Below are 144,179 nucleotides of genomic sequence, written 5' to 3'. Positions count from 1 at the left end.
GTGGTGCCATCTCGGCTCACTGCAACCTGTGCCTCCCGGGTTCAAGCTATTCTCCTGACTCAGCCTCCTGAGTAGCTGGGATTATGGGCGTGCACCATAAGACCCGGCTAATTTTTGTATTTTTCGTCAAGTCAGAGTTTCGCCATGTTGCTGAGACTGGTTTTGAACTTCTGGCCTCAAGTGATCCACCCATCTCGGCCTCCCAAAGTGCTGGCATTACAGGCGTGAGCCACCATGCCTGGCCGCAATTTGCTTTTTGATGTTATCCATGTTAATAAGTGTGTGTCTAAATTGTTAGTAAGTACTGGTCTGTAGTATTCAATTTTATAAACAAATCGCAATTTATCCTTTCCTCTATGAAGGTAGTTAATTCCCCCCCCCCCCCCCGCCATTTTCCTCTATTACCATTAGTACTGCAATGAACATTCTTTGTTTTTTTTTTTTTTTTGAGACGGAGTCTCACTCTGTCGCCCAGGCTGGAGTGCAATGGCATGATCTCGGCTCATTGCAACCTTCGCCTCTCGGGTTCAAGCGATTCTCCTGCCTCAGTCACCAGAGTAGCTGGGACTAGGGGAGCCCGCCACTACACCCGGCTAATTTTTGTATTTTTAGTAGAGACAGAGTTTCACCATATTGGCCAGGCTAGTCTCAAACTCCTGACCTTGTGATCCGCCTGCCTCAGCCTCCCAAAGTGCTGGGATTGCAGGCGTGAGCCACCGCGCCCAGCCAATGAGCATTCTTATACATGTCTCCCTCTTCATATAACTATTAGATTCTCTAGGGAATGTAGATAAAAACAGAATTGCTGGCTACAGGTGTAGATCTTGTATATTGCCAAATGCATCTGTGTAGTGAGCTCAGATACAACATCAAACAGACTCTCCCCCACCGCAAAATAATGCAGCAAATACAATAACAGTCTATTTCTCATTCACCTAAAAACCTAGAGCAGCGTGTGCTGAGACATAGTGATTTGAATAAACACCAGATAACGTGTAGAATGGGTTGAGGGAAGGGGGACTCTGCTCTACACAGCTATTCAGGTAACCAGGCTGTTAGGGATGCTGCCATTTTTAACATGTGACTTTCAAGTTTCCCTTGGCATGGCCATTCCCATCAGCCGGAAGGGGCAATGTACATGGAGAAACACATCATTTTAATCCCATTCCACTGGTAACATTCTGTTAGGTAACCACACCCAACTGCAAGGGAACCTAGGAAAGATAGTCTGCGTGCCCTGGAAAAAGAAGAAAATGAATTCAATAAAGAATAAACAGTCTCTGTCTCATTGTCCAAAGTATTGGGAGTCATTTATATTTCCAGGAGTGTACAAGAATTTCTATTCCTCTGCATTTTTACCAATACATAATATGAATTTTCAATTTTTCTCAAGCCAGTAGGCATAAAACAGCCTAGCACTGTGCCTTTCATTTGTATTCCTCAGATTCATAGCAAGGTTGAACATCTTTACATATTTTTCTTTGCCATCCATTTTTTCCTCTTCTGTTTAAATCAATTGCTTTATTTTTCCCTTCTGCTTTGCCTTGTTTATCTAGTGGCAGTTCTTCGTAAATTCTATTATAATTATTTTGCTATATGGATTGCAAAATTCTTCCAATTCGTGCATGTCTTTTTACTTTGTTTATGATGTCTTTTGTCATACAGAATTTCAAATATTATATGCAAAAATGTCATTATATGCAAATTTATCAGGTTTCCTTTATGAGTTGTGGTCTTTGTGCCTTATTAAAAAAATCTGTCTGGCCGGGCGCGGTGGCTCAAGCCTGTAATCCCAGCACTTTGGGAGGCCGAGACGGGCGGATCACGAGGTCGGGAGATCGAGACCTTCCTGGCTAATATGGTGAAACCCCGTCTCTACTAAAAATACAAAAAACTAGCCGGGCGAGGTGGTGGGCGCCTGTAGTCCCAGCTACTCGGGAGGCTGAGGCAGGAGAATGGCGTAAACCCGGGAGGCGGAGCTTGCAGTGAGCTGAGATCCGGCCACTGCACTCCAGCCTGGGCGACAAAGCGAGACTCCGTCTCAAAAAAAAAAAAAAAAAAAAAATTCTGTCCTGGCCCAAGTGTAATGAAGACATTTTCCTGTGTTTTCTTAAGTTTTATAGTTTTGTTTTTCACGTTTAGTGTCTATTTTACCTTAATTTTTTGGTGGGTGGCAAAATTTTCCTTCTTACCCTATATGCAGAATCATTGGTTTCAGCGTCATTTATTGAATAGTTTACCATTTCCCAGCTGATTTATAAATAGATAAAAATTCTGCCATAAATAAAAAAATCCATATGTGCATGGGTCTGTTTCTAGACTTGTATTTCTTTTTAATGGTATATTTGGTTATCTGTTTAATTGTAAAAAGAGCATGTTTTAATTATTATAGATTTATTACAAGCTTGATATCTGGTAAAGATAATCCTTCCTCTTCTTCAAAATTGTCCTGGCTCTTCTTGGCCTTTTCCATTTGAGTTTTGCACGGGTTTTTCAAATTTAATGAAAATCCTTTGGATGTATGATAGGAATTGCACTAACATCATAGATTAATTTGGAAGAGTTGCCATCTTCATGATGAGATCTTGGAATTCATTCAAACATCTTTTTAATGATTCCAGAGTATCTTTTTACTGTGACATGGGGTTACAGTTTTAAGCTGTGTATGTATTTGTCAATGCCCATATAACTGTACAACACAAAATAAGGACCATTAACTATGGACTTTAGTTACTAATAATATATTGTTATTGGTTTATTAATTATAACAAACCCATTAATGCAAGATTCTAACTATAGGGGAAACTGTAAGATGAAGAGTAAGGAGGTATATGGGAACTCTCTTACTATTGGCTTAATTTTCTGCAAACCTAAAACTGCTACAAAAAATAAATTAATTAACTTAAAAAAACTCTTAAGCTATGGTGTCTAATTCCTACTAGTTGTGAGACTTGGGGCCATGTTTTGTGTGTGTGTGTGTGTGTGTGTGTGTGTGTTTTATAATTTTCTTTTATTTATTTTCCTTATCTGTATCATATACTTATCTGTACCATAATACTTATGACGGTACTTACCTCAAAAGGTTATGTGAGGATTATATGATATATGAAAAATGTTTAACATGGTGGTTGGCATATTGACAAACTTCAATGGTAGCTACAGTAATAACTCAGGCTCCATCACTTCTCTCTCTCTCTCTATCTCTCTCTTTTGAGACAAGGTCTTGCTCTGTCACCTAGGCTTCAGTGCAGTGGTGCAATCATAGTGCACTAATCTCTAACTCCTGGCCTCAAATGATCCTCCTGCCTCAGCCTCCCAAGTAGCTGGGACTACAGGCATGTGTTACCACACATGGCTAATTATTAAATTTTTTGTAGAGACAGGGGTCTCGCTATGTTGTCCAGGCTTATCTTTAATACCTGGTCTCAACAATGCTCCCACCTTAGCCTCCCAAAGCACTGGCATTACACATGGGAGCCGCCATGTTCCGCCCAGGACCTCTTTCTTCTGATAGACTAACATTCCAGCTTTAGATTTCCCCTCTTAGTCCTTAGCTGCTTAATCCAGTCATTCATTGTAAAAATATTTATTCTCTCTCAGATATTGTGCAAGGCACTTTAGATACAAAAACATGTAAGTTTTCTTGACTCAAATAGTTTATAGTCTGTTGGAAGAGACAGAGAGTTAGAAAATAATAGTGTGATGCTATGGTGCCATGAAAAGAAATACCTGACCTTCATTCCATGTTTGGCTGCAAGGATGGTTACAAGAAGTATTCAGCATTTTCAAGGATTTTCCCAACCTATAAGTTGAGCTAGACTTGGGACGCAACCTTCCTTGGTTTGACCAAAGAGCCACTGACGAAACCTAGGTTCTGAAAGAACAATGAGATCCGAAAGGTTTGAGGCCCCAGTAACTCTACCTAGACTCATCACCATTAGCAGTTGGTGTTCTGGGTTCATTGGCCACTTTGCTATCAAGTAAAATGTACCATTAGTATTAATAGCGGCATGTATTATACCACTCTTGAAAGTAACAAACCCTTCCATGACTCTTAGAAGCCAAGCCTTGCCTATCACACTGCTTCTGTTTCCCTAATCAGGTCACTTATTTCACATAAATGTGTTGCCACCAACACCCAGCAACATTGTGCAGAACACCAACTGCTCCACCTTTCAGAGTCACCTGGATCCTTTGTGCCAGTTTCTGTAGAATCCCCACAACTTCCTTACTCAGCCCCTGCTGTGTCCTGAATTCTTCATGAGCTGGGAGCTCAGAAAACTTCTTCCAAAAGACAATGACTCTTAAACAAAGCCAAAGTATGACCCAATGCCAAGAATTTACAAAGTCTTCTAAAAGATCTCTGATTCTCATGATCCTCTGGAAAGTTTTGCTTTGTGGTTTTCATTCCTTTTGAGTATTATGGCATACAATAACTTCTAGCTTATGAAGGAAAGTTAGCTTCCATTCTGACCATATATGAGAAGGAATTAAATTGGTTAGTGGTTCAGTGGTTATTTGTCCATAATCACGTTCTTTGTATTTTTACAGGTTGAACTAAGCTTTTTTCTAAATTTCTTAAAAATGTATTTATTCTTTTTTGTAAAAAAATTATTTATTTTATTTTTTGAGACATAGTCTTGCTGTGTCACCCAGGCTGGAGTGCAGTGGCGTGATATCGGCTCACTGCAACCTTTGCCTCCCAGGTTCAAGCGATTCTCCTGCATCAGCCTACCAAGTATCTGGGATTACAGGCCCCTGCCACAATGCCCAGCTAATTTTTGTATTTTTAGTAGAGATAGGGTCTCGCCATTTTGGCCAGGCTAGTCTTGAGCTCCTGACCTCAGGTGATCTGCCCACTTCAGCCTCCCAAAGGCCTGGGATTACAGGCATGAGCCACTGTGCCTGGCCTACTGGATGTAATTTTGAAGCTAATACCCACAAAGTTATCCCAATGATACTGAAAAGAACCTGAATAATAAGCATAAATTAAACAGTAGCTATTTATTGTTTTAAAGCTAATAGCCATAAAGGGCTCAAACAACTCTATAATCCAATTAAAAAATGGGCAAAAGGTTTGAATAGACATTTTGTCAATAGAAGACATGTGACAAGATGCTCAACATCATTGATCATCAGAGAAGTGCAAATCGAAACTACAATGAGATGTCATTTCACCCTAATAACTAATCTCACCCCCAGTTTTTGCCTGTCTTTTGGATACAAGCTAAGAAAAAAGGGAACTCTCATACTGTTGATGGGAATGTAAATTAGTGCAACCACTATGGAGAACAATTTGGAGCTTCCTCAAAAAACTAAAAATAGACGGACTGTACAGCAATCCCACTGCTGCATATATACTCCAAAGAAGGAGAATAAGTATATTCAAGAGATATCTGCACTCTCATGTTTATTGCAGCACTGTTCACAATAGCTAAGGTTTGGAAGCAACGTAAGTGTTCATCAACAGATAAATGAATAAAGAAAATGTCATACTTATATATAATGGAGTACTATTTAGCCATAAAAAAATAACGAGATTCAGTCATTTGCAATAACATGGATGGAACTGGGGGTCATTATGTTAAGTTAAATAAGTTAGGCACAGAAAGACAAACATTGCATGTTCTCACTTGTTTGTGGGATCTAAAAATCAAAACAATTGAACCCTTGGAGAGAGACAGTAGAAGGATGGCTACCAGAAGCTGGGAAGGGTAGTGGGAGAGTGAGAAGGAGGTGGGGACAGTTAATGAGTACAAAAAATAGTTAGAAAGAATGACTAAGGCCTAGTATTTGATAGCACAACAGAGTGACTATAGTCGATAATAATTTAATTGTACATTTAAAAATAACTAAAAGAGTATAATTGAATAGTTTATCACACAAAGGATAAATGTTTGAGGGGATGGATATCCCATTTTCCATGATGTGATTATTACACATTGCATGCCTATATCAAAACATCTAATATATCCCATAAATATATACACCTACTATGTACCCAAAAACATTAAAAATAAAAAATTATAAAACTGGAGAAAATAAGTTAATAGTCATAATGTACTAAGTTTTCCTTACCTTATATGTTTACTTTTATACAGCAATATGAGTTATAAAAAACCAAAACTGAAGTTGTAAAGAAACATACTTCAACTTTTTCTTTTCTTTTCTTTTTCTTTTTTCCCTTTCCCCTTTTCTGTTTTTTTTTTTTTTTTTTTTTTTTTTTTTTTTTGAGACAGAGTCTCCCTCTGTTGCCCAAGCTGGAGTGCAGTGGCACAATTTCAGCTCACCGCAACCTCTGCCTCCTGAGTTCAAGCAATTCTCATGCCTCAGCCTCCGGAGTAGACTGGTGCGTGCCACCATGCCTTGGCTAATTTTTATACTTTTAGTAGAAATGGGGTTTTGCCATGTTGGCCAGGCTGGTCTCAAACTCCTGAACTCAAGTGATCCTCTCGCCTCAGCCTCCCAAAGTGCTGGGATTACAGATGTGAGCCACTGCGCCTGGCCTATTTTCACTTTTGACTTGATTCATCCTAATCATATAAAACATCAGCATTTTTATGAAGAGAAAAAGCAAACCCTAGCCGGGCACGGTTGCTCACACCTGTAATCCCAGCACTTTGGGAGGCTGAGGCTGGTGGGTCACAAGGTCAGGAGTTCGAGACCAGCCTGACCAACATGGTGAAACCCCATCTCTACTAAAAATACAAAACGCTGGGTGTGGTGGCACACGCCTGTACGCAGCTACTTAGGAGGCTGAGGGAGGAGAATAGCTTGAACCCTGGAGGCAGAGGTTACAGTGAGCCGAGATTGTGCTACTGCACTCCAGCCTGGGTGACAGGGCTAGACTCCATCTCAAAAATAAATAAATAAATAAAGCAAACCCCAGCCCTAGAAATGATGGTTTTTGTTCCAAGATAGTACTCAAAGTACTTTTGATTGTTGAGATCTTAGCAGCACGTAGCACAACAGTTCATTTACACATTAATCATTTTAAACCTGACATTTGGTTTCTTGTAATGTTATGGCTACTCAGCAGTAGCTAATTACTCTAGAGCACATTATGAGTTCTGAATGCTTTTTTTTTTCCCTTGGTAAAGAATGTTCAATCAGATCTCCTGCCTCTTCTTGTTCACCAGATTTTAGTATTACCCACAATGCTTCTTTAAAGTAGCCTTTGGTTTCTTAGGAAGTTAACATAGAAAGCAATCAATTACAACTATGTGCATATACAATAGAAATAAATCTGATCCTAAGTAAAGCTAATATTTGCCAATGTTTCCACTGATAAGGAAGCCAGGTCATAGAATCTGAATATAGAACAAATTTTCTCTTTATTGAGTGCTTTCAACAGAGGCCAAAGTAAAGCATTTTCTGAGGTTCAAATATTATATACATATGCATATATATAAAAATACACACACAAGTATATATAAAATGTAATATAAATATGTATTAATATATGTGATTGTATATATAAAACATGTATATATGAATTTAGTATAAAAGTAAATATATTTTTAGGGAAATACATGTTATACTCACATTGTAATCAACACGGTGGTTCAGATATTTGTATGTTTGTCTTTGGAAACAAATAAAAACCCAACACATGAACACAATTTTGCTGACTTAACATTTTTTGCAAATGTTGTTTAAAGGTTTCTACTTTCCTGGTACACTATTTTCAAATGCAATTTTAAAAAGCTGTTATGAATGCTTACTTATTTTGGACTCATAAAAAGTTATCTGCCCAAAATATTAGTGTTAAGTGCATGAAGCATAAAATGACTTCAGCTTAGTAAATCTTTTGCCCTATTGTATATGTAGTTCATTACTTTTTAAAACTGTGAATTTTCTCTGTGCTATCACTAAATTCAATTCTAGAATAAAAAATGTAAGGAGAACTAGGTAAAGAATCACCTTTGTTGGAATTTGAGCAGCTATTTGCTGCTATATTCTGTTTGAGTATTTATTAGTCATCTTACATTAATTTATAAAAATTTAGTCTTACAAGCTTCTACTTAAAATTCAATAGACCTACAGTGAATGAAAACAATGACATAATGAATAATGAAATGAAGCCTTATTTTAATGAAGGGATTCTTCCTTAGTATTTTTTGGCATTTGGGGGACATTTTGTTACATTTATTGAAAAAGAAAGAAGAAAAGGGGAAAAGAAAGAAAAGCAGTCTATATAACACAAAGCAACACTACTAGAAAAATGAATAAGACATGAATCTAATGCTGTTGGAACTCATTGTCTAGTGAGAGATATAGTTAACCCTTCACAATAAAAAGTGATAAATGTGTTTTTCACTGCTATGGGAACCATAGACCTAGAGCCAAACCTCCAGAGAAAGTTCAGGAGAGCACACTTCTGATGTCAGTATTTTGGAAACTCTGGGCGAGCAGGTGCAGATCATTTTAACATATCTCATCTGTATTTGAATTTCTAAGACATAATACTAATGATCATTTGGGTTCCACTCAGCATTTTCCAATTAAATGCACATTTTCCAAAATATTTTCATGTCCACTAAAACTAGTACTAGATCTGATTGAATTCAATGTTTAAATGTGTTAAAGATGAGTGTTCTTTTTTTATTACTATAAATATACTTTAGTCATTTTTGTTTGCAACTGAAACTCTGGGAATTCAAAATTAACATCCTTTCCAATGAGCTTCTTATAGGTATTAGAAAGTTTCAACCTTGTATTCTGCATTGCCCTGCTGTGCTTTGTCCAATGAACCTTTATGAGCCGGCTGCCATCCAGTTTCTCTCCCCTCCCTGTCCTTACCATCCCACCTTTTTCTCTTCACTCTCTGGCTCAGGCTGTCTCTGAATCTGATTAACAAGGAGCCCAAGCTAGAGAGGGACAAGGGTGTGTGTGTGTGTGTGTGTGTGTGTGTGTGTGTGTGTGTTGGTGGGCGTGGAGGGATAAGGGAGGGGCATTGGGGGAGCATTGCAGCCTCTCAGTCCCTGCCTACAGTGGAGAAGTTGAAAAATCAGGCACCTGGTTCAGTCTCAAAGTCAAAATCACCAAACCACATAAACCTTCTAATACTGAACATTGAATCTAGTGTGCAATTTTGCTAAAGGATATTGTATTTTTTTCATGTATGATGTTCTCCTTGTATTATTCTGGCTTCGGGTAGGCTGAGTGCCCAGCAGAGGTATTGGTAACTGTCCTATTCCAGAAAGAATTGGTAAAGGTAGGTCTCTTAACAAAAATATATGACTACTTTTACATACGATTAGTTCAGTAGCAACATCACATGATGTTTCCTTATATTCTGACCTATATTTGTCAACCCCAGTGATGGGCCTACAACTTAGTTTGCATCCGCCTGTCACTGAGAACATGATACAATTAAAAATTGCTCTACTTTTTATAATTTCCCTGGAGCATTTCTCCCTTACTTTTGTTACCATATCACATTTTTATCACATGATGTTACTTATCAATTTCTATCATATACTAAAGGTATTTATATGCATCCTTTGTATTATCTGCTAAACTGTAAACTGAGAGCAAGTTGCATGTCCAATTTTTTTTACAAGCTCAGCATTTAGCATGTGGTATACATTAAGAACATATAGATGCCCAGTAAATATTGGTTAAATAAGAGAATGAATAAATTAACATTCTCTTCCTTTCTATAATCCCATGATGACTCTGCTTTTGGTTGCTCTTTAATTTGGCATCATTAACTCTTCAGTATTTCTACTGTATTGCTCTCACTGTAGCACTTCCATCATTTTCACTCTTCCAGGCCATGGGATTTTTCTTCACTACATTACTTTAGTAAGTGTTGTGCTAAGATGACACAAACATTTTAACAACTTTGTAAGATGTTTCTAATGTCACCTTTTATGAACACAAAATGAATTGTATAGACACTTGGCAGATGAGGCACTTTTAACCAAAACGAGCTGAAGATACTTTCTGTATTTTGGTAGTATTATCTGCAATCTCCCCAAGTAGGAATGTACTAATATTTAAAATCAAGAGGAAACTATCTTGAGAGATATTTCATTATGTGTGAGTGAGTAAAATGTTTGGAAGGAGGTGATCAGTTTAATTTTAATTGTAATTTTCATTCTGTCACCCAGGTGGAAGTGGGAGTGCAGTGGTGTGATCATGTGGCTCATTGCAGCCTCATCCTCCTGGGCTCAAGTGACACTCCTGCCTCAGCCTCCTGAATAACTGGGACCAAAGGTGCATGCCATCACATTTGATTAAGTTTTTAATTTTTTCAGAGCTAGGTTTTCGCCATGTTGCCCAGGCTGGTCTTAAACTCCTGGGCTCAAGTGATCCTTCCACCTCAGCCTGCCAAAGTGTTGAGATTATAGCCATGGGTCTATAATATCAGATTATAGACCTGGCCCTGTTTAATTTTTTTTTTTTTTTAATTGAGACGGAGTTTTGTTCTTGTTGCCCATGCTGGAGTGCAGCAGCACGATCTTGGCTCACCGCCACCTCCGCCTCCCGGGTTCAAGTGATTCTCCTGCCTCAGCTTCCGAAGTAGCTGGGATTACAGCCATGCCCCACCACAGCCGGCTAATTTTGTATTTTTAGTAGAGATGGGGGTTTCTCTGTGTTGGTCAGGCTGGTCTGGAACTCCCAACCTCAGGTGATCCGCCCACCTCAGCCTCCCAAAGTGCCGGGATTACAGGTGTGAGCCACTGCTCCTGGCCTAAATTTTTTTTTCTAATTAAAAAAAGTTAAAGATTTAAAAAATATATACACTTAATAAATAACTATGTAAAATGGCTTAAAATGGAAAGTAAAATATAAAGTACTCAGCTGCCCAGCCTCTAGTTCTTCTAGTAATTACTGTTGTAACTCCATAGCTCTAAATAGCTTATTACTGTAGATTTATCAACTTGGGATAATATATAATATATATTGCTTCCTAATACAAATCATTTTTCATACTTATCAATTTTCCCATCCATACCTCTTAATTAAATCATTATTTTATTTCCATTTGTGAGCCTCCATTACTAAGTATGTAAACTTGGGCAAGTTACTTAACCCTCTGTGACTCAGTTTTTGTTGTTTTTGTTTTTGTTTTTGAGACTTGTTGCCCAGGCTAGAGTGCAACGGTGTGATCTCGGCTCACTGCAACCTCCGCCTCCCGGGTTCAAGTGATTCTCCTGCCTCAGCCTCCCAAGTAGCTGGGATTACAGGCATGGGCCACCACGCCCAGCTAATTTTGTATTTTTAGTAGAAACAGGGTTTCTTCATGTTAGCCAGCCTGGCATCACACTCCTGACCTCAGGTGGTCTGCCTGCCTCAGCTTCCCAAGTGCTGGGATTACAGGCATGAGCCAACACGCCCAGTGACTCAGTTTTACTGTCTCTCAAGTGGACAAAAGTCTTTGAATACTTAGAGGGATTATTGTGAGGATTAAATGACTTAATGCATGTAAAATGCTTAGAACTGTGCCTGGCACATAATAAATACTGTATAAGTAATTAGTCACTGATCTTGCTTTTCTTTTAATGGCTATATTGATAAATTCACATATTCTTAAACATTAGTATCTTATTCAGTTTAACTAGAATATATTGACTCCCTGTTTTGTAAACTACTCTTGCATTTTCCTTCATCTCTCCTCCTGACCTTGCACCTCCCAATTTATAAGAAGTAAGTAATTAATGTAATTAAATGAATTCATTTAATTCAGCCATTTATTCAGTTCTGTGACAAAAATTAACATTTCTCTGTTTTGTGTAGAATGATTTTGAAACTTGAAACCCTCTCAAAAGATAGCATTTACATTTTTATGACAACGTTAATATTGTTTACTACAGAGTAAAGTAGAATAAGGTTATACTTTGTTGTAAGTCCAACATCATTACCCCATACCAATCAAAAAATAATGTTCCAAACGTCAAGATAAAATATTTTCTCTTCTTACATTCAATTGCCTATTCAATCATTCCGTATTTTAGTTTGCTTTATATTTAACTCATCAGTTTTTTGGATTTACAACAGTATTAGTTTATATAAGTTCCTACTTTATGTGATTTTTTGTTTGGGCAACTTTTCAGTAACATTTTTATTACAAGTATTCATGAAGCGTCCCAGGAGAAAGTTGAGAAGCTTAAAAAAGCCACATGCAAAGGACGGGTGACAGAAGGGCAAAGGGGGCGAAGCAATCACTCCGTAAACCACCATTTCTTATAAAACCTTTATTGCTTAGTGGTACTTCTGATTGCTTTTCTTTCACCTTGCTGACAAAAGAAACATAACCCTTTACTCTATGTGAAGATTATCCAGCCTGTAGAAATTACTATCTGTTGCAGGACTGTTCCAGGATCCCTCTAATTTCCTGCTTCCATCTGGACAAACTTTGTCTTAATTTTCCCCTGGCTTAGCTTCATTGTTTCCGTACTTTCCTCTTTTTCACGTTTATTCCTTGTTCTGCTAAACTATATATTCAAATACTATCCTCAAAAAAGATGATTGGGAGATCATCTTTCTGAATTCTTGCATGTCTAAAAATGTATTTCTTTGTACTCACAATTGTCTGATAATTTGGGCATAAAATACAAGTCCAAAATCACTTATTTGAGAAGTTTATAAGCACTTTCCTTCATTGTCTTCTCATATCCATTATTGCTATTTAGAAGTTGACAGTTAGATATTCCTTACTCTGTAAGTGAACTTGGATTTTCTTTCTGGAAGCTTTTAGAATTTTATCTTTATCCTTGGTAATCTGAAATATAATGAAGATGTGTGAACATATTTTATTTTAGTTTTCATATAGCCTACTTGACTCTTTATAGGTATTTTTAGTTTAAAAACTTATTTGTTTTCGGTCCTAAGAATTTTCTTCCTTTAATAATTCCCTCTCCTCTATTTCTTCAATTCTTTTTTCTGAAGTACAAATTAGATCAAGTGTTGGAGTTCCTAGACTGAGCCTCTATACATCACCTTTTCTTTCATGCTTCCCATCTTCGTTTTTGCTCTTCATTCTAGAGACTTCCTTGCAGTACTTCTATTAATTTTTTTTTTTTTAAGATGGTGTCTCACTCTGTTGCCCAGGCTGGAATGCCATGGAATGATCTCAGCTCACTGCAACCTCTGCCTCCCAGGTTCAAGCGATTCTCCTGTCTCAGCCACCACGCCCGACTAATTTTTGTATTTTTAGTAGAGACAGGTTTTCACCATGTCGGCCAGGCTGCTCCCAAACTCCTGACCTCAAGTGATCCTCCTGCCTCAGCCTCCCAAAGTGCTAGGATTGCAGGCGTGAGCCACCATGCACAGCTCTATTGATTTTTTTTTTTGTTAACATTTGTTTTTGGTTTCCAAAAGCTTTTTTGTGTTTCCTGATGGTTCATTTTTCATAGTTTTTAGCATAGTTTTTTTTCTAGCAGAGTATCTAGCATGGTAATGTGGGTACAATATGACTTCTAACTTTTCAGAGGATACTAATAAGAATTTGTTTTATCAATGTTATAAGTTATCTTCTCTTTCTCAAATTGGCTCTGTTTCTGCCCATTTTTGGTTTGTTCATCCTGGCCTTTTACATTAAAATTGATAATTTTCCTCCTATTTCTGGGGATATATATATATGTCCATTTATACTTACAAAATAAAAGATAGGCTAGTCAGTATCAATGCTGGCATGAGTTTCTCCAGCTGTGTGTTTTTTCTCCAGCAAGTCTCTTCCCTAGCTAGCAGCAATATGTGTGTAGATGAGTGAGGTGTATTTCTTGGCCAACTTTATTTATTTGGTCTTTTAGGTAGAAAGCAAGAGGACAGGCTGGGCACGGTGGCTCATTCCTATAATTCCAGACTTTGGGAGGCCAAGGTGGGCAGATCATGAGGTCAGGAGTTTGAGACCAGCCTGGCCAACATGATGAAACCTCATCTCTACTAAAGAAACAAAGTTAGCCAAGCGTGGTGGCAGGCGCTTGTAATCCCAGCTACTCGGGAGGCTGAGGCAGGAGAATCGCTTGAACCTGGGAGGTGGAGGTTGCAGTGAGTCGAGATCATGCACCTGGGCAACAGGGCAAGATTCAGTCTCAAAAAAAAAAAAAAAAAAAAGAGAAAGAAAAAGAAAGAGAGAGGACAGTGTGGAGAACCAACAACAAGTCAGAATGGGAATGCTGAGACTTTGTTCTAGGATACAATTTTTTGTTGTTTTTGAGACAGAGTGTCATTCTGTTGCCCAGGCTGGAGTGTACTGGCATGATCTCAGCTCACTGCAACCTCCGCCTCCGGGGTTCAAGCAATTCTCCTGGCTCAGCCTCCCAAGTAGCTGGGATTACAGGCAACTGCCACCACGCCTGGCTCATTTTTGTATTTTTCATAGAGACAGAGTGTCTCCATGTTGGCAGACTGGTCTCAAACTCCTGACCTCAAGTGATCTGCCCACCTCGGCCTCCCAAAGTGCTGGGATTACAGGCATGAGCCACCTCGCCTGGCCAGAAGCTCATGTTTCATGTTATTTTGTCAATAAACTACCATCCATATTCCATCTTCCAAAAATTCATTGAAAACTCTGGTTAACTAATCAGCCACTTCCCATTTTATTTAGTGCTATAGGGTTATTTCCTTCGTATTTCTTTACTATCATTTCAACGATATTGATGAATAGAGGAGCATTAAGTAAGTATACTCAAGTTATTAGCTTTCTTTATTCATTTCACAAATATTTATTAAGTTCATATGAGGTCAATATTAACATGAGATTGGCTTGTTGGGTTTGTAGAGTTTCTCACTCTAGGAGACCATTTTTCTTCAGTAAGACACGAAGGACCCTGAAGCCTACCCCACAACCACAGCTGCACTGACAGAAAACTAAACGGAGCTGATTGACTGTATGCCAAGCCAGCAGCTAGACTCCCTCTCCCTTCCACTCTTAGGCTTTTTTAACTTTCTCTTACCTTGCTTGCCCGCCCTTTCCAGTCTGGCTTCCTATTTATTCTTAAGATTATCGAATGAATGACAAGACATTAGGGAATCATTAGGTCACATTTGAAGGAAAAAAAGAACCTAGAGAGTTTTTTAACAAGAAAGCTGTTTTTGGCCAACAACATTTTCCCATTTTGAGTATAGGAGTCGAATATGGAGTCTTTATGGAGTACAAGGAAGATAAATCAACCAGGTCTGGAACAAAGGTTTGGCGGGGAGCTCCAAAGAATCATCTCTGCAATAAACGGGAGCTATTCTTTCATACTGTGGATGACCTGGAAATGGAAGAGCCTATGTAGAATCACAGTCCAGTTGAATCTAGTGGAATATCCAGAGAAACTCAAGACTTGAATTTGGTTTTCTGTTGTCCAGGACTTACAACAGCCCCAGACACAAGTGCTAAGTCTTTCTGGAGGAGAGTATCTTCAAAACATTTCCATTTCAATCACAATGCCCAGCAAACAGATAATCAAGCCTCTCACCCCCAAATTAGTCTCGGTGAGCAAAAGGCAGGCCCTCAGAGACTTTAGATGTAGGAATTACCAAATGCAGACTCTAAGAACACTATGCTGACCATTTAAAAAAAAAAAAGTCAAGACTGAAGATATCTGCAGAGAATAGAAGATTATGAAATACCTGAGGGGCTGGGTACGGTGGCTCACGCCTGTAATCCCAGCACTTTGGGAGGCCGAGGTGGGCGGATCAAGAGGTCAGGAAATCGACACCATCCTGGCTAACACAGTGAAACCCCGTCTCTACTAAAAAATAGACCAAAAAAAAAAAAAAATTAGCTGGGCGTGGTGGCGGGCGCCTGTAGTCCTAGCTACAGGGAGGCTGAGGCAGAGGAATGGCGTGAACCTGGGAGGCAGAGCTTGCAGTGAGCCGAGATCGCGCCACTGCACTCCAGTCTGGGCGACAGAGCGAGACTCCGTCTCAAAAAAAAAGAAAAAAGAAACGATGCCTGAGGGTAAGTGTGAAGGATGGATTAGTCTTTCAATCTTGAGAATGTAACAGGAGAGGAGGTGTACCCCTCATGGGCTTGGAAAATGATATTGTAATTAATAAAAAGAACTGACAGAATTTGAACATTTACTGTATGCCAACTGTTTAGTCTGCTAAGCCTGCCATAAGAAAATATCACAGATTGGGTGGCTTAATGTAAGAGTTAGGAAAACAAACTGTTTTTCCTATTTTCACACACTCAACACAGCATGGAAAACTGATACCATACGTAGGAGGATTTTCCCTCACACACAAAGGACTTCCTCCGTGGACACCAATTAGGCATCCTATAATCCAATTAATTCAATTCTAACACTATCTACTGGAGTTTCAGTTAGACCCCACAGAATTTTTTTTTTTTTTTTTTTTTTTTTTTTTTTTTTTTAGACAATCTTGCTCTGTCACTCAGGCTGGAGGGCAGAGGTCGACCTCGGCTCACTGGAACCTCTGCCTCCCAGGTTCAAGCGATTCTCATGCCTCATGCCTCAGCCTCGTGAGTAACTGGAACCACAGGCATGCGCCACCATGCCCAGCTAATTTTTTTAGACCCCACAGATTAAGAGCTCAGTCCCACAAGACTGGCTTCACTTGAGGCATCAGTTACAAGTCCCAAGTTGTGACTTGTACTTCTGACCAACCAGCTATAAACTGGGATTCCCATGACCAACTCCTCTGGTTCAATAATTTGCTAGGACACTCAAAGGACTCAGGGAAACACTTTAAGTTTACTCATTATAAGAATATCACAAAGAATACAGGTGAATATCCACATAGAAGAGATGCACAGGGAGGGAGAGGTATGGGGGAGCTTTCATACCCTCTCCAGGCACACCATCTTCCAAGCACCTCCACATGTTCAGCAACCTAGAAGCTGTCTGAATCCCATCTTTTAGGTTTTTATGGAGGCTTCATTACATAGGTATGACTGAATACAACACCGGCTATTGGTGATCAACTCAACCTTCAGTCCCTCTCTCCTCCCCAGAAGTTGGGAATGACACTGAAAATTTCAATCTTCTAGTCATACGATTGCTTCCCTTGGCAATAAGCTCCCATCCTGAGGCTACTCAGGAGCCCACCAAAAGTCACTTCATTAGAACAAAAGATCCTCCTATAACCCAGGAAATACCAAGAAATTTAGGAGGTCTGTTTCAGGAATCAGGATCAAAGACAAAATGCCAGAAGTAAAGACTCTCCTAGCACTCCTATCTACAAGGGTTTTAGCAGCTTTAAGTCAGGAACTGGGGCATATATATATATATATATATATGTATATACACACGCGCATACAAACATATATATTTCCAGTGTAACTGTATTTGGAATTAGGGCTTTTTGGAATTGTTTTTTATGTTCTCATGCAAACTATTCAAGCAAGATGGAATATCTGCTGTTACATATATAAAAGGCTGCTGGAACAAAATAAAGACTTTTTACCATACTTGGCAGATTACAATACTAGCCTGGCAGGACTTACTAACAACGAATGATTACCTGCAAAAGATGTTAATTGGCTGCTTAAGAATAAACCAAATTGATGTGTCCTGAGAGGGCAAGCATTTCTCACAGGGAACCCAGCATTAAGATCCTCCTGTTATTTAAATTCAAGGGAGATTTTGGAAATCATAAGCACGTAACGAAAACTGAGAAGGAGATTAAAATATTGGAAGTGATTTTTTTTTACTTAAAATCAAATTGGTATTCCTCTGCCACATTTTTAGATCCGAAGCTTAAAACATTAAACATGTTTGTATAAATTACATATATATATGTGTATATATATAATACGATTATTTCACACTTAAGCAACAAAAAGTTATTGTCTCACAGTTCTGGAGGCTAGAAGTCTGAGATCAAGGTTTTGGCAGGGTTGGTTCCTTACAAGGCCTCTCTCCTTGACTTGCAGATGGTTGTCTGCAATACCAGTTGTATGAGGCCGTCCTTATGACCTCATTTAACCTTTAGCTCCTAAAAGGCCCTATCCTAAATACAATTACATTGGGAGTTAGGGCTTCAACATACAAATTTTAGGGGCACAAAATTCAGCCCATAACACCAAGTGATGTTCTTAGAGCTTTATAGTAATTATTTAATCTTCACAACAATTCTAGGAAATAGGTGCTCTTGTCGTTTCCATTTGTTTAGAAGAAAAAACCAACCCACCAAGAGGCTAAGCAATGTGCCTTATGTTATACAGTATGTCATTGTAATAACTGGTAAAGCCAGTATTGGATAGGAGGAATATGTGCTCTTAACCACTACAATATACTGAGAAGTAGAAGGTTTTGGGAGCTTGTGTTCAAAAGGGGGCAATTGTGCTGGACTCAAACGAATCTAATGTTTCAGAACTTCTTTTGGCTTAGAGGGTGGTGGTGCACATAAAGCACCTCAGATGTGAAGGAAGATCCTAGCCCAGCATCACTTTCCCTAGAAGGGCTTACTTAGGCACGAGCCCTACATCCTACCTCATGGTGCCCAGCAGTGGCAACACATTACTTCCCCTATTACCTGGTGAGTTAGAGACCAGTTCATACCAAAGTTTTGAAACATGGCTCCCTAATATCCAAGAAGTCACCTAAGTAAGATGCCCTTTACTTTCTGTGGTCTAAGATGCTACTTATCAGCCTCTCTGATTATTGGAGTCGCCAGATCATTGTCTCGTCTACTCCATTTTTATCTATTAGCTTCCAGGCCAGCTGCTGTTCTGCACTAATCTCCCCTCTTGGCTTTTGTCAGAGATTCATTCATTCATTCATTCAATACATATTATTGAACCACTACTATATACTTGACACTGTTTGAGGAGCTAGAGATATATCAGTGAATAAAATAGTCAAAGATCCCCGCCTTCAAATAACTTGCATTCTAGTGTCTTTTACTAAGAATTCTCCCATTGCTATTTGATTGGGCCAAAGGTGAGACTAGTGCATAGTGATTGGGATCAGGAGACCAAGTGAAAAATCCAGTTGCAAATATTTGATATACATTATGTATATAAATATTTAGAAAAAATATTTGGAAGGGTACACATTACATGGAGTAAAATTGGTAGTGAGGGCGGGAATGAGGGGACGTTTTCTTTTATAACTTCTTTAAGGTTTTTTTTTTTTTTTTTTTTTTTTTTTTTTTGAGACGGAGTCTCGCTCTGTCGCCCGGGCTGGAGTGCGGTGGCCGGATCTCAGCTCACTGCAAGCTCCGCCTTCCGGGTTCCCGCCATTCTCCTGCCTCAGCCTCCCGAGTAGCTGGGACTACAGGCGCCCGCCACCTCGCCCGGCTAGTTTTTTGTAGTTTTTAGTAGAGACGGGGTTTCACCGTGTTAGCCAGGATGGTCTCGATCTCCTGACCTTGTGATCCGCCCGTCTCGGCCTCCCAAAGTGCTGGGATTACAGGCTTGAGCCACCGCGCCCGGCCTAAGGTTTGTTTTTAAATCAATAAACATGTGTTACTTTTTTTTGAGACACGGTCTCCCTCTGTTGCTAGGCTGGAGCATAGTGGTGTGATCATAGCTCACTGCAGCATCAATTCCTGGGCTCAAATGATCCTCCCACCTTGTTTTTTCAAAATACTGGGATTACAGACATGAGCCACTGCACCTAGCAAACAGTCTCTCTTATATTGGGACAAGAAGGAAAAAGAAAAGAGTGGATACAGATTATGTTTAGATACAGATTGAAGCAAATCAGATCAAATGAAGAAAAAGCTTTGATCAAAGTTCTGAGGAAAAAGCATAGAGTGAGGAGGCAAAGCAGAAAGACCTGAGTTCAAATCTTAACTTCATGACTCCTGGCTAAAACCTGTGCCCAGTTACTTAAACTTTCATATCTCCAAATGAGGTTAACAATCTTGTAGGATTGTTGAGGCACTTAAATGTAATAATGTGTGTACAGTGTTCAGCATCATTCTTAACAAACGTGGCTTGTTTTCTCTGTTAGCCCTTTCCCTGGCCTCCTGGACAGAAGTTTGTAAGAGTGTAATTCAACAGCAGTTATTTAACAGCTCAGCATAATCAGTCTTGCTGTTGCTTTGGCTCTGACCTTGGCACCCAAAAGCCCCAGTGCATGAGTCCACATCATAAATTTCCACGTTACTGGTACAATATCCTATAAATCATTATCCTCTCTGGGACCAGGTTCCTATTCATGCACCTGCCCTTCCAGGGCTAAGTTTCTTACTTGGAACCTCATTCACTCCTGTGGCTAGATTCCTATCATTTCCCTATGATCACACTTTCAAATATCTGCTGCTGAAATTCTAAAATTCTACCCATAGAGCTATAATTCAATTAGACAAAAGAATTTGTGGCCATACTCCCAAGTTCAGAGGCCAAGCCTTCATCTCTTGCATACTGAACTTTCGAGTACTTCAGAATATAACTGAGATTACTGATGCTCCTGGCATCAGATTTTGGTGGCCACTCCAACCACACTGATTTAATGCATATTTTGTAGTGAGAAGAGGTATTGTTAACTGTTTGCTTTATTGTAGATCCAACTCATTTTCCAGTGAGTCTGCTTGAGACAGTGTAAATCCCACAAAGGATACCGTCCTTTCCTTTGTAGTCCAGCCTTTGCCTTGGTTATAAGCTCAAATCTTCAATACCACTTTGGTTTTGACTTTTCTTCGGATAGCTGAATAGCTGAATATCTTTTTCAGCATTATTCTAGACATCCCTGAACTTGAGCAGTGATTCTGTGAGTACATAGGTTACTATCCTAAACAATAAGTCTAACAAGTTAGTAATATACAGTAAACATGTCATTTGAATGTATTGATATCTGAATATACACTTTAAAATATAGGTAAGTATCCTAAAAACAAAGTCCTCAAGGGCTTTAAATTTGGACACTTTATCAATTACTTAAAGTACAAATATATATTTATATAATTACAAGAGTAAGTGATGCGGTGATTAATGATGATTATAAAAGCTGTTAATTTAATGCACCAAGACAATTTCTAAGGACTTTCAAATATTAAACACAAAAGGTTATAGAATTATGATTCATATCAATGTTAAAATAAAATGTTAGCTAGAAAACTTTAAGAAGAATAGTGTATCAATTTTGAGTCAAGAAATATTTACAAAAATTTCAAAAATAGTATCAGACAGAATAATAGAGATTAGATTTTATCATCATAGTTCTAATCTTTGCAGAACTTTTGAAAATTAGAATTCATAGCATCAAAATAATCTTTAAGAATTGTATTTTAAATTGTGTTGTTTAACTTCATTTGTATTATGAGATTTTTGAAGAAAAAAATTCCTTTTGAGAATTTTTCACTTCTGTGAAGAAGAATTAAAAGTAGAATATTAATTTGATCAACTCAGATTTTGGAATTGTTTTTTCATGTTCTCATACAAACTATTCAAGCAAGATGGAATATCTGCTGTTACATATATAAAAGGCTGCTGGAACAAAATAAAGACTTTTTACCATACTTGGCAGATTACAATACTAGCCTGGCAGGACTTACTAACAACGAATGATTACCTGCAGAAGATGTTAACTGGCTACTTAAGAAGAGACCAAATTGATGTGTCCTGAGAGGGCAAGCATTTCTCACATGGAACCCAGCATTAAGATTCTCCTGTCATTTAAATTCAAGGGAGATTTTGGAAATCATAAGCACATAATGAAAACTGAGAAGAAGGTTAAAATATTGGAAGTGATTTTTTTTTTCTTAAAACCAAATCTGTGCTCCTCTGCCACATTTTTAGATCCAAAGCTTAAAACATTAAACGTGTTTGTATAAAAGAAGTAGTTCATGAAAAAATATTAAATGTGGGCCAGGCGCAGCGGATCACATCTGTAATCCCAGCACTTTGTGATGCCGAGGCGGGCGGAACACAAGGCGAAGAGATTGAGACCATCCTGGCTAACATGGTGAAACCCTGTCTCTACTAAAAATACAAAATTTAGCTGGGCGTGGTGAGCACACCTGTAGTCCCAGCTACTCAGGAGGCTGAGGCAGGAAAATCGCTTGAACTTGGCAGGTGGAGGTTGCAGTGAGCCGAGATTGCACCAATGCACTCCAGCCTGGCGACAGAGCGAGACTCCGTCTCACATAAATAAATAAATAAATGTGCACATGTGAAAGCAATGATCTTTTTTAATTTTACTTTTTATTGTGAAAATTTAAAAACATACATAAAAGCAGAGCGAGAACAGTATCATAAGCCCTCTTGTACCCATCTCCTAGCATTCATAATTATTAGCATTTTGTCATTCTTCTTTTATCTAGTCTCCATCCGTTATTTTTAATCTTAATTATTTTTTCTGGAGTTTTAAAAATAAAATTCTAGATAACAGACAGTTTCACCTATATGAATGTCCACATGAATTTCTAAAAAACAAGGGTTTTATAGAAAACATAGCCCAATACAGTTATCACACTAAACAAAAATTTCTAATGGACTTAAATATTTAGTCTATTCAATTTTCTCTAATTGCTTTAAAATGTCTTTACGTTTCAGTTATTAGTTTGTTCAGTTGTTTACTAGCTTGTTCAATCCAGAATCCAAAGAAAATCTACACATTGTATTTGTTTCATGTGTTTTTTAAGTCTCTTTTATCAATAATATTTTGCCTTCCCTTTCTAGGTTTTTTTTTTTTTTTTAATGTCATTAACCTATTGAAGAAACTGGGTCATTTCACTTTCAGAAATTTCCACCTTCTGGATTTCCCTGATGGCATATGCATAGTGAAGGGCACAACAATCTTAAGACTTTATCTGAAAATAATCAGAAATATCTTCTTAAAGCAGTACACAAAACTTTGTATCATAGGCTTTTCTTTAAATATGTGTCAAAAGTATTGGCTGGGCATGGTGGCTCAGGCATGTAATCCCAGCACTTTAGGAGGCTGAGGCTGGAGGGCGGGTCACCTGAGGTTAAGAGTTCAAGACTAGCCTGGCTAACACGGCGAAACCACGTCTCTACTAATAATACAAAAATGAGCCCAGCGTGCATGGTGGCACATACCTGTAATCCCAGCTATCCGGAGGTGGAGGTTGCAGTGAGCCAAGATCGTGCCACTGCACTTCAACCTGGGGACAGAGTCAAACTGTGTCTATAAATAAACAAATAAAGTATAATCAGGAAGGACTCTTTTGTCTGGCCTCACATATATGATTGTGTCAGCTTCCAGAGATCACCTGAAGCAAGTTCCTGGGTATAAGCTTTCTGCTATATCCTCCTCTCAACCTCTACACATTGCCATGCTCCAGAGATCAATCTCTGCTCCTTTTATCCCTCTGTCTACATTTACACCTTAGGTAATCTAATCTAGTCCTGTGGCTTTAAGTATCATCTAGTGTATGCTGATTGCTTGAAAAATTCATAACTTCAGCTCTACCATAACTCCTGAATTCTAAGCTTTTATATCCAACTATTCATTTTAAAGTCTCGCTTGGATATCTCACAGATATTTCCAACATAAAATTTATGAAATGCCTACCACGGAATCATTGTACCCCTGCACCCTAATCTGCTCCCACACCAATCCTCTCCAAATCCAGCAAATAATACCATCTTTCATCCTGTTACTTAGATGCCAAATCTTGAACTTCTTAACTTCTTTCTCCTTAGTCCCGGATCTAATCTATTAGTATACCTTGTCAGTTCTACTTACAAAAGATAGTCTGGCTGTGTTTAAATCTCCTTCAATCCTATTATCACCACTCTGGTCCATGCAACACTATTTTTCCCAGCCTCCTGGATTTCTGCAATGGAGTATCTGTAATCTTCGCTTTTATAGGCATTCAACCATAATTGTTCACTCTTGTTTGGCTAAAATTCATTTTCCTTAAAGTAGTTTGAGCAATGTGTAAGACAAATCCAAGAATAGAAAACAAAGATGTAGTAGAGTGGATTAACAAAGCTGAAAATGATTAAAAATGATAACAAAATAGACAAGCCTTTGGTAAACTAATCAAAATTGTAGAAGGTAGAACCTTAGAAAAATGAGGAAAAAATGTTGATATAGCTATAAATAAATACAAAGGACCTGAAAAAGAGAATAATGAAAATAAAAAGTTTTTATTACTAAATAGGAAAATGTATACATTATGAACAATTTTCTAGGAAACTATAACAACTAATTAGACTCAAGAGAAAATAGAAAATATGAATAGGTTTATTGAAAATCATGCAGTGGGATACTACTTCACACCTAATGAGATATAAATAATCAAAGAGTCAGATAATAACAAGTGTTGGAGAGGAAGTGAAGAAATTAGAACCTTTATACATTACTGTTTAGGAATGTAAAATGGTACAGCTGCTTTAGAAGACAGTTCAGCAATTCTTAAAATTGTTAAACACAGGCCAGGCATGGTGGCTCACGTCTACATTCCCAGCACTTTGGGAGGCTGAGGCAGGTGGATAGCTTGATGCCAGGAGTTCCAGGTGGCCAGACCAGCATGGCCAACATGGCAAAACCCCGTCTCTACTAAAAATACAAAAATTATCCGGGCAAGGTGATGCACACCTGTAATCCCAGCTACTTGGGGGACTGAGGCACGAGAATCGCTTGAACCCAGGAGGCAGAGTTTGCAGTGACCCGAGATTGCGCCACTACACTCCAGCTTGGGTGACAGAGTGAGACTCTGTCTCAGAAAAAAAAAAAAAAAAAAAAATTGCTAGACACAAAGTTGTCACAGGACCAAGAAATTTCATTTCTTTTCTTCTTCTTCTTCTTTTTTTTTTTTTTGAGACGGAGTCTCGCTCAGTCGCCCAGGCTGGAGTGCAGTGGCGCGATCTCGGCTCACTGCAAGCTCCGCCTCCCAGGTTTACGCCATTCTCCTTCCTCAGCCTCCCGAGTAGCTGGGACTACAGGCGCCCGCCGCCACGCCCGGCTAATTTTTTGCATTTTTTAGTAGAGACGGGGTTTCACTGTGTTAGCCAGGATGGTCTCGATCTCCTGACCTCCTGATCCGCCCGCCTCGGCCTCCCAAAGTGCTGGGATTACAGGCGTGAGCCACCGCGCCCGGCTAAGAAATTTCATTTCTAAGTATAACCACAAGAGAAGTGATGGTGTATGTCCACACAGAAGCTTGTATATGAATGTTTATGTCGCATTATTCATAAAGGCCAAAAAGTAGGAACAACTCAAATGTCCATCAATGTCAATGGATCAAAATTGTGGTATACCCATACAAAAAAATATTATTGGTAATAAAAAGAAGTGAGGTACTGATGCTTGCTATAACATGAACAAACCCTGAATACATTTTAAAGCTAAGTAAAAGAAGTCAGTCACAAGAGACCATGTTATGTGATTCCATTTGTAAGAAATGTCCAGAATAGACAAATCCAGAGACAATTAATGACATATTAGTGGTTGCCTAGGGCTGGTGAGGGAATAAAGCATGGGTGGTAATGACCAAAAGGCATGGATTTTTTTTTTTGGCAGTATGAAAATGATCTAAAATTGACTGTGGTGAAGCTTGTACAATTCTGTGCTAAATGCGCTAAATATACTAAACAAAGTACTAAAAAATCATTGAATGGTACACTTTAAATGGGCAAATTATATGGTATGTGAATTATATCTCAATAACAACTGTACTAAAAAAATCAGATGTCACTTTTTGCTTTTAATACTCTCATAGCTTCTCATTTTATTTATAGTAGATTCTAAACTTCTTGCCTTGTTCTTGCCAATCTCTCATCTTCCTGTCTTGCACCCTATACTCGAGTCAGAATAGTCTTCTTTCTGCTTCTAGAACCTCCCAAATATGTTACTACTATAGTATCTTGGAATTAGCCTTTTCTTCTTCTAGAATGTTCTTCTCATATGACTTCCCTGGTTGTCTGCTATCACACAATTTCACCTTTTCAACTCCCAACCCCTCCTTTAGTTTGATGAAATCCTCTTTTCTGGCCCTCCCTTCCAATCTTTCCAATATGTCTTCTGAATTCCAATTTGTGATCAACCAAGTTTTCTACATATTTCTATTGGTGAGACTTCCTGAAAAAAATGTCCTTGTGGAGCCTGGACCCTCCAAGCAAATTTTACATTTTCTCAAGGCTCTCTTTCTTCTGTGTAGACATTAAGTTGTACACAATATTTTACAACCTTTTTCTTCTGTTATAGTTGGAATTTAAACACAAATTGTAAACAAGTTATTGGCTTTTAGTGAAGTAATTTGAAAGACTTATGAGTGGGCACGTAGCTCAGGAATGCTAGAATGGTCCCTTTTGAGAAAAGGCATGGCTCTCTTCAGCCCCATAAGAAGCAGGTCCCCTAACCCTCATTCCAAAGGCAGCCTTGCCTAATGGACATGCATTCTGCTGTTGCTCCAATTTACTGTGCTTCCAGTTGAAGGTGCTTCTCCACCTTTGGACTGGTTGATGTAGCATCTCGGGAAACCACAAACTGCAGGGAACACTTAACCTTTAGTCTTCTGCCTGGAGTAGGGAGAGCTGTAACATTTGCTGTGCTTTTAAACTAAAGACCTTTCCTTTTGCTTCTCTACTTTCTGGGCCTAGGAGCATGCAACATAAACTTGCTTTCAATCATATCTTGTGATTCTGATTCTGAATGTGCTCAGAGTACAAACAATTGCTATAGCAACTGGGAAACCAGTCTTTAATCAGATAAAATTTGTATTTCACTATCCCTTATCAGGTGCCCTTTGCCTCTTTGTTGTAACTGAAGTCTGGTAGATTCATTTTGAGGAAATTTTTGTGCGTGGTTTGAGGTGGGGGTCCAAACTCCATTCTTTCGTAGGTGGCTGATTAGTGGTTCCCAGTACTATGTGTTGAAAAGACTATTCTTTTCCCATTGTATTCTTCACACTCTTGTCAAAAGTCTTTTGAAAATAGACACATGGTTTTATTTCTAAACTTTCAATTCTATTCCATTGAAGTATATGTCTATCTTTATGCCAGTACCACACTGTCTTGATTATTGTTACTTCATTATAAGCGTTGAAATCAGGAAGTATGTGTCCTTCACCTTTCCACTTCTTTTTCAATATATTTTGGCTATTCTGGGTTGTTTCTTTATAGGTATAGCTTTTCTTTTTGTGTACATATAAAAATGCACATTTTTTTCCTGTTATGCTACTTAAATGTTTTATATTTTTGTTGGAATTTATTTTCCCTACTGTACTCTACTGATGATTGCTGTTTATGGGAAACCCATTATTTTTTTTCACTGATTTTTAAATAGTATCAAGGCAACTCTTTACTGCTAGCAGTTGTCTCACTGATTCTCTTTGTTAGGCAGTTTTTATTATATGCAAATAATGATCTTTTGTGTCCTTTCCTTTTCTATAGCTACTATTTCTATTCTTGCCTTTTAGTATTGGCTAATATTGAATAATGGTGGTGATAGTGCCAGCCTTATGTAACCTGGTTTGAATGGGGATGCCTCTATCTTTTCACCATTAAGTGTGAGGGATACATCATTGAACTGCATCTTTAAAGGATGCAGGAACAATTCAGATAAAATGAGAGGAGGTATTATGTGGCTTTTGGGGTCATTTGGGATGGGGCATTCCTGTCAGAAGGAGCAGCACGAGCAAAAACTTTAGGTTGAGGGACATTGTGTGGATGTGTGTAGAAAACAGGAAGTAATTAGGTATTGTTGTATCATAAGTTAAAAAGCAGGAAATAGGGAGAGAAGAGACTGAAGAGTTGGCAAGGACCAATCCTAAAGGGCCTTGGTTACATTAAGAAGTTTGGATTTTAATTTTTCGAGATGGAGTCTCGCTCTGTCGCCCAGGCTGGAGTGTAGTGCTGCGATCTCGGCTCACTGCAACCTCTGCCTGCTGGGTTCAATCAATTCTCCTGCCTCAGCTTCTCAAGTAGCTGGGATTACAGGCATGCACCACCACACTCAGCTAATTTTTGTATTTTTATTAGAGACAAGGTTTCCCCATGTTGGCCAGACTCTTGACCTCAGGTGATCCACCTGCCTCAGTCTCCCAGAGTGCTGGGATCACAGGTGTGAGCCACCATACCTGGCCTGGATTTTGTTCTTTATATTTTGGAGAATTATGAAAAGATTTCAAGTAGGGAGGTAATATTGTCACTGAGGGACAAAATCGCAAACAGTTTCTTTGTTAAAAGAGTTTTATTTTCATGGCTGCAACATGTTCAATTCAGATAATGAATCATTTGTAGTTCCCAAAACACATCAAGTTCTCTGGTACTTCTTTGACCTTGAGGACATCCCTTTTGTCAGAAAAGGCCCCCATACCCACTCCAGGTCAAGTCAAATAAAACACGAATATGGGTCTTCTACACCAACTGCTGTCACACCAGGCTGAATCCTAATTATCTACTGCCACTCTTCTGAGTTCTTTGAGGGCATGAACAATACCATTTATTTCTGAAACCCATTGGGGTGCATAATGGAATAAATGAATAAACAAATGAGCAAATGAAGTGTGTTGGCAGGGACAGTAACGCAGAGGAGCCTAAAGAGATAAGGTCACAAAGACAGTTAATCATAGAGTTAGTTAAAAATCTGATGCCTCAGGTCTCTCTCTGCTCTTTTCCTGTGCCTTAAAGTTGCTGAAGTTGACAAAGGTGCTTTATAGCTTGCACAGTCCTGATGCGTGGAAAAGCTTTATTTTATTGTTTGATCCAGCCTTCCTAGGCCGCACCCCTTCAACAGAGGTAAGCTATGGAAATTTTCACCTCCCGATGGGGCTTGCACTTCTTTTCACCCACTGTTTACTGCTGAAAGCCTGAGTAGCTGCGGCCCATCTTTCTGGAGAAAGTAGGAAAAAAAATGTGTGGAAGGGAGCAAGCCGATGATGTAAGAAAAAGTGTTGTAACTTAAGCCTCCAAGTTCAATGATAATCTCAGTAAAATGAGTTTGAGTTATTTTGTTTTTTATTTGTTTGTTTTTCATCTCTGTCACTCTGTCTCCCAGGCTGGAATGCAGTGGTGCCATCTTGGCTCACTGCAACCTCCACCTCCCGGGTTGAAGCCATTCTCCTGCCTCAGCCTCCAGAGCAGCTAGGATTACATGCGACCGCCACCATGCCCAGCTAATTTTTGTATTTTTAGTAGAGATGGGGTTTCACCATGTTGGCCAGGCTGGTCTCGAACTCCTGACCTCAGGTGATCCACCTACCTCAGCCTCTCAAAGTGCTGGGATTACAGGCGTGACCCACCAGGCCTGGCCGAGTTTGAAATCTTTTGACCCCACTGTTTTGATTCTGTGTTTAAGCATATAAACATTTAAATCTAAACTAACACAAAAGTATGTGTGTTTAGAAAGTGTTTGCCAGAAAAAACTTCATTAAATAAATTTAATATTTTTATTGACTTTCTGCTCATAGTAGCTAATTCTTCCAATTTTTTCCCCCATATTTAGTGTAGTGATACTGTAGGGAGCAATGTTTCAGTGATGACAAGCTTTTTTCGTATCAAAATTGACTTTTGTATCTACATTGCGTACTGTTTTCCACAGTCTTAATCTCTGCCAGGCTCAGTTTTCTTAGATCAACCTTTTGCAAGATGAAAATTTTATCAACTTTCCTTCTTTCATAATTTTTTAGTTAAATACAAATACACTGTCAGTTTTAGCCATTATCAATTACTCTGTCTTATTTTCCTACCAAATTTAATTTTCCCAAGTTAATCTGGAGTTTTCTTTCTTTTTTTTTTATTTATTTTGAGAGAGAATCTCACTCTGTCACCCTGGCTGGAGTGCGATGGCGCAGTATCAGCTCACTGCAAGTTCTGCCTCCTGGGTTCACGCCATTCTCCTGCCTCAGTCTCCTGAGTAGCTGGGACTACAGGTGCCCACCACCACGCCTGGCTAATTTTTTTGTATTTTTAGTAGAGACGGGGTTTCACCATGTTAGGCAGGATGGTCTTGATCTCCTGACCTCGTGATCTGCCCATCTCGGCCTCCCAAAGTGCTGGGATTACAGGCGTGAGCCACCACACCCGGCCTGGAGTTTTCAATGTTACTGATACAATCTGATTTTCCAATAAGTCCTGTGTGCAGTTATAGCTGTTGCCAGTATTATTATGCTGGTTCTTCTACTAACCTTTCTATGAATTGGGTATAAGATAAATAGTTCGTGTTTACATCTGGAAGCAAAAAGCAAAGATCATTAATGGACAAATGTGAATCTGGGCGCTTGGCTGGTTCAAAATAACAGAATCAAAACATCATGCCTATGGCAAGCTTGTTGACTTTTTTAGGATCAGAAATCTTTGCTTTGTAAATGTGACAGTCTTATGATTCTTACATTTTCTTTTAATCTCCATTTTGTTTTACCTTAAATTTACTAAAACTTCTCTGAGAAGGTAAGTTTTCCTCAGCCCTTCTAAGGGATTTTTCCAGCTAGTAGTCTCCCTTATCAAGTTCTACTCTATTGAATTCCTTTGGGGTTGGATTTTGTTTATAACAATAATTTTATTCTTTCCAAATGCCCTTTTGAAATCTCACACTGAGATCCACCAGAAGAGTAAAGATAACATTAGGCTTATTTTTATAATTCATCCCAGACATCCCAAGTGAGAATTAAAAAAAAAAAAAAAAAACAACACCTCATTTCTATTTTCCTTTCTCAAAAACACATTACAACAATATTGTAAAACAAAGTCTTGAGGGATTCATTAGTCAAGACATGGGGTGAAACTCTAGGAATCCAGTGGAATCAGGACAACCCAAACCTCCTTTGTAGAAGAGCATTTGGTATTGGGAGTGCTTAAAGTATCAGAAGACTAGAGAGAGGAAAGAACAGATCTTCACCGCATGCCTGTGACTTATTCTTCCACCCTGCACTAATCTTACAATGTGGGCTGCGGTTGGTCTAAGGCTTAAATCAACAAGTACTGTAAAGGTTTTAAAACAGTGCAGACCACACAGTAAGGTGCTCAGCAGGTACACTGGCTGAATACTGTAATGGTCCTGCAGATAAAAGCCACAAACTCTGTCCCTAAGGAGCTCCTTTTGGTTGGAGTGACTGACAAGCAACAATTACTTCACAGTGCTTATTAAAGGCTGAGATGGGGTTAGCTCAAGTGTCTGTGGAAGCAGACCAGTGGGTCTGCTTGACCAGTGGGTCTCAAAACTTTTTGTCTCTGGACCTCCACACAATATTTGTTACTACAAATAATGTATTTATGAAAAGTATATTTTCCAAATTAATAAAAAGAGTGATATTTAAAATTTTTGCAAATTTCCTCAATGTCTGGCTTAATAGAAGATGGCTGGATTCTCTTATCTGTTTCTGCATTGAATCAGCTGCTATATGCTGTTTTGGTTGAAGGGTGGGAAGAAAATTTGGCCTTAGACACATGCTCCTGGCAAAGAAATGGAGGCTCTTTTGAAAGGTCTTGGCGACCCCTCAGGGAAACCTGGGACCATATTCTGAAGACTGCTTACTGGATACCAAGAATGTTTCTTGGAGGTAGCAGTTTGAGTCTTGAGGTAGACCAGCCATGCAGGGTGAGGGTAACGGAGGTAGTTAATGGTAAGGCTGCTGTGTCGAGCCAGCACAGATATTTGGGCAGAGGGCTCATCTACTCCATCCTACTCTACCATTCTTGAACTCACAGTCAATTAATAAAAAGTACCTGGGGTTGGGGAGCTGCGCATGAATATTATATTAACTGTGATGCCTTAGTGCTTATTAAGATCGAGAAAAAGCGCTCCTCTGATTCGCCCCTCCCGACGGCCCGGAGGTGTGAGCTAGAAGCCCGCAGGCGGTGCCGCGTCCTCGGAAGACAGGGAGGGGTGCGGCAGCGCCGGGGAGTGCAGCAGCCCGGGGCCCCACGGAGGCGCGGCGCTCGAGGCCCCACAGCGCGCAGGCGCGGCAGCGACGCAGGCCGCGGCCCCCGGAACGGTAAACAGTGGGGTCACGTGACGCGGCCCCTCTCCAGCTCCCGCGCCGCCGCCGCACGCCGATGGCTGCGGGGTCTCGCGCCGTCGCACAGTCCCCACGCGGCAAGCGACCTTCGGGCTCAGGGCGGCGGCGGCTGCAACGAGGATTAGGAGGGCGGCGCGGAAGCCAGAAATAGTGTCGTCAGCAGCAGCTATTCCGTCCCAGGAGGAAAAGAGGCTGTGGCAGCGACGCCGACGTCCTGCGCGTACCCCCTCTCCGCGGCACCCACCGGGCCCCCTCCTCCTCCTCTTCGGCGGCGGCAGCGTCCACCATCTTCCTCTTGCTGCCAGTGGTAGCGCTCGTCTGGCGGAGCTGGGTGAGTTGCGGCTGTGGCCGCGGCCAGGGAGACGGGCAATCCTCCCCTCCCCCATCCCCTTCCACACGCACAGCGCCTCCGCGGGCCTCTCCGCCCCTCCCGCGGCGGACTCTCCGCGCTTTTCTCCCGCGCAGCCGAGAGATCGCCTCTCCGGCCTCTTGCGCAACGTTCTCGGCCTACCTGGGCCGCGCCTCTGCCGCCTGTGGACCATCTGGACCGCGGGCTGGGGAGGGAGTCGCAGCGACGCGGTCGCCAGGCGGAGGGTCGGGACCGCGGCCTCTCTCCCGACCACTGGTACCCAGCCGTCTGCCGCGAGTGCGCCCCGCTGCCGCTGAGGCACGGGCGCGCAGGCCCAAGGCACGGCGGGCGCTGCCTGGAAGGCCCTGCTCGAAGGCCCCCGGATCCGGCTTAGGGCCTCTTCCCTTTCAAGGAGCCCGAGCATGGAGCTTTGGGCCTTGGTTTCGGGAAACTGGGACTGGCCCTGGCTGCTAGGCTGCTCCCTGCCGCTGCTTTTTGGAGACGAGAGTTGCTGTTCCATTTATCCACCAGTTAACGCGCGCTTTTGTGCCCGGGACCCAAACTGTCGACTCCTTTTGCTTAGTTTGAAATGAGAAGCCTAGACTCTTGCCTTCGGATAATACATGTAATTTAGTGAACCACTTGTCGATACGTACGTGTTAATGGTGCTAAATAACTGATCACCTGACACGGGGGGCGGGGGCGGTGCGGAGAGTAGAAAGGGAGAGAATGTTGATATCGCGCAGAGTCCTGTGTCCCTCCTTTCCCTCAGGATGTGTTGCCGGGTCAGGTGACCTTTTTCCGTCTTTGGGCTTTTAAATGCCAATTCCTAGAGACTTTAGATTGGGGTGGTTATTAGTGCTTTCCAATAGTCACGCGTAGAATATGTTCATGGATTAATGTTAAGTGGCAACACTGCTTTAATATTCTAGTCCTAATTCTGCATTACATGTAGAGGTATTTAATTTAAAAAGAACAATTATTGAGCCTTCTCTAAATACTAACTTTACTATCTTAAGTTAAATTTAAAAACCAGTGCAGTAAACTCCATAGGGAGTACTTATACAGTACGTTGTTGTATTTAATTACTATTTTGGGGTGGAACTTGTCTTCCCTTTGTCAAAATGATTGCTTAGAATCTAACAAAACTACGCCTCAATCATTCATTTTTTGATTCCTGAATGAAATGTTTGGAACTGTGAAAATATTTGTAGAAAAAGATGTGTGTTTGTGATAGAGCGACATGTTAAGTCAAAGAACCAGAAACCTTTCTATTGTAGTATACTTATGTTTTTGAATTTATAGCTGCTTTCCACAGCACAAAAGGTGTTAAGATTATTGTTAAATAGTAATTTTTAACTTTATCACTTAGACCTTTGCCCCCTAATTTTTCTCTTCATTCATCTGTTTACTGGTTATATATTACCATAATGATTCTTTACTTCATTATCATCATTGTCATTTTCACTGTTATTATTTTACAATACATACTTCATTTTCTGGTGATAGTAGCAGAGTTTAGTGGCAGAGACTTTTAGGAGTGATGATTGCTCTGATTGAGCCACACAATCAGTCCTGAAATCGGCTACTTTTATTTAAAAAGATTGCAGCTTTAGATTTTAAGCTTTTTCAGATAGCTGTACCCGGTGATTTGTCAAAATGATAAAAATGAGCCAGTGATGGGACCAAAGTTTGCCTCTTATTTACATTATTTATAGGTTCATTTATTGAAGAATAGAAAAATGTAGTTTATTTTACTGCTTTTGCATACACCTGAATTAGTTATGTATTCTCTCTTGTTGGGATAGACCTCAGATAACTTTATCATGTTGATCTTACGGTATATTTATATGTTGCATAATCGGAAAAGTCACCTATGAGAAGTGTTTTATGTAAATGTAGGTAAAAAATTGGTTTGATCACATGCACATTTCAAGATAGAAAAATCGAAAGGAATTTGTCTTTAATCATTTCAAACCATGTTATTAAAATTAAAATTTTATTGAGTATTGGAATCCCCTAGGAAAGGTTGACAGTCTTTGACTTTCACTTATGTAATGTATTACTTACAAAAGTTGGGAGGCAGCAAGTGACAATTTGGAGTGTTGCAAAATCAAGAGCTTAGATTTTTTTCATAGTATGAGGCCTATTTGGAAAAACTGGTAAATGAAAATTATACATACAATTCTGTGTTTCAGTTACTAAAATAGATGATGTTTATCTTCCTTAACATGGTGGGATGGTGTTTGCTTTTTTGATGTATTTTGCTTTCTTAAGATCCATTTAAATTTCTCATAAAATCCTTTTTACATATGTTTTTTCTGGAGATAACTTTTCTGTTTTTTAATGAGATTATGAGATTTTTTGGTCAACGTTTAGGTTTGTGTGTTACCAATAACTATTTCACCACACAGTGTCAAGGAGTTCAGGATTCTTGGGGTGCTGATTTCTAACAGTTTTTATTCATCCGCATTTCAAGAATTCTTTCTGACAAGTGGCTACTGGATTTTTTTCTTTTCTGGAAAAGTACGTCTTGGACTATGTTTCTCTTACTTCTTCTTGGAGCACCCTCTCAGAATTCTGGAGTATCTTTTCAGAAGGATAGACACTTTTTCAACTATAAAAATTACTTGGCAAACTGTTAGACATTTATGATACTGTTGCATTTTTGAGAACACAGTCAAAAAATATTCTTTAATTGTTGCCCTTTGATTACACACGGAAAGATATTGAGAGTATTGATGTGATTAAACATACATGAGACCCTAAAACTGTTTCTATTCTCAGTAAAGATATAGACTGGGAAACAAGATTCATGGACATCCGATGTTAATCAGTGTATTAGAGTTAAAGGGGGAAATATCAAGAGTTTTAAAAGGCATTGTATGAGGCATTGCTTTATGTGTGGACCTGACAGTTACTGTCCTGCGTAATGTGTTTAATTTAGACCATTTTTAATGGTATCTTAAAATTTTATGACTATTATACAATGAAGAGTGGATATAGAGAAATAGTTGAGTAAAAATTTTAAGATATTTCCAGAAGTTTTAACCTGTTGGCATAATTTAACTTTATTAGACAGTTTTGAAGAGCATGGTAGATTATACAGAAAGGCTGAACTTTAATATTTTAATTCACTTGTAATTTATGTGAGCTGGGCACATGAAAACATAAAGTTTTAGACTGAAAATAAATGGAAAAGTTTGTAGCTGATAAATTGCTTTTCCTCTAATGATGTTCATATGCACTGAGGCTAACATTTTGTTTTTTTTATGTGTAGAGGGTGGCTAAGTGCATATTCCTGCTTTATTTTGGAAGAAGGATGAGTCACTTTTGTTTCTAGCATTTTTTAAGATTTCATTAATGATACATTAAAAGCATAAAAATTAATGTGTAGAGTGCATTATATAGAGTGTAAAGTGTAGGCTCAGGAATGGGTTCAAATGTGGGAATATTGGGTATGTGACCTTGGGCAAATTATGTAATTATCTGGGTCTCAGTTTGCTCTAAAGAGAAAGGACTAATAATTGCGCGTACCTTACAGGGCCGCTGTGAGGAACTAATGAGATAATGCATATGATACCCAGGGCCTGGCGTATAGTGTGTGCCAGGTACATGTTAGCTCGGGCTGTTACTACCTAGGCCATAGTTTTAATGATGAGCTAGGTCCACTACTTTGGTGGTTTATTCAAATTCCTAATGCTTATAATGTCAGTTATGATATAATGCCAATATAGTTGTAAACTTTGAAGTTAACTTATTCTTGTTACTGTTGGCTACTGTAATTCTGCGTTTGCCAGTTTCAACATCTTCTAATCCTTTCCTAGGGCCTTAGGTCTGCTTTGGTCTAAGTTGTCTTTGTGCAGCAGACACCTTGATATCTTCTTTTTACCAGATACGTTTAGAAAAGAAGTTATGATCCTTGCTTTCTTTAATGATGTCTTGCCAATAGATTCTAATTAACGAAACTGAACCAGAATTTGAAGTGGGGGTGTAGAGTAGATGACTAGGTTGAATTGCTTTGTAGAATGGTACTTTGTAGTATTGTGTCATACCACATGATCTAACCACTTACTAATTTTTGACTCTGTCCTCGAAGGATAACCTATGATTCATCTTCAGTGTTGTTATACCATAGTGGTTAAGAACTGACCTTGGTGTAATGCAGAGTAGATTTGAGTCCTGGCTCTGTCACTTATTTATTTGGTAATATTGGGTGTAACTTTGCTATTTAGCCCCTCTCTTGTAAATTGGGAATGATAGTACCTGCGTAATGGTTTGGTTCTGAGGATTAAATGGCATGATGCATTTAATTTGTTTAGCATAATGCCTTGCACACAGTCAACATCCAGTGAATTTAACCTTATAAACAGATAGGGCAGTCATAAGCGCATTGACTCTTAAATGAAATTTTCTGGGTTCAGATTTTAGCTCTGTTTTTCCTGTAGGAGATAGCTTAAACAAATAAAAACAAACAACTTTTAGCTCCGTCACCTACTATGGCAAATCATTTAATCTCTTTGATCCTAATTTAATTTTATTTCATTTTTTATATAATTAGGATAATAATATAAGGTTGTTTTGAGGATTAAATGAATAAATGTAGAGCAGAATTTCTTAAACTTGGCACTGTTGACATTTTTGGCTGGATAATTTTGTGTGTGTGTGGGGGGCTGTCCTAGTGCTTTATAGTATGTTTACTAGATGCAAATAGCACCCTTTCCAGTTGTGATGACCAAAAATGTCTCTAGACATGGCAAATATTCTCTGCATGGGCATACTCACCTCTGATTGAGAATTATAGATACAAAGCATGTAGAACAATGCCTGTCTTGAAGTTTGAGCACAAGAAGTTTTGTTTTATCATTATTATTATTAGTTGTTTTGTTCTTCTGCTACTGCCTATTAGGAATTTGTTTTTAGTAAGCATGCCTGATGAAATTGCTTAATTTAAACGATGGTACAGGGGCTGAAGGCATCAAGTGTGCTCTGCTTTTAAGACCATTGTACTTCTAGGACTTTGCCTGGATTGCTCTTCAGCATTTATGCATTGGTAACTACCTCACTTCAGAACGCTTGAGGCCTTCACTTACTATCATAGACCAACCCCCCATCACCACCACTATTACTATTGCCCTGTATAACTTTTCGTCAGAGATACTAGTCTCCTGATATATTTGTGCTCCCCTCACACCACCCCCCTACACACACACCCACAGACACAAATGTGGACTACGTGAGAGTGTACTTCATCTTAGTACATAACCTCTTTGGCCTTTGATAGCCTTAGTGATTTATTGTTAGGCGTGTATGTGTGTGTGTGTTTTAGGAAATAATAGAATTCATAGGTTTACTTTGAAGGTGTTTTTAAAAAGCTGGGATAGAGAATTTTAATTTGCTCTTAAAGTGAGTTTTCATAAAGTGTAATTTTTTTTTTTCGAGATGGAATTTTGTTTTTGTCGTCCAATCTGGAGTGCAACGGTGCGATCTTGGCTCACTGCAACCTCTGCCTCCCAGATTCAAGCTATTCTCCCGCCTCAGCCTCCACCACGCTCAGCTAATCTTTTTTGTCTTTAGTAGAGACGGGTTTTCGCCATATTGGTCAGGCTGGTCTCAAACTCCTAACCTCAGGTGATCTGCCCGCCTCGTCCTCCCAGAGTGCTGGGATTACAGGTGTAAGCCACGGTGCCTGGCCTAAAGTGAAATTTTTTTTTGCTGTTGACACTTTCTAAATCTCATCTTTTTGCATTCTATTAATACTTGAAACACTTATAAAATAATTAGGCTGTTTTGTTAGTATAAACTAAACCTGGCTTCAGTATAATTCTCTGAGAATTACAGATGAAACATATTTTAAAGCAGGAAATATCTTTGGACTCAGATTAAATTTTATTTGGCAAATTAGTACTAATTATTTTTAGTTGTATTCTGAGTCTTTATAAATAGTCCATTAGGACCAAACTCAGCCATTTGTAATTAAGAGATGGTGTTCCATTTGCCTGGAATATCCTCTGGATCTTTAGGATCCAGCTTACACATCACCTGCCTAGCCTTTGTTAGCTTCCTCAGTTTTACCTTCGTCTGTGATATTATTCGCAGCCCTTCAATACGGCACTTAGCATTTTGTTGTGATGTTTATATGTGTTGTATTTGTTTATATATATTTATGTTGTTTTGAATTGTGAGTTCTTTGACTTTTTGATGGGTTCGTTTCACTAGACTTAAAATGCTTTGTATTAGATGCTTAATACATGTATGAGTAAATGAATAATTTTGAATTATGCAGATTATTCATTTACATACTTAGCTGCATATATTCTGTTGTCTGTAAACATGAGTTTACCCAGAAACAATTTCTGACTTTAACATGTATATTCCCAAATTACCAATACTGATTTAATTGGATATACACATAACATTAGCCATTTAAAATTCACCCTATATAGGCTTATTATGTTTTATTAAATTTAGAATGCCAAATATAGGGGAGCATTTAAGTAGAATTTTAGTGTTAAGAAACAGAGATTTGTTTAAATTAGACAATTTGTTTAATTAACAAAGATACTAAATTGGCTCCTAATTTCCCCCCTTAATTAGATCCAATTGTCTTTGTTAGCCACATTACTAGGTATCCCAGAATGTTCTTAGTTTTTTTAAGACTTTATTTTGTAATAATTTTATATTTATAGAAAAGCTGCAAAGGGTGTGTAGTGTTTCTTATCTAGTTTCCCTGATTATTAACATCTGACATAAAGCTAGTGCCTTTATCAGAACAGATATTATTATTATTGGTGTATTACTGTTAACTAAATTACAGACTTTATTCTGATTTTACCAGTTTTTTTTGCTACTGTCCCTTTTCTGTTCCATGATCTAATCCAGGGTATCACATTGCGTTTAGTAGATTAGTGTATCCATTACAAGTGAGTAAATATTTCTACATTTGGCTAATTTGTTTGCTTATTTAGCATTAGAGTTACTTTATTTTTGAGACTGATCACTTTATATCTGAAACTGATTTTTAAAAATGAATTATATCTCCAATAAATGTTACTTTCAAGGGAGTTCTTTTGGATGGCTACATACTGTTCATTTTTGGCATTTTCTCTTTGGAATTACCTCCAGAGCCAGTTGGAACCACGTAAGAAAAATTATTCTCACTCATTTATAATAATTTTTCTTAAAACGTGTCCCACGAAACACTAGGATTATGATTTGTCCTGTGGAAATTGTCTTCTTTGGACTCACAAATGTGATAACGCTTTATTACTATGTTCTTAGAATATTCCCATTTTCATTAGCCTACTAAACGTGTCTCACACAATGGTAGCTGCTTAATAAACATTTGATGAATAAATAAACAGTATCGTTAAAGAAATGTAACTTCAGTCTGTCTCCACTTGTGACTGTGGAAACCTTTTTCCTGATAATGCCTGTTTCAATCCGGGGAAACATACTTTATAAGTCGTAATAGTTTTGACTTAAAAACAATACTGGAAACTTGACCCATTTTATTTACAATATGCTTTATTTAAAAAAAATTGATCTTCAAGAAATACGTTACAGGCTCTGAAGCCATGAAAGGGTTTTGGGATGGTTTCACTCATAGCAGTATTATTGAAAACAAACAAAAAAATTGCTTGTTGATGACTAGTTATAATGGCCTGGTCTTCATTATAGCTGTGTGATCTTGAGCTTTGTGACCATAACTTCTGAATGTTGTGAATGTTCCCATCACTTGAAAGCTCACAGCGTATAATTGGTACAATAGGAAGACCTCATAGGAAGTTTGCAGAATTTGCTAGCCTCATGTTGCTGTGGTAACAAGTGCATTTACTTTTCAGTAGATTCAGCATATCATTTTTTTGAAGGAAAGTTAGCCATTTGTTTCTAGAGCTGAAACTACCTTTTTTCTTTTTGATTGATCTGAGAAAAAAGATTACTAATTGGGATGCAACTCTCTGAAGTGGAGGTGGCTTTGGCTTGCAGTACTGGATTCCAGCACATTCAGATAAATGAATTCATTGGTAGTTCTACTTAATTTTGTAAACATTTAGTAAATATTTTCATAAATTATTTTTAATTACCAGAATTTAATATACTAAAATTTTTTTTGGAACCTGAAAACATATAAGGCAGAAGTATTGGTGATGTATGATAATTGAGACTTTCTTTGGCGCTGAGATCATATAGTGTGGTAGGGAATTCTTAAAGGAACTTGTCCTGAGATTTCTTCAGCATTGCTAGCTACAGTTTTCTGTCAGTTGAGAAAATGCATGTAAAATAAGCAGCAAGTCTGTAGTTAGCATTTTCTTTCAGTGCTTTATTAACATTTCAGTGTAAATAAATGGAAAAAAATGAGAAGAGATACCGAAACTCTTCTACTTAGAAGGGCATTAACTTTTGTGAGACAGGAAATTTTTCTTTTTTTTTCTTTTTTTTTAATTGAGGTATAATAAATGCATTTGTTAAAAATGAACAGATTTCTGAAACCATTATTGCAATCAAGATTTAGGACATTTCCGTCATCTCTCAGGTATCCACGTTCCCTTTTGCAATTCATCTTTTTTTTGGATTTTTTTTGTTTGTTTGTTTTTTGACACAGAGTCGGGCTCTTTCGTTACCAGGCTGGAGTGCAGTGGCTTGATTTTGCTGCAACCTCCGCGTCCGGTACTCAAGTGATCCTCCCAACTCAGCCGCCCAAGAAACTGGGACTACAGGCACGCGCCACCACACCTGGCTAATTTTTGTAGAGATGGGATTTCGCCTTGTTGCGTAGGCTGGTCTCCAACTCCTGGGCTGTAGTGATCTGCCCACCTCCCAAAGTGCTAGGAATACAGGCATGAGCCACTGGACCTGGCAGGAAAATTGTTTTTAGAGAGCCTTTAATAAGTCAGATCATCTCAGCCCTTAGCTCAGTGTGAAAGGGTAACACTAATGGGTATGGGCTGTGGAGCTTGAAACCTAGGCTAGAATTTTGGCTCTGTTTTGTGACTTTGGGGAAGACATTTAAGTTATTCAAGTGCATTTTTTAAAATAATGCAAGGATGATAATAGACCCTATTTATTATTGGGGCTTAAATTATATAAATGTTGGTAAAATTTTTAGTACAGTATGACATATATAACCAGTAGCGTGTATCTGAAATTCTTCCCTCAGTTTTGTAGGGGGAGAGAATTCAAGACTAGTTTGAGGAAATTTTGTTAGATTTGGAGCTAATCTCAAAACTCTTGGAATTAAGGAGCCCAAGATGTTATAGGTTAATCAGTGGAATTTTTTGGTTAAATTAATATTAGTTTTTTTTGGTTGACTTTCTACCCTCTAAAATATGTTGATTCAGTTTTCTCTCAAACCAGTTCAACTTAATTGGTTTAACTTTTCATAATTGAGGCTCCTGTAGAGCTTTGAAATGACTTTTGCTGAGCAATGTAGGTACAGTTCAAATGGGAGACTAACTTGATACTTGTATAGACCACACATAACTAAAATAAATCTAAATACATGATGTAGATTGTCTTTGTGTCATTTATCTTGTTTTTCTCCTAAAAGGGGACCTTGAAAAAAGGTGTATTTGTGCACATCTTTGTGTGCGTGTGTAGTTTTTTAAGTTTTGATTTGTTGGGTTAATAGTTTCTTTTTCATTTTCCGCCCCTACCCCCACAATAAAAGCCCTTTGTCTATATGTATTACCTTTCTTTAAATAATTTTAATACTTTGTAAATAAAGCAAGGCCACTTTATGGTTTTAATAGGTATGGGATAAAAATTTAAACTACTTGATTTTAGCTCTTTTATGTGGACTTATTGTAAAAGCAGTGTCTGATGCTTAATTTGTGAAAAGGTTGTGGTTAAAATCAATTGTTTTTATGCTTTAAGCCTTGTAATTCTTTCTTATGTGTCAAGTTAATGGACTATATACATAGTTTTTTTTCTAAAAATAATGAACTGAGTAAACATTTAGTAGAATTTCTGGTAAAATGATATACTACATGCATGATGAAGAAACATTAGTAAAGATTTGTTCTACATTTCCAAATGTATATTCTAAAAACAAGTGAGGATTTTTTTTAAACAACAATTCAGAAATACCTTAAGTGTGTTCTTAGACTCAAAACTATTAAAATAATTTGGTATTAGGTGATTTTCAATTGATAGCTTTATTTCTTATGGTATTTTTTTTGTCTTTCTATAGGGCTGAAAGACACACAGAAGTCTTCATGGATATAGTTGATACATTTAATCATTTAATTCCTACTGAACACTTAGATGATGCCCTATTTCTAGGATCCAACCTGGAGAATGAAGTCTGTGAGGATTTTAGTGCAAGTCAAAATGTCTTAGAGGACTCGCTGAAGAACATGCTCAGCGATAAGGATCCTATGCTAGGATCTGCAAGTAACCAGTTCTGTTTGCCTGTTTTGGATAGCAATGATCCCAATTTCCAGATGCCTTGTTCAACAGGTAATTCTTACTTTTTTTTTTTTTTAGTCTGCAATTTAAAATAAATTTTCAGCAGCTTTTTCTTTTTTCTTTTTTCTTTTTTTCTTTTTTTTTTTTTTTTTTTAATGAGGAGGGTAGTAGTAAATTTAGGGTTCTTTCCTTTGAATTTAGAGCTTCTTTTCCAGGCATCAGAATTAGAATTTAAACTAAATTTTCTTCCAAGGAGTGTGGAGTTATCCTCAAGGATATTATGGATATAGGTAGGGTGACCATATAATTTATCATCCAGTATGGTACACTTTTTAGAGTTACAGCGAGTACTTTAATAATTACATCATGACAACAGGTATAAATTGGGACTCTTGAATAAATAGGGATTGCCCGGCAAATTGAAACATGTGGTCACCTTAGGCCTGCTGGAGTCAGGGGGGATGGCTGAATTGACCTTTCTCAGCATACGTCCCAGCCCCTGAAATATTTACATTGTTTGATCCCATTTCACCTCCTTTGGTATTTTTTGCATGTATCTTAAAACCAGAGAAAGAACTCTATACCTCTGCTGCTCTGGACAGTAAACACTAGCCACATGTAACTATTGATCACTTGCAATGAGTCTGGTCTTAATTGAGATGTGCTATAAAACGCACATTAGATTTTGAAGACTCAGTATGAAAAAAAGTTAAAAAAAATTTCTTCAATTTTTTAATGTTGCTTATGTGCTGAGGTGATATTTTGGATATTTGTGTTTAAAATTTATGTCACTTGTTTTGGTTTTTTTGCCTTTTAAAAAGTGACTACTTGAAAATTTAAAATTACGTATGTGTCTTACATTATATTTCTGTTGGACAGAAAAGGGTCTATAGTTGAAGTAACTACTTTTCTGTAAGGCTAAACTATTCTTAATAAGAAATTACTTTGTCATGTTAATGTATAAAAAAACAGTTTTTCTTTTATAAAGCAGAGAAAATATTACTGTAAACGTTGCGGCAATTATTAGTAGCTATTCTGTGAGTAAAATTATAGGTAAAGGTAAAATCAGCTTCCCATGGAAAAGTAAGGTTTTCCCTCACCATTCCCTAGAGTAAATAGTTCTCAGATTTATGTGATGTTGGTTTGTTTTTCGTTGACTAGACATTTTCTCCTGTACAGTTTGTTCAGCATATTTTTCATTTTTAAAAACATTTTCTATGTATATTTTAAATTTAATATAGCAATACTTAAAGTTGGGAATAGGTGGTCTGCTGTTCACCCATAAGTTTGTCGGGTTACTCTGCCTTAAGACCTCAACACTGGCTACTAGGAAGCTTCATTTTAACAACTCCTTAAAACTGAGGTCTTTTGAATTGCTTGCTAATAGTGTATCTCTGAATTATTTATATTGTATTGTGTTATTACTTAGGTTTACATTGTTCTGTTGTTGTATTCTAAATGTTTTAAAGCTTTTAAAATTTTGTTTTATGTATGCATTGTTCAATTTTTTACTTTGGTGCTTGTGTCAGTATAGTAGCTCTAATTATCTTTATTGTTAAGCACCTTTGACAGTGTTTAGTTGTATGGTCACTGTTTCCTAGTTTAGTCCAAATTCAGGAAAATCATTTATTTAATATTAACATGGTTCTTGCTGGAACTCCAGTTACCTTCAAGGGTGTTACATTGGATGTGGAACTGACACATGTGTCATCTTGTTAGACTTTTTTGCTTATAAAATTCCAGTTCTATAGTAATACTTGTATTCTTACTTCCTGTCCTTTTTTTAAAATTGATTTCTGTTGATATGAAAAGTTTTTATTAATGTGAAAAATCTTTTCAGTTTTGTTATACATCTCTTGCTAATAGAAGACTTAGAGCACGTTTGTAAGTACATAGACATTTTTTGAGTTATGATTTATTATTTGTTTATGATTCTGTTATCTTTTAAATAAACTTTTAAATTTAGGAACTTAAATTACTTCCTAAATTTTCTGATATTAAAATTTGTTTACTACAATTATTTATCTTTGATTATGTAGCAGAATGTTTACATTGATATATGTGTAGTGTGTATGTTTTAAAGATATGTAGGAAATATGTGGGGGAAACTTAATAAGGCTTTTCTGTTTAAGATTGTTTAAATTTCATTGTGCCATCTAGCAGGGGATTTATCTTGATTTCAAAGTTCTTTTGGGATATTTAGGTCAGTAAAAGGCCCACACATTTTCTGAAAGCAAAATGGAAAACATTTTTGAAAAAAATTTTAACTTTTTGTTAGATTTGAGATAATTGCAAAGAAGAAATCTTATTTATTTATTTATTTATTTATTTATTTTGGTAGAGACAGGGTCTTGTTATATTGCCCGGGGTGATCTCTAACTCCTGGCCTCAAGCCATCCTCCGGCCTCTGTCTCACAGAGTGCTGGGATTACAGGCATGAGCCACTGTGCTTGGCCTGGGAAATCTTACTGTAATTATTGATGAAAACCCTGTGTGGACAGTAACTTTCAGTAACTTCAGCTGTTTTTAAATAAAAACAACATAGTTCTTGCCCAGATTGTTGTTCCTGGCACTATAGGCTTTTACTAGCTGTTTTCATTGAAGCTAAGCAGGGAAATAATCCTGTTTATATTCCTTAGACCAGTGAAAGCTATAGATCGTGGCTGTTTTGTAACCTTAGTGCTAAAATTAGCTACCAAAATAATTGCTACATCATCTTTTCTGTTATGGTGAACCAAGTTGGTTTCGGACCAGTGTTTTTGTTGTTGACATAGTGATTTGGATTGTATTTCAGCTGTCTCAAAAAAATCGTAGTTTTAGAAAATTATAAAAATAAGAAACATAGAAAATTACATTTAATGCTCTGTTGGATACACAAAAGTTGGGGTGCCAATTGTTTCATTTTGAGAGAAAGCAGCCAGCATTCTTCTTTGAATGCTTTTGACTGTGTCAAGTATTACTTCATCTCTAAGTGTAGTGTTTGCTTATGGTTTTTAGATGTGCCCATTATTACACTTTTTTAACCTCTAGTGAGTGAGCAGAACAATATTTTCCCAAGTAATAGGTTTGAGATACTGAATATACTGTTTATATATACCACTTGAGGAGTGTATTCAAAATCACTGCAATGGTGTTTACTAGCATCAGTTTTATGAAGAAATGTTTATTTTGTCTCTCATTTTACAAACGTGTTCCCTTTTTACATTGACAGCTGTGATTCATAAGTGTGGAACAATCTTGTGTTTACAATCCATTTCTTGATATGGTATATTGAAAATAAATGTTCAGTGACTGTAAGTTGATGTCTTTAGTTTTTATAATGTAATTCATTGTTTTAAGACCAACAAAACAGACATACTGTAGAAACATGAGTGTTTAGAGCAGCCTTTCATTCAAATAGCACTTTTATCTGCTACTGTAGGTTACTACTTGTAGCTACTGCATCCTTCAGTGAAACCAAGATGTCTTTTCAAGGCTGCATTATGGCTAGCAAAATCATCATTCTTTTAATTTAAAAAAAATTCTCTACTATCGTATGGTTTTTGGAGGTTAAGCAAATTAAAAAGTCATTGAACTCTTACAGATATCCCAAATATTTGGGAAGAGTTGATTCATATTGTGTAATTGAGTATTTTTTCAACTAAAGGAAAACACCTGCTTACATCATGTGTTGCTTTCCTATCATAAATGACATTGATATTATATGACATCAATGTTGTTTAATATAATTTTAGCTTGCACTGCTTTCCTTTCAAGCAAAGTGTTGTAATAGTTGTAATACATGTTAAGACTAGTTTTACAATTAGTAAAACTATCAGTAATAGTGTGATTTAGTCCCTTTTTTGTCATATGAATTTTAAACTTTTAATCATACCTAGTTTGAGGCTCGTTTATCACTAGACAGAATTCATCTATGTAATATTGGAAAAATTATATTGCACTTGTTCTGGAAAAAAAGGTTTGGTGTACCAGTGTGTCACTGAGATTTGTTTAAAAAGTTTTGGGTTTTATGGCTTCATGTTTCTCTTGGACAGCATTTTCAGTTAGACAGGACATTGAACTAAACATAGTAGCTCTCTGGTCTAGTAAAATTCAGTTTTTAGATATTTATTATTTTACTCCCTATTTGTGCTTTCTTGGGGGTTGGTGGGGCTATTTGTGCATACTAATTACATCTCTGAATCCAGGTACACATATAAGTTCATTCTATATCTGCACTGGAGTCTTCTCACTGTTTTTGTTTATTATTAGTACTTGTTGATTTTTTTTAAAGCTTCTGTGCTTCAATGAACCTTTTACACTAATAACATTTTTGAGAATCGAGTTTTAAAAAATTGTTTTTGACACATAATTGTACATATTTGTGGGGTACAGTGATATTTTTATGCATGTGTACAATGTGTAATGATCAAATTAGGTTAATTTGCATATTTATCACCTCAAATATTTGTCATTTCTTTGTGTTACAAACATTCAAAAGCTGCCTTTCTAGCTATTTGGAAATGCACAATAAATTGTTAATTATAGTTACCCTGTAGTGTTAATAGAGTACTAGAGTTTATTCCTCCTATCTAGCTGTAAATTTTTCTTTTTTTTCCTTCTTTTTGAGATGGAGTTTTTCTCTGTCATCCAGACTGGAGTGCAGGGGGCCTATCTTGGCTCAATACAACCTCCACCTCCCGGGTTCAAGTGATTCTCTTGCCTCAGCCTCCTGAGTAGCCGGGATTACGGGGGCCTGTCACCATGCCCAGCTAGTTTTTGTATTTTTGGTAGAGACAGGGTTGCACCATGTTGACCAGGCTGGTCTTGAACTCCTGAACGCAAGTGATCTGCCCGCCTTGGCCTCCCAAAGTGCTGGGATTACAGGTGTGTGCCACTGTGCCCTACCTAGTTGTGATTTTGTATCTGTTAACAAACTTTTGGCTAGTCCTCCTGCTCCTTCCCCTTCCCCAACTCTAGTAATCACTGTTGTACTGTCTACTTCTTTGAGCTCAACTCTTTTGCTGCTGTATATGACTGAGAGCATGTAGTATTTATATTTCTGTGCCAGGCTTATTTCACCTAATGTCCTACAAGCTCATCTGTGTTCCAATAAATGACAGAATTTTGTTCTTTTTCAATAATTAGTATTCCATTGTGTATATATATGACATTTTCTTATTCATCCACCTGTTGGTAGGCACTTAGGTCAATTTCGTATTTTGGCTATTGTGAATAGTGCTGCAATAAACATGGGAGTGCAAAGATACTGATTTCTTTTCCTTTAGCTATTTATGTCCAGTGGTGGGATTGCTAGGTCATATGGTAGTTCTTAGTTTTTTGAGGAACTTCCATACTGTTTTCCATAATGACAGTACTGATTTACATTCCTTCCAGGAGTGTGTAAGAGTTCCCCTTTCTCCACATTCTTGCCAGTGTTTAATATTTTTTATCTTTTTGATAATAGCCATTCTAAATGGGTTGAGATGATATCTCATTGTAATTTTGATTGGCATTTCCCAAATGATTAGTAATGTTGAGCATTTTCTTCATATGCCTGTTAGTCATTTGTATGTCTGTTTTGAAAGATGTTTATTCAGGTTATTTGCCCATTTAAAAAATTGGATTGCTTTTGTTGTTGTTGTTTGAATTCCTTATATATTCTGGATATTAATCCCTTGTTGGATGGGTCAGTTGCAAATATTTTCTCCCATTCTATAGGTTTCTCTTCACTCTGTTTATTGGTTCCTTTTCTGTCCAGAGCTTTTTAGTTTAATCTAATCCCAATTGTCTGCTTCTGCTTTTATTGCCTGTGCTTTTGAGGTTTCCATAAAATCTTTGCACAGACCAGTGTCCTAAAGCATTTCCACCATTTTCTTCTAGTAGTTTCTTAATTTTGGATCTTACATTTAAGTCTTTAATCCATTTTGAGTTGGTTTTTGTATATGGAGAGAGATGGGGTTAGTTTCATTTTTCTGCACATAGATATCCAGCTTTCCCAGCACCATTTATTGAAGAGATTATTCCTTCCCAAATGATTGTTTTGGTGCCTTTGTTGAAAATCAGTTGGTTATAATTATGTGGATTCATTTCTGGGTTTCTTATTCTGTTCCATTGGTCTGCGTGTCTGCTCTTAGGCCAGTACCATGCTGTATTGGTTATCATAGCGTTGTAGTATATTTTGAAGTCCAGTAGTGTGATAACTCCAGCTTTATTTTTTTTTGCTCAGGATTACGTCGGCTATTTAGTGTTTTTTTTTTTTTTTTTTTTTTTTTTTTTTTTTTTGGTGCTTCTGTGTATTTTTTTGTGTGTGTGTGGTTTTGTGGATTGTCTTTTTCCATTTCTGTAAAGAATGTATTTTGGTATTTTGGTAGGCATTGTATTGAATCTATACACTGCTTTTGGTAGGTAATATGGTCATTTTCACAATATTAATTCTTCTAACCACGAACATTGGATGTCTTTCTATTTTTTGGTGTGTGTTCTCTTTAATTTCTGTTATTAGTTTTTTTGTAGTCATCCTTGCAGAGATCTTTAACCTCTTGGTTAAATTTATACCAACGTGTTCTACATTTTTTGGTGAGTAGGATTGCTTTCTTGATTTTTTTTTTTCCCACTAGTTTATTTTGGTATATAGAAACGCCGCTGACTTTTGTATGTTATATTTTGTATCCCGCAAGTTTAATGAATTTGTTTTTAAGTTCTAACAGTGCAGATAAACAGTTTAATTTCTTCCTTTCCAGTTTGGATGTCCTTTATTTTTATTTTTTTCCTCCTGCTTAATTGCGTGGTCTAGGACTTCCAGTACTGTGTTGAATGGAAATGGGCATCCTTGTCTTCTTTCAGATGTTAGAGGAAAAACTTTCAACTTTCCCCAACTTAGTATGATGTTGACTGTGGTTTGTCGTTCCTGTATTGTGTTGAGATACGTTTCTCCTATACCTAACTTGCTGAGAGTTTTTATTGTGAAGGGATGTTGAATTTTATCACTTGCTTTTCCTGTGTGTATTGAGATGATCATATTGTTTTTGTTCTTCATTCTGTTGATGTGATGTATCGTATTTATTGATTTCATATGTTAAACCATTCTTGCATTCCTGGGATAAATGCTACCTGATCATGGTGAGTGATCTTTTTAATGTGCTGCTGGATTCAGTTTGCTAGGATTTTTGCATTTCTATTAATCAGGGATATTGGCCTCTAATTTTCTTTTTTTGATGTGTTTTTGTCTGGTTTTAGTATCAGGGTAATGTTAGCCACACAGAATGAGTTAGGAAGAATTCCCTCCTCTTCAATTTTCTGGAATAGTTTGAGAATTGGTATTTCTTTAAATGTTTGGTAGAATTCTGCAGTGAAGACTGGGTCCTGGGCTTTTCTTTGATGGGAGATTTATTTTTACAGAGAGAATCATGTTTAACATGAAAAATACAAATTTAGTATGTGTAGCCGTGCAGATGAGATGGAAATACATTGGTTAAGACAAAGTATGTACTTTTAATTAAATGTTAAACAAGATGAACTGATGAGCCTTGTAAGCACATGCTTACCCTTTAAGAATAAAAATTTCTATAAGATTGATTATTAAGATTAAATATCATTTTGAGTTTTACGTAGAGGGGTTCAGTTGAACGTGGAGTATGTTTTGAAGAGAGCAAAAGATAAAAGAGAGGTAAGTACTTTATAGAATTAGAGCTGTAACTTAGGGAAGAAGAGGAAATGCTGAAAGATCAAAAGAGTATGACCTGGTAGCTGCCATAGATATTTGACAGTTTATCATATTGACAAGAGATCTGACTTTTTTATGAATAAAAGGGAAAGACCTAGGTCCCTTAGGTAGCAGTTAGAGGGAGGCAGAGTTTAAGTGGCTAAAAGGAGGAACTTGTGGTTCTCCAAAATGGAATAATAGGTTCCCTTGCTGGGCATATAGGATTTTTGCTTTTGCTGGTTATGACCCTTTGACTGAGGTGTTTCACTGGGGATTCAGGCATCAGATAGTTATTTGTATTAGGTGATCTCTTTTTTGTTTTGTTTTGTTTTTGAGACAAGGTCTCACTGTGTTGCCCAGGCTGGAGTGCAGTGGTACAATTTCAGCTCACTGCAACCTCAACCTCCCAGGCTCAAGTGATCTTCTCAACTCAGCCTGCCTAGTTGTTGGGACTACAGGTGCGTGCCACCACACCCTGCTGTTTTTTTTTTTTTTTTTTTTTTTTTTGAGACAGAGTTTCGCTCTTGTTGCTCAGGCTGGAGTGCAATGGCGTGATCTCAGCTCACTGCAGCTTCTACCTTGTGGGTTCAAGCAATTCTTCTGCCTCAGCCTCCTAAGTAGCTAGGGTTACAGGCGCCCACCACCATACCCGCCACCATGCCTGGCTAATGTTTGGTATTTTTAGTAGAGATGGGGTTTCTCCATGTTGATCACGCTGGTCTTGAACTCCTGACCTCAGGTGATCCACCTGCCTCGGCTTCCCAAAGTACTGGGATTACAGGTGTGAGCCACCACACTCGGCCTGTTTTTGTATTTTTTGTAGAGACAGGGTTTCACCATGTTGCTCAGGCTGGTCTCGAACTCCTGAGCTCAGGTGAGCCGCCCACCTTGGCTCCCCAAAGTGCTGGGATTTCAGGCGTGTGCCACTGTGCCTGGCTTTAGGTGACCTTTTTAGGTCTTTTCCAACCTAAATTATCCATGAAACTGTTATTTCTTTTTATAAAAAGAAATACAAATTATTTTTTGTGTTCACTTTAGTCCTAAGTTCTATTGGTTGGCTTTATGTATTTCATAGCTTCTTTAAATTATATGCAATATAGCTTAAAAGCATGGTGATAACTACTACATTTATGTAAGTAGCTTTAATTGCTCTTAGTTCAGTTTGTTTCTTGTCATTTTATTTCTTACGCTTTTTCTGGGTTATAGACTGCTCTTCTATATAGATGTTTCTTCTTTTTCTTTTTCTTTTTATTGCAGTGTTGGGGTTTTGCTATGTTGCCTAGGCTGGTCTGGAACTCATGGGCTCAAGCCATTCTGTGATTATAGGCATGAACCACCGTGCCCGGCCCTGCTTTAGACATTTCTAATGGACTGTGCTGTTCTTTTCAGATTATTTTTCCATAGTCATTGCTGCAGCCATCCTTAAAACAAAAATAACAATTGAACTCAGAGATAAAACATATATATCTTTTAATGTAAATACTAAAATATCACTTTATAAATTCAGAAAATCCAGAGTAGGGAACAGTTGAAGTCTTTATTTTGCATATTCTGTGGCTTTTCTGTTTTAATTCTATTTGCTTCCATTTATTTTTGCTTTCCTTAGCTTGACATAATATAAAACTGAATACATCTTAGTGGTACTTTGCATTGACTAATTTTTTTGCCTTTTTAACTTAAAATGTGAAATAAAATCAATCTTCATTACTGTATCTCTGATAGTTTTTGTTTCTTCTTCTGTTGCTTAAATTTGTTCCATTGTTATTCCTGAAACCCTTAAAAAAATCAAGACACCTTGGACCACGACTAGTACAGTTTTTATTCTAGTACAGTTGCTGACTGTGTGTTTGTATGTGTGTGTGTATAGTGTGTATAAACTTGCATTTTTGTGCTGTTCCAAGAGACTTTGTTTTCCAAGATTTTGAGCCTACTATTTGTCTATTGAATTCATTTTTCCCCTGGAGATCTGTTGCCCAGAGTCCCCTGTCTGGGTTTGTGATTTTCTAGGCATGTTATATTATCTTCTATCTCTGAGCTTTACTGCTCTCCTTAATTAGAGCTATTATTTCCCTGTATTCCATCTTCTTTTTTTTTTTTTTTTATCTATACCCTCTTTCTTTGTTGAAGTCCTTGGTAATTTTCTAATACCCTCTAATACCCTCATACTTGACTAATGATTTGCTTTTACATAGAATCCAAAGTTGAATGTCACTTTTCCTTCAAATTTTATCTCGTCGTTTCTTAGCCTTCTAGCATTTAATGTTGCTGCTCTGTTGCCTGATACTTATATAAGGCTTGCTGCATTGTTAGGTTACCTTTCCTCCAACCCAGCTTTAGGATCTTCTCTTTACCTTTTGATGTTCTGAAATTGCAGTGATATATCTGCATTAGCCTTTCATTTATTTTCCTGGGCACTTGGTGGGCCTTTTCAATTTGGAGCGTGTTCTCTTAAACTCTGGGAACTTTTCTTGTGTTTTCTCTGCAAACTCCTCGAAGACAGATGTTGGCTGGTGCTTTTTACCTATTTCTTGCATCTTTCCAACATTTTGCTTTATATCTTTCTAGATATTTATTGCCATATTTTCTACCTCTTTGAATATTTCATTTTGACAAATATTTTACTGTTTCTAAGAAATCTTTCATGTGTCCTCTTTATTCCATGTTTTTGGTAGTAGTCTATTCTCACAGGGATATACAGTAGACTTTTGAATAATGTGGGATTTAGGGGTACAGAACCTCCATTCTTTGCATTCAGAAATTCATATATAACTTTTATCTTCCTCCAAACTTAACTACTAATAGCCTATGTTGACTGGAAGCCTTACTGATAGCAGAAGCAGCTGATTAACACATATTTTGTATATTATATGTTATGTGTATTATATACTGTATTCTTACAATAAAGTACACTAGAGAAATATTAAGACAATCATCAAAAAGAGAGTATGTATTCCTTAAGTGGAAGTAGATCATTAAAAAAGTCTTCACCCTCATCTTCATGTTGAGTAGGTTGAGGAGGAGGAAGAAGAGGGGCTAGTGGCTAGTCTTACTGTTGCACGGGTGGCCGAGATAGAAGAAAATTGATATATAAGTGGAACTGCACAGTTCAAACCTATGTTGTTCAAGGGTCAACTGAATAAGTGTCTCTTTAGATATAGTCTGAATTAATTTTTGTATTTGTTTATTTTGATCTTTCTTGTAGTACTGCATGCTTTCCCCAAAGGTCAGATTGTTTTTCGTTGGTTGTTAATGTTTACAATTAATAGGAAGTCTAGTCATGTTTTGCTGTGGGATAAGTAGGCTTTAGATAGATAGCCTAAGGTTATTTTGGGGAACCAGGGTAAGAAGTACCTTATCATTAGGTGATAACTGTCCTATTTCCTTCAGTTCATTCAATTTAAGTTCAGGGTTAAGAAAATACTTTCTCTTACTTTGGGTTCAGTGCTTGGTTGTAGGCCTTGCTGGGTATTCAGGTGGGGGAGGAGATGAGGTTGACCTCTCAGTATTAAGGCTTTCAGTTAATCCTTAATGTCTAGCCCAGCTCACTACTTATGCTATCTATCATTTCATTTTTAGAGGTTCTAAAAGTTTGTTGGACAAGGTTGTTCACAGCCTCTTAAGCCTCAGCTTCTTTGGACTCTGGGCTGTGACTTTTTTGTGCTCTGTTTTAGTTATCTTTTCTATTCAGTTTTCTCTTCATCTCCTAGAAATGTATTTAAATCTTTCATTTGCTTTTGGTCTTCTCTTTATTCATTTTGTTGTTACAGGTTTTTACCTTCTATTCCTTCTCATTTTAATGGGATTTGGGGATGGGGAGAGAAATAAAGATGTACAAAGTCTGCCGTATTGAATCAGTGACTCTTTTAATTAAGTCATAATAAATATAAAATTTCTGGCATACAGTAATTCTTACTTAGGGATTTTGGAACCCTCTCCATTATTATCTTGATGGTTATTTCTTTCATGGTGTATTTGCATTACTTTCCTTGCTTTCAGATTTTTTCACCTGTTAGTAATATTAATCTTGTGTTAGTAATAAAGCTATTAACAAACTTATCTGAGTTTGCAGGGTTCTCTGGAGAAACAGAACCAATAGACTGTGTGTGTGTGTGTGTGTGTGTGTGTGTGTGTGTGTGCGCGCGCGCGTGTGGGTGTGGGTGTGTGTGTGTGTGTGTATTTATAGCGAGAGAGAGAGAGGGAGAAATTGATTGATTGATTTTAAGGAGTTGGCTTACGTGATTGTGGAGACTGGCTGGCAAGCCCAAAATCTGCAGGGTAGGATGGCAGGCTGGAGACGTAGGGAAGATTTGATGTTGCAGTTTGAGTCCAAAGGCATTTTGGAAGTAGAATTTCTCTTATTCAGGGGACCTCCATTTTTGTCTCTGAAGAGCTTTACCTAATTGGCTGTGGCTGACCCACATCATGGAGAGTGATCTTTTTTACTCAAGTCTTTTGGTTTAAATGTTAATTATTTAAAAAATACTTTCACAGCAGCATTTAGACTTGTGTTTGACCACATATTGGGGCATCATGGCCTAGCCAAGTTGACATATAAAATGAACCATCTCTCACGACAGAAAAGTTGATGTGAGTTAATGCATGCATGTTAATTAATTTGATTTAGCCATTCCACAGTGTATACATATTTCAAAACATGTTGTACACCATAAACATATATTATTGTCAACTAAATAATTAAAAAATCAAATTAACCATCATAGTAAGGTCCCCAAAACTCGGAACATGATAAATTATTCTTTGAACTGCTATTTTATATATGTTGTCATGAAACTAGTGTTAATCTTAGGATTTTTGAGAAAGTGGTTTCAAGATGAGTATTGTAGGCAGATGCAGCTTAAAAAGAAAACCCCCGACTCTTTTCTCATAAGGAATTGTATATATAAAGGAAATTGAAAAAATAGTTAATATGTGTGGATGTTAATGTACTAAATACTGTGCAAAACCACTTTGCTAGCGCTGTCTTATTAAATCTTCACGAAAACCTTAAGAGCTGTAGATACTACAGGTTGAGTATCCCCTATTTAAAATGCTTAGGACCAGAAGTACTTCAGATTTTGGATTTTATTTTTTGGATTTTGCAATATTTGCGTTATACTTACTGGTTCAGCAAGCCTGCCTAATCTGAAAATCCCAACTCCAAAATGCTCCAGTGAGCATATCCTTTTGAATGCCATTTTGATGTTCAAAAAGTTTTGTATTTTGGATTTTGATTTTTGGGTTAAGGATACTCAACCTGTATTACTAATCTCATTTTGTAGCCCAGTAAACTGAAGTTTTGAGAATGGTTAATTTCCCAAGGTTATTAATATGTAAGTCATAGTACATGGATTGCAATCATTCTAATTTTTGTTGCCTTCAAGTACGTAAGTTCTGTTAAGATCAGTGCTCTATATCGGTTCTCAGATTTCGTTTAGCTTTGTAGTCAGCAAGATTAGGATGTTATTTTGTTTTTGTGTGTGTGTGTGTTTCTTTTTAGTTTTGTTCTTGAAAGAACAAAGAAGATGGTTCTCTTTCCTGTTTAAAGAATATATGTGTGTTTGTGTTAATTCTATGGTATGAGTGCCCGAAATGGCGCTTAGTTATTTTCCATAGGCACTTGAACCATTCGCTGTCTTAACCAGAGTTTAATATAGAAGAGGTAAGTATAATTTTTATACTCCGTGTGACCCATAGTTAACCCGGACCATACACAGACTACTCACCAGTCGTCGGGGAGTTGAACATGCATATCTGTGGACCAAACCGATGATGTTTCTCTGCACCTACCAAAGGGAATCGGGTTCCCACATGCACTTAGGAAAAAAGAAAGACCATGTGGGTGCCAGATATTGGGCGAAACCCCACCCCTGATACTCAACGTGGGTTCTTTTCTATTTTCCTAAGCGTCAGCTGGTCTGAGAAATAAAGGGAAAGAGTACAAAAGAGAGAAATTTTAAAGCTGGGTGTCCGAGGGAGACATCACATGTCGGCAGGTTCCGTGGTGCTCATGGCTCTTAGTTATTAAAGACCAAGGACTTTAGAGAGAGAAACAGTCATTGGCCAGTGATTTAGTTAATCTTGAATACCAGAGAAGTGCTCTAAAAATGTGCCTTTGTTAAGTGCCAACAGATAGACGTGTACTGCAAGCTACTTGAACCCTTCTTTATCAGATAAGGTTGATTCAGGATGGAATTCATCTAGATATAAGGAAAAAGCCTCTAACTTCATACTCATTTTACAGTTGAAGAAATTGTGGTTTATGAGTAAACATTACCTTGGATTTTTTTTTTTGTACAAATTAGCTGATTTTGACTTTATGCATTTATTGAATGTCTGTTATATGTCAGGTAATATGGTAGGCAGTGGACATACAATGTTGAGTAAAACAAAACTTGATCTCTTCTTACGGAGCTTAAAGTTTAGTATAGAAATAATTTTTCTTCTTATTTTCCCAGGATGTTTAGTAAGTCTATTTATTTAACATAAACTTACTGGGAGAGGTTGTCTTCCGTGAGTTTTGAGTGTTCTTGAGCTTTCTTGCTCAGCATGGCAAGAATGCAAGGTCCTGACCACTCTTTTCCTGGACCGTTTCTCAGGGTCGTAATTATAGCAAGCAGCATTGAAGGATGACATTACATTTGCTCTCTCACCTCCACTTCTTAAGTCTACATTCAGCAGGCTTGCTTACTGCTCACTATAAAAGGCAATGCCTTCTCAACAATATTCCTCTCGTGTATTTCAACCCATTGTGTGTGTAGGCATCTATATAGGCATACCTGTGTTGTCCCTGTGGAACTTGAGGAGACAGGGGGATCTTGTCATCGTGCTGCTTGCTGTGCCATGGGTGACAGAGTTCATTGTCTTTTACCCAGTACCCTTGTGTCTTCTGTCAGTGAACATGAATCAGTAATAGGCTAGTTCATTAGTTTGTGAATAGGGTAAAAATCCCAGACCCTTTACAGTTCTTGCGGTTCTCAACATTACTGTGTTTAATCCCAGGAATTATTTATGGAGGTTTAGCAATACTTTAATTATTAAAGATGTTTAAATTTAAATAATTTACCTCTAGGAAGGCGGGGATTGCAACTATGTATGTTATTCATACTGGCACTAGAATATAGACATTTAGTAAATTTTGACTGGAAAAACGCACAAGGAGAAGGTGGGACCAGATAATGAGACTAGAAGTTAATAAAATGTGTGATGCAGGTGCGGTACAACTTTGCCTCACAGATTTATAGCAATTACTGTTGAAGAGGAAACATTCCAAAGTAAAGAATACAGTGTCCTGAATGTAAAAACAAATTTAGTATCCAGGAAAAGGGAAATCATTTTTGACACTAAAACTGGAAAGAAATTTCAACCAGTGTGATATGAAAAAATCCTTAACATAATTTCAGTGAACATAGGGCTTTTTCTTATATCCCTCAATATATATTCCAGTATGAGCAGTATTACAGGGGCTAGCATCATGGTCTGACTGATCCAATCCCAGGATAGATTTTAGCTTGTCTTTCAAACAGCCTACCTTGGATATCAGTTGTCACTAGATTTTTAAATATATTGATAAGAAGATAAGTTATGTGATACTATCTGAGAACTGTTGAGAATGTAATTAGCCTTTTGTTTTTTTTGCCCTATACATAAGTTTTATTAATCATCAGGGCTGGGTATGAGATTGCATAAATTCAGGCTCTGATAAGAGTGTTTGTTAGAATAGGAGGCTGTTCTGCTGTCCTTGTAGAACAGGGGTCCCCAAACTGTGGGCCATGGACCAGTACCAGTTCAGGGCCTATTAGGAACTCAGCTGCACAGCAACAGGTGAGCTGCGGGCAAGTGAGTATTACCGCTTGAGTTCTGCCTCCTGTCATGTCAGCGTTGGCATTAGATTTTCATAGGAGCGTGAACCCTATTGTGAACTCTACATGTGAGGGATCTAGGTTGTGCTCTGCTTATGAGAATCTAATGTGTGATGATCTGAGGTAGAACAGTTTTATCACAAAACCACCCCCTCATCCATGGAAAAATTGTCTTCCATGAAACTGGTCCTGGGTGCCAAAAAGGTTGGGGGCCGTTGCTGTAGAGGACAGGGCCAAAATTTTCCTCAAAAAGTTATTTTGGGGTCCTCTGTAATGCCTTAAATAGGCAGGAGTAGCTCCACACCTTCAGACAGGAAGATCATTTTGGTGTATTTTTTGTTTTATAGCCCACATTTAAAGTAAGAGCTAGCTGAGTAAAATTATACAATTTTATCCTCTTTAGTTCCAATGATTTTTCTTGCTGTTTTCTTCTGGTCATGGCAGGATTGCAGAATCCCTTTTTGCCATTTTTACTGTAGTTGTTGCCTGGATTCTTTTGGAACTCTGTAGACCTGTGTCTTCTCCTTTTGTACTCTTTTCCGTTCCATATTTATTTGCTTAGTTGGAAGATCTTCTCAAAAGATTTCTGATCTGAATCTACTGGTGTTGGCGCTATTTTCTGCCATCTGTTCTTTCCTAAAATACTACCTTTTCCTAATTTTGGTCTTTTGTCATAGGTTTTTTATCATATCTTTAAGTGAACCATGAATGACAAATTAGTTATCAAATATGTGCTTACATAACAAGAACGATAAATTGTCATGGAATGATTACATGGAAGTTTCCGGTAGTACGAGAATATCCAAAATGATGACATTGTTTAAAGCATAACTGATGTCATTTCTGTTTTCCTGCTAAAGCCAATTTCCTGTAAACAGAGTGAGATTAGGATGAGAGCATTTTAATGGTTGACAACTCCAGTGGGTACCAATCTCAGAAGATACAGTGTGAATAGTGCCTGTTTCAGGTGAGTGGACAACAGCCTGGGTAGTTTAAGGAAGTGAATAAAAAAATAATTTTGATACAGAGAATATCAAGGATCCTTGAGCAAATGTTTTCTTAACCTTAGTTTTGACCTCCTTTTCCTTTGTCTAATTAGCCTCATAATTACTAATTTTTTTTCTGTCAAGAATAAAAATAAATAATAAAATCTCTAAGCTCTTTGCTATCTTTTGAGGACACTGATCAAAAAGAAACTCTGATAAAAGAGAGCTGCATCTTGATTCTTACGGGATCTCAAGATGAGACTGGCTAATTTATAGTGGCCCAGAAGAGTGATTACTTGTTTCAAGGGCCTATCCTTGGTTCGCCTTCACTATCCTAGAAATAAATGTATCTGCCAGCTACAGAAGCTGAATTTCATAATTCCTTGGCAGTGGCAGATCCTTGTTTTTTAGAGAAGTAGGAAAACTGGCTACCTAGATTTCTCCAAATCATAGACCTAGGCCTCCTCAGCCTCCCTGGCTGTCCATTTCTTATTTCCGCAGCCTCCTGTCTGACCCCAGAAACACTTTCTGTACTCTAGACTCTATATTCTTTTCCTAGTCTCTGTTGCCATCATGAATTTGCTTCCCATAGGTTGTAATTTACTGAGTCATCATCTTGATTTAGAATTTTTGGCCTTGGTTTTAGTTAGGATTAGGCTCAGCTAACAGTGATAGAAAACTCCAGATAACAGTGGTATAAAGAAATTAATTTATTTTGTCATGCAGTAGCTCAGAAGGAAGTGACTGAGAGCTAGTATGGAGTTGGACAGTGCCAGGGACCCAAACTCCTTCTACCTTGCACTATCATGTATGATCACTAATTCCGCCTTTATTGCATAGTTTGAGATGGTCCCTGCAGCTATCAGATACTGATGCCACTCAGTAAAAAAGGGGAGGGAAAGGTAATATCTCCTTGATTTAAAATTGTATCCTGAAAGTTGTATGTTCATTTCTACTCACATCCCATTGGCCACACCTTAGTAACCACAGCTATCAGTAAGGTAGATTGAAAAGTGTCATTTTTATTTTGGGTAACCATGTCCCCAGCTAAATATTAGGAATTCCAGTAAATGAGGAAGAATGGCTGAATGGTTATTGGGCAACAGCTAGCAGTTTCAAGTACAATTTCTATAGCTCAGTCTGTGAGGAATCTGAGATCAGTACCTTTTCCTAGCTTGCTGGTCATCCTGGGACCCCCGTTTGACTACTTGGCCTTTTTTCGGAGCTCATCCTGCCTCACTTGTCAAAGACTTCTAGACTGTGTATCTGTATTTCCTCCCTAACAAATGGAACTTGGGAATCAGATAAAGACCAGTTCTCTGTTCATAGAGCATGATCATTTGCTTGTATCAGAAATTTTAGAGGGAGATTGAATTCTTGTTTTACTCTGAAGGAGATGGGTGTCAAAATTGCTACTTGTGTATTGGAGATATTTCATTAAGGTAAGGTAAGCAAACTTTTTTGATTGTACATGTTTATATATAAGACATTTGAGTGCACACCAGTATTTTTACATGTGTTTATATTACTTGTCTTACTATTCTACTGTATTAATGTATTTTGCATAACAAATACAGTAGATATTAAATATTTTAAAATGTTGAGCCATAGATAAAATATTTATACTTTTCAAATTATTAAGTAAAATTATTAGTTGTGTAAGAACTTAACTTGGAATGCATTATGATTGCACATTCTTAATTAGTTTTGGAAATTTCATCTTATTTTGATCTAATTTTTTACATATCTGGTTCCAAATTGAGCTTGATACTGGGTTTTAATGGCTATCATAGCTGAAAAAGATAACTCGATTATACATGCATTTAAATGGAAGAAATTTATTGTAGGCTGTAGTTACTAAGTTATAATCTTAGGTTTTTTTTTGTTTTAAATACAGAAAAGCTTTTATTTAGTTAATTAGAACATTTCTGCCATCTTTCAGTGTGCTTGTTGTTCTTTTAAACTACTAGGAAGTGGTTACATTAAATAGTTATTACCATATAAGATCAAAATTCACTGAACTTTTTTTTTGTTTAGGAAAATTTTTAAATGTCCAGATTAAAAACATTTTTTTTTAAGTGCCTCATTTCATTTTTAGCCAGATATCACATAACAGTGAAAACATACCTAAACATCAGTTTTCTTAGCCCGTGTTTTTTCTTTTTAAAGTAAGAAAAGAGTTACTTTCTTATCACTAAAATATCATTTTATCTAGAAGGGACAGATGAAAGGTGTCTATTTTCTCATATGACTTATCACATCTGCTTATAATAGAAAAGGCCAGCATGTTTGTAACTCTTGTCTCATTTGTAGAACATTTATTTTGTAAAACAAAAATGTGTAATTTATTAAGTATAATAGCTCTTTTAAGGCCTTTGCTGTGAATTAATGGAGAATTTTTATGTGGCATAAAGATTTTAATAATCACTTCCCATTTCATTAAAATTACTGTTTTGTTTCGTGGTGGTTTTTTTCTTTTTTTTTTTTTGAGACAGTCTTGCTCTGTTGCCCAGGCTGGACTGCAGTGGTGTGATCTTGGCTCACTGCAACCTCGGTCTCCTGGGTTCAAGCAGTTCTCCTGCCTCAGCCACCCAAGTAACTGGGATTACAGGTGCCTGCCACCACGCCTGGCTAATATTTTTGTATTTTTAGTAGAAACGGGGCTTCATCATGTTGGCCAGGCTAGTTTCGAACTCCTGACCTCAAGTGATCCACCCACCTCAGCCTCCCAAAGTGCTAGGATTACAGGCATGAGCTCCCGCACCTGATCTAAAATTACTGTAAACAGTCTACTGTTTTACAAAGTATTTTTAGTATAAAAGGAACTGTATTTATATTAATGACATTCTGTAACAATGCAAAGTGCTGAAGCCAAACAAATGCATTAAGGGTATCAATTCCTCTCTACTTTATGGAATTTTTACTCTTTCAGTATCCTTCCTTTTGGATAAATTGACGTGTATTCATCAAGGATACTAGTGGCAATCTGATTAAATGTTAGTTAAGTTTGATTTCTTTTTAATTTTTAGGTAGTATTTAATCATAGATTGATTGTCATGTCTACCCCTTTAGTTATACACACCACCTTAGGAAATGATTTGCTTAATGTATAAAGTCTAATAAAAGCTGCAATAAGGATGTCTTTTGAAAGAGTGACCAATTTAGAGTTAGTATCTTTTTAAGGTATACTGACTGTTTTTTCATGTGTTTCTCCATAAAAAGTTCTGCTGAATGCCTGACAAACTTTGACTTTGTCTCTATGAGATCAGGGAACGCCTAGTAAAAGTAAATATTTATAACTTACTCTGGGTACTGACATTATCCTTGTTCATCTTAGTTTTTTACGTATATATGTATTTACATATATATGTGGCATAAATATTTTAATAATCTTTAATACATATATTTGCTTAGTTTTTGTCAGCATTTTTTTTCTTTTAAAACATTCCCTTATATTGTAGAGTCATTCCTCGGTATCCATGGGAGATTTGTTCCAGGACTTCTGCCTGCCACAATACCAATATACTCATATGTTCAAGTCTCTGGTATAAAGTGGTGTAGTATTTGCATATAACCCGTGCACATTCTCCTATATATTTTAAATCATCTTTGAATTATACCTAATACAACGTAAGTGCTGTGTAAATAGTTGTGGTGCAGTGTTGTTTAGGGAATAATGACAAGAACAAAAAGTCTGTACATTTTTCATACAGACATCATTGTCCCCCTCTTTTTTTTGAGATGGAGCCTTGCTCAGTTGCCCAGGCTGGAGTGCAGTGGCATAATCTCAGTTCACTGCACTCTCTGCTTCCCGAGTTCAAGCCATTCTCCTGCCTCAACCTCCCAAGTAGCTGGGATTACAGGCATGTGCCACCATGCCCAGCTAGTTTTTGTATTTTTAGTAGAGACAGGGTTTCACTGTGTTTGCTAGGCTGGTCTTGAACTCCTGACCTCAAGTGATCTGCCTGCCTTGGCCTCTCAAAGTGCTGGGATTGCAGAGGCGGGGTCTCCCTAAGATTCTCAGGCTGGTCTTGAACCCCTGGGCTCAAGCAATCCTCCTGCTGGGATTACAGACGTGAGCTACCATACTCAGCCTTCCCAAATATTTTTGATTTGCTGTTGGTTTTATTCACATATGAAGAACCCATGGATTTGGAGGGTTGACTGTATGTCCTTTTAAAAGACACTTTAAACTTTAAATACGTTTTGGAGCAAAGTAGACTGTAAATCAGATATATGCTATTTAGATACCTGGTTAAGGATACTTGTTATTTTAAGCTTTAAAAATTTTTTAAATTTAATTTTGTATTTTAAAAATTTAAAACATACCGAAAAACAAAGTACAGTATACTCACATTTAGTCATCACCAATATTCAACAGCTGTTCATCCATCGAGTCTACCCATTTAGTTAAACTTCATCATATATCTTCCCAAAAAGGACTTATACGTAACAGTACCATAACTATACCTAAGAAACAATTTCCAAGTATCATCTAATATCCTGTCCATGTTCAAATTAGTCATTTGTCCCCAATGCCTATAATACTAATTTTTTCCTTGGGAAACAGAGGTCTCTTAGCAACATCCTGAGTTTTAGATTTTTTAAATTGTATTTTCTGCAAGTTGGAAATTAGGTTTAATAGCTTGATTAGAGTCAAACATATTTGGCATTCAGAAAACTTCGTAGGTAAAGCTGTGTAATATCACATCTTAGAATGTTTATCATCTGACTCGATGTTAAATTGGATTACTGGGTTAAGGTGGTGAGAGCAAAATCTCTTCTTCCTAAATACTTGAGATGGCAAGTAATCTACACAGAGATGCAGCTTTGGCAATATGAAAATATTTAGTTCCTCATCAGCGTTTTTCCTAATGCTTTTATGCATCCATGATGATATTCGCTGGAATCAGTTGTAGTGAAGTGATGGCTTTCTATATCTAACTTTTCTTTTACATTTATTTGCTGGCATTCTGGTAAGGAAAAGTTTTGTTTCATTACCTGGTTGCTTACAGTTCCTACTGAAGAGGCAGATTAGAAGGAAAGAATGAACATTTCAAAGTTAGGAGTTGGAGGAATGATCTTTCAGAGTAAGGACTTTTGGTGAAATGATTACTGCTAGTGCCAGAGGTGGCAAATGGTTTTTATTTGACTTTCCTTTTTTTTTTTTTGAGACAGGCTATCACTCTGTTGCCCAGCTGCAGTGCAGTGGCGTGATCGTGGCTCACTACAGCCTCGACCTCCTGGGCTTAAGTGATCCTCCACCTCCTGGGCTTAAGTGATCCTCCTGCCTCAGCTTCCCAAGTAGCTGGGACCACAGATGTGTACCATCACACCTACTAATTTTTTTTTTTTTTTTCGTTTTTGTATAGATGGGGTCTTCATGTTGCCCAGGCTAGTCTTGAACTCCTGGGCTCAAGTGATTGTCCCGCGTGGGCTTCCCAAAGTGCTGGGATTATAGGCTTGAGCCACTGCACCTGGCCCTCTTTCCTTTTTGATGGTTATAATGAGTTAATAGATTGAAAAAATATATATGTCACATTGCTTTTTTCCTTATGATGCTCAAATTTTTTTTTTTAACCAAATCACCTCACAATGTAGTCAGTGAGATGTACTTTTAAATGCATGTTCTGTTGCATAGTTTTGTTACCGTTACAGAGGCAGAATGCTTCTAAAAGTGCTTGCTGATTTTTTTCATTCTGTGATTTTTAATTTTGGCCTTAGGACCATATTTTCCTCTGTTGCATGTATAATTACAGTCAATTTCAGTATAAGATTTCTTGATATGCAACTTCAAAAAGCACATGAAATATGTAAAAGGAGGTCAGCTTGGAAATTAACTGATCGGTTGTGAAGGTTTGGTAGAAAATTTTTTCCTTAGCTTAAGGCTGAATGTTGATGAAATGCTTTAAATTAAATTTGATACACACTGGTGACAGGAAAATTGTCAAATAAATGACCTTGATTAGTGGACAAAGCAATCTTGGCTTTAATATAGAAACATTCTTGTGATGATTTAGGAAAATAATTATTGTAAATAAATCCTCAAGAAACTGACATTTAAAAAAGTATATTGATAGTTCTTCCTTTTTAAAGCAATATAGTGAACATAATTTAGCTTTTAACTGTTGATTTAGTAGTCTTGGGAAACAAATGATTGTATTATTACTTATTAGCAACGTCCTTAGGTACCATTTTTGTAGGTAAGGCTTTTGGTCCCTGTATTAACTGGGCCTGGGCCAAATACACTAGGAAAAAATTGCTTTTGAATGATGTGTTTCTCCTCTTTTTATAATACTGTCTTAGGACCTCCTACTTTATCTTTCTCAAACATCTAGAATATTCGATCCATTCATCTAATTGTGAGAGGCCAGGAAACTTGAGTTATTAGAAATATGTGAAATAAAAATAAGAGACTACTTATAAAGGTATGTATATATGTAAAACACAAGGACAGAAATAAACCATATTAAAGTAGGTTTTCACTGAGGGTTTCTATATACTTGATTTTTCTTGAGGAGGGCTCTAGAGTTGGAAAGCTAACTGACATGAACTTGATGTAAAGGATTACCCATTCTCAACTGTTCATAAGAGGCCAGAGAAACTTCTGAAAGATAACAGGAAGCATTTACTGACTTTTAAACCTACATTATAGAATGGAGCAAGATACATTTTACTGTTGTTTCAAGGCTAAATACATATAATACTAATTTTTTCCTCATTAAGTTATGACATTTACCTAGGTATGTTTATCAGAATTGTGTTTTCCAAGTTGTAATAGTTCTCTTATGTGTTCCAAATTTATTGCAGAGTTGACTTTTTTTATTCTATTCAGGTTCATATCTTTAATCTCTGTAATATATTTGATGAAAGTTCCTTTTATAGAGGCTTTTTTATACTCTTAAAAGGAGACTTTGATTCCTAGGCATACACCTGAAAAAATGCTACTAATTCTGTCTTTTTGAGTTGAGCAGCTTTTTTTGTAGTTATTTGGTTATTCCATGTTTGGATGCTTCTTTCTCATCCGTGCTTTCTAAACTATCATCCTAACTGCATGGGTTAGTCAACACTACTGTGATGGTGTAGAGGTGTTTTATTCTATTTCTTTTGATTGCTGAGAATAACTTCCTGATTTGAGTCTAGTTGAACATGGAGGTTCTCATCTCTCGAGATAGAGCCATGATATTTTGTATGCACTCATGCATTTGTTCATTTAAGCTATGTTTTAAAACGGAGTATTTTATGTTCCAGCTGCTGTTCTAGCACTAGTGATACATCAGAAAACAAAAGAATAACAAATTCCTGCTCTTGGGGAGTTCTAGTTAGTGGAGCGTATAGTACCATAATAGTCTCTTCCTGGGCTAGTACAAATTAGGGCTGTTAATTGTTCAACTCATTTTCCTGGCCTCTCTTACTTACTGAAAAAATTAATGTGATTCTCTAAGAACTCTGGGTGGTCCTGTTTGTGTCTGGTTTTTTCATATGTTTGAGTAAATGCAACTGAAATGTTACAGAACAAAGTGCCTAGTTGGGAATTGACTTACTAGAATGTGAAACTCAGTGAATAATAATGAGATCCATATTATAAGATAGTTGAACCTTTTTTTTTTTTAAAACCTATTCCTGTTTTACAGTAACGTGATTTTCATTAAATAACATTCCAGGAATCAACAATTTACAACAATCATATGTAAGGTATAATGATTTGCTTTGAGATTAAAGTGATTGGTACTGTACTGTTTGTTTAACAAATGTTTATTTCATACCTATCATATGCCAGACTGTTTCCAGTGCTGGAAGATAGAGTGGTGTTTGAGACAAAGTCCTTGCCCTCATGGAGCTTGCAAGTATTAGATTGGTGCAAAATTGATTGCGACTTTGGCCATTACTCTCAATGGGAAGAAACACAATTATTTTTGCGTCAACCTAATAAATTGTAAGGTGATAGAAAATGTCTAATTGTTTTTTTGGTGGCAGAGGTCATGGTTTATTTGACTTGGACTAGGGGGTGGGCCTCTCTCTAACATTGAGAGTAGCTGCATGCTGAGATACTTGTAGTGGCCAGCCTTTTGAAAATCCTAGGCAAGTAAAGTACGTTTTAAGCAGAGAAATAGCAAATGAAGTGTACTCAAAATGATGTTTAGTTTATCAGATTAAAGTAATTCATGGTTACTAAATAGTTCTAGTATCTCTGAGGGTTGTGTTTACATGATTACATTCATATTTATAGTTGTTTTGTTTTTTTTGAGACAGAGTCTTCCTCTTTTGTCAGGTTGGAGTGCAGTGGTGTGATCTTGGCTCACTAGAACCTCCGACTCCGGTGAGGTTCAAGTGATTCTCCTGCCTCAGCCTCCCGAGTAGCTGGGATTACAGGCACGCACCACCACGCCCAGCTAATTTTTGTATTTTTAGTAGAGTCGGGGTTTCACCATGTTGGCCAGGGTGGTCTCGATCTCCTGACCTTGTGATCTGTCCGCCTCGGCCTCCCAAAGTGCTGGGAGGTGTGAGCCACCGTGCCCGGACCATATTTACAGTTTTTTACTGAACCAAGTTTGTAATTAGTGGGCCGTGTAAATAAATGAACTATGAGACAGTAACTTTTTCATGTGCTATTGCATAAAGAAAATCTAAGAAATAAAAATAATATTTAAACAATTAAGAAGCAATTCATAAAGTATTCTCCCCTTCTCCACAGACACACATACTCATATTAACAGAGTGTATACTTTATCTCACTGTAGGTTTTCTAGAATTGGCTAGTGTCTGGCCAAGTGCCTCTTTTCTGCCTGTTTTTATACACATAGGGCAGACAGAGCTAATCCAAATGAAAATTTGGAATGTGTATTTTTTTTTATTTTTCTTAATTTCATAATGTTGCTTGGTAGCTTAAAAAACACTTTTATACATTTGTTGCCTTTATTGTAATGTCCTATAGTTAGATACTCCTTTAATGAAATTAAAAGATCATATTTTATGGTTAGGTTTCTACTGCTCTGTTTTCCACAGGTATGGTTTGTGGTTACATGATAGGATATCTACTGTTAAAGCAAACTAAATATGCCTGAGAAGGACTCTACTTCTATATTTGAGTGCTTGTGGATGAGCCATAACCTAGCTTAATAGGCAGACAAGATTGGAAACCTAACCTGGTGTATGTGCCTGTACAGTAGCTGAGTACTGGTCAATCCCAGTGGCCATACTTGAACCACAGTTGAACACAGTGTTCAAACTGTTCACATAAGGCAAACGCCAACCTGTAACCAATCCAGCTATTTCTGTACCTCACTGCCGATTTCTGTTATGTCAGTTCCCTTCCCTTTTTTGTCTATAAATTTGTTCTGACCACGAGGCACCCTAGGAGTCTCTCTGAATCTGCTGTGATTTTGGGTGCTGCCCGATTCATGAGTCGTTCACTGCTCAGTTAAGCTCCTTTAAATTTATTTCTCTTCAAGTTTTCCCTTTAACACTATCTTATTATTTGTTTTGTCTATGCTTGGGATTTTTTTTGTTTTTATGTCAACAATCTTGTATTAACAAATGTGCAGGATTAACACTTTAACATGGCTAACAGCGGAAGCAGCGCCTCTAACAAGCTCAAGTATGGAGGTATAGACCCAATAAAGATTATCTCTTAGAAAAGGATTGAAAAGATACAGATATCTGCTTAAGTATTTTTTGTTTTTAAATAGTTTTCCAGTGTTGCAGAAAAAATATCCCAAAGTGATTTCAGTTCATAAAAAAGCAGCATTAGGCAGCCTGTGCTGCCTTATAAACCCCAACTCAGGATAACCATAGGAGAAAATCAACCCCCAAAACATTAAAAAAAAAAAATCACCCTTTCTTTTCATCCTTCTCTAGCTTCGACTGCATATTCCACGGAACATCTAATATCGGGATAAGCAAGACCCAGCTCACTTCTTTCAGCCTTTTGTCTGTTTGTTAAGGTTGATCCTTCACCTCTACAACAATCAATAAATTGATCTCTAATTTCTGGCTCAGATTACTAGAAACTTGCAAAACATCCTTATGTTTTCTTCAAGGATGGGCCTGAGGGTTCCTTGAAAAATCAAAGGGGCAGGGTACCCACCTGAGACTGGAATGCCTGCCAAGCCCTTTCTAAGCAAAAGCATCCCATTACCTTTCAACTGAAAGTCTAATCTACCAGGTAAGAACAAGTAGCAAATGGGCACTAAACTGTGGCTATACCAAAAAGGTGAATATCTCCTCCTGTTAACCATAAAGGTAAGGGAGTTGACAGGAGCCAAGTATTTGATCTTATCTGTCTTTAGAGTTTGCATGGTTTAGACTGAAGTCATACTGCAGAGAAAAACATTCAGTCAAAGGATAGGGGTGGCTTTTGCTGTATCTGGTAAAGCTGCCATTCCTGGGCAGCCAAATTCGTTGCTCTTTTATAGAAGCTCTTTTCCCTTATGCAAAGTACTTAAGAATTAATAGGGAAATTTTAAATTTGACTTAATAACTGACAAACTTAAAGACATACAAAAAGGCAGTATATAAATCCACAAAGTATTCAAGCTTTTTTAGTAACCCCCATTTTTTTTTTTAAATCTGAAATTAGTGCTAATGAGTTCTTGAGACTTAATATGAAGCTCTTTGCACTGTAAATATTTTATATTTTTGGAGAAACATTTGATGATATCTAAGACAAATGAATACATATATTTGTGTGTGTATATATACATGTATGTATGTTTATATATATACATACGTGTGTGTGTATGTATACACCATATATGTGTGTGTATATATATATACCGTATATGTGTGTGTGTGTATGTATACCATCTTCGACTCAGTGAACCTGTGTTTTAAAATGTATCGTAAGGAAGGAATAGAAGAGGGGAAGAAAAGCATTATTTATATAGCATTGTTTATTTTTTTCAAATTAAGAACGTGATAATATCTACAGGGATAAATTCATTCCCAAATAGTTAATTGTATGTAACATACAACTCGATGGAGTGTATCATGCCTCAGCCTCTTTTGGGGGTGAATCTGTGACTCATCCATGAAGGAAAGAAGTCTTACCAAAGGGTGGCCAAGTAGAGAGTGATGGTCTTCTGTGATGTTAGAGGGGAAAGCTATAGGGGTTCTGTTAGAGGAGTTGTTCACATATTTTCTTATACTTAAAAAACACAAGCCATGTAAAATAGGTAACTATTCTTTATTGTTGTGATACTGCACAGATATGTTCTTTTCCCCTTCAAGTCTGATACTTGCTGCCAACTTTGTAATAGAAGAAATAACTGACATAGAAGTATAATAGTTGAGCTAAGGTTGACCTTTGTGCTGCCTGCATAATTAAGGCATTCCAAATGTGAAGAGCTCCCTTCTATTCCTAATTTGTCATTCTCCCCCTTTGTATGGTATTAAAGTGATTTAAACAAATCTCTATTGTTGAGCAGTGCAATAAATTTAACTCTGAATATTTGATTTTATTCTCTTTATCTCATTTGCCCCCTTTCCAAAAAGATAGGTTTAATTTAAATAGTCTGGAGTTAAAATAGTAGCAATGTCAGGAGGACTTCACTTAAGCAAGTTTAATTAGGACAATTTGGGGTTGAGATGGGAGGAATTTTAATGTGATGTAAAATCAGGCTCGAAGAGATTTCTGAGTATGATCATGGACTTTATGTCAAAATTTTAAAACCATTTGGGGTTAAATTTATTCCATTTCTCAACAATAGGGATTGGTTTAAATCACTTTAATACCACACAAAAGGGAGAATTACAAGGCAGGACTAGTAGGGAATTTTTACATTTGTTATGTGATAATTATGCTGGCAGCGCAAAGGTCAAACTCAGCTTAACTACTTCTAGGTCAGTTATTTCCTCTGTTATAAAGTTGGCATTAAGTTTCAGACTTGGGGATAAAAATGAGAATGGCACCTAGTACCTAGTTCTGGAATATACAAGGGAAGAAAAAAACATACTGGAGGTGCTTCTGTTGTTGGGGCTCTTGTTCAGCATGAGAACTCTGGAAACTCTGAAGGCAATGCAGAGCTTGATTTAATGTAGAAATGGATTTTTGAGTTGAAGGAAGTGTGTTGTCAGGAGGAGCAGGAGTTCAAAAAAAGATGCATGCTTGGAAATCTTTCCTTGAGAAACATCCTAAATGCAGTCTTAGTTATTCTAATTGTAGATTGTCGACCAAGAGGTTGTTCAGGGATAGAACCTCAAGTCATCACTTACCTTCCAAGTTATTTTCCGGCACATATAAACATTGTCAGATCTCTTGATTTTTCCCTCTTCTGTCCGTTTCCTTCTCTCCACTTTTCTCCATTAAACTTAAAAGCGACTACAATTATTGTCATTCTTCATTTACTTACTCCTTAACTCCTACTCATCTGATTCTCTGCTTTGTGTGTCAAACTAGTGGATTTCTCTCCTTTATTTGTTCTTTGGGTTGCAGTTAGCCTTCCTGATTCCCACTACTATGAAATTTTTGTGATGTTGCTTTATCTTCACGCATCTTTGGTCTGAGCTTTTTCCTACATATCATCAATATATCAAAAAAGTGAAGTCAGTATGTTACTTCCAAATTTGTTCTTTCCAAATTCTCTGTTTGTTCAATAGAAACATTTTTTTCTCACTTATCAAGGTTTAAGTTCTCCCAATCTGTCTTTCCCCGTAATGCTTTTATTCAGCAAATATTTTCTGGAATACCTACTATATACAAGGTTGTGATTCTAGATTCTGGGGATTCAGCCACAAGTAAGAGACAAAGGTCTTTACCTGTGCAGCTTATGCTCTGGTGGAGAAGACTGTCAGACAGATACTTAATGTCATATAGAGAAACATTTTAAAGGATAAAGTAGCTAAGGATCCGTAGGCAGTAATGGAAATATGTACTGTTTTGCATAAGGTGGTTAGGGAAGGTTTCTCTGAGAAGATGGTATCTAAGTAAAATCTGAATGAAGGGAAATAATGAGTTATGGGTATTGGGAGAAGAGCCTTCATGCAGAGGGTATAGCAAGTGCAAAAACCCGGAGATGGGCTTATGCTTCTCTATGTTCAGGAAAAGCCATTGTGACTGGAGGAGAGTGAATCAGCAGGGGGAGGAGAAGAAGTCAAAGAAGTTGGCAGGAGAAGATCCTGTTAGACCCTATGGGCCCTGGCTAGGATTTTGGGCTTTATGTCTAAATGTGTTGGGAAGGTTTTAGAGGATTTTGAACAGAAGAATATTAATGTGATCTGACTTAATATTTTAGAAGGATCACAGTGATAACTGTGTGGAGAATAAACTGTCAGGGGAGAGGGGATGGCAGTAGAGAAACCTGGGACACTAGGAGGCTGTTACAGTCTTGATGAGAGATGGTGATTTGGGAGTAGAATGTTAGCTGGTCAGATGTGTGATACATTTTGAAGATAAAGCTAGCAGGATATGCTGATAGCTTGGATGTGTCAGATATGGGGAGAGGAGCTAAGGACAGTTCTTGAGTTTTAGAATTGAACTAGGTGATTGGAGGTTCCATTTACTCTGAATACCTTGGGAGGAACAGTTTTTTGAGGGGGAGGGAGGATTGATAGAATCAGTGTTTATTTTTGGTATGTTAACTTTGAGGTACTTATTGGACAACTTAATGAAGATGTCAGATTACACTCTTCTGAAAGTCTCATGAGTTTTGGGTTGGAGAAGATACCTGTGGGAATCAGAGTATAGATGGGCCGGGATAAGATCACCTTAGGGATAAGTGAGTGTGAAAGGGATACGTGAGTATGAGTGTAGATAAAGAAGAAAGATGGGGGGACTGAACTGTTGGATCCTTCAATATGTAGATGTCGGCAGGAAGAAAAGGCTTTATCAAAGGCTGTTGACAAGTGGCTAGGGAAATGGGAGGATGTGATATCCCAGAAGTGAAGCGAAAAAAATGAAGATTCAGAAAGTGGAGAGGAATCAGCTATGTCAGATGTTGCTAGGAAATGGAATAATTTAAAACCTGATAATTGACCTTTGGATTTGGCTTGCTAAATCCTGTTGATTCTGCTTTGTAATATAGCTCTAAAATTCATTACATGACTTCACTCCTTGTCAACAAACACTCTTAATCAGGCTTTCCTCCTGGTCTGTTTTTCTATTTTGGATGGTTCTTTTTTCTCCTGTTTACATTGTAGAATACATGCTCATTATAGAAAACTTGGAAAACTCAGAGAAAGTATAGTGAAGGTTAAAAAACAACAGCAATGGCAAAATTCCTTACAACTAAAGATAATCACGATTGAACAGTCTGTTGCGGTTTTCCTATTAATGTTTCTTATACATCTTTGTAATGTATATACTATATATATGTATGCTTTTCTACAGAATTAATGAAAAGTAGTCTTAAAATTTGCGTATTTAAAGGAACTTAGTAGACCTGTAATCTAATGTCAAAACCTTTTTGAGGCTGGGTGCAGTGGCTCATGCCTGTAATCCCAGCACTTTGGAAGGCCAAGGCAGGCAGATCACCTGAGGTTAGGAGTTTGAGGCCAGCCTGGCCAACATGGCAAAACCCCGTCTCTACTAAAAATACAAAAATTAGCTGGGCGTGATGGCGCACACCTGTATTCCCAGCTACTTGGGAGGCTGAGGCAGGAGAGTCACTTGAACCTGGAGGTGGAGATTGCAGTGAGCTAAGATCACACCACTGCACTCCAACTTGGGCAACAGAGTGAGACTCCGTCTTAAAAATAAAATAAAATAAAATAAAAACAACAAAAACCTGAGGATGTATGTGAATGTGTGGCAACAAATATTCCATCATGTTGGAATACCTAACTGGACTTCCTACCTGTTTTTACGCAGATTATATCTTAAATGAATCCTGATTAATTTTTCTAAAGCATATTCTCCAAACTTTTAGTGCATAGCATAATGGTTAAAAGCATGGGCTGTATTTTTACTTTTATAATACATGCTTATAGCAGGAAATTTGGAAAATAGGAAAAAGATATATTCTTATCTGTTTATGGATAAGAATTACTGCCTATGATTACTGGTAAAATTTTCATCTGTTTTCTGCCATTCTTTTTTTTTTCTATCTAAATGTACATACGCAGGCATTTTATTTGTGTGTGTGTTTCTAACGAGGATCACACTGTATTTTCTGATCAGCATTTTTCTTCACAATCCATTCTTTCCTCTCTTTTTAAATTTATTTTGATCAAAGCATATGAGCAGTTTCATGATTCTGTTTGTTGTCAAATTGCTCTTCAAAAAAAATTGTGTCATTTAAAAGTAAACTTATGAAGAATTTTGTTCTCTTTAAATTTTAGGATAGACCACTATCTTGTTGAGCTCTTTTAAATGAAGTTCTACTTGGACACAAAGATGAGGACTAGATAACTCCTTGAGGTTCCTTCTAACCCCTAGGATGAAGATAATAACTAACATTTGTATAGTGCTCTAAAGTTTACAGAGTGAGTTCTCATACATCATCTCACTTGATCCTCACAACAGCCCTGTGAGGTAGGTAGGACAGGTATTGTTATTCTCGTTTTAGAGATAAAGAAACTGATAGAGAGGTTAAGTGACTTGATCAAGGTGTTTTTCTTTTTGTTTTTTTTTTTTAACGTTCTAGTAAGGATTTGAATCCAGACCTTCTGGTCTAAATAATCACATTCTTTTTGGCAAGATTTCATACAACTGCACATTTAGAATTACTGATACATGTTGGCTAAGTGGCATTTGTTCTATACAGAAATAAACCTAATGACAATATGAGTATGGTGTTAGTATTTCTTTGACTGTTCCTGAGTCTTTTTACATTCTTTCTCCACCCCACAAATTAAATACATGACTCTGTCTCTCTTTTGACTAGGAAAAGGTAATGTAATTATATAGCTATATTAAACATCTACTGTTTTCTCCAGCATTTGGGGGAAGGGGAAGTTACATTATGTTTTTCATTTTTTTCCTGTTTCTTTTTCTTCCTTTTTTTTTTCTTTTGGTACCAGTCAAAAGTACATCTGCATTGCTTGCTTTCATACATGTAGCATAAAGTCTTTAGTAGAGTATTGGGATCCTAGTTAGAAGTAGAATTTTTGATTCTAGCATGAACCTAGAATCAAGCTTTTCAGGATATGGAACTCTTGAACTACCTTAACCAAAGTTGTGATACTTGAGTACTCCAGGTATAGTCACCCATGTCTTTCACAAGGGGTCAGCAAGTGATAAATGGAAGTGATATTTGAGGCTAAATCAGGAAGGAGTATAATATAGCTAATACTGTCTTTGACTAATTATTTTACAAGGTGGAAGTTTGTAAAACTGACTTGATTTGGGAGTTTGGTAGTGGCAATTTCACATGTTAGAAAATTTCACACTCTAGATTTTCAGGAGTATGTAGTGTTACGTTGAGACTATCTCACAGTATTTTCTGTGCTGCCTTTAATTGCCTAACATTCTCAGTATTTTTAAAAATTAACTTTTGTTGTTTTTTTTTCTAGTTGTTGGTCTTGACGATATTATGGATGAAGGAGTTGTTAAAGAAAGTGGCAATGATACCATTGATGAAGAAGAACTGATTTTACCTAACAGGAACTTAAGGGACAAGGTAGAAGAAAATTCAGTGAGATCACCAAGAAAATCACCTCGTTTAATGGCACAAGGTAATCCTTTCAGAGAGGTCTAGCTAGAAAATCAGAGGTATAGGGGCAGATGTGTTAAGTTATAAAACTGCTGAGCAGAAATCATGTTTTCTTGATGTTTTGCTAATCCAGTCATTTTGATGACAATCAATTTTGAGATCATGTCAATGTGTTCCGTAAGTTTTCAGTACCCACCACCCCACCCTACCCATTTCTCCTTCCTCAGAGGAAACCACTAGTAACTCTTTGAGCTGGTTTAATTTTTTTTTTTGTTTTTTGATATATATATATTTTTTATTATACTTTAAGTTCTAGGGTACATGTGCATAACATGCAGGTTTGTTACATATGTATACTTGTGCCTTGTTGGTGTGCTGCACCCATCAACTCGTCAGCACCCATCAACTCGTCATTTACATCAGGTATAACTCCCAATGCAATCCCTCCCCCCGCTCCCGTGATAGGCCCTGGTGTGTGATGTTCCCCTTCTCGAATCTAAGTGATCTCATTGTTCAGTTCCCACCTATGAGTGAGAACATGCGGTGTTTGGTTTTCTGTTCTTGCGATAGTTTGCTGAGGGAGATGGTTTCTAGCTGCATCCATGTCCCTACAAAGGACACAAACTCATCCATTTTTATGGCTGCATAGTATTCCATGGTGTATATGTGCCACATTTTCTTAATCCAATCTGTCACTGATGGACATTTGGGTTGATTCCAAGTCTTTGCTATTGTGAATAGTGCCGCAATAAACATACGTGTGCATGTGTCTTTATAGCAGCATGATTTATAATCCTTTGGGTATATACCCAGTAAAGGGATGGCTGGGTCATATGGTACTTCTAGTTCTAGATCCTTGAGGAATCGCCATACTGTTTTCCATAATGGTTGAACTAGTTTACAGTCCCACCAACAGTGTAAAAGTGTTCCTGTTTCTCCACATCCTCTCCAGCACCTGTTGTTTCCTGACTTTTTAATGATTGCCATTCTAACTGGTGTGAGATGGTATCTCATTGTGATTTTGATTTGCATTTCTCTGATGGCCAGTGATGATGAGCATTTCTTCATGTGTCTGTTGGCTGCCTAAATGTCTTCTTTTGAGAAATGTCTGTTCATATCCTTTGCCCACTTTTTGATGGGGTTGTTTGTTTTTTTCTTGTAAATTTGTTTGAGTTCTTTGTAGGTTCTGGATATAAGCCCTTTGTCTGATGAGTAGATTGCAAAAATTTTCTCCCATTCTGTAGGTTGCCTGTTCACTCTGATGGTAGTTTCTTTTGCTGTACAGAAGCTCTTTAGTTTAATTAGATCCCATTTGTCAATTTTGGCTTTTGTTGCCGTTGCTTTTGGTGTTTTAGACGTGAATTCCTTGCCCATGCCTATGTCCTGAATGGTATTACCTAGGTTTTCTTCTAGGGTTTTTATGGTATTAGGTCTCTAATCCATCTTGAATTAATTTTCATATAAGGAGTAAGGAAAGGATCCAGTTTCAGCTTTCTACTTATGGCTAGCCAGTTTTCCCAGTGCCATTTATTAAATAGGGAATCTTTTCCCCATTTCTTATTTTTCTCAGGTTTATCAAAGATCAGATGGCTATAGATGTGTGGTATTATTTCTGAGGACTCTGTTCTGTTCCATTGGTCTATATCTCTGTTTTGGTACCAGTACCATGCTGTTTTGGTTATTGTAGCCTTGTAGTATAGTTTGAAGTCAGGAAGCGTGATGCCTCCAGCTTTGTTCTTTTGACTTAGGATTGTCTTGGCAATGCGGGCTCTTTTTTGGTTCCATATGAACTTTAAATCAGTTTTTTCCAATTCTGTGAAGAAACTCATTGGTAGCTTGATAGGGATGGCATTGAATCTATAAATTACCTTGGGCAGTATGGCCGTTTCAACGATATTGATTCTTCCTATCTATGAGCATGGTATGTTCTTCCATTTGTTTGTGTCCTCTTTTATTTCACTGAGCAGTGGTTTGTAGTTCTCCTTGAAGAGGTCTTTCACATCCCTTGTAAGTTGGATTCCTAGGTATTTTATTCTCTTTGAAGCAATTGTGAATAGAAGTTCATTCCTGATTTGTCTCTCTGTTTGTCTGTTACTGGTGTATAAGAAGGCTTGTGATTTTTGCACATTATTTTTGTATCCTGAGACTTTGCTGAAGTTTCTTATTAGCTTAAGGAGATTTTGGGCTGAGACAATGGGGTTTTCTAAACATACAATCATGTCATCTGCAAACAGGGACAATTTGACTTCTTCTTTTCCTAACTGAATACCCTTGATTTCTTTCTCTTGCCTGATTGCCCTAGCCAGAACTTCCAACACTATGTTGAATAGGAGTGGTGAGAGAGGGCATCCCTGTCTTGTGCCAGTTTTCAAAGGGAATTTTTCCAGTTTTTGCCCATTCAGTATGATATTGGCTGTGGGTTTGTCATAAATAGCTCTTATTATTTTGAGATACATTCCATCAATACCGAATTTATTGAGCGTTTTTAGCATGAAGGACTGTTGAATTTTGTCAAAGGCCTTTTCTGCATCTATTGAGATAATCATGTGGTTTTTGTCTTTGGTTCTGTTTATATGCTGGATTACGTTTATTTGCGTATGTTGAACCAGCCTTGCATCCCAGGGATGAAGCCCACTTGATCATGGTAGATAAGCTTTTTGATGTGCTGCTGGATCCGGTTTGCCAGTATTTTATTGAAGATTTTTGCATTGATGTTCATCAGGGATATTGGTCTAAAATTCTCTTTTTTTTGTTGTGTCTCTGCCAGGCTTTGGTATCAGGATGATATTGGCCTCATAAAATGAGTTAGGGAGGATTCCCTCTTTTTCTATTGATGGGAATAGTTTCGGAAGGAATGGTACCAGCTCTTCCTTGTACCTCTGGTAGAATTCAGCTGTGAATCCATCTGGTCCTGGACTTTTTTTGGTAGGTAGGCTATTAATTATTGCCTCAATTTCAGAGCCTGTTATTGGTCTATTCAGGGATTCAGCTTCTTCCTGGTTTAGTCTTGGAAGAGTGTAAGTGTCCAGGAAATTATCCATTTCTTCTAGATTTTCTAGTTTATTTGCGTAGAGGTGTTTATAGTATTCTCTAATGGTAGTTTGTATTTCTGTGGGGTCGGTGGTGATATCCCCTTTATCATTTTTTATTGCGTCTATTTGATTCTTCTCTCTTTTCTTCTTTATTAGTCTTGCTAGCGGTCTATCAATTTTGTGGATCTTTTCAAAAAACCAACTCCTGGATTCATTGATTTTTGGAGGGTTTTTTATGTCTCTATCTCCTTCAGTTCTGCTCTGATCTTAGTTATTTCTTGCCTTCTGCTAGCTTTTGAATGTGTTTGCTCTTGCTTCTCTAGTTCTTTTAATTGTGATGTTAGAGTGTCAATTTTAGATCTTTCCTACTTTCTCTTGTGGGCATTTAGTGCTATAAATTTCCCTCTACACACTGCTTTAAATGTGTCCCAGAGATTCTGGTATGTTGTATCTTTGTTCTCGTTGGTTTCAAAGAACATCTTTATTTCTGCCTTCATTTCGTTATGTACCCAGTAGTCATTCAGGAGCAGGTTATTCAGTTTCCATGTAGTTGAGCGGTTTTGATTGAGTTTCTTAGTCCTGAGTTCTAGTTTGATTGCACTGTGGTCTGAGAGACAGTTTGTTATAATTTCTGTTCTTGTACATTTGCTGAGGAGTGCTTTACTTCCAATTATGTGGTCAATTTTGGAATAAGTGTGATGTGGTGCTGAGAAGAATGTATATTCTGTTGATTTGGGGTGGAGAGTTCTATAGATGTCTGTTAGGTCTGCTTGTTGCAATTCCTGGATATCCTTGTTAACTTTCTGTCTCGTTGATCTGTCTAATGTTGACAGTGGAGTGTTGAAGCCTCCCATTATTATTGTATGGGAGTCTAAGTCTCTTTGTAAGTCTCTAAGGACTTGTTTTATGAATCTGGGTGCTCCCGTATTGGGTGCATATATATTTAAGATAGTTAGCTCTTCTTGTTGAATTGATCCCTTTACTACTTTGTTGGTTGAAAGTCTGTTTTATCAGAGACTAGTATTGCAACCCCTGCTTTTTTTTGTTCTCCATTTGCTTGGTAGATCTTCCTCCATCCCTTTATTTTGAGTCTATGTGTGTCTCTGCATGTGAGATGGGTCTCCTGAATACAGCAGACTGATGGGTCTTGACTCTTTATCCAGTTTGCCAGTCTGTGTCTTTTAATTGGAGCATTTAGTCCGTTTACATTTAAGGTTAATATTGTTATGTGTGAACCTGATCCTGCCATTATGATATTAACTGGTTATTTCACTCGTTAGTTGATGCAGTTTCTTCCTAGCCTCGATGGTCTTTACATTTTGGCATGTTTTTGCAATGGCTGGTACCAGTTGTTCCTTTCCATATTTAGTGCTTCCTTCAGGGTCTCTTGTAAGACAGGCCTGGTGGTGACAAAATCTCTGAGCATTTGCTTATCTGTAAAGGATTTTATTTCTCCTTCACTTATGAAACTTAGTTTGGCTGGATATGAAATTCTGGGTTTAAAATTCTTTTCTTTAAGAATGTTGAATATTGGCCCCCACTCTCTTCTGGCTTGTAGAGTTTCTGCTGAGAGATCTGCTGTTAGTCTGATGGGCTTCCCTTTGTGGGTAACCCGACCTTTCTCTCTGGCTGCCCTTAAGATTTTTCCCTCATTTCAACTTTGGTGAATCTGGCAATTATGTGTCTTGGAGTTGCTCTTCTCGAGGAGTAGCTTTGTCGCATTCTCTGTGTTTCCTGAATTTGAATGTTGGCCTGCCCTACTAGGTTGGGGAAGTTCTCCTGGATGATATCCTGAAGAGTGTTTTCCAGCTTGGTTCCATTTTCCCCCTCACTTTCAGGCACCCCAATTAGACGTAGATTTGGTCTTTTTACATAATCCCATACTTCTTGCAGGTTTTGTTCATTTCTTTTTCTTGTTTTTTCTTTAGATTTCTCTTCTCGCTTCATTTCATTCATTTGATCCTCAATCGCTGATACTCTTTCTTCCAGTTGATCGAGTCAGTTACTGAAGCTTGTGCATTTGTCATGTATTTCTTGTGTCATGGTTTTCATCTCTGTCCGTTCGTTTATGGCCTTCTCTGCGTTAATTATTCTGGTTATCAATTCTTCCACTCATTTTTCAAGATTTTTAGTTTCTTTGCGCTGGGTACGTAATTCTTCCTTTAGCTCTGAGAAGTTTGATGGACTGAAGCCTTCTTCTCTCATCTCGTCAAAGTCATTCTCCATCCAGCTTTGATCCGTTGCTGGCGATGAGCTGCGTTCCTTTGGAGGGGGAGATGCTCTCTAATTTTTTGAATTTCCAGCTTTTCTGCCCTGCTTTTTCCCCATCTTTGTGGTTTTATCTGCCTCTGGTTTTTGATGATGGTGACGTAGTGATGGGGTTTTGGTGTGGGTGTCCTTCATGTTTGTTAGTTTTCCTTCTAACAGTCAGGACCCTCAGCTGTAGGTCTGTTGGAGATTGCTTGAGGTCCACTCCAGACCCTGTTTGCGTGGGTGTCAGCAGTAGAGGCTGCAGAAGATAGAATACTGCTGAATAGCGAGTGTCCGTGTCTGATTCTTGCTTTGGGAGCTTCCTCTCAGGGGTGTACTCCACCGTCTGAGGTGTGGGGTGTCGGTCTGCCCCTAGTGGAGGATGTCTCCCAGTTAGGTTACTCAGGGGTCAGGGACCCACTTGAGCAGTCTGTCTGTTCTCAGATCTCAACCTCCATGTTGGGAGATCCACTGCTCTCTTCAAAGCTGTCAGACAGAGTTGTTTGCATCTGCAGAGGTTTCTGCTGCTTTTTGTTGTTGTTGTTGTTTAGCTGTGCCCTGTCCCCAGAGGTGGAGTCTACAGAGACTGGCAGGCCTCCTTGAGCTGCTGTGAGCACCACCCAATTCGATCTTCCCAGGGCTTTGTTTACCTACTTAAGCCTCAGCAATGGTGGGCGCCCCTCCCCCAGCCTCTCTGCTGCCTTGCCGGTAGATCGCAGACTGCTATGCTAGCAATGAGGAAGGCTCCGTGGGCGTGGGACCCTCCCAGCCAGGTTTGGGATATAATTTCCTGGTGTACCCGTTTGCTTAAAGCGCAGTATTGGTGTGGGAGTTACCCAATTTTCCAGGCGTTGTGTCTCTCAGTTCCTCTGGCTAGGAAAACGGATTCCCTTCCCCCTTGCGCTTCCCTGCTTCAGGTCTAGCTGGTGGGGCTGCAACAGCTGACCAGCACTGATTGTTGGGCACTCCCTAGTGCGATGAACCCAGTACCTCAGTTGAAAATGCAGAAATCACCTGTCTTCTGTGTTGCTCGCGCTGGGAGCTGGAGACTGGAGCTGTTCCTATTCGGCCATCTTGCTCCGCCCATCGGTTTAATTTTTTTTTGTTGCTGTTTTTTCGGTATTTACCTTTATATCTCTAGGTAACATGCATATGTTGCTGTTTTTTGATGATTCTGATTTATTATTCATCCATCTATTGACTTTCCACTCTGGATGATTTTCTTCCTGCTACTTGTTCTCATCACCAGAAAGAACATCTTTTCCATTTTTCCACTATATAATTTTGTTAGATCGATGGTAATTATGTTACTATGAGTAATATGCTGTTAGAGATGATCTATTTAAGAAACTACAGTTACTTTTCTTGTATAACTTGTTTTTCTGATTTGTTTTAGTTTCTCAGTTGTTTAGTGTGTACATACTGGCAGTTATACTAAAACTGCTCTACCAGTTGACTAAATACACAAATACCTTAATATATTTGTGTATTTCAGGTATTCTGTCATATCCATTTTATTGAAAATACCTCTTGGAGCCTTCTGATTCCCTCTTATGTAGACAGACTCTTGTTAGTCCTGTGAGCCTGATGCAAAACTGTTCAGGGATCTCCCTTAACCATTTTTCTGAAAGTCTTTGCTTTGTGCTTTTGTTGTAATTCCTGTTTCCTCTTTTTGGATTCAACTTTTTTATTTTGGTGATGCACCTCTTTTAGTAGTTTTGTGAGAAAAAGGAGCCGTGAGATACACTTTTTAAACCTTGTATGTTTACCTTGTATTTAGTCTGGTCTCATACTGGAGTCGTGGTCTGGTTGGACTTAAAATTCAAGGTTGGAAATCATTTTCCTTCAGAAATTCTGAAGGTGTTCTCCATTTTTTTCTAACTTCAGGGTTGTTGAGAAGTTTATTTTGATGGGGGTGTGTGTGTGTGTGTGTATGTGTGTGTAGGAGTGTATGTTACCTGATTTCTTCTGGAAGTTTGGGAATCTTTCTCTTCAGCTTTGGTGTTTTGATATTTCATGATGATGTGTATTGGTTTTGGTGTATTTTGTGTGTGGAGCTCAAGACACTCAGTAGATCCTCTTAGTCCGAAAAATGTTATCGTTCAATTCTGGGAAAATTTTTCTTTTTTTTTTTTTTTTTGAGACGGAGTCTCGCTTTGTCGCCCAGGCTGGAGTGCAGTGGCCGGATCTCAGCTCACTGCAAGCTCCGCCTCCCGGGTTTACGCCATTCTCCTGCCTCAGCCTCCCGAGTAGCTGGGACTACAGGCGCCCACCACCTCGCCCGGCTAGTTTTTTTTTTTGTATTTTTAGTAGAGACGGGGTTTCACCATATTAGCCAGGATGGTCTCGATCTCCTGACCTCGTGATCCGCCTGTCTCGGCCTCCCAAAGTGCTGGGATTACAGGCTTGAGCCACCGCGCCCGGCCGGAAAATTTTTCAAATTATTTTATTGTTAATTCGTCTCTTTATTTTGTTCTTGGTTTCTGTAAACTTTATTATTTTTTACATAACAGGTACTGGTCCCTCTGTTTTCTTTATTTTGCCTGCTTCCCACCTCTTTGTAATTTTTCTTTTACGTGCTTAAATTTTTTCGTATTTATCCTCCAACTTTTCAGTCAAGTTTTGTACTTTTGAGTCTTAAATGTTCCTTTTGTTGTTTTGAGAATGGTCCTTTCTGTAGTGTTCTATTCATGTTTCATGGATATAATATCTTCTTTTGTCTTTATTAAGCAGTATACTAATGGCGTTTTAAATAGTTTTTGTCTCCTTTCATAGTTTCTGAATTCTCCATGTTGCATTATTGTAAACAAATTTTTAAAAAGGTTTTGGCCTCTGTCTTTCCTAGATGCTTTCCTGAAATGTCTGACCCTTGATTATTGCTCATGTTTAAGGGTAGGGAACTAAAATTATAAAACTTCTAAGTGTGGAGATTGGGTTTTACCAGCTATGAGCGTCAGTGTATAACAATCTGGCTGTACTGTTATTTGGCAGAACCCTTCATATCAGAATTTAGGTTATTTTCCGTAACTTATTAGATTGCTAGCATATTATGGAAACCCGTAAGGGAGACTGCCTGGGGTTTCTCAGCTTTCAGTGTATACAGATTCACTTAATCTTACAAATTTCAGTGTACTTTACAGCCAGTCTCTACTGTGCCTCGTGTTCTTCAGCCTAGAAACCTTGCTTTACTATCTCCAGAGAATAAACTACGAGGTTTGGCTCAGGACCAGGGAAGGGCAGTTGCCCAACAAATGGAGTACGGGAAAGAGGGATCTAGAAATCTAACTGCTGCTTTTAAAGAGCTTTCAACCCTTCTAAGTATTAAACATCTGTCTTCATTCCCACTTTAGAATCATCTGGGACCACCAAGTCTTAAAGGTTTTTGAGGTGTTAATGATGTTAGTTTTTGCCAACACTGCCAGCCTAGTGTTTATTACTTTTGGGTATCTTATATGAGTTACTTGGTAATCATCTCTTGTTTAGTTTCCAAAATTTGCTGCTGGTTTTTCCTCTCTTGTTCTTCCTTGCCTTTTGGATTTTTCAAAAAAGATCCTGCTGTTACAGCTTCAGTAGGTTTTTGAGAAGTGAATACATTTAGATGCGTGTATTTATTTCATCATCTTTTCTTTGATCTGTGTTTTTAATACGTTTTCAAAATTAGTTATTTGGTATATACTTGTGACTTTGAGAAATGAAAAGAATAGAATAAACATTTTAGGAAAATAAATTTTTTTTTGCCTATAGAATCAGGCTTCAAACTAAGGAAGGTAATATTTAGAGGAGAAAAAGTGACTTTAGCCTTTGCTTAATAATTTGCTTACTATTGGAAAACCTTTTTTTAATCTGAATATCCTTCACAGTTGAATATACTATTCTTTTGTCATTTTTAGCAACCGCTTGGGTGTTAAAAGATCTTTATTTATTAATGTGTAATGAGTGTTAAAATCTTTCATTTGTTTCATTTCAAGGATGAATAAAGTAGAGCTATAAATTACTATAATCTGTCTTTAAAGCTTTAAAAATCACCTAAATATTGAAACAAAGCTTTATTAAAATTTTAGTTATTTAAAAAAATTATGTAACTGAACATGTGATAAATAGTTCATAATCCACCAAGTAATTTTTAAACATTGTTAAGTACTTAACCTAATACTCAGATACTTTGTTGAGTCCTATGGGAATTAGAAAGGGTCTGTAAGATTAGGGTGACTATATAATTTATTGTTCAAATTAGGCATACTTTTGAGAATGAAAGTGTGCTATTAATATTAGATCAGAACTACAAGCAGCCCTGGACATTTACCTTTTTAAAGATTCTCACAGTTCAGTGATAAATGACAAATTCAGTTTGTGGGTTGTTTTTGTACTTAGTGAATTATTTAGCTCTCTTTCTTTTTAGCTCTCTTCATGTTTCTCCTTTCTCCTGATAGAAGGGGATGTATCAGAATAGGGAAAGGAGACTCTGTCATTTAATAGACTAATAGGAGCATTGTGTGGGAAGCTTTTACATTATTTTCATACTTACGATATATTTTCTTGGTTTTAATCTTTTAAATTGTGTTTCTTTTTTGATGAACTGTGTGTGGTACTCTGTGTAGATGTCATTTCTTAGGAATAGCTTTAATGCTAAAATGGTGACCGAAGGGAAGCACATTGATAAAGGAATTAGAATCTGTTTGAGGCTGTATTTTGAAACTCGCACAGATCCTGTTTTGTGATAGGAGGTTTTTAGTTCAGATTTCATTAGCACTGGAATTTATTTGGTTTTATATATTTAGAAATATTTAATGTTTAACAATCCATGATGGTCTTGCTTTAATATGGGCATGAATGGTAAAGGAAGCTCATTTTACTTACTTCACCCTAGGTTACTTTCTGTGGAAGAGATTTGATGAAAACATTTCTTTTAATAAGGTATAATATTAGTCTGAATTTTTTAGGGGCTTTTCCCCCTGCTAGAATTCAGAGAAGTTTGATAAATATAAAATATGACATTTGTTAAATTACATATATGTATATATATAATATCACCATTATGAGTACTGTTCAATACATTTTTGTTGAGAAAATTATAGCTCAGGATAAAGAAGTGATATATTCTAAATTGTACTGAAATAAAAACACATGACAAAATAGCTAAGTATTTTTATTTATTTTTTTCCCCTGTGATAGAACAAGTAAGAAGTTTGCGGCAGAGCACTATTGCCAAGCGTTCAAATGCAGCACCATTAAGTAACACAAAAAAACCATCTGGGAAGACTGTATCTACCCCTAAAGCAGGAGTGAAACAGCCAGAAAGGAGTCAGGTTAAAGAAGAAGTTTGTACGCCACTGAAACCTGAGTACCATAAGGAGAATAGAAGGAGCAGCCGAAATAGTGGACAAATTGAAGTGGTACCTGAAGTATCAGTGTCTTCAAGTCATTCTTCAGTGTCATCTTGTCTTGAAATGAAGGATGAAGATGGATTAGATTCTAAGCATAAGTGTAATAATCAGGGAGAAGCAGATGTACCATCTCATGAATTAACTTGTTCACTTCTTTCAGAGACTTGTGTTACTATTGGAGAAAAGAAAAATGAAGCTCTGATGGAATGTAAAGCCAAGCCTGTTGGTAGCCCATTGTTTAAGTTTTCAGATAAAGAAGAACATGAACAGAATGATTCCATTTCAGGTAAAACAGATGAGACTGTTGTTGAAGAAATGATAGCAACAAGAAAAGTTGAACAAGAATCAAAGGAGACAGTAAAATTATCCCATGAAGATGACCATATTCTTGAAGACACTGGATCTTCTGATAGTTCTAGTGGTGATGCTTGTACAAATCCAAATAAGACAGAAAATAGCCTTGTAGGTTTGCCTAGTTGTGTGGATGAAGTGACTGAGTGTAATTTGGAATTGAGGGATACCATGGATATTGCTGATAAAACTGAGAACACCTTTGAAAGAGATAAAATTGAACCATTGGGTTATTGTGAAGATGCAAAGTCTAATAGACAGTTGGAGAACACTGAGTTTAATAAATCAAACTTAGAGGTGGTTGATACTAGTACTTTTGAACCAGAAAGTAATATTTTGGAAAATGCTATTTGTGATGTGCCTGACCAAAATTCAAAACAGTTGAATGCTATAGAAAGTACTAAAATAGAGTCACATGAAACAGCAAACCTTCAGGATGACAGAAACAGCCAGTCAAGTAGCGTTTCTTACTTAGAGTCAAAAAGTGTAAAATCCAAACATCCAAAACCTGTAATTCATTCTAAGCAAAACATGACCACAGAGACTCCGAAGAAAATTGTTGCAGCAAAGTATGAAGTAATGCATAGCAAAACTAAAGTTAATGTCAAAAGTGTGAAACGAAATACTGATGAACCAGAATCTCAGCAAAATTTTCATAGGCCAGTCAAAGTCAGAAAAAAACAAATTGATAAGGAGCCAAAGATTCAGAGTTGCAATTCTGGGGTTAAATCTGTGAAAAACCAAGCTCATTCTGTATTGAAAAAAACATTACAGGACCAAACTGTAGTACAAATTTTCAAGCCCTTAACTCATTCGTTGAGTGATAAATCACATGCTCATCCTGGTTGCTTGAAAGAACCTCATCATCCTGCACAAACTGGACATGTATCACATTCCAGCCAGAAACAGTTTCATAAGCCTCAGCAACAGGCCCTAGCAATGAAAACCAATAGTCACGTGAAGGAAGAGCTTGAACACCCAGGCATTGAGCATTTTAAGGAAGAGGATAAACTGAAACTGAAAAAACCTGAGAAGAACCTACAACCCCGCCAAAGAAGAAGCAGCAGAAGTTTTTCTTTAGATGAGCCACCATTGTTCATTCCAGATAACATAGCTACCATAAAAAGAGAAGGCTCTGATCATAGCTCCTCATTTGAAAGCAAATATATGTGGACTCCCAGCAAGCAGTGTGGGTTTTGCAAAAAACCCCATGGCAACAGGTGTGTGTGTATGTGTGTATGAGTGATGTGTACATTGAAGAGAAATTGTTTTTTTGGGGGGTGGGATTAATGTGAGAATTGTTTTAAAGACATTATTTGATACACAGACCTGTGCAAAAACAAAAAACTTCATCAGTCTTGGATAAATGATAGATGGATCTACTGAATTTACAAATGTATCATCCTAGAACATTTAAAAAAACATAGTCTGGCCAACAGCTGACATACATGGAAATACTTTGTTATTGTCACAGGTTGAACAGTGTAATTTAGCCACTGCATCTGCAAAAAAGCCAAATGCTTCTTGGTAATTAGAAAATTGTTACACTGCTTTGGGTCTAAGTTATATATTATTTTATTTGATGTGAGAAGAAATAGTAATAAAGTATGAAGGTCATAATGGAAATTTTATTTTTCTTTTGAAGTTTTTTTTTTTCTTAAACACATTAAAGACCTAACACTATCATTTCATAACTATCAAACTTTATCTTGCAGTGAAATTTGATAGCTAAACAATTGTTAGATTACCCAGGTCAACATGGAGTAGAGTGAAAACATGCATTTCTTTTTTTGAATGTTTTAAATAATTTTTTTGTGAATTCTAGTCTCTTAAAATTTTAGAGATGATTTTAGCACTGATTTTCATCATTCTTTCTAGTATTCAGTGATTTGTAGTCTTATGACACTGCACCCCTCAATCCTCAATGTGTTTTTGTTAGCTTTTTAAGAAAAGGAAAGCAAGAGATGAAGTGGAGTTTGCAGCTACAAGATTATTCTGTTCAAGTGTTCATATTGCTGTTGGAACTTCTTTCAATGCTGATATGATAAAATAACATTATAATTTGTATATTATTTTCTTACTATCCTTATTCATGAAACTGTTAGAGTGATTTTTCTCAGCACTATCTTAGTACATAAAAATGAAACTCTTTAGGGAGGGACAATTTAGTAAAGTGTGTTACTATTTTGGTGGTGATAGGGTGATTGGGGAGTTTGGAAAGGAGATGTTGGGGCCATTGTGTAAGTTTTATGGCAAAGTATTTCTTCATTTGTGATCCAGCCCGTGGCCTGTTTTTAGCGTCAAGGGTTAGTTTATAACAGTGTATTCCAGTTTTTAAAAGCTGTCACTTGTTTGAATACAGTGCTACATTCACTGTCACTTACATGCTCTTAATTATATGTTTTTTTCTTTAAAACACCTTACTTGGCCGGGCGCAGTGGTGCACGCCTGTAATCCAGCACTTTGGGAGGCTGAGGTGGGCGGTAGGCAGATCACTTGAGGTTAGGAGTTTGAGACCAGCCTGGCCAACATGGTGAAACCCCGTGTCTACTAAAAATGCAAAAGTTAGCTATTGCATGCCTGTAATCCCAGCTACATGGGAGACTGAGGCATGAAACCACTTGAACCTGAGAAATGGAGGTTGCAGTGAGCCGAGATTGAGCCACTGCAGTCCAGCTGGTGACAAAGTGTGAGACTCTGTTTCCGTAAATAAATAAACACCTTACTCAAATGTTCTGAAGTGGGCCTGCTGTTTTCAGGCGAAGAATGAAGAGTTAGGTGGTACTTTTAAGTGCTCCTTTAAACTAGCCTTTTTCTTTCTGCCAGAATATTTAAAAAATTATCATACTGTGACGTGGGCAGAGAGATGGAATAGGTTCCTTAAGTAAATGAATTTCTAAAGTGAAACTTTGGCATAGAGTTGGAAGCCATGTTAGTAAGTTATAATGTAACTTACTAACCTTGTAGATAAACTTCCAGTCCAGTCTTCAGGAGTTCACCCAGGCTTTTTAATGATGACTCTTGCTTCACCAACGTTTAATAATTTTCCTAAATTGAAGAGTAGGTGTTAGTCCCTTTGTTGTTGTTGTTTACCTGCTGCCACCTTTTGGATCTACTGTATAGAATCTAGAGTGTTTTTGCTTCAGTCTGTAGAATGACTTAGAATGTTAGGTGCATAGAGATTTTGGGTTTACACTCTGTAATTGATGTGAATAATATATGTTAACATTGGAAACAATTTTGAAAGCAGCATTTTTGATTACTTCAATTTTGTGAATAAAAAAAGCCTGTATAATTGTTTTTTTCTTTTCCTTTTTCTTTTTTTCTTTTTTTTTTTGAGACGAAGTCTCACTGTTGCCCAGGCTGGAGTGCAGTGGCGTGATCTTGGCTGACTGCAAACTCCACCTCCTGAGTTCAAGCGATTCTCCTGCCTCAGCCTCCCAAGTAGCTGGGATTACAGGCAAGCGCCACCATGCCCGGCTTATTTCGTATATTTGTAGAGATGGGGTTTCTCTACATGTTGACCAGGCTGGTCTTGAACTCCTGGCCTCAGGTGATCTGCCCACCTCAGCCTCCCAAAGTGCTGGGATTACAGGCACAAGCCATGGTGCCCAGCTGATTGTTGTTTTTACGTATTAACTAGCCTTCACTACTACTGTGATCCTACTACTTTTATACATTGTGCTTGTATACATTTTGTTTACCTCAAAAAATGCACCTGTCATGCAGCTTGTAATTTTCCTATTTTAATCCTTGTGTAAGAATATAAATTTATTAGAAAGGGCATATTTGGAAATAATTTTGATCCTTCTCTTTGATTTAATGCACTAGATACATTGAAAGCTGTTTGTTAATATGACACATTTTCTATCACTTGAAACAGCTTTGCTTCTGTGAAGACTATATTAATGCGTTATCATTTTTTTTACATATTGCAGTTGAAGTTAGCTTCCTTGTGTGTGCTCCCAGTTGGAAATTATATTTTGTAATATAGCTGTGTCATGGCTAGATGTGATATTAATCATAAGCAACTTCTGTACATATCCTAAAGACAGTAGATCCTTAAAGAGGCAACATATCATGCTAGGTTTTTGTTGCTTCCATTTATTTTCATGATTCAAACTTACACCAAAGATATATGATTTTAAAGACCAGATTATTTAATCCTCTAATTTTTAAATTAATACAATTTTTGAACTTCTTTTAAATGTAAGTCAGTTGGCATTTTGTAAGGAGGAAGTCTTAGTTTTTTCATATTATTTACCTTGTGGTTTCTATTTTTCTACTTCTCCAGAAGATGGTTGAGTTTTTAGTTTGCATTACACTTCCTTGGCCCCAATTGTAGAAGACTAGTATATCAGATAATATTTAAAAAACAAACAAAATGGATTTATAGCTTTCAAACAGGAAAACTGCTGAGAAGAGACTTCTATAACAAATAATTCTGCTTTTCTCTGCAGATTGTTAGTAACAAAAATGATTTAATGTTTATGTGAAATGAAATTTTTTCATCTTAGAAGAGTGAGTCAGTCTCTGTCTCTCACACACACACAGTAACATGGTCTAGTCTGTTACTTAAAAGGGAACACCAGAACTGGAGGCCCATCTTGAAATGCTTACGATGTTAGTGAATTTATGATGAATTTGTTAAGAGAGGAGTTGTCGATGCTATCTCTGTAGTTTAACTTTGAAGAAACTTGAAAATTTTGCTCATGCCAAAAAGATAATAGTTTTTAATTCTCTTTAGTAGGTCTAGTTTAGTTTTTTTAGTTTATTGTATGTGAACATGTGACAGTAGGAAAAGACAGCATAAATATTGCTTATAACTCTTCCAATTAAATGATTCATACTGACTTGGTCCAGTTAATTGATCCACAGCTAAACTCCACACAACACTGATTTTATAGTAAAAGATTTAACATCTAGGGTGTAGCCTTTTCCTTCTTTCCTCTTGGTAATTAGAAATTTAAGGACGGGGCAGAAAGTGGTAGAGTAATTGTTAGTTACAACCACTCTAGCTACTCTCTCCCTTACTCCATACTCCCCACATTCCCATGTTTTTAAAGTAGAGCAACAGCATGAAAAGGAAAGAAAATATATTCTCTTTATGTGATAGGCCATCTTTTCTGTTTTTTTAAATGTGGTTTAAAATGTTCTTAGTACTTCCATGTTTTAGACCTTAAAGTGATCCATATAGGACATTTTTGGTTATCAATTTCATTTTCAAGTGAATTTATCTCTAGGACATGTGGAAATTGTTTCTGTTGATGCCATTTTTTTCTTGATTTCTCAGAAAATTTTATATAACTGCATTTTTTAAACTGTAATATAAACTATTAAGATATATCTGTAGATGGCACTAGAGTTTTGCTTTTCATAGCCTCTCAAGTTTGAATGAGACATTTCCAAAGTAAACTTGAAATGAGGCTCATTGAAATAGTTGCTTGATAAATTTCACGATCATCAAACCACTCTTGCCTGGTTGTCAAATAAAAATGTGAAAATTCCTTGATATGTGCTTTATATTTTGACCTTTAGGTTTGGATTTGGGACAATAGCATGATTTGTACTGTAGGTTTTTAAGTCTTGTCTCACTGAAACTATCCCAGACTTGCTTTGAAGAAATCTTAATATACCTTTAATTATGGAAGTAAAGGGAAATTATTAGCTTTCCTTCAGCATTTCAGAAACATTCATGTTAGACAGTTGCTTTCAAGAAATAGCAGTTAACCCATTGTTAGGAAATTTACGATGCTCATTACAAATAATCATCTTTAATATCTTAACTTTGCAACCTGAAGTGGGAGAACTTTTAAACACCTGCATTTCAAACTGTTTTTCCCCTTTTGCTAGAATATCTGTATCGTTACGGGCCCATCAAAAATCTCAAACCTGTAGGAATTACTTCTGTCTTCCAAACATATGTTACATTGTTCGAAAGTTTCCTTGCTTGTCAACCCCAAATATTCTGTATTATTTTTTTCAAATCAAATTAATCCCTAGGGAGATGAGGACTTAACCTGCTAAAGCTAGCACAGGCATTACCAGCAAGGATAAAGAATGATAAATTAGAGATGTGATGAAGTCAAGTCTCAAGGCATAGTAGTGGTTTTATACACAATAAGCACATGAGGAAGAAGAAAAGGAAGTGCTGCTATTGAGGAGTGAGGTATTTGGCAAGACTTTAAAAACACTAAGGATTGGAACTCACTGTTGTAGTTTTTACAGTTCTAACATTAAAACAGTACCTCTGGTATATTTTGAGTTGGCCATATTACCCAGTGTGTTACTTTCAATATCCTCTCTCTTGGACTACAGCTTTTTGAGAGGAGTTTGGCACTATTGGTGGTGCCACTATTAAAATCAGCAGCACGGTCTTTAGATTGTTAAAGTATTTACCTAAATCCTAAGTCTTTCATCTGTGTCATAAATTGCTAGCCTGAAGAAAAAAAGGGCAAAGTTAAGGATGGATGTCTGAAATGAGCATTGCAGCTTTCCTAACAATGGGTTAAAAAGCGCGTAAATTAAATCACTGTGTATGTATCTCATTTGCCATTATTTTCAAAGGTAGTTATAGGTACTCCTTTTAAACTGGGAAGATGGAAGCTTTTTTAGAGTCATACATCTCACATCCCTGGAGTTGCCCTATTGGTTAGTGAAGTTATTATTTAGCTAAAAGACAATGATGGGAAAACTTTTATAAGAAAATTGGGAATTAAATCCAACCCAAGTACTAATATTTTTATGTTAAGATAGAATAGTGATCTTTATTTGGAAAAACAAATCTAAAACACATGGTAATTAGTAAGGAAGTCCTTTGAACTTAAAAGTACAGAAAAATATTCTTTAGCTGAATCAGCGTGACACCATGAACCAGGATATTTTGAGGTTATCTGGGTAAGATGACTAATAAACAGTTTGAGAGACTTCATCATGCTAGCTTTTGAGTTCTGTTTCTGTTGCTATTGTTAGTTTTTTATTTAAAACGATTCGTTGGATAAACAGTTCTTTCCAATTTTATGTATGATTTCACGTCTGTGGTGGGGTAGGTAGCTGTAATGTTGATGGATTGTCTGTGATGAAATTATTACCAAGATTTTATCACCCTTCTCAGTGGAGAAATTTATTGTTAGTCTATACTTTGTTATTCTTTATAGTATTCAAGACTGACAAAGGCCAGTTGTCTTTTCTTCCTGATGGTTTATTGCCCCTCCCTCCCCCAGCATTTTCCCATTCATACCAGAGGAGAAATATTTGAGGTCTTAAAGGTATCATTTTAATGGAATATTATTTTCTTTGAAAACTTGCTGTATGTTGAACTTATGGATAGAGATGGAAAACATGCAAAGTTTGAGAAATCAAATATTGAAAATTTAATTTAGCCTCATTTTTGACATAGATTTTCTTGTTAAAAAAAGGGATAAAAGTTTTTTGGTGTTCTGTTTTCCAGGTTTATGGTTGGCTGTGGGAGATGTGATGACTGGTTTCATGGTGATTGTGTTGGGTTAAGTCTTTCTCAAGCACAACAGATGGGCGAGGAAGACAAAGAATATGTCTGTGTAAAATGTTGTGCTGAAGAAGACAAAAAGACTGAAATATTAGATCCAGATACTTTGGAAAACCAAGCTACAGTTGAATTCCATAGTGAAGATAAAACAATGGAGTGTGAAAAGCTTGGATTATCAAAACACACAGCAAATGATAGAACCAAATATATAGATGATACAGTGAAGCACAAGGTCAAAATTTTAAAACGGGTGAGCTCTTCATTAATGCATTATTTTGTTTATTTAAGAGCTTTTTGTATGGACTGGCTGCAGTAATTTTGAAATTTCTCTGTAGAAGTTTTAATGTTCTTTAACATTTTCAAATTTAGTGTTCCATGGAAGTGAATAGGTTTTTATTTAAAATTTTTTGGCAGTCTTGGTGAAACCAGATAGTGACTTTTAGAATATGCAGACCTTATCTCTTACCGTCTTTTATGCCATTTCTAGCCCTTAGTTTGGTACTTGAATTTTCTGTTGTAGGATGTGTGTGGATCTTGTGGCCGTTAAGTGTAAATTGTGCTTGCTAAGTTTTTTTAGAAAAGCTTTTCAGTCCATAAATATCTACCAGCCCTTTGAACATTTGACATTATTTTTTGACTACCTTCCGAAAGTATTTTCTAAATAGAAATTTCAAGATATTTAGGCTTTAATAGGAGAAATGTGTAAAGGACACATCATTTTATGTGATTAAATTTTCTTTCCTCATTGTCTACCTTTTTATTACCTATCACTTTTTTAATCATTAATTTGTTACTCTTATAGAATACTGCTAGAGAGGAAACACAGTGGCAACACATGTATGTGGTTAGGCAATTATAATCCAAAACTCAAAGAACATGAATTTTATACTTGGAACTTTGGAAATCTTTTAGTCCAACCATTTTGATTTATTAATATGCCCTACAACATTTCTAGGAAGTGATGATCTAGTTTCTATTTGAAATCCATTGCAAGGGGATACATCTTCATTTTTAAGCATCTAATTGTTAGAAAGTTCATCAGTTTGAGCTGAAATTTACATCCCTGAATTGAAGCCTCCTTATTAAAACTAATTTCTCTACAACATGATATGGAAGTTAATTTAGGTTGAAGAGCATGAGGATGTGTTCTGCAGTATCTTACCTATTATTTACAAATCCATTTCTTTCAGGCACTCCTTGTATGCCAAATCTGGATTAAGTTCTAGTTTGCCACATTCTTGTGGCATCTAATATTTTTTTTCTGTCAAGACTTTTTGAGAATCAGATTCTGTCCTTCTGATACGTGTTGTTACTTTGTTGATTTGATCCTTAAAGTAATTGATAATATGACTTTGAGAGCCACAGTGAGAACAGTTTATAGCATGTATTTGGAAAACTTCTGTTATTAACTAGTATTAATAATCACCTCTTATGTACAACTTCTTGGCCATGTATGTATGTAATACAGTGAGAAATATAGCTCATTGTATTGGCCATAACTGAGTTGTCTCTGTCTTGCTTAAAGAGACATCATAAAGTCTGGGTGTGGTGGCTCACACCTGTAATCCTAGCACTTTGGGAGGCCGAAGTGGGTGGATCGCCTGAGGCCAGGAGTTTGAGACCAGCCTGGCCAACATGGTGAAACCCCGTCTCTACTGAAAATACAAAAATTAGCCGAGCGTGGTGGTGCATGCCTGTAATTCCAGCTGCTTGGGAGGCTGAGGCAGGAGAATTGCTTGAACCCGGGGGACAGAGGTTGCAGTGAGCCGGGATTGTGCCACTTTATTCCAGCCTGGGCAAAAGAGTGAAACTCTGTCTCATAAATAAATAAGACATCATAAAACATTAACAATTTTAATATTTTGAGAACCTCTTTATCCAGTCTGTATCAGAAAAGAATCTGAGGTGAGTCTGATTTTGTAAATGCATGCACCATACAAATGATCACTGCCTCCTTTTTTTTTTTTTTTTGAGACGGAGTCTCGCTCTGTCGCCCAGGCTGGGGTGCAGTGGTGCAATTTCGGCTCGCTGCAAGCTCCACCTCCCGGGTTGACGCCATTCTCCTGCCTCAACCTCCCCAGTAAGCTGGGACTGCAGGTGTCTGCCACCACGCCCGACTAATTTTTTTTTGTATTTTTTAGTAGAGACAGGGTTTCAACATGTTAGCCAGGATGGTCTCGGTCTCCTGACCTTGTGATCTGCCCGCCTCGGCCTCTCAAACTGCTGGGATTACAGGCATGAGCCACCGCGCCTGACCCACTGCTTCCTTTTTGATGAGAGAACTGTTGACTCTTATTTGGACTTGTCTGATGTTAGTTTATGGAATCTGCTTTTCTTATCCCTAGATTTTTATGTTGAACTATTTATTGAGTTTCTGTTGTGTGGCATAGCACTACCTGCCTTAGGTGTATAAATATTGAAGTATATTCCTGCTCTCAGTGTCTAGTTGCAAATAAAAAAATTTTTTATTTGCAAATAAAAAATTTGTCTAATTTTAGACAAATAAAAAATTAGAGGATTCTTAGTCTAGAGAAAAGCACTATTTTGATTATACCCTATTTTAAAACCTGAGTATATGTCTGACTGTATAGCGTTCTTCTCCCTGTCTTTCAGGAACATTAGTAGGATGTGATTAATTTCTTCCAAGGGTCTCAGAATTCCAGTTTTACTAGTAACTCTTTGTGGATTATAATTAGAACCAGAGTAGCAGGTACTCTGATGGTTTATTCTACCTCATGGGAATTAAAATTGCCAATAGGCACACTGAGAACTTAATTGATACACTTACTAGTATATAAGTGAACGTAATTTCATTTGTTTTAGAATGTAGACACTTGTTTCTTCACAATTTCCTTCTCCTTTTTCCATATCCAGAGCCAAATAAGAGAATTCTTACTACCTTAGTTTTTAATTTTATTTCTACTAATGATATTGAGAGCATGATCTTTATGTCCTTTGTTTCTCCTTTATAAACTATAATGTATTCTACACAAAATAGGTGCAGAATAAATTTCGAATGAAAGAGTGAATCTCATTTTACTAATAATCAAGTTATTTTTGTATGTCTTAAAAAACAAAGATTGTTTAGTTATTTTCATTCTAATGTACTATTTTTCCAGGAGTCTGGTGAAGGCAGAAATTCATCAGACTGTAGAGATAATGAAATTAAAAAATGGCAGCTAGCTCCTCTTCGTAAGATGGGACAACCAGTTTTACCTCGGAGATCCTCAGAGGAAAAAAGTGAAAAAATACCAAAAGAGTCTACAACTGTTACTTGCACAGGAGAAAAAGCTTCAAAATCAGGTAGTGGGATGAACAGAAATAATTATATACTAATATATTTATATCCTATTTAATATACAATTAATTAGTATACTTAGGGAATTTCTACAAATTGAACATTTTAATGGCAATAAAAATGGGTTAGGTGATTGGCGTTACTTGTAATTAAAAACTTGCTCTAAATTCTGGGGAAGCACTAGTGAAATCAAGATAAGACCCCTGTTCTCATGGCACTTAAATACTAATGGAAGAAGGCAGTAAGTTTGCAAGTAAGAAAATTGCATGTTATTTTATAGCTTGTGAAGAAAAAGTGGAGTAATGGAATAGATAGTCACAGGTGGGAAGAGTAATGGGACTTCTGTTTTACATGGAGTGGAGGAAGTAACTTGTGAGGTGGGATTTGAAGGGATGCAAAGATTTTTGGAGGAGGTACAAGGTAAGGGACACATCAAATCTTAAGGCTTTGTGGTAGAGACAAGCTTGGTGTTTGAGGAGGAAGAAAGCCACTATGGAATGATTAAAAGGTAATACATAAGGGATAGAACAGTGTTAGATGAGTTCAGAGAAAATTATTGATTGTACCCTATTTTAAAACCTGAGTATATGTTTGTCTATATAGTGTTCCTTTCCCTGTCTTTCAGTAACATTAGTAGGATGTGATTAATTTCTCCCAAGGGTCTCAGAATTCCAGTTTTACTAGTAATTATTTGTGGATTATAATTAGAACAAGAGTAGCAGGTACTCTGATGGTTCATTCTACCTCATGGGACCTTTGGGACTATGGCAAAGAGTTTATATTTTGTTCTAAATGTTGTGGGAAACCTTTAGGGGGTTTTGTACAAGGGAAAACACTGGTTGCTCTGTACAGTTTGGATTGTAGGAGGGCAGGAGAGAAAGACAGTAACCTGATTAGTTCATAGCAATATCCTAGGAAAGAAATGATGGTAACTTGGAATGGAAATACAATGAAGGTAGTGAGTAGTGGTCAGATTCACATATGTTTTATAATAGAGTTGACAGAACTTGCTGATGGCTTCGATATAGGTTGGTAAAGGAAATAGAGTCTGAGAAAAGAGAAAGAAAAAGGTTTTGGGAAGAAAATGGAAAAATTATGTTTTGGCCATTGTGAGATTCCTATTAGACATCCAGGTAGAAATGTTTTAAGTAAATCTTTGGCTGATGAGTTTGGAGCCTATTAGAAGACTTCGGAGGTTGGTATATAAATTTGGGATTTACTAGTGCATAGCAGTTAGTACAGGTGAAACATCCCAAATATGAAAATCTGAAATCTGAATCTTGAATACCGGCATGATGCTCAAAGGCAGTGCTTGTTGGAGCATTGTGGATTTCAGATTTTCTGATTTGGGATACTCCACTGGTAAATACAATGCAAATATTCCAGGATTTGAAAAAACCCGAAATTGGAAATACTCTGGTCCCAAGCATTTCATATAAGGGCATACTCAACCTATTTAAAATCCTGGGCTTAGATGTAAATAGCTACAAGAGAGTTTGATCATGAAGGGACAGAAGCAGAGCCCTTGGGAAGCACCAGCATTTATTTTTACTTTATTTTTGTGACAGGGTCTCACTCTGTCACCCAGGCTTGAGTGCAGTAGTGCAGTAGTAGCTCACTACAGCCTTGAACTCCGGGGCTCGAGCTATCCTCTCACCTCAGCCTCCTGAGTGGCTGAGACTACAGGTGTGCACCACCACACCCAGCTAATTTTTTTGATTTTTTGTAGAGATGGTGTTTCGTTGTGTTGGCCAGTCTGGTCTCCAACTTCTGGCCTTCAAGTGATCTTCCTGCTTTGGCCTCTCAAAGTGCTGGGATTACAGGCATGAGCCACTGACCCTGGCCATCAGCATTTAAAAACTGGGGAGAGAAGAGTTTATACAGCAAAGAAAACTAATGGGTGGCCTGTGAGGAAAGAGGAGAACTAAGACTGGTGGCCTGGAAGCCAGGTGAAGTTTCAAGAAGGAAGGAACGACCAGATGCTGTCTGGACATCTAATAAGATAAACATAAGATTGTTAAGTCTATGGCTTAGCAAAATGGAAATCATTGGTGACCTTGACTAGAATGATTTTGGTGGAGCAGTAGGGAAAAAAACCAATTGTAGTGGCTTGTGAGTGAATGAAAGAGTGAGGAACTGGAGATACTGATTACAGATAACTCTCTCAAGGAGTTTTGCTGTTTAAAGAAACAAATGCTATAGTCGCTAGAAGTGGATGTGAATGTTTTTTAAAAGATACTATATCATGTTTGTAAGACTAATGGGAATGATCCAGTAGAGAGAAAGAGACAGAGAGCTAGAGAGAGATGATGATGATGATGATGTAAGAGAGAGAAGTAATAGTGTAGGTGTGAAACTCAGGAAGACACAAGAGGGGATGGGATTCACTCCACATGGAGGGAGGTATTTATCAGAAAGGTCAAGTGCATCCATTGGATAGTAGGGAAGATTGTATGTGGTAAGAGGAAGAACTAATGTAGGTAGGTTGGATTTGGTAATGGGAAAATGTGATAGCTGACATTTTTTCCATTTTTTCAGTGAAATATGAAGAGCAAATCAAAGAGGTTGTAGTTGAGAAGGTGGTATTGTTGATTTGAGATGAGAGGAGAAAAAGTATGAAAAAGATACCTTAAAAAGTGGGAGAGCAAATTTATTAGGAAAGGTTAATAGGATTAGGGCAGAAAGTTGAGTTACCTACTTAAAACTTGTGGTTATAAATTTAAAATGACATTTGTCAGTACCAGTACTTATTTTTCTCCCTTGTCTTTTGCCTATTTGGGTGAAGGATAAAAGTTGGCTTTTAGCAGGGTTGTGGTTTTTGCCAACACACATGTTTAAAGGAGAGAGAATAAAGGTATTAAGTATACAAGGGGCTGGTAATGGTATTGGACTATGTAACCTAAGTTTATAATGTATGAAAGTGAATACATGAAGATGGTAAAAATTATAGATTTAAGAATTGTTGGAATGAGGAGATTCTAGAATAAATATGCTAATATAGTAAGTCAGAGTGGTGGGATGTTTGACATTGAGATTTTGGAGATGCGTGGGAATTAGTAATGATAGAATAAAAATAATTTGAAAAGCTTAGCCTTCAAATTAGTAATATTAAATGCAATTAAAACCAGAAGAGATTAATCAGTTTTGTGGTATTAGGTTATTATCTGCTCCTAATAAGTTTAGATCAAAATTTCTAAATAGCTTTTAAAATTTAATTAATATATATATGTGGACAAATAACTGGCTCTAAAAGCCATTGTCTAAATTGAGGAAAGAGTAAGACCAGTTTTTAGTCACTATTCATTTTAATTAGGATTTCAGTGTCAGGAATATTTCAGTATGGACTATGGGTTCTGATAATTATTTCTTTTTTTTTTTTTTTTTTTTTGAGACGGAGTCTCGCTCTGTCCCCCAGGCTGCAGTGCAGTGGCCAGATCTCAGCTCAGTGCAAGCTCCGCCTCCCGGATTTACGCCATTCTCCTGCCTCAGCCTCCCGAGTAGCTGGGACTACAGGTGCCCGCCACCTTGCCCGGCTAGTTTTTTGTATTTTTTAGTAGAGATGGGGTTTCACCGTGTTAGCCAGGATTGTCTCGATCTCCTGATCTCGTGATCCGCCTGCCTCGGCCTCCCAAAGTGCTGGGATTACAGGCTTGAGCCACTGCGCCCGGCCCTGATCTTATTTCTAAATAGTGACTTTTAATCAGTTTTGTTTATAATATTATGCATTAAAAAGGAAAGATATTTTTAAAAGCAATGTAATAAGTTTTGATATTTATTCAAATTAGGTACTCATGAGAAGCAAGAGATGAAAAAGAAGAAAGTTGAAAAAGGAGTGCTTAATGTACATCCTCCTGCTGCTTCTGCTTCCAAGCCTTCTGCAGATCAGATCAGGCAAAGTGTCAGACATTCTCTCAAAGATATTCTTATGAAGAGGTAACATATTATTATTATAGAAGTTTGAATAATTATGCTTTATATATTTGAAAAATAATTGAATTGTTCTAATTTTAAGACTTACAGACTCAAATTTGAAGGTACCAGAGGAAAAGGCAGCAAAAGTTGCCACAAAAATTGAGAAAGAACTTTTCTCTTTTTTTCGGGACACAGATTCTAAATATAAGAACAAATATAGAAGTTTGATGTTTAATTTGAAAGATCCTAAAAACAATGTAAGTATGCTTTGTTCATATGTTTATGTTTCCAACTTTCCTGAATACGTAGGTATCTCAGATTGTAATACAGTAGATCTATAATTTATTAATTGGAGTGAGATTAGATTTCCTTTTGATGTAGAACATGTAATTTTAATGGTCTTTTTGCTACTGAAGAATTCTGCATACTAATGGATAGCATTAACTGTTCAGTCTACTGAAATGCTAACCGTGTGTTAACCTGATTTATATATTTTTTTTCTTTACTCTCCTTTATATAATCCAATTTATTAAAAAATTCATTCATATGTATTCTTCAAAAACTCTTGAGCTAAAATTTGTAACACTTTTTTTCTTAAATCTGAAAATAGCTATTTTGTACTTAAATCTGAAGATAGGGTAAAAGTGCTTTTAAATTGTTTTTATTGAAATGTGATTTATTTTCTTAAGAAAATACATAACTTTAGTTCTAAAGATAGTCTTAAATATAACTTTAGTTCCAAGTATCTTTTAGCAGTAGAGTAAATGTTAATAATTTTTTTCTTGGGATTTTGTGTTTTGGACAGAGGAAATCTGAAGGCTGTGCATGTGTGTGCATGTATGTCAGTGTTAGCTCTCAACACCAAAAGTCGGTCTCTGATAAGTACAATAAGCAAAAGTCACGCCAGTGAACATTTTAAAAGTTCAGAACATGACTGATCTCGTGTCTGACATTTACTTAGGTCCACCAGCAGTTTTTTACTATAGATGACTCTAGGTAACAGAATGTAATTAGATGCAACCTTTTTGCATGAAAGGTTTTCACACAACTGATACAAATTTGTTTAAGGATGTTTGCTACAGTATGTGATTTGAGATATTTTCTTGAAGTATACTAACAGAGGCTTAAAAATATACATTGTATATTCTGCCATCATGGTCCTGGATCAGATGCTTCTGGAATTACATAATCTGGAAGCTTAACTTCAGCAATTAAATAAAGATTTATTTCCCTCAGGTTTTTTTCTCTTTTTTTTGGAGACAGAGTCTTGCCCTGTCGCCCAGGCTGGAATACAATGGCGCCATCTCAGCTCACTGCAGCCTCCTCTCCCGGGTTCAAATGATTGTCCTGCCTCAGCCTCCCAACTAGCTGGGATTACAGGCACGCGCCACCATGCCCAGCTAATTTTTGTATTTTTAGTAGAGATGGGGTTTCACCATTTTGGCCAGGCCGGTCCCAAACTTCTGACCTTGTGATCTGCCTGACTTGTCCTCCCAATGTGCTGGGATTACAGGCGTGAGCCACGGCACCTGGCCTCCCTCAGGTTTCTTTCAGGTTTCTTTCTTGCAGGTGGTTCTTTGCTCTGCAGTTTCCTCCAAGCTTGTCAGGATTTAAATATGTAAAATCTTAAAACTATGAAGACCATTACATTGAGTAAAGCTGTTAGATGCAGTACCTTCCTATACTATAGATTGCTTATTGTTATGGTTAGATTGTGTCCCTGGGTGGACTTAATACAACTTTTGGGTAGGTATTGTAATGGTTTTACTGTACATGCTTCTCCATATGTATTGATTTTTACATGAAATGTTTGTTTTGCTGCCTTAGATAAATTCCTAGAACACAAAGCTGTCATTTAATCTCTGTGTAGTAGGTAATATATAAATAATTAAAAATTTGTAGATCAGTCTTCAAAAAATTGTATCTTTATTACAAGTTTCTGTATAGTAACCACTCTTTTACTTTAAAATAGTAACCACTCTTTTAAATGTTTGTCTCCCCTTCTATTCCTGTTTTAAAATCCTTCCAGATATTATTTAAAAAAGTACTGAAAGGAGAAGTAACTCCTGATCATCTTATCAGAATGAGTCCAGAAGAACTAGCTTCTAAAGAGTTAGCTGCTTGGAGACGAAGAGAAAACAGACATGTAAGATTATCTATAAATATGCATTTGACTATCAAAATTATTTTTTTTCAGCCATTGGGTAAAAATTATACAGAGGTAAATTCACAGACTGCACAATAACACAGACTTTCTGTTACATGCTACTGCTTTTTTTTTTTTTTTTTGAAATGGAGTCTAGCTCTATCGCCAGGTTGGAGTGCAGTGGTGCGATCTCAGCACACTGCAACCTCCACTTCCTGGGTTCAAATGATTCTCCTGCCTCAGCCTCCTGAGTAGCTGGGATTACAGGCACGCGCTGCCATGCCCAGCTAATTTTTGTATTTTTAGTAGAGATGGAGTTTCACCATGTTGGCCAGGATGGTCTCGATCTCCTGACCTCGTGATCCGCTGACCTTGGCCTCCCAAAGTGCTGGGATTACAGGCATGAGCCACCGTGCCCGGCCTACATGCTTCTTTTAGTTACGTGTTCTCCATTCCTCTAGTTCTTAAATTCTGTTGGTTTCCCTGATCTTGTCAGTTTTTTTCCTCATTTTCTCCAGTTACTAGGTTACAGAATTACCTTGTGTTTTATTATAGTTTGTAAATGAGAAGGATGGGAAAAGAATTAACACTTTTCATAATTACATCTGTATTTTTCAGCAGCACAGTTTAAAGGTATTATGAATATTGGTAATTTGTAGAGCCAGATGAATTAAGTCAGAATAAAAATGTGTACAGGTTTATCTCTTATCCAAAGTTTCAAATGCCAGAAGCTCTGAAAAATAAAGTTATTTTTGCATAACTAATTTATTGATAAAGCTTAACCTGAATTGCCATGTGTGAATGTTCATATTCACAGAAATATTGTATATTATATGGTGCTGTCTCAGACCTAACTGGAATGTTATGTAATACAGAGTGTGTGCACCATATTTCATGTTCAAATTTAAAAATTCTGAAACTCACAGATAGCAAGAGTTTTTGTTTGGAGATTGTGAACTTAAAGGTACTTAGAGTACCTTTAAAAATTGAGTATGTTACTTAGAGCTATTGTGACAGTGAGATAGCCATGTTATCCAATTTTTGTATTACAATGGCATCAGAATGTTAGCCCCTTATTCTAGAAAATACTGGTTATAGTTCATATTAACTCCACATGATTTACCTGATTCTTTTGTTCATAATATTTAGTTACATCTGAGGCACTAAACCTCCATATAGACCTATGCCAGATCTAGTTTGAAGCTCATCTAGAGGCCTTGATTTGACATATCATACTTCTTCATATATTCCTTTACCTTCACGATATGTAATTTCTCCTCCTCTTATATTTTGAAAATAATATCACCTCCTCTTCTTTACTTCCATATCCCAAATATGCACATGCCACTCTTCTGCTTTGAAACTGGCTGCGAGTATCATCTGCATCAGAAAATGGCAGCTTGTTCTTTCTTAAGGCCATGTACCTGATTTTTCTTTAAAGGATAATTTGTACTTAACAAAGAGAGTCCCATCTATGCCCTCCTTAACCTGTTCTATTCCTGGCTACCTTTTTACTACTTCTTGTTATACTTGCTTCATTTTGATGTTTTGTTGCTAAGCTTGTTCAACTGAATTTTCAAGGTCACTAAGCAGGTTTAGTTAGGAGTTAACTAATAAAGGACTGCCAGATCAGTCGTTGGATTAAACTGCTATTGTGGGGGATGTTAGAACATTGAATTAGGAATTTAAGAGCGAGATAGTTCCTATTTCCCTGTGGCAGCTGCTAAAAAGTACTAAATCAGCAAACAGATTTCAAATATAAATACTATGTTTCACCACTTTGCAAATTACTTTGGACCTCATTTGCCTCCTGATATAAATGTACATGTCAACTTCTCATGGTTGAGGTATGGGGTCTAATTCTTATAACCCCAGTGCTTAAAACTGTCTCTGGCATATAACAGTACTCAGAATATGTTTGTTATATGAGACATTACCTTAAGATTAAAAGTCATCTGTGATGATGCGTTTATTTTTAGGTAAGCTCTTATTATTTAAGGTGTACATTTGGAAATACATATTTTAAGTTTAATATTTTTAAAAAAGTATTTTCTGTTAGACCATAGAAATGATTGAGAAAGAGCAGAGAGAAGTGGAACGACGGCCAATCACCAAAATAACTCATAAAGGTGAAATAGAAATTGAGAGTGATGCCCCAATGAAAGAACAGGAAGCAGCCATGGAGATTCAGGTAAGGATAGATATACCATGTTTTATAGCTCAAAACATGAAGATTCAGAAAAAGTTTGTCTAATGTTTTTAAAGTAGAGAAAAGAATTTTAAAATATGCATCCATTTCAAAGTGGCCTATTTTATTGGTTTAGTGGTTTTTTGAGTGTTGAGTAATGTTTCTCTTAGTGTGCAAATTGTGTTATAGGTACCTGTTAAATAGTTATTACAATGTAGATTCCTGGAGTGCTCTGACTTAGTGAATTTCTTTTTATTTTTTTGGTGGGATGGAGTCTTGCTTTGTTGCCCAGGCTTGAGTGCAGTGGAGCAGTCTCGGCTCACTGCAACCTCCACCTCCCAGGTTCAAGCGATGCTGCCACCTCAGCCTCCCAAGTAGTTGGGATTACAGGCATGCGCCAACACACCCAGCTAATTTTTGTATTTTTAGTAGAGATAGAGTTTCACCATGTTGGCCAGGCTGGTCTCAAACTCCTGACCTCAAGTGATCTGCCCACCTCGGGCTCCCGAAATGCGGGGATCACAGGTATTAGCCGCTGTGCCTGGCCTGACTTAGTGAATTTTTTAGTAGGCTTTAGAAATCTGTAAGTGCTTCTTAGGCAGATTGTCATTTGATAGGTGGCATAGCTTTTCTTATTTTCAAAAATCAGTGAAGAAATAATTTGATGTCTTATTAAAAGCCTTGAAGAATGGGGAATGTTTAAATTTTTGCTCTTTTAAGTTACAGTTAAAAGTTAGCATTCATTTTCTTAAGAAATAGTAAAAAAAAAAAACCTATCTATGGAACAATTTCATTTTGGAAAAATATAAATGGAAAATGTAGATTGATTTTGATAATTGAGGCCAAATTTTATCAGCTAAAACTAATTTTTACTTTCACTTACGTTAGGAACCAGCTGCCAATAAGTCACTGGAGAAGCCAGAAGGATCTGAAAAACAAAAAGAGGAGGTTGACTCTATGTCTAAAGATACTACTAGTCAACACAGACAACATCTTTTTGATCTCAATTGCAAAATTTGCATAGGTAATTGGAAGTTTTTTCTTCCTAAAATTTTGCATTCATTATGAAAGAAGGATATTTGTATACTAGTATATGTAATTTAAGTAGGTTTTGTTTTCTCAGTATTGGTGGTGAGGCACTCACTCACAGTTAAGCTTTCGTGTGACTAGTTTTCTGGGTTGAGGTATAGTTTGATACTGTAGTGTAGTCTGCTGTCTAGACCTAATTATACCATACATGATTTGAACTTAAAAACTCTTCTTGCCGGAGTCAGATGACAAGAATTTAACCATTAGAATGAACATCAAAAATTGTGGGCAGTTGTGATGATACTGTCATTTACTAAAGTAAAGGAGTAAAATAGTATTTATATTTTATTATTATATATAACATAAGACAAACCGGAAACTGAAATTACTTTTTTGTAAAAAAGCTTTTTAAGAGCAGTTTTAGGTTCATAGCAAAATTGAGAGGAAGTTACGGAGATTTCCCATATACCTGCTTCCTCCCTACGTGCATAGTCTCCGCTGTTACCAACATCCCACACCAAAGTGGTACAGTTATTACAGTTGACGAACCTACAGTGAAAAATAATGACCCCAAATCCATAGTTTACATTGGCGTTCACTCTTTAGAGTTGTACATTCTGTGGGTATGGACAAATGTGTAAAGACATGAATCTAGCATTATAATATTATACAGAGTATTTTCACTGCCCTAAAAATCCTCTTTTGTCTGTCTATTCATCCCTTCCCCCAACACCCCCACCAACCCCTGGAAACCACTGATCTTTTCACTGTCTGTAGTTTTCAGAATATTGTATAATTGAAATCATCTAGTATGTAACATTTTCAGATTGGCTACTTTCACTTAGTAATATGCATTTAAGTTTCTCCTATGTCTTTTCATGGGTGGATAGCTCATTTCTTTGTAGCATTGAATAATATTCCATTGTCTGGATATATAGTTTTTATAGTTTATCCATTTACTTAATGTAGGAGATCTTGTTTTATTACAAGTTTTGGCAATTACGAATGAAACTAGTATAAACATCTGTATGCAGCTTTTTGTGTGGATGTGTTTTCAACTCCTTTGGGTAAATACCATGGAGCACAGTTGCTGGATCGTATGGTAAGAGTATGTTTATCTTTTAAGAAACCTCCAAACTATTTTTCACAGAGGCTGTGCCATTTTGCCTTCCTGCCAGCAATGAATGAGAGTTCGCCTTCCTGCTAGCAATGAATGAGAGTTCCTGTTGCTCTACATCCTTGCTAGCATTTGGTGTTTTCAGTATTCTAGATTTTGGCCATTCTAATAGGTGTATAGTGGTATCTCTCTGTTGTTTTACTTTGCATTTTCCTGATGTAGCATCTTTTCATGCTTATATGCCACCTGTATAGCTTCTCTGGTGAGGTGTCTCTTCAGGCATGTAGAGTCATGAGCTGTTGCTGTATAATCCAAACCTGGATACAGATATACAGGTTTGTCTTAGTTCTTCATGTTACATCTCGAGACTATTGGAATTTGGTGTGGTTTAGTTAAAAAAAAATTATCAAGAATTAAGAAACCTGTTTTAGGTTCTAGTAATCATATTTTCATTTTAGCTTGTCTGAGTTGTTTAACATTCTCTTCTTCTAATTTTTCACATCACTAAGAGAGGAATTACACTGTCTACTCTAGGGGTCCTCAACTGCCAGGCCACAAACCTGTACGGTCCATGGCTTGTTAGGAACTGGGCCTCACAGCAGGAGGTGAGCGGTGGGCCAGTGAGCATTACTGCCTGAGCTCCACCTCCTGTCAGATCAACAGTGGCATTAGGTTCTCATAGGGGTACAAACCCTATTGTGAACGGCACATGTGAAGGATCTAGGTTGGGTGCTCCTTATGAGAATCTAACTATGAATGCTTGATGATCTGAGGTGTGATGGTTTCATCCTGAAACCATCTCTCTCCCCCCATCCCGCTGTCCATGGGAAAATTGTCTTCCATAAAACTGGTTCCTGGTGATAAAAAGGTTGGGGACTGCAAATCTTGTCCATATTTACTCATTATATGTTTTACATGTAGGAAATAATTATAAAGTGATTTTAAGGGGAAATTAACATTATAGGTAGAACCATGCACGATTTGCTTTGAATTGCATTTCAGATAAGCTTAGGTCCGTGTATATAGAAGAGGACTGGAATGGGGAGAACACTGGTGAATTTTCTGCTGATTCTTAAATGTGGTTGTAACATAACTAAATGATGACAATTAGATATAACCCCAGGAAAGGTATGGTTACTCAACGATCGAATCATAGAACCTGAATAACTTTAGAAAGTGAAAATGGGTCAAGTTATAAAAGTTGTGGTTAATAACAATTGTGTTTTTTTGGTGTATTCTGGGCTTAGGTCGAATGGCACCACCTGTAGATGATCTTTCTCCAAAAAAAGTAAAAGTTGTTGTAGGAGTAACTCGTAAACATTCAGACAATGAAGCAGAAAGTATAGCAGATGCGTTGTCTTCAACCTCAAATATTTTGGCTTCCGAATTCTTTGAGGAGGAGAAACAAGAGTCTCCAAAGTCAACATTCTCTCCTGCTCCACGGTAATTTTCTCTGTTGTAAATTCTGTAATACTCATCATAGATCTTTGCCAGATTGTACTTGCAAGTCTTCGAAAACAGAAAAGTGACATTTTGGGAACTTTCATTTGAGAAAGTAACTGTACTTTCCTGTACTTTGAGATAAAACAAGACTTTGAAAGTAAATTTATTTTGAGTGGTTTGAGTGAGAGATTTGAGTGTGTGGGGAAACAGCTTTAAATTCTCTTTAATTGTGCTGGTCCCAAAAGTCAGGGATAGATTATTAAAGAAGAAATGCTTGCACTTTTCTCGATCTTAGTTCTCCTAAGCCAGCCAAAAGGGAAGATTTTGTAAATCATAACTATGTAACTATGAATGTAATTTTATAAAATAAAAGTGTAAACTCTTTGTCAGTAGCCTCATATTTTGGCCTTCATCACATGCTAAAATACGAGTAACTGATGACTAAGTAGAACATTGATTTATTCATCAGCTTGTCTTTAGGCTTTTTAATGTCATTTTCTAGTCCAGAGATGCCTGGAACTGTTGAGGTTGAGTCTACCTTTCTGGCTCGATTGAACTTCATCTGGAAAGGTTTTATCAACATGCCTTCTGTGGCAAAATTTGTTACCAAAGCCTATCCAGTATCTGGCTCCCCTGAATACCTGACAGAGGTACTGTGAACTTTTCTGCTCTTCTGTGCATGAATTGATATGTGTGTTTCTGAAAGTAATTGACAGGGAAATAAGACAGAGTTAGTAATAAAAATATTTATTAACAATGATTCTTAAACAGTTCAAGTAATATAATTATGAATTAACAAATGGATCTTTAGAATTGTGAAATAAACTATACTCTGAAAGTTTTAAACTCCCATGTCCTGTACTTTTCCCAAGATGTACTGCCTCACTGTGTCAGATAATTAAAAATCAATGAGAGTCTACATGGATATCCAAGTTTTTCTTTGAATACACACTTAAATAAAAGATTTACATATTTTTGGCCTTTAACGTTAACCCATTGAGATTTTTTTGTTGAACAAGTCTCCTAATTTCCCCACTGCTTGTGTTTCCCCATCTTCATGACTACTGTTCTTACCTGCCTATTTCTGTGAATGCGGTTTATGTAGACCAGGAGTTGAAGCTTTACAGCTATTTGAAAACCAGTGAAACTAGTGACTATAGTTGCTGCAAGTGACACCCTTGGTTGGTTTTACACCTGAGGGAAATAGGAAGAAATTATGTGGTATTTATGGAAAATAAGCAGCAGTAACATTATAATATTGTGATAAATGTGACAATGACATTTTTGAAATATTTTAAAGGAAATGTATTTTTGTATGTGTATAGAAGGAAAATAAGTCAGTACATATATACTGTATTTATATTGAGATCATATTTTGCTATCTTGCTCTTATCTTACCTTTTTCATTTATTCTCCATCGCTGATTTTAAAGAATTAAAAGATTGTAAAAAGTTCCTTTTAGTATTTGGAAAAGCCTAAATCATTTGCCTAGTTTTTTTTTTTTTTTTTTAAGGCTAACATAAATTTTACTTTTCTTTGGATTAGGCTGCGATTAGTTTAATTCAGTATAATATTGTTTATGTAATGTTTATATCAGTTTATTTGGTTAGCAGTTGTGGGGTGTTTTTTTTTTTTTTTTTGGAGACAGAGTCTTGCCCTGTCGCCCTGGCTGGAGTGCAGTGATGTGATCTCGGCTTACTGCAACCTCTGCCTCCCGGGTTCAAGCCATTCTCCTGTCTCAGCCTCCCATGTAACTAGGATTAACAGACATGTGCTACCACACCTGGCTAATTTTTGTATTATTAGTAGAAACGTGGCTTCACCATGTTGGCCAGGCTGGTCCCAAACTCCTGACCTCAAGTGATCTGCCCGCCTCTGCCTCCCAGAGTACTGGGATTACAGATGTGAGCCACTGTGCCCAGCCTAGCAGTGTGTTTTCGATTAATAAACAGACTAATCAATTTTATATACAGTTTGCTTGATAAATATTTAAAAAATGTGGGCTTTATAAGAGAAAAATGAATTAGACCCATGATGTTCTTCTTGAACAAATCTGTTTAGAGATTTATTGTTTGGTCAGTCCATGGTGAAGATAATTCTTTAAATGGAGAGGTAAGCCCTTAACTACAAAACCCTTTTGATTTTAAACAAAATTATTATTTTCCTCTCCAAGACACAGTTTTTATGTGATTGCTGTCCAGATTTTTCACTTCCATTTTGTACCTGTTTTTAGTTTGAGACTAAACTCCCAAATCAAATATTTTAAAGTAGTTAATAATTTAAATAAACTAAATTGAATTTAATATCAATTATGTTTTTATGATTTTCCTCAGTCTTCATGGAAAAAAATAGGAATGTACTGAATAAAGTTAAATATTCTTAATTGCTTTTATGTGTAATCATCTGTTTTCAGAAGGATTATGCCTTTAAAAAAAAAACCTTGAATTATTACAATATTATTCTCCTTTGTGCAAAAATACACTCTGTAATTAGATTTGGTAACCTTTGAAGTTCCGCTGTTAATTATTAAGGAATTTTCCTGCCTACTACTACCAAAAGGGGAGGTTACAATCTCTGCTAATATTCTGAAATGTGTTGTGTTCTTTCTGAATTGTTAATGTGGTATGCTTGCCAATGCTTCCCTTTTCCATCTTTCATAGTGAGATTGGGCATGAACTAAGACTCTTTCTTAGTAGCTGTATTTTAGACATCAGTCATTTTTAGTTGGCATTTTAAGTAAAGCCTAATTGCTCTCTCTCTATTATCTTCTTTTCTGATAACATTTTTCATAATCTTTTTATTTACTTGTTCTTATTACTGTTTCAGATTAGTCTTAGAACCAAATTTGTATGAATTACTAATGTCATAATAAAGATAATCTATATATATTGATTTTTTTTTTTTTTTAAACAACAGGACCTACCAGATAGTATTCAAGTAGGTGGCAGGATATCACCTCAGACAGTTTGGGATTATGTGGAAAAAATAAAAGCATCAGGAACCAAGGTGAGGAAAACTTTTTTCACTATACCAGCATGGGAAAATGTTTAGAAAGTAAACAGTTCAGAATTATTTTGCAAGGGTGCAAGGTCTCCTGGGGAAAGGAGGCAATACACATTTTAAGTCTACATAACACACCTCACAAAACTGAACAAAAGCCATTTGCTGAGGCTATAAACAGTACAGCATTTTTTTTTCCTCTCGTCTTCTGGGATGCTCTCTTTGTGGCTTCTGTTAATGTTTTAGAAGAAATGTTTTAGAGTAAATATTGAAATTCACCCTGGAATTTTGTCTTACTTCTATTATAGACATGTGTTTGAGTGAGGGCACAGCTAAGCTATTGTAAAAGGAAGAATCTAAAATAGAGTGACTCAAAGAATATAGAAGTTGATTGGAGTGTTGTCCTCAGCAGTCAAACATACCAAATAGGAATAAATGAGGAATACCTGTCTAGTTGTTTCAAAGGCAAATTGCAGTCATTAACTTCCATTGGAAAGAACCTAGTCACATAGCCATACATAGGTGCTAGGGAGGCTGGGAAATGTAATTTTTATTGGATGACCATGTACCCAGCTAAAAGTTAAGGGCTTCTCATTAGTAATAGGAGGAAAGGAGAAAAGATACTGTGAAATGGCTCTATCACAATAATATTTCTCCTTTTCCTTTTTCTCTCTACATTTTCTTTTCTTTTCTTTTTTTTTTTTTTTTTTAACTTAGAGAATATTATTACTACAGAGGAAAATTTAATCATTAGAAGAAATTGTTTTTCCCTCCAGGGGATGTGATAGTACCTAGTATATTACAGTCATTCAATAAATAAATCTTGAATAAATAAATGCTACTTTTTTGCCTCTTTTTCTAGAAGTCTCTAGTTTTCCTTTGGAATGAACCAAAATGGATAATCTTAAGCTGAAAAGAATGTTTTGTTCCAATAGAGATTTTAGAATTTAAATCGATATAGTGTTAAAATACAAATTAAAGCACTAATAAAAATGAGAAGTATTACTCTTGGGCATTTTGAGAATCAGTCTTGAATCCACACGTATATTACTGCCCAACACTTTATAGTATATTCCAATTTAACAGATTTAAACACGCTGTAATAGTTGTTACTAACATACATATGGTGATTTTTACTCTAAAAGAGGGCAGTTTAGATGACACACATTTTATAAGAGATAGAGTCATATTTCAGCTCATTCACATGTTTTCCTTAGGAGCTTGCATCAGTTTTAGGCTTTGCAGCAAATCTGGCTCTCCCATTTCGGCCATATACCATCATGAAAAAAACATTGTTTTTGAACACTACCAAATTAGTAACAAATTAGGACTGTCTTTTCTATCTGAAACAAAGCCGGGAACCTAGAGGCAAGCAAGAAAATTCCTGAGTAAGCCAAATTACTGTACAAAATTTATGGTCTATATGTGTTTAAGGTCTCTTCATCCAGCCCTTTTTATTTCTAAATTCAGTGCCTAGTAACTGGATTATTAGTAGATTTCTCTGTTGTGTATATAAATGTATAGTAGGGTGGAAGTATTGGGTGCTTTGAGTTCCCAGTGGGTCAAGAACATAGGCAGCCCTTTGTGGAGGTTACAGCATTGGAAATCACGATATAGTATAGATATTAGAAGACTTGGGTTTCAGTATCATCTCTGCCACTGACACAGTTGTATCTGTCACCTTCATAAAAGTCGTTAATCACCTTGGGACTCCATTTCTTTACGTTTCCCTAAGAAGTGTAAGCCATCAGATAAAACAAATCCATCAGTGGATCAGTAAAGATCTTTTCTTAAGAGTTACTTCCTTTTAATATTCTCTTCTGTATTTAAGTTGGTAAACCATGTTATTTGGTACTATCATTATAAAGTTCAGTAGATTATTACTAATTGAGAAATAGTTTTAAAACCAAGATACTCTTTAGCTTATTATCTTAAACAATCATTTGTTCTTTTCTTGAACAGGAAATTTGTGTGGTTCGCTTCACTCCAGTAACTGAAGAAGATCAAATTTCTTATACTTTGCTCTTTGCATACTTCAGTAGCAGAAAGCGCTATGGAGTAGCTGCTAACAACATGAAGCAGGTTAAAGATATGTACCTTATTCCTTTGGGTGCCACAGATAAAATTCCACACCCTCTTGTGCCTTTTGATGGACCTGGTAGGTATACGTTTTAATAATAGGATAAGAATGAAATAACATGGGAGGTGGGACCAGAGTGAAAAGACTGATTCTGCCTTCTTTCTCAGGATCCAGCCGTCTAGAGATGGCTTTACAGGGCCAGGCATCATTTAATATCCTGTAATAAGTTAGAGGCAGAATTTTACCCTTTTTTGTAATGATCGAAAATAATGAATTAATGTTTTTGGTTTTATACAGGGCTTGAACTGCATAGACCTAATCTATTGTTGGGCTTAATTATTCGTCAGAAACTGAAGAGGCAGCACAGTGCCTCTGCTAGTACGAGTCATATAGCTGAGACTCCTGAAAGTGCACCAATAGCATTGCCACCTGATAAAAAAAGTAAAATAGAAGTTTCTGCAGAAGAAGCACCAGAGGAAGAAAATGACTTTTTTAATTCCTTTACAACTGTATTACACAAGCAGAGAAATAAACCTCAGCAGAATCTTCAGGAAGACCTTCCAGCAGCAGTTGAACCTTTAATGGAAGTCACCAAACATGAGCCACCAAAACCTTTAAGATTTCTTCCTGGCGTATTGATTGGCTGGGAAAATCAACCTACTACTCTGGAATTAGCAAATAAACCTCTTCCTGTGGATGATATACTTCAAAGCCTTTTGGGCACCGCTGGTCAAGTATATGACCAGGCTCAGTCAGTGATGGAACAAAACACTCTTAAAGAAATTCCATTTTTAAATGAGCAGACCAACTCAAAAACAGAAAAAATAGATAATGTGGAAGTCACTGATAGTGAAAACAAGGAGATAAAAGTTAAAGTAGATAATCTTTCAGAATCCACAGATAAGTCAGCAGTAATAGGAGAAGAAACATCAATAGTAGGATCCTCTTCCATTTCTGCAGGGCCTTTGACGAGTCTTAGTCTCAGAGGTAAACCACCAGATGTTTCTACAGAAGCATTTTTAACAAATTTATCGATTCAGTCAAAACAAGAGGAAACTGTGGAGAGTAAAGAGAAAACATTAAAAAGACAGCTTCAGGAAGATCAAGAGAATAATTTGCAAGATAACCAGACTTCAAATAGTTCTCCATGCAGATCTAATGTAGGAAAAGGAAACATAGATGGTAATGTGAGCTGTAGTGAAAACCCTGTTGCTAATACAAGGTCTCCACAGTTTATCAACCTGAAAAGGGATCCTAGGCAAGCAGCAGGACGAAGTCAGCCTGTAACTACTTCAGAAAGCAAAGATGGAGATAGTTGCAGGAATGGAGAAAAACATATCCTTCCTGGTCTGTCACACAACAAGGAGCACTTAACAGAACAAATGAATGTAGAGGAAAAGTTGTGTTCTGTAGAGAAAAACTCATGTGTTCAGCAGAGTGACAATTTAAAAGTTGCACAAAACTCGCCATCAGTAGAAAACATACAGACTTCTCAGGCAGAACAAGCAAAACCCTTACAGGAAGATATTTTAATGCAAAATATTGAAACTGTGCACCCATTTCGAAGAGGATCAGCAGTAGCGACATCTCATTTTGAAGTTGGAAACACATGTCCATCAGAATTTCCTTCTAAAAGCATCACCTTTACTTCCAGAAGCACCAGCCCCAGAACAAGTACAAACTTTTCACCCATGAGGCCACAGCAGCCCAGCCTTCAGCATCTGAAGTCTAGCCCACCTGGATTTCCATTTCCAGGGCCTCCTAATTTTCCCCCACAAAGCATGTTTGGATTTCCACCACATTTGCCACCTCCATTACTTCCCCCTCCAGGCTTTGGCTTTGCTCAGAATCCCATGGTTCCCTGGCCACCTGTTGTTCATCTCCCAGGTCAGCCACAGCGTATGATGGGTCCTCTCTCACAAGCATCAAGGTATATAGGCCCACAGAATTTTTACCAGGTTAAAGACGTTCGGAGACCAGAAAGGCGCCATAGTGACCCTTGGGGTAGGCAAGACCAACAGCAACTGGATAGGCCATTTAATAGGGGTAAAGGGGACCGCCAGAGATTTTATAGTGATTCACACCACTTGAAAAGAGAGCGACATGAAAAGGAATGGGAGCAAGAATCTGAAAGGCATAGACGCAGAGACAGAAGCCAAGACAAGGACAGAGACAGAAAAAGCAGGGAGGAAGGGCATAAAGATAAAGAGAGGGCACGGTTATCACATGGTGATCGAGGAACAGATGGAAAAGCAAGCAGAGATAGTAGGAGTGTAGACAAGAAGCCAGATAAACCTAAAAGTGAAGACTATGAGAAGGACAAAGAACGAGAAAAAAGTAAACATAGAGAAGGAGAAAAGGACAGGGATAGGTACCACAAAGATAGGGACCACACTGACAGAACTAAAAGCAAAAGGTAAAATTTGCAGGCTGCTTCAGGATTACATTTAAATAACTGTTAAATGTTGTATCTTGTAAACAAAAGAAAGATTGCCTGCTAGGATTGTGCCATCTTTAAAATTTTTACTATCAGTCATTTGCAGAACAGTAAATTCTATGTGTTGGTGCAGAGTGTCCTGTACCAGTGCTCATCATCCCTTCTTCATACCAACTGTCCCTAGTTATAGGAATTTAATATTTTTAAAAATTTTACATTGCTGTATATTCAAAGATTTGTTTTATTAATATGCAATAAAGGCTTAGAAATTTTAGTTTTATTCCTTAATTGGTAAATATGGTTAACTATGGAATATATTTACTGCCTCTAGTGAATGTCCTTTATATAATGACTAATTTGGGAGTAATGTGTGGCTCTGTAAGTTTGTTTTAAATTGCACTGTTTTTAAAGAAACTGTAGAGGAGCAACAAAAATCCAAACAACTTCATAATCAGATTATGCTAATCATTTAGTTGAGCAGTTTTTGACCAAGAATCAGAAGCCCAAGGGGTACATTTATTGCTTTAATCTGCACTCATTGAAGTCATTTATTACCATGTACTACAGCTTTGTGGTAGGTCATTGTTTTCATTTTCATTTTTGGCTCTTCAGAAACTTGAATACTTAAGCTTGTACATGATCTTGTGTTTTGCTATCCTTTTTACTGTAAAATGTAAATATTTTAAGGGATATTTTGATTCTAAATATGATAAAAGAATTTCTCACCTATTTTGTGTGTGTGACTTGAAATTCAGTAGTAAAAGAATTTCTTCTTTAAAGCTTTAATTACCTTCAACCATTGATTTTTCATTACTCAGCCAAGAACATATAGACATAGCTATCTATGTCAGGCATTAGATGAGGGGAAAAACAATTTTTTAAAATCTTAAATTATAGGCTGAGATGAATTGTGTAGTTCTAAAGAGGCTAGAATTTAGAACTACTTGTGAAACACTGTGCAGGTATAGCCCCCTTTTAGGTAAGTTTCTGAAAACTTTTACACCATCACAGTTTGGTACTCTGACTCACTCACTCATTAAAATTAAAGACCACAGAACTTGAAGAGAAATATGTTTTGAATCTTTTTATAAAATGTGATTTAGCCTAATTTGTAAAGTAACTGTACAGTTTCGTATACTAGTTTTACTTGAAAAAAAAACATATGAAAACTATTAATTCAAATCTAAATTTATTTAAACCCTAAAACACATGGTTTTGATGGCTGTAATTTAAAGCAAGAGCTATCGAATGATGCTGACAAAAAAAAAAAAAACCTCCCAAAAAACAAAGAACTCAGTATATTTACTTACCTGTATTAATGAAGAAAAATATAAATAATTCCACAAAATCAAGATTGATTGTTTTCCTAAAGAACTTAAAGATTAGAGTTAAAAATTGGTTTTGAAACAGAATTATCCTTGTTATTTTTGCTGGAGAGAAGGGAGAAAATTCGGAACCAAACATTCTATCTAATTTGCAATGACTTGCAGTACTTTTTTCCCTACTTTATCCTCTGAAATTTGTCGTCATAAAGTTCTAAAACAGAGGACTTGTGTTTAAATAAAGCCCGTTTAACTTTGGTCCACTTTTCTTTTGGAAATTAACTTGTTAGAAAACAAATTCCCAAACAAAACAAAATCTAAGTCTTAATTTGCACCAGTACAAAGAAATTGCTGTCAGGGTTTTACACATTAAAAACAAAAACATTAGTTTTTCAATTTCAAATGTATATGTCATCAGTACATCTACCTTTACTGGTTGAGGGATTATCAGACTCCAGATTTCTTTTGCAAGATGAAAGTAAAAAATAATGGGTTAATGAATGAAAACAAGCTTTTAGGTCAGTTTTTGATCACCTCTTAGCTAATAGTTTCTTCTACATATCTAAAATTCTTTAATCAGATCTGATTGAATCTTGATACATGTTTTTAAAATAGCAAGGCCCATATAGCCTCCTATTAGGGATGAGCATCTCTTGGGGTTAGAGGCAGATCTTGTAACCGCTGATTGACTGAAACATTGTGTGGAGAGTAGGAAAAGTATGGTCATATTAACTATTTGAGGTTTTCCTTTTGAGGAAAAAAAAAGGAAAATAAGAGTTTTCAACGAGTAGTAGATCCAAAGCCATTCTCAGTCCCAGGTACAACTAGCCTTATACAAACTAGTGAATTACATGAATTTCATCTTTCAGTTTCTCCTGTTTCAAGAAAAACCTGCTCCTTAAAAAAAGTTGTACACTTAAACTTAAGAGTCATCTTAAGACAGTGAATGCATACCTCTATTAGGTAAAAGTACCAGGGCATCTCAGTACCTGTAAAGTTCACCCCATGTGATCTTTGTGGCAATCAGAAAGCCTCCATGAGCCCTCTGTAAGGCATCCCTGGTTTTGAGCACTTAGTATAAACATTGGTCAACTCAAAGGTGAAGGCTTAGAGCTGAGGAATCTGGAACTTAGAGAAGTTGGGAAACTTGGCCAGGTTATCCTGCTGTTGTCAGAGCAGGGATCCTAGCTCAGTTGTCCTTTTCTCTACAGTCCATGTGCTTAGCAATTGTGCTCTGAGAATTGAGAATGAGGAAAAGAAGCAAAAGCCTGGATCATATATAACTTTCATAGCCCTCTTGCTTTGCATTCCACCGAACTGTCAGAAACCCTTCAATGAGCAACCCAACTCTTCAGCGTGAGCCAGAAGACATAACCAAAAACCTGTAAGTTATTTTGTACAGATTTGCAAAATTTAATCACAAATCCTAATTCTCTATTCCTGTTTTCTATTGCTGCTGTGATGAATCACTACAAGTGTAGTGGCTTAAAACCACACAAATTTATGATCTTACGGTTCTGTGGATCAGAAGTCTATGCAGATCTCACTGGGTAAGATCAAGGTGTCAGCAAGATGCATTCATTTTCTGGAGGCTTTCGGGGAGATTCCCTTTTTTTATTTTGGCCTTGGTTTCTATCTTCTAGAGGGCACCCAATTTCCTTGGCTCATGATCCCTTTCTCCATATTTAAAGACAGCAATATGGGACCCAGTCTTTCTCTACTATCTCTGACCTTCCCTTCTGATTACCTCTTCTACAAAGGACCCTTGTGGTTACATTGTTGACCCCAACCAGATAATCCAGGGTAATCTTCCTATTTTAAAGTCAGCTGATTAGCAACTTATATTCCATCTGTGACCTTAATTCCCTATTATCATGTAACCTAATATATTTACAGGTATTCCAAGGATTGGGGTGTAGACATCTTTTGAGGGGCCATCATCTTCCACAGCCCTTGACTCACTAATTGTAGCTTATTGTGGGTGAATTAATCTTAAATCTTTATAGAATAGTTAAGGCTATAGTAAATACATGTTAAAAATGTAAGAACAATAACACCAGCAGTAGAGAAGAAATTGGAGTGAGAAGCCCCTCCATGTTAACGTGTGTGTTAAAACTACCCCTTAACAGGTAACTTTGTTGTTCCTAAGTTTTTAATAGTAGCTGTGTTTTTTTAATTTATTTATTATTATTATACTTTAAGTTGTAGGGTACATGTGCATAACGTGCAGGTTTGTTACATATGTATACTTGTGCCATGTTGGTGTGCTGCACCCATCAACTCGTCATTTACATCAGGTATAACTCCCAATGCAATCCCTCCCCCCTCCCCCCTCCCCATGATAGGCCCCGGTGTGTGATGTTCCCTTCCTGAGTCCAAGTGATCTCATTGTTCAGTTCCCACCTATGAGTGAGAACATGCGGTGTTTGGTTTTCTGTTCTTGTGATAGTTTGCTAAGGATTTTTTAAAGTTTATGAACCACTGAAATGCATTATGAGAGCTTGATAGTGAACCAGATCTTAGTAAATCAGTATTTTAATATTTGGATATACTAGTTGTACTGTGCTCATCTTCTCAGATCCCTCTAACACTGGTCAGGCTACAACTTACTAATGACTACAAAGAACTGTATACATAATCAGGTTTATTTCTGTCTCTTAAAGCAAATTGCAAATAAAATTGGTTACTGCTTTTAAAAAGGTGCCAAACACCTTAATTCTTTGATTTCTGTTTCACAAAGAATTATAGTAGTTAATACGTAGAACAAGAAAGTAGTTGAGTTGAAAACAAATATTAGATCAGTAGCTAGAAGTCCTTTGAAAGCTTGAGTTCACCCTGTCAAGTTTCATCTTACAGATAGATGCAGAGCAGAGTCATTGAGGGAAATAGCCTAAGCACTAAAGGACAATGAATCCAATATAACTCCAAATACCCCCAAAATACTTTTTCTATGTAATAATTGTGTGCATGTCCATGTGTGTGTATATATATATGTATATGTTAGCCCAAGCTGTCTTTTAAAAATACTTATTTTAAGATAATTTTGTCCTCAAAGTAATTTTTTTTTTCAGGAACTTATTCTTTAAAAGGAGACTGAAAAGGTAAATATTACTGCATCTTATTTTATAAAAATGTTCCGTTTACATTCAACACTTTGAGAAACCTCGTGACATTTATAGTAAAATTATCTTAAAAGTCTTTCTGTAGCAGTCATTTTTATTTCATACTGGAAAGCATTTCACATAGGAAATCATCAACACCATCATCACCAGGGTAGCAAAATTGGAAGCAGGAATAGTGTTAATTTGTTACATGAAGTTTGCAGGGTTTTAAGGTGAAAAATATATTTTTCAAGTCATTTTGATTTATGGGAGAATAGGCAGCAGTTTTCAGTTCCTAAATATTGTGTGCCTATTCTGCAAGCACAATTTTCTGCATTTGGAATTCAATGATGAGCAAAATGGGAAAGTTCCAATTTTGTGGAGATTACAGGTAGAAGACAAGTTATAAAATCTGAACTTAAAATTGCAACTGTGAAAAGCTTTAAGGCAGCAATTCTCAAACTTTTGGTTTCAAGACCCCTTACACTCTTAGAAATGGAAAATGCCAAAGCTTTTGATTATATGGTTTATATCATTAGCATACTAAGAAAGTCAAATGATAAACATTAAAAATATTTATTAATGATAATCTCATCTGTTAATACAACATTTATATAAATGTTAGCTTCCAAACTAGTAAGAAGAGTGTCATTGTCTTCATTTTTGCATATTTCCAATTTCTAACTTAGGGCTGGATTCTCTTACGTGCTCTGCAGTGTTTTGTAGTATGTCGTTTTATTTGAAATATATGAAGAAAATCTGTTAATATGTTCATTCGTTTTTGGGAAAGGGAGGACTCCGGATTCCTTGAAAATATCTCAGGGGTTCTTGGACCATACTTTGGGAAGTGCTATTTTAAAGAAAAGGCATACTTTATTATGAGAGAACAAGTGACCTAATATGATGGGAGTGTGATTCAGGCAGTTTCTTTGAAGATTTTGTAAGCTTTTATAAAACAGCCTTCTTTTTATACATGACGTGCATTTTCTGAAAGGTTAGATTTGATTACTAGCTGCCAAAAGGAATTTCTTTAGAGCATTTATCCTTATGGTGTAAGTATCTCCAAAGTTAAATGCAGTAATATGGACCAATACCAGTTTAGGTAACAGTTTTTCAGCAAAATTTGATGGAGTTGTCTTGAGTGGTTTCTGTTAAAAAACAAACCTTTGAATCAATGTGTAAACATTCTGCAATTCTACCTTATATTCTACCCTCACACTTCCTAGTGTTAATATGAACTGTATGTTTGGAAACATTTGTGCCCTGTCAAATGGTGTAGACATTCTTAACTCTGGTCCTAGGTCCTTTTAGGAATGTCTGTAGCCTTTTGATTGGAATGAATGGAGTGGCTAAAATAAGACAAAAATCTGTAATATTTTTTGAATGATAAATTACGCCTAGTTACTTTGTATAGATTGGAATCTGCACAGAAGTTAAATGTGTATTCATCAGCTCTTTTTGTAAATTCTTTTCTCGAATTACTTGATGATTAATTACATACTTTTCTTTTTGAACATTACATGCTGTTTATTATTAAGATTTTTTTCCTCCAGATGACCTATTCTACCTGGTAGTTCACCAAGTCAGTCATATGTTGCTGGTTGTCAAGTGGCAAAATTGTCACAGATATCAAACTCAGAAAATGTCAGGTAACAACAGCAATAACTGCTTTCCAATCTGCAGTCGTGGACTGGGAGTGGGAAGTGAAAATTCTGTTCACAATTGTATCAATAACTGTTTTGAGAAAAATAATACTTTCAAGTTATGCTATCAACAGTACTAAATTGTTAGGACAGTAATTTCCCGTGGCATTGTTTAGAACCTATTTTATGCCCAATTTTGAGATCTGTAGACTTGAAAGCAGTTAAACACAAATTAAGGTTAATTTTTTAATTTGATCAGTTAATATGAGTACATAGTTTTAAAAAGCCAAATAGTTCTACAAGGTTTATAAATAAAAAGCAACAGGCCTCTGCACTACTCTTCTCTCCAGAGGCAACCATTTTTAATTCTTTTAGATATTTAGGATATTTGCCTTCATGTTTGTGATATGCATATGCTATTTTTTAAGTTGCACATACTGTAATATCTATTAATGTCTTACTATAAAAGATAAGGATTTAGCTCTTACCAGCCTGTTCTCCTTTCCTCTCACCGTCTCTTTCTACATTCATGCAATAATTTTTGGTTTAAATCTATGTTCAAGTTTTACATCGTTGAATCATACAAATAGTTGTAGCTAAGCCATGTAATACAATATGGTTACATTGCTTTGTATAAATTTTATTTTTCCTTTGATTAATAACTTGACTTTTTCCTATTCGTACCTATCCCTAATTCATTCCCAACATTTTAAAGTTCAGTTTACACATTGATTTTTAAAATTGTGTTTACACATTCATTTTAAAATTTAAGCATTAGGGATAGGTAAAAAGTGAATAAGCAAAGTGAATAAGCACATTCCGTGAATAAGCACTGAATGAACTAATGGAGTTAAAACATGAGTCAAAATATATACAGATAAATTAGATGTAGGAAAAACAATCAGAACCTTCAGTGACATTTTACAATCCTACCAAAAAGATATGTTAGCATTTAGACTATTTCAGGTAATAGTAAACAGTTGATTCCCCGTGAGCAATGTACCAAAGAAATAACTATCAAAATAACTGCATTTATGTATAGTGTGTACTAAAATCTCTAGTGTTAACTTATGTAACTTCATTTTGTTCATCTCCATCATAAACATTGTATCCTTCTAATTTAATTAGTTCAATTTTTTTTGGATCCTGAAAAAATACAACATCTTTAATTTTGCCAACAAAATTGGTTTTAAAAATCTCTTGAGTAACGATATTTACCTTTCGACCATATTCAAAACCCCCTAGATAACAAATGCCTTCATAGTTTAGAGCAACAAAGTTTTTATGTGGATCAATATCCTCGGAAAGAATTAGACTGTTATTTACGTAGGCCTTGATAAGAGTCTGATTTTGAATTACAATTACATGGTGCCATTTATTACAACAGAATGTGCCATTGTTATAGCTCATAGGCACAGAGATTCTTTCTCCTAAGTTAACTGCTATTTTCAAGGTCTGATTATGGAGACCAATTGCTAGAAAATCATTTTCTTCATTTTGAGCTATTCCCATCCATATAATTAGACCTTCTGTTTTAGTGGTACTGAAATTTAAAGATATAGTAGTGAACTGGAGGTTTCTCATTCTGTAATTTGGATCAATGTATTTAATGTAAGAATTGCCCATGAATTTTGCAGTTGTAAATGAAGTTTTGTTTTCACAATACCTTCCCACCCAACCCAAAGTACACAGGCAACTGTAAGAAAATGATTGATCAGGTATACATAAAGACTGGTGGAGGCAAAGATTATTCAAACAGTACGCAGACTGGTTACATATATTTCCAGCCCAATCTGGCAAACATCTGCAAGAAAAAGTTGTGCCATTTACTCTACATTCACCTCCGTTTCTGCATGTATTGTACCCACAGGCTGTCCCATCACAGTCACCTACATTTGAACCACCTTTTGCTCCGAATTCAGTTAGTTGTAATTCTTGATTATTTATGATAACTTGTCGGATACAGCCGTGAAAACCTACAGGTTCATTTTCTATTGCCATGGGATTTACAAGATTTAAAGAAGATACTCCTCCAATATAGAAGTCTGTATTTGTGTCCAGAGAACTCATTTTAGTGGAGGCTTTTTCTGTTACATTTATTCCATCTAGATCCAGGTAACCTTCTGCACCAACTCTTCCTGCTTTTATTATGTGCCAAGTACTTCCGTTTATAGTTACTTTTTGGAGAGTTTCTAGAATGATAGTTCTGTCACCAAGGTTGTAGCGAAGTTGAACGGAACCATTTACTAAAGAGATACATAAAAAATCACCTGCAAGAAAGCAAACAGTAAGTTTGATTAGCAACAGTAAAAGTTTCCATTGAAAACTTTTGCTCTTTCTTGCCAAGTTGGGTGAGTTTTGGTTATGGGGAAAAAAGTAACAGCTCTTGAGCACAATTGTGTTAGTTTTACTTCCACTCACAGAACAAAATGCATATATCCTGTATTCTTTCATTTTGTTCAGCAATTGACTACATAATTTTTCTGTAGTTGTGGACAGTTTTCATTGAATGAATGTATTGTGGTAGTAAATTAAAGTGAGGTTTTTCTTCAAATGAAAGCCTGATCCTTATGATACCGTTTAATGGCGTTCACTATTTTCAGGTTAGGTACCTATAAATTCTCTGCACATTCCTGGCTCCTTTCCTCTCTCTCCAACCTTACCTGGAATGTTCTCTTTCCCCATCCTTACATTCTCTTTACTCCAACAACATTGACCTTGTCAAGGATTTCATTTGCCTGTTTTCTAGGAACACTCCTCTGCCCCATTCCACCTCAACTAGATAACTCCTACCCATCCTTCAGGTTTCAGATCAAGTGTCAACTTCCTCAGAGAAATTTTCTTTGATTTCCCAGAGTTGGCCAGGCATTTTTTTTTTTTCTGTCAGTGCTTTAATATCACTAGGTTTCCTTCCATTACAATATATATCATTTCATAATTATGTAGTTGTGTGAAGAAATTGGAACAAATACCATCCAGCATCTGAAGTTGCAATGAGGCATTCAGAAGAAAATTAAAGGCAATTCTACAAGCTTGGAAAAAGAATGTTCTTCAATGTTAAGATTGCTTCAAGAGGATATCAAAATGACTTATTAATAATGAACCATGCAGAAGGCTCCATGAAACATTTTCTTCTCCCTCTGAAATTTCCCAACCTTTCTCTTTTCTCATACAGGGATATTCAGCATTATGCTACACTACTTCTTCCTCCAGAGTGCCATATTTCCATGCCTCCCTCCTGCAAATGGTGTTCTTTCCTTCTCTCTCCATTGTGGTCTATACCAAGCCATTCTAGAGTGGTTGGAATACCTGGCAGCTCTATAGTTCTTCACCTATCAAACTATGGTTCTCTTGCTTTATTTTCCTCATAGGGAATTTTTAGTGAGTATACCATGTCATTACATATATGATTATTTGATTAACAGCTGCTTTATCCACTAGGTTGTAAGCTTTATGAGAACAGGGTCTGTGTTAGGTTTGGTCCAACAGTTTATTCACAGCACCCAAAACGGTATCTGGCACATAAATAGATGCTAAATAATTATTGAATGAAGAAATACGTTTGTAGGGTTGTGGGTTGAGATGACTCAGGACATTTCTCAAATAATGGTTTTAGCTTGAAAGCAAAAACTTTTTTCCTATAATGACATGAAAATTGTTTTAAAAAATTCATAACAAAGGAAGAAACTCAGTTTATTTGCATACTTTCTAACATGTACAGCATTTTTAACTATAAGGAAAGAGAAGCAGCATTATAAACTTTCAGATTAGGAAAGAAAAATATACAATGGGTTATACCACAACTAGAACAAGTAAACATAATTGATATTAAGTTCAAAAAATTTACAGCAACCTAAATATACTTTATGGCCTGCAAGTGAACACAAACCAGTTATCTTTCGAAAGATTATGGAGGAAGCTTTTCTTGCTCTTTGTGTTGTAGAGTGTTCCTGTAGTAAACAATTTCATAGTGAAGAGGTACATTAGAATAAAAAATATCTAAGAAATGATTAGGAAAGCTGAAGCTGTGATCTATACTATCACTGGTCATGTTGCCAACCAGAAGAAAGAGCAAGGATAGCTTCTGTGAAGAAAGGGTTATTTTAACTCAGCTAGTATGTTCTTATGAAAAACTGACAAAAAGTTTTCCTTCTGTGGCTCTGGAAGCTAAAAGCTGTATTAGCTTAAAAAATCTTAGACTTTTAAATTTCATTGCATTAGGATATGATTCTCTAGTTACGGGTCATAAGTACAGATTGGCATTATTTTTATTTTGAGACAGAGTCCTGCTCTGTCCCCCAAGTTGGGGTGCAATGGTGCGATCTCGGTTCACTGCAACCTCCACCTCCCAGGCTCCCTCAGTCTCTCGAGTAGCTGGGACTACAGGCGCTGGCCATCACGCTGGCTAATTTTTGTATTTTGGGTAGAGACGAGGTTTTACCATGTTGGCCAGGCTGGTCTTGACCTCCTGACTTCAGGTGATCTGTCCACCTCAGCCTCCCAAAGTGGTGGGATTACAGGCATAAGCCACTGCACCCGGCCTCGGATTGGCATTAGAGTAAGAACATGTAATGAACAATTCTTACAAGAAACAGCTCAAATAGGATAAAGATCATAAATGAATTCACTTTGGCTATTTAATGCCCACTCAACCATGACTGAGTCTCCTCCCACCTTTGTTCTGCTATTGTTTCTACCTCATTATCTGCTATCCCACCGTGCTTTATTATAGATCAGAGAAATCTTATAGGACCTAATATTTGTGAAGAGACTACAGAATCAGCGTTATCAGGGGAATTGCATATACGTTCTTTTCTCTAGAAAAGGAAAGCAATGGTAATTTAAACATTTAAAATATAGCTTAATTATTTGAATATGTTTTAACTTCACATTGCAATGACTAGGCCTTTTTATACACATTGGGAGGATTATAACTGTCAGACGAATTCAGGCTTTGATTAATTTGTGCTTAACAAAATATTAATTTTTATATGTCAAAAATCTTTTAAAGGTGTTAAATTTTTAGCAGAAATAGACGAAAAGGGACCAGAGTCTTATTTCTTTAAAATATCTTTCAAAAAGCAGAGATCTAAAATCATCTAGTATAATGTTCAAGTTATTTTTTTTTTAATTTTACACTACTTGAGAGTACTCAAATTATTAACCTCTAAAGAGATACAGAAACCATGTTAATTTAGAATTTGGTTTTCAATATGTGAAAACCACATTGGCTTCTTATATTTAAATTTTTGGATTTTAACTTTGTTTAAGTGTTTGGTTAGTTTTTACTAATAGGTCCTCTTAGCAGAGGATCAACTATGAAGATTTGGTTAATGTTTACATCAGGCACAGCTCTTAGAGAAGGTACAAAGTACAGAACTGTCAGCTGTATTTTCTGCAACCTTAAATGAGAGGCTTCAAATAAACTTGTTACATCACTTGATTACTAAAAGATAAGTTTATGCCTTTCATCTGATGATTGTTTTTGGTTAATCTAGGTTTAAGCATGCAGAACTTATATTTTTAATATTTAAAAATTTTCATGATTTTCTTATATAAGTGTCAAATGCAGCATCAATTGTGTGAAACTAATGAATCTCTGTAAGTAGTGTCTGATGGCATAAAAAGGAAACTCTTGATTGTTTTGAACTACATGCATTGAATAACAGATGTAAGAAGATGTGCTTTTGCCCTCCTATGTATATTAGTGTGTATGAGCTTTATATTTCATATACATAAACACAAATATGTATCTGTTGTACTGATTATAAAACTATAGTACAGTATTCCCAGCCAGTCACAATCCTGAATATACCTTGATTTTCTGCCCTTTTACATAGGTCCCACTTATGTTAATTTTGAGTTTTATTAGCAATATAACTGAACTTGTCTTTTAATGTCTCTTGATTTATAAATAGAAAATTTCTGTGTGTGGTTCTCCTATTTGACATTTTCACAGGGAGATTTAATCATGAATTTAAAACCAAATATCAAATCTCAGGAGAACAAATTTCTTCTGAGCTGTATTTTATAGCTCAATTGTACTTTTTCTCTTTGAAATTATTTTCAGGGTATTTCAGAAATGCACTGAGATGGAACCACTTTGGTCGAATTCCCTGATATTCTTATCATTTAGAAGCCAGTCAAGACACTTCTATAAGAACTACTTAGATTATGATAATTAGAGCACCATTTTTGTTAATGATGTGAAACAAAATAAGCAATTGTAATTATTTCTCTATACCAAAATTGTTTCTCATTTTCTGAGAAGCAAAATCAAAGAAAGTCAGATGTAAGATTTTAAAAATACTTAGCAATGGAGATGTAACTATGTGTGCAAATGTCTGTCAGAATTTTGGAGAAACGTATGAAAATGGAAATCGGGTAAAATAGTAAAACCTAAAAAATTATTTTTTAAAACACTAATTGGATACTTTATTTTATATTTTATGATAAATAAGTACCTTTTAAAATTCCAGTATGTTTTTATAAGCATTTTAGAACACAAATCCTGGGTTTACTATTTGGATGACAGAACAACTTAAAGAGAATTTTTGGAGCTATAAATGTGGTTGAATCTACATGAAATATATCAGCCATGCCTTCCTTTTAAAAAATCTTTTATATGCATATTTTGTCTCCTTTGACACAGTACTATCATGCATGGCTTTAATGTCTTTTTTGAGGTGTTGTTTTAAAGTTGAGCATATACTATATTTAGATTTTGCAAACTTTAATTCCAACAAATCTGTTGCTATTTTATTAGAATATTTAGGACCTCTAAATTCATACGCATACACTTGCAGTGACAATAGAACATAAAAGCATCAAATGTTTACATATTTAAAGACTAGGTGACACAAACACTATCATACATTATTTAATAGACTATTAGGAATTCATTAGGGTGTTTTTCTTTTTTCATTCTGCAAACAAACAGCCTGCCAATCTTACCTGATTGGGCTTTTAAGTGTTGTGCAGCATAAAATAGGATACCATCTGCAGCGAGAGGCTGAAACTGCAATTGAATATGTGTCTTTTTTCGAACATGAAAGGAAGCAAAAGACATCCAGGATAACTCACTGCTTCTGAAAGATGGATCACTTATGGATAAAGCTGGGGGGGAGGAGAGAAAGAGAACTCTGTGAGTTATCTGCTGGATTAAAAAAACATTGCTCATAAATACAATAAACTGCTTATGTAATTTTGTAATTTAAGGATTTATTGCCCACGAGTTGCTTGTAGATGAGTACGTCGAACCTTGGTAAATTTGTGAGTCTGTTCTGATTCCACTAACTTTAGGCTTTTGTAACGAAGCCACTTACTGAAAAGTCTTCTCTTGCTTCTGGTAACTATGCCTTTTTTGACTGATACTATGTGACACAAATCTTCTGCTCTAGATTGTATTATATAGAGGGATCAGATGCATAGCTGAAATTCTTGGAAATGTCTTACATTTATAATGCTTTCAGAAAGATAGTTCAAATGTTGGAAGATAGAGAACAACACTATATAAGTTATTCTTCAGCCTCTATATTTCTGATTCGAATATAGAGTATAATCAAGTCAAGTATATTTTAAGGCATAATATATTGATTTTTTTTTTTTTTGCTTCTGTGTATAACTGACCCAATGGGAATTATGAGAGGGAGACGGAAAGTTCTGCACATTTGGCCAGTTTTTATCCCTATGGAATCTATATGCCTTCTTTTCTTAAAATGTTACGGTGCTGCTTAGAGTGCGCCCTGGTTCAGGACATTGCTTAGCCATTAATCCAGTTATTTAGTTTTCTCCCTGCTCTTTGGACCAGGCATATGCTAACGGCTCTTTTTACTTTAGATTGAATAATTGGTAGGTGTTTATCCAAGAAGTGTTGGCTTTTGCTGTTTTTTTTTTTTTTTTTTTAACTGTACTCATTCATTTCGACTTATTGCGATTCAGAAGGGTAGAGGTTAGAATCACCTCATGGTGTTGCCAAGAATGCAAAGTGCTATACCTCATTCCTAGAGGGCCTGATTTATTAAAGCCAGGATGGGGGCCTGGCGCAATGGTTCACTCCTGTAATCCCAGCACTTTGGGAGGCTGAGGCTAGAGGATCGCTTGAGCTCAGGAGTTTGAGACCAGCCTGAGCAACATGGCGAAACCCCATCACTCCAAAAAAAAGTTAGCTGGGCATGGTGGTGAATGCCTGTGGTCCCAGCTGCTGGGGAGGCTGAAGTGGAAGGATCAATTGAACTTGGGAGGTGGGTGGAGGTTGCAGTGAGCTGAGATGGCACCACTGTACTCCAGCTTGGGCGACAGAGTTAGACCCTGTCTTTAAAAAAAAAAAAAAGCTGGGATGGGATTCAGAGGGCACCCCCATTTTTAATAAACCCTCCTGGTGTTTCTGACAGAGAGATTCCTGGGACCACATTTTCATAAAACCTGGTTAAAAATTTTAAGAACACAAGGGTGATTTAAAATGTGCGTGTCCTTTTGAAACTGTTTTGTAAATATTTTTAAATTAATACATGTTTATTATAAGACAAACAATATAAAAGTGTGTAACATTTTTTAAGTGAAATTTCATTGTTCTTTCTCCTCTCCTAACCCCAGGAATTACTGTTAAGTTTATTGTACATGTAGCCAGACTTAAAAAAAATACACATACAATTAACATATGCGTATATCTAATACTTGATTTATTTTAAATAAAACCACATTTTATGTAAACTATGCATAAGTAATTGCTTTTTTCCCATCTATCTTTGTGAAACTGATATTAGCGTATTTTGCCTATCACTTCTTTTAAATACATGGAAGGTATTTGTAAAAATACACTTTATTTTTTTAGAGCCACTTTAGGTTCACAGCAAAACTGAGTGGCAAGTATTAGGGTTCCCATATACCCCTTGCCTCAACACATGCGCAGCCTTCTCCACCGTCAGTATCGCCCACTAGAGTACATTTGTTCAATGGATGAATCTGTACTGACACATCATTATCACATAAGTTCATCATTTACATAGGATTCACTCTTGATGTACATTCTATGGTTTTTGACAAATGCATTGTGAAATTTATTTACCATTACAGTATCATACATAAAATCATACATAATTTTATTGCCTTAAAAATCCTCTTTGCTTGCCTTTTTGACCCTCCCTCCACCCTGGCAATCATTGATCTTTTTTTACTGACTTCATAGTTTTGCCTTTTCCAGAATATCATATAGTTGGAATCATATAGTATGAATACAAATTTTAAGCTCCTTTGGACAAATACCAAGGAACACAATTGTTTGAGCATATGGTAAGAGTATTTTTAGTTTTGTAAGAAACTGCCCAATTGTCTTCCAAAATTGTTGTACAATTTTGCATTACCAGTAATGAGAGTTCCTGTTGTTCCATATCCTTGCCGGCTTTGGGTGATAAGTGTTTGGGTTTTAGCTATTCTAAAAAGTATCTAGTGTTATCCAATTATTATAAGTTGTAATTTCCTAATGACATACGATGTTGAGCATCTTCATAAGCTTATTTGCCATCTGGGTATCTTCTTTGGTGAGGTTTAAGTTTAGATATTTTGCCCATTTTAAAAATTGAGTTAATTTTTGTGTGGAATTTTACAAATTCTTCATTTACTTTGGATAACAGTTCTCTATCAGATATATATTTTGCAAATATTTTCTGCCACTCTGTGGCTTGTATTCCCACTCTATTTCAAGTGTCTTTGGCAGATTAGTTTTTTAATTTTAATGAAATCTAATTTATCATTTTTTTCTTTCATGCATTCTGCCTTTGGTTGGCATCTAGAAACTCATCATCAAACTCAAAGTCATCTAGATTTTCTCTTATATTTTCTTCTAGGAGTTTTATAGTTTTTTTATTTTACATTTAGTTCTTAGATCCATTTTGAGTTAAATTTTGTGAAAGATGTCATGTCTGTGTTTAGATTCTTTTTTTTCTTTTTGCATGTGGATGTCCATTTCTTCTAGCATCATTTGTCAAAAAGATTATGCTTTCCACATTTTCTTCTACCTCTTTTGTCAAAGATCAGTTGATTTTATTTTGTGGCATAATATTTTACAAAATGGATATACGATGATTTCCTGAGCAGTTCCCTCATTGAAGGGTAAGTAGGCTATTTTCAGTTGTATTCCATTACTCCTAGTTTCCCACCCTATCTCTCTAGCTTCATATGCCCCTGTCTTATACATTTTATAATTCCTCAGGGCTTTCCGTAGCCTGTCTCTCTTCTTTTCTTTCCATTAGTGACCTCTCATCTAATTCCGTGACTTTAAGAAATACCTGTACATACAATAACTCCTTCAAAATTTACGTCTCTCTAAACCTCTTCTCTTAGCTTCAGTTTTATATAGTCATCTCTCTTATTGATTATTTGTTTTGGCCATCTCAGTTATATCGAACTTAACATGTTTGAAGTTGTACTGCTGAAAGATACTCTTCCCTCAGCCTTCCTCAGATCAGCAAATGGTCCCACCACCCATTCAAAGCCCCATATAGAAACTTGTTTATCAATTTGATTGTGCTCTTTCCAAAATTTCCTTTACTTTTCCCAATATAATGCATTAATAGATTATAGCTGCATGATATATTTCTTATTTGCCCCATCTTTCCATTACCACTGCCACCATCCAAGTTGACGTCAGTATCAACTCTTGATTAGATCATTGCAATATACTCCTCATTGATCTTTTACTTTTTGTCTTTATCTGTTCACATCCATTTTATATATCTGCCAGAGAAACCTTTTGAAAACATCAATTAATTGCCTTCTTTAAGCCCTTCAGGGATTTTACTTAGAATAAAATGCAGATTCTTTATCATAACCTCTGAAGCTTTGCATGATTTGGCCTCCTGTTAAATTCCCAACATTATCCCACCTTCATGCACCATTGTGCATATGATGCACTGCATAACCCCAAGGGGAAGTCATCACATTGTAATTTATGTGGATAGTGTTGCCTGGAGATGTTCAATGAACAACCTACATGAAAATATGATGATGCTGTCTGCACACTTTCCTCCTGTTCTTTAAACTTCAGATGCACTGGCTTTTACTACTGGATTTGTCATAGTTTGATTATCTTAGATTAACTATACCACAGTTTACTTAACCACTGCCATGTTGCCATGTTTTGAGTTGCTTAAAATTATTTTGTTACCGTCTGGGGCATGGTGGCTCACGCCTGTAATCTCAGCACTTTGGGAGGGCAAGGTGGGTGGATCACGAGGTCAAGAGATCGAGACCAACTTGGCCAACATGATGAAACGCTGTCTCTACTAAAAATACAAAAAACTAGCCGGGCGTGGTGGCGGGCGCCTGTAGTCTCAGCTACTTGGGAGGCTGAGGCGGGAGAATGGCGTGAACCCGGGAGGCGGAGCTTGCAGTGAGCCGAGATCACGCCACTGCACTCCAGCCTGGGAGACACAGCGAGACTCCGTCTCGAAAAAAAAAAAAAAAAAAAAAAAAATACAAAAAATTAGTTGGGCATGGTGGTGCGCACTTGTAGCCCCAGCTACTCGGGAGGCTGAGACAGGAGGATCACTTGAACTCAGGAGGCAGAGGTTGCAGTGAGTTGAGATTGCTGCGCCACTGCACTCCAGCCTGGTGACAGAGCAAGACTCCGTTTCAAAAAAAAAAAAAAAAAAAAATTATTATTACTAATACTGATAAACATACTTGATTATATCTCCTTGTAAACATGAGAGAAAGTTTCTCATGTGCAAACGTGAGAAATGGAATCGCAATGTGATGGTCTGTGTTCATTTTTAGAGTTAATAGATGCCACCAAACTACCCTCTAAAGTGTCCACATTAATTTATACTCCAACCAGCAGAGGATGACAGAATATCCTTATGTATATCCTCAATCACACTCGAGATTATTAAAATTTTAAGTTTTTAGCAATCATAATGATTCCATTTTATTTTAATTTGCATTTTGCTGATTACAAGTGAAGTTGAGTTTCTCATGTGAGTATTGGCCATTTGTGTTTTTCTGTGACTTTTTTGTTTATGTCTGTTGTATGTTTTTAAATTCAATTTGCATTTTCTAATAATAATACATATTCAAAATATTGGTGCAAGATGTCATTTCAAAAAGGTACATTTTTACTTAGCAGACTTCAAGGATAAACTACAACAGGAAAAATGACTATGCTTAATATGACTTAAATGTTTATTTTATAGGTTAAAATAAAGTCAAGAGAAAAATTGAGGTGGACATACCAATGATTAGTCATTGAGCTATGCCCAATTATTTCTTTTATGTCCATCAACTCCTAAAAATGATCACTTTGTGGTGAAAATATTTCACATGTATTTTGAAACCATAAATTAATATTTCCTGATTGGCTATCCATCTTCTAAATTTAGTGACCATTGGCAACTCCCCCTATTTCACCATAGGCAAAGGTTTGTGCCAACACGTTCACTAGGTTCATAGAAGTTGAATTAAAGTATTTTGGCTGCCTGTCTGGGACATAACAGTAAAACAAACAAAAATTCTTTGTGCTGTCATCCTTGTGGGTGGAAATAGTAAACTAAATAAACATATGTTGGTAAACTAAATATATGATACATGTTTAAATAGTGAATATATGTTGATACATCTTAGAAAAACAGGGAAAGGAGAAAGGCATGTGTGCATGTGGGGGCAGGAAAAGCATTATGAGGAAGGTGGTTTTGAATAAACACCTCAAGGAGGTAAAGAATTGAGCCAAGTGGGTCTTTGAGGAGAGAGGGAATACTGAACCCTAGGGTGATAGGGTTCCTACCATGATTAAAGAACAGGAAGGAGGGCAGTGTGACTGGATGAATGTTAAGGAAGGGGAGAGTTTTAATAGACAAGGTCAGAGAGGTTATGGGGGCCAGATCACATTATCAAAGACCGGGAAGGTTCTGAGACTTTTACCTACTGGCTATCTAACTTATTAGCTTGCAACTTCTTTCCTTTTTAATTTCAACTTGTATTTTAGGTCCAGGGGTACATATGCAAGTTTGTTACATGGGTAAAGTGCATGATGCTGAGGTTTGGGGTACAATTGATCCCATCACCCAAGTAGTGAGCATAGTACCCAATAGGTAGTTTTTCAGTCCTTGTCGCCCTCCCTCCCTACCCCCTCTAGTAGACCCCAGTGCCTATTGTTCCCGTCTTTATATCTATTTGTACTCAGTGTTTAGCGCCTACTTATGAGAACAGGTGGTATTTAGTTTTCTGCTGCTGTGTTAATTTGCTTAGGATAATGGCCTCCAGCTGTATCCATGTGCTTGCAGCATTTTCAATGATGATAGTAAGAGATGTGAAACTCCGGAGATAAAGGACAGTTTATTACAGCATTAGCAGTAGCCAAGGTATCAGCATTTTTGAGTCAATTCTAGGAACCTCAGTTCTCTCACGGACCATGTTATAAATATGCAGTGGGTTGCTTGGGGAGGAAGTCTGAGGTTAGAGATCCAAATATTTTTATAATGGGTAGTGAGCATCCTTGCTTTTTGCTCCAAATGAAGACAGTATCTCCATCTTATAAGGCAGTAAGCAAACTGTCTAATTACTCCAAAGGAAGACATTATCCCTGTCTTCCAAGAATATTTTCTACACAAACACACTTGATAACCAATAACAAAAACAGCCAATACCTTTAATCAGCAGATGGAGGCCATTATCCTAAGCGAATTAACACAGAAACAGAAAACCAAATACTGTGTGTTCTCATAAGTGGGAGCTAAACATTGGATACACATGGACATAAAGATGTGAACAATTGACACTGGGGACTACAAAATCGGGGAGAGGCAGATGGGAGTAAGGGTTGAAAAACTATATTGAGTACTATGCTCACTACCTGGGTGACTGGTTCAGTTGTGCCTTAAACCTTAGAATCATGCAGCACACTCTTGTAACAAACCTGCGCGTGTACCTCCTGAATCTAAAATAAAAGTTGAAAAAAAAAAAAAGTGTAGAAACATGACAGGCTAATAGAAAATTGTCTCTCTACACATGGCTATTATATCCATCGAGACTGTCTTATAAGAATGAGATGGGAAGTCACTGGAAAGCTTTGAGCAGAGGAGTGTCATCATCAGATGGAAGTTAAACAATATCGTTTTGATTGCTGCACTGAGAACAGAGTGATGAATGCAAATGTGGGAACAGGGCACTCCCTATCAAGAGGTTATTACTATAATACTGGTAAGAGGTGATGGTGGCTTGTATCAGAGAAGTAGCAGTAGAGGTAGTGAAAAGTGGTCATATTTCAAATATATTTTGAAAAATTGAAAGATCATATGTAGGTAAGAAAGAAGAAGGAGAAGAATCAAGGGTAACTATGGGGGTTTTGTCCTGAGAAACTGGACGGATAATGTCATTAACTGAAATAGGGAAGACTGTGGGAGAAGTCAGATATTTTGGAGAAGATGGGGAGCTCAGGTAGGACACGTTTGAGATGTTTTTAAAATGTTCAAGGTGGTGGTTTAGTAGGCTGATGTATGATCTGGAATTTAGTAACTAATAGATCAAGCAACAGAGATTGGTAAGGAATTTAGGAGATTTAAACAACACAACCAGCAAGTTTGATATCATGGACATATAGGACATAGCATTTGACCTTCCCAATATACATTCTTGTCAAAAACACATAAAATGTGTACAAATATTTCCTAAATACTGAGCCATAAAACAAGTCTCAGAAATACAAAAGAATTGATATTATGTATACATTTACAGACTTGCTCACAGCTATGATTCAGAGGAAAAACATGCTCACTCTGCCTGTGCATCAGTAGCAGGTAGCACACCTTACATTGCTCAGTTTAAACTGTACCTTTGAGCCTTGTTTTGGTTTGGTTTCTCAGTCTGCACCACATTTGCTGTGTCTGAGTTTACTTTTGAGTTGCTTTAAAAAATCATTTTGTGCAATAGAAATAATGGTGGTTTGAGTGTTGAAGGTGCTTATAAGAGGTAATAACGGAAATATAATTTTTAATAACTCACTTTGAAACAATTTTGAACTTACAGAAAAGTTGTCATAACAAAAAGAACTCCTTTATCTCTTTCACCGAGACTCTCCAATTGTTCCTATTTTATTGCATTTTCTCATCTTTTTCTTTGTTTTTCTTTTTCTCAGTTCCCATCTCTGTCTTCCTATGTCTCTGTCTCTGTCACACATACACACACACACACACACACACACACACATCCTATTTATTATTAGACCTTTTTCCCAACCTACAAAAACAAGCTAAAGATGCAGTGTCCTACAACTTCTAACCATTCCAGTCAATGTTTCCTGTAAACAACGATATTTTCCTATATAATTAGCACTCAAACCTCCAAATCAGGAAGTCAACATTGATATATCACTACAATCCAACAATCCAATCCATAGGCATGATTCACGTTTCAACTGTTCCAACAAGGATTCTTTTTCCTTTCTCATCCAGGATGCCCTTCAGGAATGTGTTACGTTTAGTTGTCGTGTCTCTTCATATTTCTTCAATCTGGAACAGTTCCTCTTACTGTTTTTCCATATTCTTGACAGTTTTTAAAAGGCTTTACATCCTGTAGAATGACCCTCAACTTAGCTCTATCTGGTGTGTCTGCATGATCGATTCAAACCATGTAATCTTTGTAGGAATCATGTGCACATCAAGAGCTACATAATGTAGACCCATATCACTAAGGTTAATATTAAACTTGATCATCAAACAGATGATCAAATATACAAATAGAAGCAATATTTGGATTTGCCAGGTTTCTTCACTTTAAATTCTCCATTTTCCCTTGTAATTCATTTCTATGTCAGGCAAAAGTATTCAAAAATTACATCAATATCCTGATCCTCAGCTAATCTCCACCCACTAGCAGCATTAACTTTCATCAATGACTCCAGGAATTAAGTACCTTTTTGAGATGGTTGCTACATACTGATTATCTACTTACAACATTCATTTTATGTTTGTTAGCTGGAATTCCGCTAATAAATAAATGTATAGAAGATCTTTCTTTTTCTCATCCTCCTTCATTTCCTCTTTCATTTTTCCCTGCCTCTCTCCTTCCTCCCCTCCTTTCTATCAGTATGGTATCATTATTTTTATTCAATGGATTGTAATCTGTTATTATAATTGTTTTGTTTATAAAATTCTCCCTGATTTGGCCAGCTAGAGCCCCTTCAAGCTGATTCCTGTGTCCTTCTGTCTCAGGTTATTTTTCTAGAAGCAGACTCTGGGATGGAACTTAGTGTATGGGAGGTTTATTGGAGAGTGTGCTTGGAAGCAACATGTGTGTGAGGGAGAAGAAAGCAAGAGGGAGAAGTTGGCAGCTGATTTCACAGGGAGCTCTGGAGCTCCCTGGAACTCTTTAGAGTCATTTCAAATTGAAGCAAAGGGCCAGGCCTTTGGGGCACCCCTCTCTTCCTGTCATCTTCTCTTTAAACAGTTATTGGATTCAAGCTGTCACTAGTGAGGTGGTATAACCTGGGACAAGGCAGCTCTCTTCAGTCCTGGTGAGGGATTTACCTTTGAACTCTCTGTTGGCAATATTTCCAATAGTTGAGGAAGTGAGTACCTCCATTTAGAAAGGGATGGGTGCAGATCTGCATTATGTACCATAACATCCACTTCAAGGAAAATTCAACATTGACCTTGGTACTCTTTTACTTTATGAATTAGAAAGTAAACTTATTCCCCCCACCCCCGGCCCCTGAGATGGAGTCTTGCTCTGTTGTCCAGGCTGGAGTGCAGTAGTGCGATCTTGGCTCACTGTAACCTCTACACCTTGAGTTCAAGCAATTCTCCTGCTTCAGCCTCCTGAGTAGCTGGGATTACAGGTGCATGCCACCACACCCAGCTATTTATTTTTATTTTTATATTTTTAGTAGAGACGGGGTTTTGCCATGTTAGCCAGGCTGGTCTTGAACTCCTGACCTCTTAATCCACCTGCCTTAGCCTCCCAAAGTGCTGGGATTACAGGTGTGAGCCACCATGCCTGGCAGAAACTATTGATTTTCTTATTTATAACACTTAAGATTACATGAAAATTTTCAGCACTTTTGGAACCACAAAAATTCCAGAAAGATAATGTGTGTAACCAAGTGTAGTCCTAATTAGATTAAAATGCTATATTCCAGATGTTAATTAAGACCCTGATATGGCTTGGCTGTGTCCCTACCCAAATCTCATCTTGAATTCCACATGTTATGGGAGGAACCGAGTGGGAGGTGATTGAGTCCTGGGGGCAGGTCTTTCCTGTGCTGTTCTGATAGTGAATAAGTCTCACGAGATCTGATGGTTTTACAATGGGAGTTTCCCTGCACAAGCTCTCTTTGCCTTCCACCATCCACGTAAGATGTAACTTGCTCCTTGCCTTCTGCCATGAGTGTGAGGCCTCTCCAGCCACGTGGAATTGTAAGTCCATTAAACCTCTTTTTCCTTCCAGTTTCAGGTATGTCTTTATCAGCAGCATGAAAATGGACTAATACAGATCCTGACTTTTGTTTCCAAAACACTTTGCTTGAAGAGCTGAATATAAGTTGGCACCTCCCATTTCTCTCACCTGCTTTGAAATTCTTATAATAAAGCTATGTGTTCAAGAATTTCAATGTCCCATGTTCCTAGATAAGGGATGGATCTATTTTAAAGATGAGATAGGTGAAGAACTATTTACAATGGATTGTATGTTTTGAAACAATGCATAGATAGTTGATACTTTTATTGTTGAGTTATGTGCATTAGGCTTTTACAGCTTGAATACTGAAAATTCTGATGCCTTTTGGGTGTGAATGGGTCTGCCTCTAGAAACAGAGGCCACAAATAGGACTTCACGGAAGCCACAAATAGGATTCAAAGGACTCTGATTAAGTAAGTAGCATCTATCATCATTAAATTAGCTTCTCAACATATCCTCTGTTGTTCATTTTGAGGTAGAATTTGGGAAAGGTCCAGGGTTTTCAGTGACTCATACCAAGTTTTTCTGGCAGTGAATCATCTTTGGGAGACTTTAGAAATCCATATAGGTTAACTAAGAAGAAAACGCCACTACTGCTCTTCTTGGATAACTGATGTACTGAGTTCTGGCCAATAGCTTCAGGGATGGTCAGTGTAAGGGGCTGTTTCAGAAGGGTTAGTAATTAGTTTTCTGAGAGGAATAATAACGAATAATTCAAGTTACTTCTAAATTACACAAACTTCACTCATGATCACCACTTTTATGGTCTTTATTATAAATAGAATCCCTCAGAGAAATTAATAATATTTATATTTACTCCTGTTTAACAACTGCAGCATTAACTGGCCAATACCATCTAGTAAAAAAGTAAATAGAATAGACTGTTTAGTGAAGCGGAAACACTTGGATTGCAATGAAATACCATCTGATTTATGAAATCCATAGATTTCTAAAACAATATTTTGAGTAAAGATATTATGTCTTCTCAAAACACTTAAGGATAAATGATACGGAATATCAAAGGAAGATGTTTTTAATATGAGCGAAAGATTGCTTCAGGGAGAGCACAGACTGGCATAATATCAAAGATCAAGAAAAGGATTCAAGGATTTGTCGTAATTTATTGAAAAGGCTGAACTTGATAGGAGTCACCCAGGAAGTAGCTTGATTTTCCCCTGTGATTCCCCTTTGGATATGTCTGTGAGATCTTCCATTCTTATCCCTGATGATACTTGGGTGAATTTGTTAGATCTTTTGTCATTTTCAGGTTTCAGTGAAATGTTCCTATTTGCAGGTACTAAGAGACCCCATTCAATCTGAATCAAACTGCCAACATTTCACCTAATTATAAGCTTCAATCCTTTCTCCACAGCTCTTCTGACAAATTTGGAAAGCTGTACTAGGGTAGTCCGGGTAGTTGTATGTTTTTGTTTTGCTGTTTGTACTGGTCCTTACCCTCCTTCACTTTCCATTCTGCTGGTTTTGGCTTTTCCAAGATCACAGTGAGGATAAGTGCTAAGAAGACAAGAGAAGGGTCTTTTTTGTCTACTGCTATTTGTAACTCTTTATCAGCTGTCTAATATCTTCTGTCATGGCAGACACTCTTGGATCTTTGAAATCTCTTTAACTCTTCACTTGTACATCTGTCCTGCAGTTCTTGACAAGCCTGATGCTTCTTGCCAGACCCTTTATGAATCCAAATCAACTTTTGCCCTTGTGGGAGGCCTCCAACACATTTCCTCTTGAGACAACTTACCTTTCTGGTCAAGGTTCTTTTAAGGTGACTCATGCCTGCTTATCTTGGCCATGGTTCTTGCCCTTCTGTGGAATGGCACTTCTGCTCCCCAGCTGCTATGCCTCTGGCCTTGCTATTAGGGAAAGCTACAGCCGGCCTCTTGGCTTTAAGCTACTTTGGATGTGGGTCAGGAACTGGTCTTAAGTCTTCTGTCACTCCAGGGACATAGGTCTGACTCTGAGATCTTGTTCTCTCATGCTCCACTCCTGTTTCACAGCCAAACTCAGCTCAGCAGAAATTGACAACCCCAGGAAGGAAATCTTAGGCTTTCCTTGTGGCAAGAGGCTTTACTTTCTTTGAGTACATTTTGATTCCTTTGCCACTCATTTTTTGGGTACATCCTAACCCCTCTTCCTATGCCAATAATGCTCTTCAAGAAAACCCAAAAAACAACCCTTTTTTCAGAACCAATTCTCTTAGATCCTACCCCTACCCCATAATATAGACTGGGAGCAAATGATGGACCAGTAGTACTATCTCTTGGTATACTCTATATGGATCATCTATCAGCTCTTTTCACTCAGCATAATGCCCTTGAGATCCTGATTCAATACATGCTTGATTCAATAGTTTGTGTCTTTTTATTTCTGAGCAGTATTCCATGCGATAATTCTATAAGATTTGTTTAACCATTCATCCATTGAAGGACATTTGTGTAGTTTTTAGGATTTGGCTATTATAATAACTCTGCTGAGACCATTTGTGCATGTGATTTTATGTGGACATAAGTTTTCTTTCTTTCTTTCTTTTTTTTTTTTTTTTTTTGGTATAAATGTCCAGCAGTGTGATTGCAGGGTTGTATGGTTAATGTATGTTTTGTTTTATAAGAAACTGCCATACTTTTTTCTATAGTGGCTATACCATCTTACATTCTCACCAACAATGTGTGAGGGATCTAGTTTCTCTATATCCCTGCCAGCATTGGCATTGTCATTATTTTTTAATTTTAGTTGTTCCAGTGGATGCATAGTGATATCTCATCATTCATGAACTGTTTTTAGACTTGTGGGTATACATTATACTTATTATTAGCTTTGAGGCCTCAGCCTGAACTTTTAGACAAGAAAAATTTAATATCTCATTGCACAGTGATTCAGACAACCTCTGACTTAAGCTAAGATTTTCCAGGAAGGAATTAGAATTCTAATTAGAATTCAAATAATAGTTTGGCAGGCGTATCAGCTTGCACCTAAGTTATATCTTCTGATGTGTTTTATATTTGTTGGGCATGTCTGGTAGAATGGTGATGTCTGCCAGAAATCTATTTACATTTAAGACTTAGAAGTTTCCTAGGAGATTACTTATATCAAAGAAAGAGTTTTGCAGACAGGTTTGCCTAGTAACCAAGCATCCAAGTTGTCAGATAGAAGGGCAGGGCAATTTTTGTGAGCTACATGATATTTGCCAGTTAGATTGGTTTGCTAATTTTATGCACAGTTTTTCTCCCAAGTTATCCCTAGATTCAGCATAGGAAAGTAGAGGAGACCACAATTAAAGATATTAGAAAAGTTATTCTTACTAAGATTCTGGGAGACATTGAGTTTAAAGAACTGTTTGAGTATTCTTCAAACCAATCACATTATAAAAAGGAAGAGAAATCTCCACACTTCTGCCAAAAACAGACAAACACACAAACAAACAGTTGAACTCTGGCACTTTGATGTCTCTAGCAGTAATGGGTAAGGTCCCTGACAGGAGGGTTGTCTGGAGCCACCAGGTTGCAATTTGAGGCAGCAGTAGTGAGGGAAATGGTATGTGCCGATTTGTAGATGTTACGAGGCAGCATCTTTTGTGACATATTTTCTCATTTTAGATTTTGAAAATAGTAAAGTATTCCCCCAAAATACACACCAAATAATGAACTATAAAAATACTTGGATTATAAATATACTTTAGTGGCTTCTGTTTTCTTTTCATGATAATGTATTTTTTCTCGTGCATACTCCATATCTTGCTTATGTTCAAGCATAGTTTAATTTTTAATTCATCAGTTAAGCTGTCTGAGTTACCATGATACAGGGCATAAATCATTAT

The 144,179-nt window shown here is 36.8% G+C and overlaps 1 protein-coding gene across 10 annotated transcripts; it reads left to right on the top strand.

The window, feature by feature from the left end:
* Positions 1–31,788: 31,788 nt before the first annotated feature.
* On the top strand, positions 31,789–117,568 carry PHF3 (PHD finger protein 3). 10 transcript variants are annotated; one of them, XM_074037710.1, is made up of 17 exons: positions 31,789–32,119; positions 42,330–42,598; positions 74,353–74,545; positions 75,526–75,687; positions 86,120–87,902; positions 94,133–94,439; positions 97,309–97,492; positions 101,273–101,420; positions 101,500–101,656; positions 103,429–103,545; positions 105,605–105,736; positions 106,622–106,757; positions 109,127–109,322; positions 109,825–109,972; positions 112,239–112,328; positions 114,285–114,480; positions 114,700–117,568. In XM_074037710.1, the coding sequence occupies exons 4-17, from the start codon at positions 75,546–75,548 to the stop codon at positions 116,820–116,822; spliced, it is 5,859 nt and encodes a 1,952-aa protein (XP_073893811.1). In that variant the 5' UTR covers positions 31,789–32,119; positions 42,330–42,598; positions 74,353–74,545; positions 75,526–75,545; the 3' UTR covers positions 116,823–117,568. The 10 variants fall into 10 exon arrangements, with proteins under 10 accessions (XP_073893811.1, XP_065399947.1, XP_005552678.3 ...); XM_074037711.1 differs by lacking the exon at positions 31,789–32,119 and adding an exon at positions 32,533–32,789; XM_065543875.2 differs by lacking the exon at positions 74,353–74,545 and having other exon boundaries at positions 42,422–42,598.
* Positions 117,569–144,179: the final 26,611 nt, after the last annotated feature.

The sequence above is a fragment of the Macaca fascicularis genome, chromosome 4 (genome assembly GCF_037993035.2).
Source record: "Macaca fascicularis isolate 582-1 chromosome 4, T2T-MFA8v1.1".
NCBI lineage: Eukaryota > Metazoa > Chordata > Mammalia > Primates > Cercopithecidae > Macaca > Macaca fascicularis.
Note: the sequence above shows the minus strand (reverse complement) of the source record. Positions and strands in the feature narration are given on the sequence as shown.

Coding starts and splice junctions, on each gene's coding strand:
- PHF3 (XM_005552621.5), top strand. CDS start 42,355: ATGGATATAGTTGATACATTTAATCATTTAATTCCTACTGAACACTTA. Junction 87,903..94,132: donor AAAAAACCCCATGGCAACAG/GTGTGTGTGTAT, acceptor TCTGTTTTCCAG/GTTTATGGTTGGCTGTGGGA. Junction 114,481..114,699: donor TGTGCCTTTTGATGGACCTG/GTAGGTATACGT, acceptor GGTTTTATACAG/GGCTTGAACTGCATAGACCT.